General features: G+C 39.3%; 1 long non-coding RNA gene across 2 annotated transcripts; it reads left to right on the top strand.

Moving 5' to 3' along the window:
- Positions 1–36,635: 36,635 nt before the first annotated feature.
- LOC149142711 (uncharacterized) lies at positions 36,636–89,644 on the top strand. Of its 2 annotated transcripts, none has more exons than XR_016264735.1 (3): positions 36,636–37,187; positions 37,332–37,480; positions 89,559–89,644. It is a non-coding gene; the product is annotated as an uncharacterized LOC149142711 (long non-coding RNA). The 2 variants fall into 2 exon arrangements; XR_016264736.1 differs by lacking the exon at positions 89,559–89,644 and adding an exon at positions 51,299–51,463.
- Positions 89,645–103,912: the final 14,268 nt, after the last annotated feature.

The following is a 103,912-nucleotide window of genomic DNA, read 5'->3' as shown; positions in this document are numbered from 1 at the left end:
GAATCATTGTTTTCCTTTACCTGGCCCATGAGTCTTCCCGTGGCTTTGTTTGCCTGCTCGTCCGCTTCCACGTTGTTGCTTCTTAGAACGTGCTTGAAAGTCACTTTGCTGATGCCCCTGATCTGATCCACGATTCTGCCTTTGATTCTGTTTAAGGCGATTTGGTTGAAATCTTTTCCGGAGTTCATAGCTGTTATAATGATTGCTGAGTCTCCCAAAACTAAGAGATTTTGAATGCCTAGCTTCAAGGCGATGGAGGTCCCCAATAGAAGGCTGTAAGCTTCAGCCTTATTGTTCGTCATGGTACCCAAACCCCACTCATAAGTGACAATTTTTTCCCCTTGAGGATCTCTAATTATTCCCCCGGCTCCAGCTCTGCCTGGGTTGTTTTTTGAAGCCCCGTCAAAGTGAAGCGTGAACCGCTTTTGATTTTGGATCCAACTGTTGATTTCCTCCTTTGTCCCTCTGAGTTTCCAATCCTTCTGCCCTGTTCCTGTTATTGCTTTGCTTTTGGTTCTTGGTTTATAATTGAATCTTTGGACCCATTCCTTCACCCTATCATCTGTGTATTCCGGGTCAGCATGGGAGATCCCATTAGCTTCTATTGTTTCTGTAATGAGAGCAGTTGTTTTAGCCAGAATGCTGGATATACTAGGTTTCTTGTTTTTGAATATACTTTCGTTCCTGGCTAACCATAACTGCCAACAAAGGTTTGAAGGGATGCTGGTCCATATTCTCTTAGCTAGAATCATGTTCTTGCTGGCGTAAGGGAAGGTTTTCCCCCAACCTTTCTGAAGGAGGGAAGTCTGATTGGGGAGGTCTCCAATATTTAGAGGACTAGTTATAAGTTTCCAACAGGACCTTGCTACTGGACAATCAATGAATAGGTGGTTGATGTTTTCCTCCGCCTCCCTGCACATGAAACAAAGTGAGGGACCCTGAATTCCCTTTTTCCTAAGATTTTCTGCTGTTAGGATTTTGCCATGAAGCAAGGTCCAATTGAATAGTTTTATCTTCGGCAGGCTTTCAATTCTCCATGCTGCTTTGTAGAGTTGCCAATTGTTGATTGCTGCTGAGTTTTGGAGTGCCTTGTAACCTTCTTTCACTGTGTAATTGCCTCCGGTTGGATCCCAAACGTAATTATCATCTATCATTCTGCTTGTAGGGGCTGACCCTGTGAGAGAGAGCTTAAGGTCGTTCCAGAGATTCTCTAATTCTTTAGGTAGGTGCAGTGTTTTCCATCCTTTCCAGCTGTTTTGATCCCAGAGTGAGATGTCGAAAAGGGTTTTAAGATTAGCTTCTGACATCCACTGCTGCAGGGGTCTGAAATTGATGGACTTTTCCCTGGCTTCCGTGCCCATAATTCTATCCTTCCATATGCTGATATGCTTTCCATTACCTGGGACTTTAGAGATGTGAGACTTTAGGAGGGGTAGAGTTTTTTTGATCAATTTCCAAACAGGGGTACAGTGTCTGTCAGTGATTGCTTCAGAGAGGATGTTGCTATTGATCCCATTCAGATATTTCCTTTTGATGACCTCTGCCCACCAGGTCCCTTTCTCTTTTAAGATTCTCCAGGTTAACTTGAAGCCCATTGCCATATTTGCCAACCTAGGAATTCTAATTCCTAGTCCTCCATTTTCTAGAGGTAGGATGACCTTTTCCCATTTCACCAAGCTGAATTTTTTAGTGTCTTGCTTTCCCCCCTTCCATAGGAAGCTTCTTATAATCAGCTCCATATGTTTATGAATGCTTGAAGGGGCGAGGGTAATGGCAAATTGGTAGATAGGGAGGGCTGATAGAATGGCTTTGATGAGAATTGTTCTGCCCGCCAAGTTAAGCCAATACATCCCCCAGCTCTGCAGTTTCCCTCTCAGCTTCTCAATTAGCTTGACCCAAACTTCGTTTTTGATTGTCTCTTTGGCCAGAGGCAGTCCTAAGTACATGAAATGAGACCAGTTAGATTGAGCTGGGATTTCCATGATTATAGAGATTCTTTGAGTTATGTATCTTGGTACATTCCAGGTGTAAATCATGCACTTGTTGTTGTTTAATTTGCCCCCCGAGGCTTGAAGGAAGAGGTCCAGGATGATCTTGAATCTCCTGGCCATGAGGCTTGAAGCACCACCGATTAAAAGAGTATCGTCTGCAAATAAGGAGTGATTGATCCCCTTGGCTCCTCGAATGATGTCCACTCCTGTTATTTCCTTTAACTTTCGCTTGTTTTCCAGGTGCAAACTTAAAGTTTCTGCCATGATGATATAGAGGAAAGGAGAAAGAGGGCATCCTTGCCTCAAGCCTCTTGTGCTCTTGAAGGCGCTGCAGGGCCTACCATTGATTAAAGGGGCTGTCCAATTATGGGATACACATTCCATAATCCTGCTGATGAAGAGCTCTGAGACACCGAACTTCTCTAGGACAGTCCGCAGAAATGTGTGGTTTACCCTGTCAAAGGCGTTCGCCATGTCCAGCTTGATTATCATACCCTTCTCATTTCTAGCTACGCTACTGTGTATCGCCTCCTGGACCAGAATAACATTATCTGTTATATGTCTCTTGGGGAGAAATCCTCCTTGGTTATCCGAGATAAGTGAGGGAAGGATTTTTTTAAGCCTATTTGCCAGTATCTTAGTGATAATTTTGTATGAGACATTGCATAATGAAATAGGTCTGAACCTGTCAAAGGATTGGGGGTTGGGCTCTTTTGGGATTAGCGCTAAATGCGAAGATTTGATACTGCTGCCCATTTTACATTTTGAGTGGAAATTTTTCACCATTCTTATGTAATCTTTCTTGATAATATCCCAGTGGGTTTTGTAGAAGCTCACCGTGAAGCCATCAGGCCCGGGGGCTTTGTCTAGAGGCATACTATTGATTGACCATTCAATCTCCTCTATTGAGATTTCTTTGTCCAGCTCACAATTTTGTGCTTCTGAGACCTTTCTCTCAATGATGTTGGCGAATTCTGGATTTTCTTGATAGTGAGGATCAGCTGTGAGAAGAGATTGGAAGTGTTTAGAGGCAGCCTCCTTGATTTCCCCTTGGTCCGTAAGCTCTTTGCCTTCAAACGTTATCCTTTCAATGTTATTTCCAGCTCTCCTTACTTTAAGACTGTTATGGAAAAACGAGGTGTTTTTATCCCCAGAATTGAGCCAGAGACATCTTGACTTCTGTCTTAGCTCTTCCTCTTCTTTACGGTGCTGATTGTAAAGCGCTTTATACAGCTCATTTTCTTTCCTTTGGTCTTCTTCCGTTTCTTGAACGGCTTCCTTTTCCTGATTCCATTGCTCTAATTTCATTTGCAGATCATTTTTTTCCTTCCTTTCCTCGATCACGTGATTCCTCGCCCACTTCTTTATGGCAATCCGCAGCAATTTGATCTTTGTTTCCCAAACGAAGTGTGGGGAGCCTGTTATCTCCGTTGTCCAGGCTTCTTTTATCATGATTTTGAAGTCCTCGCTGGAATCCCATGCTCTGTTGTATTTGAATGGCAGCGGACCCATGTCTTCCCCTCTGTCTAAATACAGCGCCACTGGTTTGTGGTCAGAAATGAAGCCCTGTATAATTGTGCTGCGAATCCTCGGAAAGTTGGCAACTGTTCTCTCCTGTACTAAAATTCTGTCAAGTCTCTCTTTGATATTGTTCCTGCCTGTTCTTTTATTTGACCAAGTGTAGCGGCCATTTTGAGGAGGGATGTCTATGAGATTGTGTGTTTGAATGATATCTTCCAGTTTTTCTCTAGATGGGTCAATAAAAAACTTCCCTCCTAGCTTCTCCTCTGCATTCCTTATTAAGTTCAGGTCTCCTCCTAGGAAAATATTCCTCCCTTGGGCAGTCTCAAGGTCTGCAATTAGAGAATCCCAACAAGAAGCTTTGTCCCTGAAGTGTGGGGGAGCATATACGTTATAAATTGAGTATTCCTCCTTCTTGTCTGTGCTTTGCATATCTATTCTGATCCACCATCTGTTTTGCCTGTTATCTATGAGATTCCAATTACTTTTGTTCCATATTTCCCCTATACCTCCTGAGGCTCCTGTTGCACTCATGGCTATTCCTTCATACTTTCTATTTCTTATCAGGCTGTTTTGGAATTCTTGTTCACTGATTTTGGTCTCCTGGAGTAGGAGGAAGTCTGGATGTTCTGCTTTAATAAGGTCTCGGACTGCATTTGCTTTTAGGGAGGAGCCCATCCCCCTACAGTTCCAAGAGACCAAAATCATCATTTACCTGATTTGTTGTGGATCCCACTTTTCTCCTTCATCTTCTCCCCGCTTCCTTTGTTCCTGTCAAGATAGGTGTCCATTGGTTGCTGGGTCCCTGTGGCCATTTCTTTAGCCGCATTCTCATCTCTTATTTCTTTGTTTGATTTCCTTCCTACTTTTCTTGGGGGATCCGTGGCTGAGATGTTTTCCTTTGTTTTATTTCTAGTTAGAATTCTTTCCACTGTTGGAGGGGGGGAGGCCTGGAGGGGAGAAGAGGGGGAGGTTCTGGGGCCCTTGGGAGACGGAGGGGGGGATGAAGGCTCCTCTGGAGCCAGGGATTCAAAGGGATTGGAGGAGGAGGGGATGGGAGGGCCAGAACTAGATGGGTGAGTGGAGAGGATTGGGGTTTCAGAGGAGGGCTCTGTTGATTCAGGGGGAGGGTTTGTCTTTTTTTTTTTCCTGACTATTTCCCATGCTTCCTCGGGGGCTTCATTATTGCTATTATCTTCTGATCTAGATTTACTGCACCTATTAGCAAAATGTCCGTATTCATGACATACCTTACACTTGAAAGGGAGCTGCTCGTAGTCCACCTGCTGAATGTGCGTCCACTGATCTACTTTGAGTTTGATTGCCTCTGGTAAGCCTTTGCCCAAATCCACTTCTACACATATCCTTGCGCATGCATGCATATTCTCCTTTGGCTCCGATCTGTCCACGTATTTCCCTACTGCGTTCCCGATGGCACGAACAGATTCATCTCCCCAACAGTGGAGCGGTAGGTGTGGAAGGCGTACCCAGACGGGGACCGCATTGGGGACGTCCATTTCTGGATCGAAGTCAGGGGTCCAGCGATTGAGATAAAGGCCTCTGGTGTCCATGAAATAGGGTCCGTTTCTGAAAATGAGGTTACGGTCCTCCACTGTTTCAAATAGGAAGGTAAAGAACCCCCTTCCGCAAAACCTTATTGCGATTTTTCCTTGGACCATAGCATTCCAGTTTCTTTCCACCCAGCGTTGGACTGTGCGAGGGGAAGGCCATAACCCCGTGAACTGACCAACCAGGCCACGTTCAGCAAGGGCCACAGCAGCTCTCCTTGGAAGTGCTGGGGGAAGAGAGACTTCCGGGATTTCATCCAGCTTTTTGACAAACTTTGAGGCTGAAGGGCGAATCCTTTCCGTGATGTTCTCTGGAATAAGAGATGCAAAGGCTTTCTCCAGTTCTGCCTGCTCTTGAGATGGTTGATCCATTGGGCCACGCCGGGGCGCTCAGACAACTAACAAGAAGGCCAGGAGACCCGAGAGAGGAGAGGGCAGGAGGCCCTAAGAAAAGGGAAGCAGCGGGAGGCTGCAGCCAGCGGCAGAGCTACCTAGCTCGGGCGCGATCAGGAAGGGTCAGGGCAGGAGGCCCGGTTGAGGAGAGGGCAGGAGGCCCTAAGCGAAGGGGGTCAGCAGCAGGATGCTGCAGCCCAGCAGCAGAGCTGCCAGGCTCGGGCGCGCTCAGAGAGAGTCAGGGACGCGGCAGGGAGCGGGAGCTCTCCATCGTTTTTTAGTTAAAGCACCTATGTTATTGAGAGGTTATGAGTTCAATTCTCTCGACACTCTTGGGGTCGGGCTTCACGGTTGAGCCAAAAGAAAGTGATCCTTTTGGGTAGATCTACCTGGTACGAATATTTTGTGGACTTAGCAGTCATCAATCTTCGAGGAATATGAACCACATACAAAAAAATGAAAAAAAGGCATGAGTAGGTCACGTCTACTAGTTTTTACTTTGTAGTACTCTCTCTAAATCCACAACTCACCTTTTTTAGTTACTATAAAAGTTATCTCTACTATATATGTGTATACAAAATTTTACAAAATACATATTTATTAATTGAATGAATGATGATGTTACAATGAGGTTCCCCTCGTTACAAATACTAGGCAGGGTGCCTTTCATATGAAGAGTCATGTTTCTTTAATGAGACACACCTTTTCATTAATTTATTATTATTTATCATTATGTTTAACTCATTATTATTTATTATTATGTTGTCATATTTCCACCCTCTTAAAAAGAATTGATTTTTCCTCAGAGCAAGGGTAATGAGGGGTATTTTTGGCGAAAACTTTCAGTTTCCCATGATGAATCTTGTTTCAAAAGGTTTTTCCATTTGATAAGGTATTTTTTGATGGTTCTTGAATGTAAAAGCTTTTATTTGGTGGCTAGAATACTTTCTAGTTCTAGAATAATTCTTCCTTTGTTGTCATTTTTTGGAATTTTTTTCTAAACATATTGGCCTTATCCCAACATCTGCTTGAGGCATGACACATGGAAGACTTATGGATGTGACAATTGTCTGGTAATTTCAATTCATAGGCTACCTCACTAATTTTCTTATTGATTTAAAAAGGCCATAGAAATTTGGAGAAAAATTGTTTTTCCCTTGTTTTTTAAGGAAAATTGTTTATAAGGTTGGAGTCTTACAAATACCCAATCACCTTCTTCAAACTTTCTTTTTTATCTATGTTGGTTTGCTTGTTGTTCCATTTATTTTGAGTTGATGCTAAATTTTATTTTAATGCTATGATGATCTTTCACTCTTCATCAACTTGAATCTTTACTGTTTGGACTTTAATGTCAATTAGTGTAAATTCCTCCCACTTTGGTGTTTCATACCCATATAGGGCCTGGAAGGGAGTCATTTTAGCAGATATGTGGTAGGTATAATTATACCACCATTCAATTAAATGCAACCATTGGGACCACTTGCTCTACTTATTTTTCATAAAACATCGGAGGTTATTTTCCAAACACTTATTTACAACTTCTATGTGATCATTCGTCTATGGATGGTAAGTTGAACTCATATTAAGGGATATCTCAATTTGTTTGCAAAATTATTTCCAGAAGTTCCCTTTAAATTTAAGGTCCCTATCAATAACAATGACCTTTAGAAACTGATGAAATTTGTAGATGTTCTTAAAGAAGACATCGACAATTTGTTTTGTGGAGTTTGTCCTTTTCACTGTCATAAAATGCACATATTTCGCTAACCTATCAACCATGACAAAGATCTATCTTTTCCATTGGACATGGGTAGTCCTTCGATGATGTCCATTCAGATCTTTTCCCATTTTTGGTTAGGAATGTGCAAGGGGTGAAGTAGCTCCAACATTAAAATATTCTCATTTTTATTTCTTTGACATGTGTCACATTCGACAACAAACTTCTAAATATATTTACTCATCCACTTCCAATAGAATGATTGTCGTGTATTGTAATATGTTTTAAAAAATCCAATGTGTCATGTTGTTGGGGAAATATGTGATTCTCTTAATATTGTCCTTTTAGATTTTGAAAAAGGACTTAGGTAGATTCTATTTGTGTACCACAAAATGTCATTTTTCCATTCAAATTTTGGATTTTGGTCCAAATTGTTGATTATGGAATAAGATTTTGTATTCTTAGCATATTCAACTCTAATTTTATCTAACCAATCGGGAATCACCATTATTGTTGCACTTGTTGTTTCTTCATCTTTTCGTGATAATGCATCTGCAACTATATTCTCCTTCCCTTTCTTATGTAGTATTTCCATATCAAAGATGGAATTTTTTTCCATCCATTTTTGTTGTTTGGTGGACAACGTCTTTTGTTGTAATAATAATTGGAGACTATTGTGATCTATATGTATTGAGAATTTACTTCCTAAGAGATATTGTCGCCATTTAGCCAATTCATGGATAATGGCAAGCATCTCTTTATCATATGTAGACTTAAGCTTTCTCTTTTGTTGAGTTTTAGAATTTCAAAAGCTAACAGGTGGTCATTTTAAATTAATATCACACATTTTCAGACTCCTAAAGCATCACATTCTACTACAAAGGATTTTATAAAATATAGCATTGCTAACACAGGGGTAGAAGACATAACTTTCTTCAATGTCTCAAAACACTCGTTTGCTTGGCTACTCCATTGCAAGGAATTCTTCTTCAAAAAATTTGATAGCAGAGTTGTTAACTGAGCATAGTTCTTGATGAACCTTTTGTAATACCATGCTAATCCTAGGAACCCTCTTAGTTTCCATACATAATTTGGTCTCTGGCTATTCGATGATTACTTTGATTTTACTCGAATCAACCTTAAGTCCCTTAGATATGATGTGGATGAGATATTCGACTTCTTCTTTTCCAAAGGTACATTTTGATATTTTTTCTTAGAATTGATTGTCTCTTAGGAGGGAAAGTACTTGCTATAGATGCTTAACATGTTCCTTCCATGTCTTACTGTAGACAAGGATATGATCATCATAAAATACTAGGATGAACTTTCTTAAGCAGGGTTTGAAAAGTTCATTCGTAGTTTCCTGAAAGGTGGCAAGGGCATTGGTTAACTGAAATGGTATCACCTTGAATTCATAGTGGCCTTCATGAGTTCTGAAAGTAGTCTTTGGTATGTCTTCTAGTCTTACTCTTATTTAATAATATCCTAAATTGAAATCTATCTTTGAGAAATATATTTCTCCATGAAGCTCGTCCAACATTCATATATAAATGGAATAGGTAACTTGTTTTTTTATAGTTATCTTGTTCAAGCCTCGATAATCTATTCATATTTTGAAAGACCAATATTTTTTCCATACCAATACTACTGGAGCTGCATATGGGATTCTGCTTATTGTAATAACTCCACACCTTAATAAGTCTTGAATTAATCTTTCTATTTTGGTTTTGTGGTGGTGAGGATATCGATAAGTTTTGATATTTACCAATGTTGCATTTGTTTTTACTCAATTACATGTTATATCCTTCTTTCTAGAGGCAACTTCATTGGTAAGTTTTGGAATACCTTATCGTATTTGTAGACCAATACTTCAATCTTCGGGTGTTGAGAGTGCGTTGTTTTTTTTGTTATTGTCTCCATTTGGTGGCATTGAACAATGTAGAATGGTTCCCCTTCCTTAATCAATTTCATCATTTGCTCAGAGGATATAATTTGAGTTGGTGGTGGCTGGAATCCAAATAGTTTTATTTTATTCCTTTTGACTTGAACTTGATAAATTGTTTCTGGTGATTTGTAGAGTAGGTTACCAGAGCTTGTAGCCATTTGATTCCCAATATGATATCTACTCCTCCCAAAGATACAGTGTAGAATGTCGACTCTAATTCACAGTCTTGCAATTATCGCTTGACCTTGTGACATTTTTTGATTCCATCGATTTGTTTACCATCTTCTACCATCACTCTTATGTATGTAGCTATAAATATGAGTAGGTTTAATCATTTTGCGGAATTTACATCTAAAAAGTTATGGGTACTTCTTGTATCTATGAGTACATGACATTTTCCTTTTTTATGTGCTCAGACAATTTAAGTGTCTAGGGTTGCACTATTCCTATTATGGCAATAAGTGATATCGCGGGCATGTGTTCATCATCTTGTGTATTAAGAATATTATTTTCTTCCTCGTACTCTGCTTCTGAGTCACTGGTAGATATGCCAAATTCTACCTTGGCTTCAAACGTGTACAATTTTTTGTTGTTGCATATGTGCTTGGATGTCCAATTGTCTCCACAATATCTACATTTGTTGATCCTTTTCTTGTTTGAGTCCTGGTTCTCTTCTTCTCTTAAAGGAGGAGGTATGTACTTAGCAGATTTGTCTATCGAGTACTTTTTTAATTTTTCATTTGAGTATTTGTTGGATTTCTCTGGACTTGTGAAGGATGGTTTGTTGAAATTGTTTTTTTGTTCAATCAATTTATGACATGCTTGTCATCTTCAATTGTTTTAGCTTTCCATAGTTTTATTTCACAATGATATAATCCTTCAACCCACAGAGGTACATTTTTAACAATTGTTCCTCTTAAAAATGAGTCTTTAAGTATACATATAACCCATACAATTCATTTTTCCAAAACATATATAGATTCCACATCCAGATTGGCGCCTGAGCACTTAACAAAGACTCTAGGTTTCTTGATTAACCCTTGCCTTGATTCATGACTATGAGATGGATTGGAATTTTAATTGGTCATTAATGACTAAATCCCCATAATTTTTCAATGTAGATTGATTTGTAAAGTGATTAGTCTACTCATTGGTTTGTCTAAGAACATGTATCCATTAAATAGACTCAATTTTTTTTACAAGGGATTTAATTTTAGCTAGGATGGCATTGAGCCTATTATCTTTTGGAGGGTTTCTTTTGTGCATAAGCTTGTTGATTAAACTAGAGTCTCCAATAACATTTAATTTGGAGATATTGTGAATTTTTGCTAATGACAGACCTTGAAAACAAGCATAAGCCTATGTATGATTATCAATCTACCAAGCATAAGCATATCACTAATCAAGAATGTTTTGTGCATTTTAGGCATAACCAAATATCTGTTTTATGTAAGTGTTGTTGTTGTTTAGAATATAATAATTACATTCACTAAAATCAATTGCACAATAATATATTATCGAGGTGGAATGTTAAAGGTATTTACAAAGGTATGAGAAATGATGGCGTGCATATACTGATTATAGGTGTCATTGATCATCAAGTGGAATGTTGAAGGTATTTGTAAATGTGTGAGAAATGTTGGCATGAATATATTGATTATAGGGGTCGTTGATCATCAAGTTTAGGTAAATGGCGATGAAGCGTCACATAGAAGATCCAATCATTTGAATTTGACAACTTGAAGAAGGTCCAATGAATGGTGAGCAACATTTTGAAAATGGATTAATGAATGGTAAGAAAAATTCTTCAACTTAATGTAAGAAAAGGAGTTGTATGCGACACAAGTATTGTGGGAAAGCATGTATCAATAGGATCCCTTCTTGCCAAACAATGAAAATTGTGTTAAGAATCTTCTTAATCTTATTAAATTTAATGTTTGTGCATTGATGGGTAATAGTTCATTACTATTTTATTATACTTTGTAACCTCATAGATAATACTTCGAGGCATATAATATATTTTATGAAGCATAAGAATAAAGATTTTTTTAAGTTTTGTGAAATAAAGACTTCTTAGATAAGCAAAATGATGTAATATCAAAGTAATGGAGGTGAATTCAATTTAACTATTTTCTTGAATATTGAAATTCATTTAAGATTAAGATGGAGTATTGTCTGCCTTAAGCTCCTTAACCAAACATGCTTGCAAAAAGAAAAAACATGAACAATGTTGAAATTGTTAGCCTCATTTCCTTTAGGTGGAAGTGTGTAATAATATTGTTTATATCATGAAAAAGTGCTAGCATAAGTCCTTGAGGAGTGTTACACTTGAGGAGGCTTTTACTAGACTAAAACCTCTAGTTGATCACTTTAGTGTTGAGAAATATATAGGGCAATGATTATAGTGATTTCTCTTTTCTTGATAATTGCTTGTGATGTCTTTTTACTTTTTCTTACTTAGTAACTTCTTTACTTATTATTATGTTTGTATATCATCAAAGATATACCAAAAACAAGAAGAACAAAAACACAGAATATAGGCTGCAATCCAGGGCCAAAACCTCTCCACTTGAGAGGAAAACCCGCAGATCTCTTATCTTCCTTATATATTCTTCAATTGAAGAATTCCAAGACCTCTAGACCAAGACCAATACCCTCCAAGACATGGTCCAACCCTTTTGAATGATGTGTTTTCCTTGTCCAAGTCAAACCCAGTCAAATCTCTTCTAGTAGCACAACTTCGACCCCCAGCTGCAAAATTTTGGCCTTCATTGCAGACCTGAAATTTTCAGCCCTCTTGCAGTTGTTGTTGCCACATGTGTGAGATTATTTTAGCCTCCCAAGGCTTCCTTAGACCTTCGCTTGGCTTTCTCTTTCTTTTGGAGCTTGAGGATGGCTTCTTGTGACCTTCGCTTGAACTTATTTCCTTTCCTTATTTAAGATCGAACCTATAGAAGAAAACCCTAGATCGACTGTAGAAACCCTAGCCATCCTTCGCATGTGTGAGAAAGAAATAGCCCAAAGACAAGTCTCCTTTGTCCTATTCCTTCTTTGATGCCTTCTTCTTCTTCCTCCTTCACTTCAATGAGTGAGTGATGAATATGATCCAAGGAGGTCGACTTTCATCCTTTATATAGGCTTCTCAAGATGGATGTTGCTCCTCAATTTAGGCTAGCTTGCAAGTTGCCAGGCTGACTTAGTCTTGAAGGGTATTTTGACACTTTTAAGGACAAAAATAATTTTCTTTACAAGTTACAATGTTCCCAATGGGGTCTTCAACTAATGACAATGACTCTTTTGACTTCTTGACCTAGGACCAACCATAGAAGCACTCAATGGGTGCTTGACCTATACAAGAAAAGATCTTGAGCATGAAACCCATGCTCCAAAAATAATAATATTAATTTTCTTTCATTTTACAATCTAAAAGAATCAAAAGTACATTTCATATTTATGAAGACCGAACCTAGTTACACATTTTTCAACGCTTCCTCTTAAAAAGGGAGGTATTCATAAATCGTACATGGGCATTCTCAATCCGAAGAGATCTCATAAGAATAGTCGGATTGGTGACCCATCTGTTTAGCATCATATCAACCAACATTGTCATATAGCAAAGCCTTGACTAACAACTCTATCTCTCCACAAGATCAAAGCACAATGTTGGTGAGACCAATGATTTATAAACACCATCATCATTGTCTCTCAAGGTACATACCCCACCCAGGTGTTCACATAGTATGACCTTCTTTGGACTATTCTTATCTTGGATATCTAGTCCTAAAATAATTTTGCTCCACGACTACTCTTATCTTAGATTCCCTACCACATCCTCAAATAGTATCAGATGCCAGATGTTTACCCAATCCTCCATTTTGTCTTCCCAAGTGAAGACAATAATGATGCGCATATCTCTTCCTCTCAATCAAGGAGGATACATCAACTAAACCAAGCTTGTCCCTTAGATATACAAGCTTCTTACTAGGAAGAGATTTTATCAATATGTCATCTACCTGCTCATCGATAGAGATATATTGTAGCTGCAACACACCATCTTGTACTAGCTTCCGAATGTAGTGATACTTGTTGTTGATATGCTTTGTCTTTCCATGAAATACTGGGTCTTCATACAATCATATACAACTGGTGTTATCACAATGTATCACTGTAGGGTCCATTGGTCCTTCAAATAGGTCTAATAACAACTTCCTTAACCAGAAAACTTCTCTACTTACTTCACAGGTTGCAATGTACTCAACCTCAGCACTACTCAAAGAAATTGTATCTTTCTTTATGCTCATCCATGAGATCATGGAGGATCCCAAACTAAAACATCCTCTTGTAGTGCTCCTTCCATCCTCCTCACTACCTCCCCAGTTGGAATCTGTATATGCAATCAAGTGGACATCATTCCTCGCATCATGTTTTAGGAAGTAGTGGATTTTTCTTTGAAGATATCACAATATATGTTTTGCTGCTATCCAATGATCATGCTTCGGCTCCACTTGGAATTTAATGAGAATATTTATTGCAAAACATATGTCTGGTCGAGTATTCACCAAGTACATCAGTGATACAATCAATTTCCTATACCTGGAAGGATCCATAGGGCTTGATTCAGAACTCCTTAGTCTTTTCAAGTTTGTGATCATCGGGGTTGTCATTGGTTTGCAATCCATCATGTCAAACCTCTTCAACATCTTGATCACATACTTTCCTTGACCTAGATAGATCTCATCAGGTCCTTGCCAGACTTCCAGTCCCAAATAGTAGTGCATCAGCCCTAGATCCTTCATGTCAAATTTTGCTGCTAGTTGCTTCTTACATTCTTCAATTCGACCTTCCACACTTGTTAATAGAAGATCATCCATATATAGAATAATGATTACAAATTCTCCCTTCACAACCTTAATATAAAGGTTTGGATCAGTAAAACTCTTTGGGAAGCCTAATATTTGTAGGTATGCATCCATCCTAGCATACCATTCCCTTGGTGCTTGCTTGAGGTCGTATAATGCCTTCTTCAATCTGCAAACAAATGCCTTTATGTCTTTAACTTCAAATCCCAAGGGTTTCTCTATATAGACTTCCTCACCAATTGTGCCATTTAGGAATGTAGTCTTCACATCCATTTGGTGGATGTTCCATCCCATCGATGTTGCCAAAGAGACCAACAAACAAATAGTTGTATCCCTTGTTGTTGGAGAAAAAGTATCTTCATAATTGATGCCTTCTTGTTGAGAGAAGCCCCTAGCCACAAATCTTGCCTTATATTTATCAATGCTTCCATCTACTACATGTTTGATCTTATAGAGTCGCGTGGAAGTTACCACAAATTTGCCTTTAGGTCTAGGTACAATCTCCCAAACTCCATTCTTCATTATAGACTGATATTATTCATTCATGACATCCTTCCATTCTTGGTGATTGACAACTTCTTCAAAAGTGTATGGATCTGCTTCAATTATTTTTTTCATGCAGGTTGCTTACCCAGAATATCGTTTGGGCTTCTTGCTTTCCCTGAATATACCTTGAGCTACTCCATGACCTTCTGCATCTAGAAGTGTAGACTTCAACCAGTTAGGCCTTTTTCTAGTTTCGGGAATTACCATAGATTGTATTGGTTCACAAAGACCTTCATCTTCATGGTTTGATTCTTCTTCTTCCCTAGTAACTTCTTCTTCAAATACCAGAATTTCTTCATCATCAGAGTCCATAGGGAGATCCTTTGATTTCTTGAATACAATACTTTCATCAAATATCACATCTCGACTAAATTCTGTTTGGTGTCCTTCCTTTATGTAGATCCTATAGGCCTTATAAGAGTTACTGTAGCCCACAAATGTTCCCTTCATGCCAGATGGATTTAGCTTCTTTCTTTTGTCCTTAGGTATATGTATATAGGCAGAAAAACCAAAAATTTAGAGATGATCTACTTTTGGTTTCTTCCCAATGAACACCTATTCAAGAGTCTTGTTATCTAGAGACCTGAGGCGACTTTGATTTTGTATGTATACAACTGACTTTGTAGCTTCACCCCACAAAAATTTCGGTAAATATTGATCATGTAACATTGATTTTACACTTTCTTCAATGGATTTATTCTTTCATTCTACAACTCCATTTTGTTCGGGATTATATGGGACTATGAGCTCTCTTTTAATCCCAGACTCTTTACAGAAAGCTATGATTTCCTTGGATGTATATTCTCCTCCATTATCAAATCTTAATATATTGATTCTTCCTTTTGTAAGGTTCTCTACTTCAAATTTGAATTCTTGAAATTTAGTAAATACTTCATCCTTGGATTTCATTAAGTAAACCCAAGTCTTCCTTGAATGATCATCTATAAATGTGACATAATATATATTACCTCCAAGTGATTTAGGATTCATAGGACCACAGACATCGAAATGAATAAGATCCAAGATTTCTTTTAACCGTGAAGCACTACTTCCAAATGGTCTCTTGGTGTTCTTACCCAATGCACATCCCTTGCATACTCCTTCATGATCTTCTTTCAGTTCAGGGATTCCATCTACTATAGAACTTAGAGTTGGAAGAATTTTGAAATGGAGATGGCCAAATCTTCTATGCCAAAGTTCACATGGGCTTATTTCAATGTGAACCAAAGCTTGAGCAAGAGAGGATAGCAAACTGTAAAGTCTTCCTTCACGAATCCCAATTACTCTAGCATTTTCTATGCTTGAGTTTTTACCCCATACTAAAACGTTTCCATCAATGAAAGCCACTCTATAACCTTTATCTTCTAGACTTGAAATGGAGAGTAAGTTATTATACAAGCTTGGAACAAATAGGATGTTGTTGAGATGAATATTGCCTCCATTCTCAAACTCTATTGGGGTTGATCCAATTGCTTTCACAGGATATCTCTTATTATCTCCAAGCTCTATAGAGCAAAAAGACTTTTCTTTTGACAATGATGTAGTTTCTTGTGATGCCCGGTCATGTGCCTTCATGTTCCACTATCAATTACCCAAATGTTCTCATCTTGAAATGTGCCAATCAGTGCTAAGAAGAGTCCTTCGTCCTTTGTATTGGTTACTTTCTTCTTTGGAGTTAATAGGAGATTGCATGCTTCTTTGATACCCTTCTTGAGATGACTTGCTACCTTTTAACACTTCTTTAGAAACTTCTTCAATGTAGTAGAGATCTTCATAATGCCCTCTGCCAACCTTAGCTTTGATACCATGTTGAGAGATCTTCAGGGAAATCTTCAGGGAAATGATTAGAGTGATTTCTCTTTCCTTGAAAACTACTTGTGATGTATTTTTATTTTTTCTTACTTATTAGATTCTTTACTTATTATTATGTTTGTATATCATCAAACAACTATTAAAAACAAGAAGAACAAGAACACAGAATATAGGCTGCAAGCCAGGGCCAAAACCTCTCCACTTGAGTGGAAAACCCGCAAATCTCTTCTCTTCCTTATAGATTCTTCAATTGACAAATTCCAAGTCCTCTAGACCAAGACCAATACTCTCCAAGACCAAGTCCAACCCTTTCGGATGATGTGCTTTCCTTGTCCAAGTCAAACCCAGTCAAATCTCTTCAAGTAGCTTAACTTCGACCCTTGGCTGCAGAATTTTGGCCTTCACTGCAAACCTGAAATTTTTGTCCCTCTTGCAGCTGTTGCTGCCACACACATGAGCTTCTTTTAGCCTCCCAAGGATTCCTTTGACCTCCGCTTGGGTTTCTCTTCCTTCCGGATCTTAAGGATGGCTTCTTGTGACCTTCACTTGACCTTCTTTCCTTCCCTTCTTCAAAATCGAACCTGTATAAGAAAACCCTAGATCAATTGTAGAAACCCTAGCCTTCCTTCACATATGTGAGAGAGAAATAGCCCAAAGACAAGTCTCCTCCATCCTCTTCCTTCTTTTTTGCCTTCTTATTCTTCCTCCTTCACTTGAATGAGTGAGTGATGAATGTGATCCAAGGAGGTCAAGTTTCATCCTTTATATAGGCTTCTCAAGGTGGACATTGCTCCTCAAATTACGCTGACTTGCCAGCTACCAGGGCGACTAGGTATTAAAAGGTATTTTGACACTTTTAAGGACAAAATAATTTTCTTTACGGGTTATAATGTGCCCAATGGGGTCTTCAACTCATGACAAGGAATATTTTGACTTCTTGACCTAGGACCAACCCTACAAGCACTCAATGGGTGTTTGACCTATAAAAGAAAAGACCTTGAGCATGAAACCCATGCTCCAAAAATAATAATAATAATTTTCTTTCATTTTACAATCTACAAGAATCAAAAGTACATTTCATATTTATGAAGATCGAACCTGGTTACACATTTTTCAACATTTAGAGTGTTTGATTCATTCTTATATACTTGAATACCTTATAATAAAAGAGAACATCTAGAAGTTATAAGAAGAGAGGCCTATTTATTGGGTTATATGGTGATCATTCTACTATTGAACATTTGTGCCTGTAACAGCCCTAGTGAAAATTCCATATAATAAAACTTAATAAAGGAAAAATAATAACCACGGTTAATGGGACACTTATTCCAAGCGAAATGTTGGGAAAGACATCCAAGTGTGGGTGTTCAAAGGTTTATTATGGATAAGGAAATTGGAAAAGGCTTTGGAAAGCCAAAATGGCATTATTTGGCATTTATTTATGAAAATAATGGAAAATAGGAGAAAAAGAAGGTGAAAGGTCACAAATTGCATGTGAGGAGGAAAATGAAAAAAAATAATGGAAAATGAAGAAAATAAGGTCACATTGATAAAAAGGCTTTTGAGGATCAGTTGGTACCTTTTGCTAGTTCAATTTTGGAGCTCTCTCATTATTCTCTCTCTCTCTCTCTCACACACTCTTGGACACTTGAGTTTTCTTAGAGCACTTTGGCATTGGATCAAGAAAGGAAAAAAAGGCAAGAGGAAGGAAGGACCAAGCAAGGAAGAGGAGGATCAAGAAGCTACAACACGATTCTTTGCAGGTATTGATTTACATGTGTGTTTTCCTTGCTATATTTGGCATGCATGGTATTGCATGTGGTTCATTGTTGTCATGGCATGGGTTTTTCCAGGTATGACAGCGTTTTTAGCCTAGCCTTGCCATTTTCGGATAGTTGTGGTGTGATGGGGTTCTCATGTTTCGATTGAGTTGGATTGTCGGATGGATTCGAAGCTGAGTGAGGTGGATCTACGAAAGAAATAACACATGGCCTAATCCCTAAACCAGACTGTGGATTGCAATAAATCCATTGGCCTAGTGACCCCTGAACCAGATTGTGGGTTGTGGTAAAGCCACGTATTATGTGCCTTGGTGGGCCTAGGAATCCTTGATCGGTTAATGGCGGGATATATGGTAAATCCCAGAGGTGGTTTCCCTTGATTAGGTCTAGGAATCCTCGTAGGTGAATGACGGGATATACGGTAAAGCCTAAAGGGTGGAGTCTTGGTTTAGGACCTAGTGATGGTGTGGATTGCGGTAAAGCCTAAGAGACTAGGAGACAGGAAAATTCCTCACGATGTAGGTGGAGAAATCTGGTGGCATCCATGCTTGTTTTGGCCTAGTGATATGGTGGAGATCATGGTAAAGCATGTTATTACATGTTTATTGTTTTGGCCTAGTGATCCGGGGTGGATTGCAGTAAATCCTGGTTTCTATTGATGAGGGTGAGGTGGTTTATCCTCAGGATGCCTTGGTTGGTTCTTTTAGTTTGAGTCCCACATTCATGCTTGGAATATGGCATGGGGGTGATTGACTGAAGAGAGATTTGGCTCAGCCAATCTATGGTCGGGTGGAACGTGGTAGTCCCATCCCGGGTTGGATTTTGCATTCATTAATAAGAGGTTCTTTCCTTGGTATATTATGTGTAAATATACTAGTTTATATGTGGATTCTATGGATGATGTATCCTTGATATTTGTATTGTTATTATGTTGGGTATAAGCATGTATTATGATAGTGATGATGTATGACTCTCCTAATGTTTTGATTTGTAAATGAATGAACAATGTATCTTGACCTAATAGATGATAATGCAACTAATGATATAAGGGAACAATGCTTCTTAGCGATTCTTAGTTAAGCATGAGACCCCTATGCTCAGATATGTTGTTTAAACCTGTAGATTACATATTTGTGACATTTTGATGAAATGTTTGTCATGGATAGTAGGGGTCTAGTCTAGCCCTTGTTGATGTTTTTTCAAATGTATCATTGTTTCATTGTGATAATTCATTCCTGACCCTGTCATTAAGTTCTGGACAGTGACTTGGGCTCTAGGCCTGAAAAAGTGGCACAAATCCCGAAGTCACAGGCACAGGTTTGAGGAGAAAAGTCCCCAGATGCACACATGCACATGTTGTGCGTGTGTCCAGATCCTCCCAAATGCATCCTTGTTCATATCAAAGGAGCGTTTGGGGGTTTAATGGCCTAAAAACTCAGTGGGACCCAGGGGCTAGTTACCTGAGTGGTTGGGATGGCTCTTGGGAGTTTTGTTGCTAATGTGGAAGGTATGTGTGGTGTGTTTCCGTCGATTCCACTTCCTTAAAGTCACCTAGGAGGTTCAGTCCCATTATAGTGGCATCTTATCACATATTTACCCTTGTTGGCCAGTTACTTGGGTAGATGTGGGATGAGGGTGTAACAAAGTGGTATCAGAGCATGGTTCACCCCTTGGATTAGATGGGCGATGTGTATGGGTCATGCATTCATGTCGGTTGCACGTGTGTTAGTCATCCTTGTGGTCTATATATGCTTGTTGTATATGCATGGTGTTGGTCATGGTTGTAGTGTTGCCATCATTCGAAAGAGGATGTTGTTGTTGTGAAGTGTGTCTTCATGAGTGTATGATTTATTACATGTTGTTTATTCTTGTGTATTGTTAGTGTACATTGGTATGGTTGTTGTTGTCATGCATGAGGTCATGGTATGTGTAGTTGATATGGTCATGCATTGATGACTGGACTCTAGCTAGAATGATGGTTATATGCTTATATGCTTATGTATTATATGTATATATGTTGTCATGATTATGTTATACATGTACTATGTTGATTGGTTGATCTTGCAGATGAGATATCCTCCCCAAATTATGCTAAGGTACATTGGTTTATTGTGATTTGGTTTAGCTGACATAGTATGCTTTGCAAGAAAGAGATCAAAAATGACTAGCAAGATGGTAGACTACAAAGATTATCACTATGAATTAGATGAGCAACATGGTGTTGGGCACACTTCTGATTTAGCAGACACACTGAGAATCTTGAAGGAAGAAATAAGGAGTTTTAAGACAGACAATGACAAAATCATGTAGGCACAAGAGAAATAAGCAGAGGTTAATGCAATACTCCTTCAGAGTTTGTTAGAATTGCAACGACAGGGGCCACTTCGGATCAACCATGGGCAAGAGGACAAAACTAATGGGGCATATGGTAGTAGGTCTCATGGTGGTCACAGGTTGGATAGAGATGACATAGTGAGAGATGGCAAGCTATTGGATACTCCGGATAGGAGAAGTGAAGGACACATGTACTACTCTAGTTCTGGTTCTAATAGGCATTATGATCATCATTGTTATCATCCTTATAGGAGTATTGATAGGGGATACTTGCCAAATGAATTTAAGAAAGCAAACTCACCTACTTTTGATGGAGACTTGAAGAAACCAGAAGATGCATAGGCTTGGATACTTGGGATGAACAAGTTATTTGAGTTGCATGAGTACACAAAAAACATGAAGGCCATAATTGTTATCTTCAGCCTGAAGGGTAAAGTAGATATCTAGTGGGAAGATATGAAGCGGGTCAAAGAAATCAGGATAGAGGATTTGAGTTGGCATGAGTTCAACAGGCTTTTCAGGGAGAAGTACTTATCAGAAAGGTACTACGATGGTAAGGCCAAATAATTCTATGAGCTAAAGATAGGATCAATGAGAGATGAAGAGTATACAACTAAGTTCCTGGAGATATTGAGGCATGTTCTGTATCTTAAAGATAAGAAGGCTAAAGTTCAACGATTTGTCAGTGTTTTCCATTAGCATTTAGAGATTGGATTGAGTATGATGAGCCTCGTCACTTGAGGAAGTTATTGGGAAATTGAAGCATTGCTATGGACAATCAAAGCATAAGAATGAATCTCAACAAGGATGGAAAGGGAAGGATAAGGATAAAGGTAAGGGTAAATGGCGGCTGAAAAGAACAAGGACTTAAAATGCAGAAGAGAAAGAAAATGTGACACCACAAAAGAAGTTCAATGCAGCTAAATAGGGACATGGATCACAATAGCAACATAGAGGTGATGGTACTGGACGGTTGGAATGTTGGACATGCGGTAAGGAACACCTTAAGAGAGATTTTCCACATAATCAGGGTGGTAGGCCTCAAATCTATAATGCACAGGAGGCGCATACTGTTGAGGATGCTGGACATAGCATTCCTCATATTTATACAGCGTTGGACAACAGATAGGTAGACCATCAGGCATCTATCATTAAGATGGATGGAAAGTTTTGTGATAAAGTTGTTTCTATTTTGATTGACCCTAGATTTAATTATAGTTATGTTAGTCCTGACCTGGAGGATAACTATGGTTTGAATAAAGAAGTGCATGCAGAGTCTTGGTCAGTGCAGTTCGCTACAAGTACCAAGAATAGAGTTCATCACTGGGTAAGAGTTTGTGGATTTGATTTGAATGGTATGCCTACCGCAACACATTTGAATGTATTACCATTGGGATCATATAGTATGTTGTTGGGCATGGATTGGTTGTACTTTCATTGAACCAAGGTGGATTGCTAGGTCAAATCCATTGAGTGCTTGGATGAAAATGGGTAACCAAGAGCCTTACAAGGAAAGAAGAAAGCCACATCAGTTAGGATGGTGACAACTATGCAGGCAAAGCGTAGTTGCAAAAAAGGGTGTGTGTTATTTGCAATGCATATTTCTAGAGATAAAGGTAAGGAAGTTGAGGATGCAGATGTTTTGAGTAGGGACCCAATCCTACAACAGTTTCAGGATGTTTTTCCAGCAGAGATTTCAGATTTCCACCTCACAGGGAAGTAGACTTTTCTATTGAGTTGGTACCAGGGGCAGCACCAGCATCAAAAGCACCATGCAGGATGAGCACTCCAGAGTTGGTAGAGTTAAAGTTGCAGCTAAAGGAAATGCTTCACAAGGGATACATTAGACCAAGTGTATCACCTTGGGGTGCACCGGTATTGTTTGTAAAGAAGAAGGATGGTACTCTCAGATTGTGCATTGACTACAGGCAATTGAACAAAGTGACCATCAAGAACATGTATCCATTGCTGAGGATTGATGACTTGTTTGATCAACTAAAGGGAGCAACAATATTATCGAAGATTGATCTGAGATCCGGATATCATCAGGTACGCATTAAAGAATAGTATATCTACAAGACAACTTTCCATACCACGTATGGGCATTATTAGTTTGTTGTAGTTCCATTTGGTTTAACTAATTCTCCAACTAACTTTATGTGCTTGATGAATAGTGTGTTGCGTCCATATTTGGACAAGTTTGTTAATGTGTTCATTGATGATATATCGATATATTCAAAAAATGAAGAAGAGCATGTCGAAAATTTAGTATTAGTGTTGATATTGTTGAGAGAGCATCAATTGTATTCCAAGCTCAGCAAGTGCAATTTCTTTCAGATTGAGGTACACTACTTAGGACAAGTGGTTTCCAAGGATGGTATAGTAGTGGACCCAGAAAAGGTAAGAGTTATCATGGAGTGGGAAACTCCCAAGAATGTAGAAGAGGTGAGATCCTTCGTGGGATTGGTAGGTTATTACAGGGGTTTCATTAGGAACTTCTCATAGATTGCTTTTTCTCTTACATCATTGCAGAGGAAAGGTAATAAGTTTGAATGGACAGAGGAGTGTGAGGCTAGTTTTGAGCAGTTGAAGTAGTTGTTGACACATGCTCCAGTGTTAAAGATCGTAGACCCAGACAAAGAATTTGTAGTATGTACAAATTCTTGCAAGAGAAGACCTGCAGGGGTCCTTATGCAAGATGGATAGGTGGTATTTTATGAGTCACAAAAACTAAATGAGCATGAGCAGAACTATCTAATACATGATCTTGAGCTAGCAGCGATCATACATGCATTGAAGATGTGGAGGCAATATCTTCTTGGCAGGAGATTTGTATTGATGAGTGATCATAGTGGTTTGTGGTATCTATTTGACCAACCAAATATGAATGGCAGGCAGGCTCGGTGGTTGGCCATGATCAGTGAGTTCGAATTTGAGATCAAGTATATCAAAGGTAAAGAAAATAGGGTGGCAGATGCTCTTAGCAAGCGGATACAAGTGAATCATATAGCAGTTATGAGCTCCTATGGGACAGACTTGTAGGAAGGTTAGTAGGATGACAGGTATATGGAGATTGTGCACAGGTTGAAACAGAGTACAGGTACATGTACATGTAATGGTACACGTACAAGTACATGTAGTGGTACAGGTACATGTACAAATGCAGGTGTACAGGATGTGGACTATTGTCTCACGATAGATAGATTGGTTAGATTTAGGAACAAGATTTATGTGCCAGAAAACAGTGAGCTCAAGAAGGTGATCTTGATGGAGTTTCATGTGAAACCATATTCCAATCACCCAGGCTATCAGAAGACATTGACTGCAGTTAAGAAGTTTTGTTATTGGTCGAATATGAAGAAGGACGTGGTAGAGTTTGTGGCTAGATGCTTGGATTGCCAAAAGGTAAAGGCAAAATGTAAGCATCCAGGTGGAATGCTACAACGATTGGTATTCTAGAATGGAAATGGGAGGTCATTTCTGTGGACTTCATCACAGGTTTGCGGAGGACAGTGAGACAACATGATTCCAACATGGTAGTGGTGGATAGGTTGACAAAGGTAGCACACTTCATTCCAGTGAAGTCTACATTTTCAGCTAGCGATGTAGCATAAGTATTCATTAGGGATGTGGTTAGGTTGCAGGGTGTTCCGAAGAAGATTGTATCAGATAGGGATGAAAAGTTCACTTCAAGTTTTGGAAAGAGTTGTTTGCAAGATTAGGTACAAAGTTGGCCTTCAACCCAACTTATCATCTACAGACAGATGGAAAAACTGAGAGGGTAAAGAAGATCTTGGAGGACATGTTGAGGATGTAAGTGATGCATGAACAATGGATGTGGGAAGAGTACCTTCCAATTGTAGAATTCACTTACAACAATGGGTATCAGGAATCCTTGAGGTTGAGTCCATTTGAGGCATTGTATGGGTGAAGTTGCAATACTCCCATAAGTTGGAGCGATCTGGTGAAAAGGGTGTTGATTGGACCAGACATGTTAGCAGACATGGAGCAAGAAATGGAGGTAATCAAGAAGAATCTGAAAGCAACAAATGATATGCAGAAGAACTATGTAGATCAGAATAGGTTGTTCAAGGAGTTCCAAGTTGGGGAACAAGCATACTTGTGAATCAAACAGAAGAAGAGCTCCTTGTAGATTGGATCATGTGCCAAGTTGGCACCACGATTTTGTGGACTTTTCAGGATTATTAAGAGGATTGGGCCAATAGCCTATCGAATCGCACTACCTCTGACAATAAAATTATATGATGTTTTCCATGTTCATTGCTTAAGAAGTATGTTAAATATGTTGATCATGTGATTGACTAGTCTGTATTGTAGGTGGAACCATATGGAGAATTTCAGTTGGAACCTTAGTGTATATTGTAGAGAAAGGTGATCATGCTCCAGAATCGAGCAGTTTAAATTGCAGTGGAAGAAATTTGGGCCCGATGAAGCTACATGGGAGATGGCGGATCAGATGCGAGCTATGTTTCCTTCATTGTTTATCGGTTGAGGCAAAGCAGTTTTTGTACGATGTTTGGTATATGTTTTGGTGTGATGTTTAGGTATATGTACATATGTATATGGATGTAAATGCCGCCATGAGCTATGTTATAAATCTCCAATAAGCGGTATGGGTGTCATGTCATTATAATTGTCATGTTGTTATGTTGTCATGTTGGTTTGCCTCTCAGTAGGGTGATCATTGTAAATATTGCATCGAGTTTTGTTATAAAGCTTCATGGGCTGTATGTTTTCTTTTCAAAGGTTTTGCTTAGGTATAGGTGTGGTTGAACACCGAGGATGGTGTCCCCTAAGGGAGAGGGTTATGTAACAACACAAGTGAAAATTCCATGTAATAAAAGTTAATAAAGGCAAAATAATAACCACGGTTGATGGGACACTTATTCCAAGCGGAATGTTGGGAAAGACATCCTAGTGTGGGTGTTCATTGGTTTATTATGGCTAAGGAACTTGGAAAAGGCAATGGAAAAGGCTTTGGAAAGGCAAAATGACATTATTTGGTATTTATTTATGAAAATAATAAAAAATAGGAGAAAAAGAAGGTGAAAGGTCACAGGTTACATGTGAGGAAAATAAAGGTAAATAATGGAAAATGAAGAAAATAGAGGCCATATTGATAAAAATGCTTCTGAGGATCATTTGGTACCTTTTTTTAGTTCAGTTTTGGAGCTCTCTCATTATTCTCTCTCTCACTCTTGGACATTTAGAGTTTTCTTGGAGCACTTTGGCATTGGATCAAGAAAGGCAAAGAAGGGAAGAGGAAGGAAGGAGCAAGCAAGGAAAAGAAGGATCAAGCAGCTACAACAAAATTCTTTGCAGGTATTGATTTACATGTGTGTTTTCCTTGCTAGATTTGGCATGCATGGTATTGCATGTGGTTCTTTGTTGTCATGTCGTGGGTTTTTCCAGGTGTGATAGTGTTTTCAACCTAGCCTTTCCATTTTCGGATAGCCATGGTGTGATCGAGTTCTCATGTTTTGGTTGAGCTGGATTGTCAGATGGATTCGAAGCTGAGTGAGGTGTATCTCTCAAAGAAAGAACACATGTCCTAGTGATCCCTAAACCAGACAATGGATTGCGGTAAAGCCACTCGCCTAGTGACCCTTGAACCAGACTGCGAGTTGCGGTAAATCCATGTCTTGTGTGCCTCGGTGGGCTTAGGAATCCTCAACCGGTTAATGGTGGGATATACGGTAAAGACTAGAGGTGGCTTCCCTTGATTAGCCCTAGGAATCCTTGCTTTTGAATGGTTGGATATACGGTAAAGCCTAGAGGGTGAAATCTCAGTTTAGGGCCTAATGATCCGGTGTGGATTGCGATAAAGCCTAAGAAACTAGGAGACAAGAAAATTCCTCATGGTGTAGGTGGAGAAATCCGATGGCATCCATACTTGTTTTGGCCTAGTGATCTAGTGGAGATCATGGTAAATCCTATTATTACATGTTTATTGTTTTGGCCTAGTGATCCATAGTGGATTGCAGTAAAGCCTAGTTTCTATTGATGAGGGTGAGGTGGTTTAGCCTTGGGATGCCTTGATTGGCTCTTTTGGTTTGAGTCCCACATTCATGCTTGGAATATGGCATGGGGTGAGTGATTGAAGAGAGATTTCGCTTAGCCAATCTATGGTTGGGTGGAACGTGGTAGTCCCATCCCGAGTTGGCTTTTGCATTCATTAATGAGATTTTCTTTCCTTGGTATCTTATGAGTAAATATATTTGTTTATATGTGGATTCTATGGCTGATGTATCCTTGATATTTCTGTTGTTATTATGTTGGTTATAAGCATGTCTTATGATAGTGATGATGTATGAATCTCCTCATGTTTTGATTTGTAAATGAATGAACAATGCATCTATGACCTAATAGATGATAACAAAACTAACGATATAAGGGAACAATGCTTCTTAGTGATTCTCAGATAATTATGAGACCCCTATGCTTAGATATGTTGTTTAAACCTGTAAATTACATATTTGTGACATGTTTGATGAAATGCCTGTCATGGCTAGTAGGGGTCCAATCTATCCCTTGTTGATGTTTTTGTAAATGTATCATTGTTTCATTGTGATAATTCATTTATGACCCTGTCAATGAGTTTTGGGCAGTGACTTGGGCTCTAAGCCTGAAAAAGTGGCAAAAATATCAGAGTCGCAGGCATAGGTCTGAGGAGAAAAGTCCCTAGATGCACGCATGCCCATGTTTTTTGTGCGTCTGGAGCCTCCGAGACGCACCCTTGTCCATATCAAGGGAGTGTTCGGGGGTTTAATGGTCTAAAAACTCATTGGGACCCAAGCGATGGTTACCTGAGTGGTTGGGATGGCTCCTAGGAGTTATGTTGTTGATGTAGAAGGTCTGTGTGGTGTGTTTTCGTCGATTCCACTTCCTTAAGGTCACCTAGGAGGTTGAATCCCATTATAGTGGCCTCTCATCTCATATTTACCCCGGTTGGCCGGTTACTTGGGTAGATGTGGGATGAGGGTGTAACAATGCCTTATGAGAGACCTACCATAATGTGTACATATAAGTTATTGTTTTGGTTTAAATATGAAATCTAATAACTTTAGTGTAAAGTTGCAATAGATATTGATAGACACTTACAATTGTTGGAACATATAATGAAGAAGTTATGGGTAATGCCATGGAATTTAAAGGATCTGATGAGCTGAGAGGTAGTGGCCACCAAGATCATCAAAAAACAAGCGGAGAAAGACTTACACGAGTGAAAAAATTGGTTGAAGGTTCTGAGTTGAAATCTAAGGAAAAGTCAATTGCTCTAACATCTCTTAGAAGGTTTACTTGAATATATTCTCAAATAAGAGGTAAAAATGTAATTTGTTTCTCTCATGAATACCTCAATTGACTTTAAGTCTAAGATTTTTGAGGAAGCATCATGTTTTGGACTATGGGTTGAAGGCATGCATGAAGAATATGACAACAACATCAAGAATGATATATGGGATTTGGCCATGTTGCATGAGGGGATTGTTAGTAGATATTTATAGTCAAATTGAAATATAATGTTAATTGTTCCATCAGAAGGATGTTAAGGTAGGATTTATTACAAAAGATATTTAGTGAAAAACCAATTATTGACTATGATAATAATTTGCTCTAATTGTTAAATATATTACCTTTATAATATGTATTCTTTTATTGATTTCTTGTTATGATTGAAGTCTCCACCAAATGGGCACGAACTCTACCTTTTTTGTTATTTTTAGTAGGAAGAACTCTACCTACAATAATCATAAGGTTTTGTGGATAAATTCCTTCTGCAGATAGAAGCAATATCCATAGACCTAGTGGCTTAGTCTAGAAACAACCAAGACAAAACTACAATATTTTCCTTAGATAGGTTTGAAATATGGGAAGAAAACCTACTTGGAATGCAATGCAAGATTCCTCCTTCTCCTGACTTGTTAGCCCCAACTCCAACTCTAGTTTTTGTAAGTGGAACCTGTAATTCATCCAAAACAAGCAAGAGAACCAAAACATACAGATAACATATACAAACAACTCTAAACAACAAGTTAAGGATTCATATTCTACACATGCATAAATAATACATAAGTATAAGAGAAACAATGCACTTGTGTATAAAAAATGACAGGAAAGTATTACAACCCTTGTAGGCCTTGACCTTGTGAATCTTTCCCAGCTATCTTGTCCTTCTTTTGTAACAATAGTAAGCCTCCAATCGCAACTCAAGCACATGAATGGATTATGGACCTCTAGACACAAATGAGAAGCATAAGGGCATAATTTAGATTCTCCAAAAGCCAATCCAGACTCTATGGGAGGCATTGGATTTATAGGGTAAATAAGGTGGTTTTGGATTTACCATTCTAGGGCTTAGATCCACATTAGAGGGAGGTAATTTCTAGGAGATAAGAGATAAGACCTCAATAGTAGGAGTTTGAGACCCGATCCAAGAATAAATAGTTAAAACCATTCCCAAAGCTTCTAGAGAGAGAAAATTTGAAATTAATTTTTAGTTTCCTCATTTCTAGGTGTTCATCGCACTTTTTGTGAAAGCAACTTGCATTGTCCAATACAGTTTCCATGTGTGCAACCTATATCAACACAGTCTGTCTTAAAGGCAAGTGCGATGATCCACAAAATTAGGTATTTTAGCCAATGTAATCCAAGATTTTTGTAACTTCTGGAAAGTGAATGCTTTTTTCTTTGTAGGGGATGATTGCAAAGTGTCGATGATGATAGACCCGAGTTTAGGCCATTTGTTTAGATGCGACAAAATGACTTGTAACAAGGTTGCTAATAAAAAGGATCTAGTGTGCAACTTCGAAATAACCCTTTATGGTCTTAATCAATCTCCTTAATTATGGTACACTCACATTGTTAAGTGGCTCCACGAGAAACACATGAGGAAGTCCTCTAGTAATGATAATACATGTTTGGTGTGATGGAAATAACAATGTGTTTGTGTTTTATACATGAATAAACTCATTTAAATTAATAGTGATGATGACTTGATTCATTAGTTGAAGAAGTAGTTTCCTTGTGAATTTAAGATGAAGGATTTTGGCGCTCTTCATTGTTATATGTGTTTGAATGCACAATAAGATAATGATTAACTTATTTAATTCAACCCATATGTGTTATGAAAGGTTTTGTGAACAAGTTTAGAATAAAATCTTGCAAACAAATTTCTACTCCCATGAATCTCTTTGTAAAATTGTGAGTTGATGACTTAAGTAAATATGTGTATGCTACCTTATATTGACAATTGATCGATAGTCTTCTTTATTTATGTAATACTCATCCTAACTTATTATATGCAATGAATACTTTTAAGTTAATTCATGGTGAGTCTTAAGATGCACATCAATATGTTGATAAGAGAGTCCTTTGTTATTTGAGTGATATAATTTCCTATGATCTTAATTCTAGTAAGGGGAATGATGTTTGTTTGTATTGCTTTGTTGAGTTGATTGGGCAGTAGATGTAGTTCCAAAAGGTCCACTATAGGTTATTTTTTTGCATTAGGGTTTCCCAATGTAGTATCTTAGAGCATCAAACGATGAGCTTGTTTACTAAGAATTATGAAGCAAATCATTGGAGACGTTACTTCTTGAGTTGGAATTTATGGAGGTAGTACTTGTTATCACTCAGGTTGTCCCTTGGCTCCTTAAGGGATACGGCCGAGGTAATCACAAACCAATCTTTGGATTGCAGGTCCTAGCCTACCTGCAATCAGAGAGGGCTCTCTCTTTATGATTTAGCTTTGTTTTAGGGGTGATTTTAGGCTAGATGTGATGCTCTTGGGTTTTGTTTAAGTTTTGGTGGGAAGGATGATGCTTTCAAACGGAGTTGGGATGCATGGTGTGAGAAGTTCAAACCATTGGGCATGGAGTCATGGATTAGGGCTTGCTGTTGCGTTTTCTTGGTCACAAGAGGAATACAGAGCAGGATAGCTACACATGAAACAATACCAATTGCTGAAAAAGATGGAATGAAGGCCAGAGATGAAAGGCAACTAAGGATCTTTCATCAGCTAACAGAGAAGGAAGGTAAATGAATGTTTATCTAGGAGCAGTTAAGAATTCCTAGATTACATTCATATGTGATGGAATTAGTGTAAATATGAGCCAAGGGGTATTCATATTCATAGCCAATTCAGAGGAAAACATATAGAAATAACAAGAACTGAGCATAGAGTGTAGTCAAGCAAATCCTAAGCTATTCTTCTTTCTTGCTATTTGGATCATGACACATAGATGATATAGCAAACATTAAATTGAAAACAGAGGTGAGAAACACTTATTGAGCCATGTAGTAGCACAGGAATTCCACAGTCACTCTTCAGCCATATAAACACAACAGATAGTTCAACATCCAAGCATTCCAACGATCTTTGATTATAGAAGTTCACAAAAATACAGCACAAGTCTAGAATGAAGATTATCAACCAACCAACCCTTTCTACATCGCTGAGGGCGGTATATATAGAGAAAATATCTACAAACAACAGATCTGAGACAGATCTCATGAAATAATTGTCTTAACCTAATTTGTACTGAAATAAATGCAAGAAATATCTATCTAAGCTGCGCTGGAGGCAGCAACATTCAAAATGAGTAAATATGGTGTCCTTTGAGCTCTGCGCTGGCCAATTTATCATAATTGTGCCTCGGCTTTTGATCTGTTCCTTTTAGCCGGCTTCAATGTTCATCGATCCTGATTAGATTTAGCTTTTAATAGCCTTTAACTTTGTACTGATACTCTTTGACTTTGCTGGGGCTCTTTAATGTTCCTTTGATGTGGCTTTAATTCTCCACTGATCTTCTTTAACTGATACTCTTTGCCGCTACTCTGATACTCTTTAATACTGAATCGGGGCCTTTTCTCTCTACTGATACACTTTGCCGCTACAAAATCGCCCTTGCCTGCCACTTTATGGCAAGATTTGACTGCTGCTGTGCCTTCCGTGGCCTTCAAAACTGTATCGGCGCTTGGCTGATCAAAAAACTACCAAAATATAGAAATACTGCAAAAATGGCGGAGGACTTGTGCACTGACAGGTCGCTGAGGTTGTGCTCGTTGTCCGGAGCAAATTTGAGCTGGAGCGATCGAAAATGGCCGAGGAATGGCCATATTTCCTTTTTGAAAATGGAGCGCGCGCCGAACAGAAACCATGGAGAAATGCCTTTTTCTTCATATAAAGCAAAAAATCACTTTACACAGGAAAATTGATAAAAAATGGAGTGGGAGCGACACTATAGCGGAAATTAAATCCGGGCTATTGGATCGCGCGAAGGCAGATCCAATGGCTGGCGCTAAATCGGCGATCGGCGGATCGGCGGTCCCAAACTGAAATACCTCCGAAATGCGATGAAGACCGCGGACCCGAAATGCTTATAGGCTCTTTCCTTATTGAAATCAGGTCCGGCCCATCGGCGGGTTCATATCGGCAAATTTTGATAAAAATGATAAGCGGACCCGATCTCCCTTCAAAACTGCACTTTATAATATTTCGGCTCCAGCCAGTCGGAGCCATATGGGAGTGATGCGATTAAATATGGGCCGTTGATCTAAGGGCCCGAATGGGCGACTGCGATTAACTCGGCGTTTCGGCAATCGGCGGGGCAGAGGGTTTATATATATGCGATCACCAAAATGGGCGATCACCGAATTGATCAGAGCCGTTGGATGAGCGGGGGCGATGGACGGTTGCGATTAAATCGTTGTTTCACTATCGGCGGGGGCATGGGGTTCACACATATGCGATCGCCGAAATGATCTGGGCCATTGATCTGAGGGCCCAATCCAACGGCTCCTGATAAGTTGGAGCATCAGCAAAGGGTTATTGCAATCGGGGGAAGGAAATATGAGATCGGAGGGGTTTATAATGATTCAGAGAAGGGTTTTTAAGCAAAATGAGGGATTGTTGAGGCCTCGGAAGGGGTCCGATAGCCTAAAAGAGGGATTTCATGTGTTTTGAGAAGGGTTTTAAGCCTTGAAAAGGTTAAAACATGGCTAATGGAGGGTTTTATAGATCGGAGGAGGGATTTTATGCATAGGAAGGAGTCCAAATGCATTTGGAAGATGGTTAAGGAGGAAAAAGAGAGTTCTTGCCAAGTTTCGGGCAAACTTAGCAATTCCCAAGCATACTTATGGTTATTTTTCAACTAGGGGAGGGGATATGTAAATAGGGGGATTTTATACATACTTTTATAGGGGAAGGGGAAAATGAGAAGGGATTTACATATTAGAGTTAGAGGTTAATATGAATGTTTGATCAGAAAGCGCTAAGTTTAGAGATCTTAGGCTATTAAAGGGGAAAATGACTCATAGAGTGAATAAGAGTACTCCTAAGCAAAGTAGACCTTTACTTAGGCAAATAATATGAAAAATGATGAAATTAAGAGATGTCAAGCAGATCTTGACCTCTTTAGGGGAAGTTAGTGAATGATTTGGGGAAGAGGAAGAAGGGGAAGTTAGACATGCCTCGCTTGAGCTGGATCCAAAGGAAAATTGCCTCATACTTGTGATCTAAATGGATATAACACTTGAAAACATGAAATGGATCACAATTCTTCATTCTGCCACCACAAAACTACCTACCCAGCCTACTTACCTAACATTTTTTCTTCTTTTTGGTTTGGGTGCACTTGAACTAGCAAACCCAGCTTTTCAACTTTTCTTTTTTGCTGTCCTCCTATCTAAATCGATCCTTATTTCTTCTGGGGCTCAGATTAAGCTGTTGAGCGCCTAAGATTCTCTACCTATCTACAAATCTGCCAAGATTAAACAGTTTGGACATATATTTATTCTCTATATTCTAAAAGAAGAAATTTAAACCTAGGGAAGCCAAAATTAAGCTGTTTGGCCTTCCCTTAATTGTGAAACTCTTCAAAAATGGTATGATTCTTCAAAAATGGAATTTGATGGAAATATGGAACTTTGCAGCATGAAAAGATGACATATTTGGCATGTAAAACAGTCAATCATGAAATATGAACACCTATTGCAATAGGAGGCTAATAGTACTACTCTTCTTTATTGTGAAAACCAATATCGTGATAAGTTTGCAATAATCTTGTCTTTCAAAATGAATCTAAACATGTAGAGATGACATGCCATTTCCTTTAATATTTTATCAACAAGAAGAACATATACATGTGGTGTTCTTCCATTTGAGACAATATGACAAATATACTTACTAAACCCTTACCCAAAGCCAAAATTTGAAGATTGCAAGAAAATATTTGTTTCTCAATTACTTAATGCTTATTCTCAATAGATAATATTAGAATGTATGTGAATTTAGTGCTAATTTTAGTGATTCCATCCCAATATTTATTGATTGTCCAACATTAGTTCCTAGTTTGTGATAACTAGTTGTTTATGCGAGTAAACATAATCTATATATGAGTACATTTATCATATCTAAACTAGATTTATTGTCATATTAATTGTGTGATGGAGATATTTTCATAAGAAGTGGTTGTCATGAGGTAGTATTTCTATTTTTAAATAATATTTTATGTATATGCCTATTTAGCTCAACAAAGTAATCAATGATTTTTAGTGTACCACATCATGGAGTGTATGAATCTTTCATTTTTTTTTTGTTTTCTCTTTATTTATTTTATTTTATATAGTAAGATTTTGGTGAAATTTAATTTATTGGTTTTAAAAGTCAAATAAAGTTAGGAGAGGAGAACAATTGCAGAAATACGAAGCATGTTTAATTTTATGAACAATGTAAGTAACCATAACACAACCTATTAAAAAAAATCCAATACAATTTTTTTTTTCTTTTTTTTTAAGAAAAAAGAAAAGTTATCTATTATACAACTTACATTGTGTTACATTCTAATCTTGTTGCTTTACCTTCTTAAACTTTGAATTGTTTATAATATAGTCAAGGTGTGTCACATCACAATGTCAACAATGATGCATAGAGGGGTTATATGCAAAGTTGTCATTAATTGACAATATTAAAGAATCTTATTAAGGTTTACTAAAATCATTTTGGGTTGTGAGGTATGTATTAAGTCTTTTTAACGATGAAGAAAAATAAACTTTGAGAGGTTAAGCACTTTCCATCATTTACATAAGGGATCTAAATCCGTTTGGATTTGAGCTTATCCTAGTAATAAAAAACAAAACCACATTTAGGTATAAGATGAGTAGGTGAAAAACATACAAGTTTAGAGGAATTATAAACTATATCTATCCTATGCTTAAGCATAAAAGTATGTGATGGTTATATCTCAAATTATATGCCAATTAATTTCTTAATTAAATGCACCGCTATCTAATGGAAGTGAATCAAATATAATCTCAAAATGCAAATTCTTGTAAATATGATTTTTTTATGACATGTTAGAGAAAACCCCATGAAAATTAAGTGAAATCATTTTTTAAAAATCTACTCATTTTATTAACAAAATGAATATAACTTCTCAAATTTATACAATATTTTCTATAAGAGGCTTTTCATTAGTTAATTATCCATCTATGATTGAGTAGTATATTTGACCAACTATACGATGATTAAAAAAACATTTTATTCACAAGTTGAATACTTATTTATAATTTTTTAGGCTAGCACATTATTTTTTGTGATGGGTTTTTCATTAGCAATCAACCATTCATGATTAACTAGTAGATTTGACTAACCTTGTAGTGATAGAAAAAATATATAGATAATGCCTGTTTATATGAAATAGACCTCTTTCTTAATGCATCAATCATTATAGTAAAAATGAAATTATAAAAAATTTGTAATTACAATTTTATGTATGATCATTTTATACCGTTCATACATGATATTGAAGATATTTTTTGTTTTTAAAGTTCAATTTCTTTTCCAAATTGAAATAAAAGAAATTCATTTATGTATACTCCCTTGCTACAATTTTGAGAAGAATTTGTTGCGAAAATTTAATCATAATATGGTTTCATGCATCACACATTACATTTTTTTTTTGAGTAAAATTAGTATTTGAATATATTCAAATTATCAAAATTGTGATTTAAATAATAAAAAATTGCAATTTCAACCTTTTTTTTTGAGGTTTTTGAATTCTAAATATTATCTTCTTCCTAAACAAGAGGTTAAACTATTATTAGGAACAATGTTTAGCTTCATATATGAGATTATAACAAAATGTTGTTTAAAGGAATAAAATAAAAATATTGTATGAAACTAGTACCACCTGCCTATAAACCAACATTAGCAAGCACTTATGACATGGCAAGTGTGGACATGTTCTAGAGACACATGACATCAAATAATCCTTTAAGGGTCCCACTCAAGGGGGATGCCTACCACTCAAGCCTCATCCTTTTGATTTTGACCTTGTGTGACCTCTTAAGAGGAAACACATGAAGCCAATGGAGTTAGCGACAATGATGACTATAAGAGACACTAGCTTTCTTACAGACACTATATAAACTAAAACCATTATTTGGGTCTTAGAGTAAGACCTATACTATATAGGTTGAAATCATTTTTTTGGTCTCGGAGCAAGACCTACACTATATAGGTTGAAATATTTTTTTTGGTCTCAGGGTAAGACCACTATATACGTTGAAAAAGACCTCTACTATATAGGTTGAAACCATTTTTTTGATTCTAGAGTAAGACTTAGAACTACTTATCTTTGTGAACAAAAAGAAATATGTTAATGATCCAAAATTCAATAGCATTTGGAAGGGGTGGTTACTATGCCCTCACCTGGTTAAAAATTCTTCAAAAAATATTGTGTGAGTGTGTTTAAATTGTATATTTATGGAAGAAATGGATTCAACGCCCTCAACAATCTCTGGAGCATTATAACAAGAAGCTTAACAATTTCAACCTAAATTTCCAAATTTTTTTGCCGATTTTCTCAAAATCATGCCAAAATTTCTATTATTTTCACGGAAATTATAACATGTTTAAATTAAACAATAATAATTTATTTCAGATAACACTATTTTTTAATAATAATAATCCTGATATTATTTTCACATAACACTATTTTTTAAATAATAATAATCATGAACCAGCTCATATGTGTGAATGGATAAAGACCAACACTAACTACCCTCACCACCAATCCACAATTAAAATATGAAAACAAAAATCCCTCTAAAATGCCTATATGAATGCCACATCAAACACAGTCTCGTACGACGGATATAGACAAGTACAGTGTCTGGACTTCGACCTCATACAGTCTTTTTAGTATAGATTTTGGGAACCAGCCAATTAGGTATAAATCTACGACAGAGAATATGGACACATAGAACAGGATTTGCCTCTAGGGTCAATTTTGCGAAAGCAACAGCGTAATGGAATTTGGATGATGGTTGACCGGTTGATGATTCGTGATACACCAATCTTATTTTTTTTATCGCTGTAATTGCCATTCTAATTTTACGCCCAGATGCTAGAAATAAAATATGGGCATACGGGGTTTTAAGTGCCACGCTATAGTTGTATTTCTTATGCTTTCAATTTCAATTTGAGGGCGATTTACTAAAATCTGACAATGGAAAGCTGTTATTAGCGGAGTCCGCTAATTTCGAATGGAGGAGCGGGTTTGGAGATTGGGTGCTGATGAAGCTGCGGTATGTTTGAATAAATTCCAAAACTATTCATCTTTGTGGATTTCCTTGCATTGCAGGAACAGATAGAAATTGATGGATGATCTGCTACTGCTGCTGCAGTTTTAAAGTGGTAATTATTTGAATATTAAATGTTAATTTATCGATTCATTTAAATATGATTATTCACAGTTATTCCCTTTGCCCTGGATCTAAGTCAATAATTGCTGATGATGATATTTAATTAAATGTCTAGACTAATTATAATTATTTACAGAAGCCACAGGTACATATATGATAGTCCTGTCCCTTGAACTTGAAGAAGAAAATCATCGTCATGCCCAGTACCTCGTACAATTTGGACTAATGTGGCCGAGATTTGTGCTACTGAGTCACCAATAACCATTAGTAGGTGACAACAAACAGGTATGAATCCTTATAGCTGTTCATATAACTACTGTTTTTGAATAAATTATTAAACTTATGAGATGATTTTCACCTGTAACCCAGTCTAAGTAATCTTCATGGACAACTAGTAGGTTGAGAGTAGAGCTTGTCTGCTAGTTAAGAGAAAATGTTTTTTCCTCAAATCTTAAGGGAGCTATGAATTCCTCATTATCGCAGTAAACCCACTTGAACATGGGGACCGTCATTTTCGGTTAACGAACATGATCAGGTCTCTATGCCTGCTGGGATCTGAACCCAAGTCATTATCGTGCTGATGCCCTGTTTCAACCAATGTTATCAGAACCGACCCAGAACCGGTGGAACCAGCTGGTCCGGGGCCGTTTTTGGCCCAAAACTGGTCCGAACTGGAATAGACCGGTTTGGTATGGAACCAGCCGGTTTTGTAACTGAACCGGCTGGTTTAGTACTGAACCGACCTATTTCACCAAACCAGCTGGTTCGGACTGGTTACGTGTAGTTTGTATATATGCAGGCTAGGGTGAAAAAATTACCTTTTTTTTGATATTTTGATTTTTTTTCAGTTGGTTGGCCCACTTCTAATTCTCCCTTAAGCTAGTTTAATATTCAATTCTATGGCCCTCAGCCTAATAATCAAGTTTATGGCCCTAGTATTGCTATGCAATTCATGGTAATGTTAAATTCTTAAAGTAGAATGTCACTTTTACTTAAATTTTTAACATTACCATGAAATGACTCAAGATGTTTGAGAGTGGTTCCACCTCATTGGATTTCATATGAAGAAAGTAGAATTTTAGATTTCACGCAAAATCTGACCCAATAGACTTAACAGTTTTTCAGGGTTTCAGGATTGGAGAAATTGCAACATATCCATTGGATTTTGTCATGTATGAGGATGTGGAACTAGTATTTAATAAAGTGCACCAAGCCCTCTATGTACTTTGATGTTAGTGGCATTGGTTGTCAAACTCCTCTATCATGACTCTACAAAAAATGTACCCATCACTCAAACAAAATCTTGACATGACATGCTTTGTTTTTTCTATCTTATTTTAATGCCTAAATGGTTATATTGATAACAAAGGCCCCAATATAGGCAATGATTTTGATGATATGTAGGCATTTGTTGTAGCAGGATTTTTTTTGGATGCTAGAGGCCATCTAGAGCCTATTTGTTGATGTATTTTCAGTTTAGAGATGGATTGCACTCGATGTTATTTTGGTTATGTGCAGCCTTACATGCTATGCAAATGAGAACTTTTGCATATTTGTGTATAAATGTTTTGGATTCATATGGATGCACATGAATATATATGTTTTTCTTTAAAATATGAATATTTTATGTGTTTTTGGTCAATTTTTTTTTTTTTTGGTTCGGTTTTTTACCGGTTCCCGTTCCACAAGGTTTTTCGGTTCGATTATTGGTTCAGTTCTGAAAACATTGGTCTCAACCACTACCATATCGATAGACATTAAACTTGGGGAAGATTAAGGATTAAAATTTGCTCATTACATGCATTCATTCAAATCTGAAATAGAATCTTGACTATAACTCTCTTCCATGTTGTCATAACACCAACTAAGACTTTATTTTAAGCTTAAGTCCTAATTATGACCATTATATCTAACACTCTTCCATAATAAAAAATGCTTCTTCCAAAACAAAGACAAAATTGTACACAAATATGATGTTTGCAGCCCATTCCAAAATAAGGTATTCAATTAGCAATAGGAGGCACATTGTATTTGACAAGGTCGATGAAGTCATTTATCATACTTCTACCTAAGCATCATCATCAAGATGAGAGCCAACGTTTCCACTATTGACCTAGAACTTGTCTTGTTTAATGAAATCACCTCCTTATCTTGGCAGCTCAAACATATTCAAGTTTTTCTTTTGCTTCTCTAAGGAAGCACCTTCTTGTTCTATTGCTTTATATTCACCCTCCATGAAGGTCTTTCTTGTTGACTTTTATAGCTCGAATAGGTACTTCCACACAGGTCTACGTGTCAAGACATGTAGAAGTCATCCAAAGTCTTCACCTTAGTAATTCACTTTAATTAAAGGAATTATTAAAGTGAAATGCTTTTTATAAGAGTGAGTTTAATATTCTAAGGAAATGTAAAGTTTTTACATTAGTGAATTAGACAATTGAGATCATTGATTAGGACTTAATCTCAATTGTCAATCTCATTGAGAGATTAGGGTTATGGAGACTTAGTCATCAATGCCAAATGGCTAATTGATTCGGTCAATAACTCAAGATTATAAATGTAAGGCTAGGTGAAGGAGAAGGACACACAAGAACTCAGTGAGTGATTGAGGCACAAAGGACAGTGACTCAAGGTTAGAGAAGACAACTAGGGAGAAATTTACGACAAAGGATTCAACCACCTAGCAGGCCGTACATGGTGACAGAGTGCACACTGAGAGGGTAGCCATACAACATGGTTGTACAACATCGTACAACACAATTGTATGGCAATACATGGGCCACACAGGTCCATACAACAAGCCGAGGGGGTAATAGGTCCAGAGAGTTGATCATGGAAATTTTGGAGGGTTGTATAGGTCGTACAAGTGCTCATTAAATTTTGAAATGTTTGTTGTAGCTTGCATTTGTCTTTTGTTGGCCATTTTCTGAGTAAGGGAGCCCTTGTAAGTGTCAAATTTTTGGCTACCCAGAAGGTGCTATTAACCCAATTAATTATTTCCTATTACACAATAAATTAATTCTTTTGTTGGAAGTAATGAATAATAACATGAACAACACCATTCACAAAATAAAAATTATAGCGAAATATACGAGAAACCAATCACACAATTGACACAAGTATTTTTGGACAAATGTCCCTAGAAAAACCCCAATGTGGGGAAACCAGTTTTTAGATTTGAGGGTTTATATTATTATCTTGAGCAAAAACTACTATTGAGAAATTACAATTGCTTTCCTGACATGGCAAAGCTCCAGAAATATTTTATCTTCACTTCTGCTAATCAAATCAACTTGAAGAAACCCCACGACTTCCTCTTATGTAATTTACACTGCTTCCAACAACTCACACTAGTAGTTTGGCAACTTGCACTGGTCTTTCGATAATTCACACTCTCTCTTGGCAAACTCGCAAACTCAATCTGCCCTCCTGGCAATTTGCACCTCCTCTGGCAAACTTGCACTGGCCTTTGGAAGTCTCGCACCGCCTCTCGGAAATAATCTCGGCCTCTCCTCCCGTGAATTTACTGAGCAACTTGGTTCCTCTTGAAGATCATGGCCTCACTGGAAAAACTCCGTCTCCTGCAAAAAATAACTAATAACAAAAGCCTCTAGAAATTCTTCTCCCAATCATTGCTGCTGAAACCTTCTTGGTGTCTCACTAAAAATCACCCACTCGATGTGTCTCCAAATCCGCCCATCGATTCTTTATAATCTCTCATTCACAAATGAATGGCCACGACTAGAAGTTCACTTCATCCAATCGATGGCTAAGATCATCTTAGAAACTTTCCACAAGATTTTAGAAGTAAATTGATCTTATCCCAACTAATGTCAATTAATTATCCACTTTCCCTAAGTTTAGACTTCAGAAGTATTTGATGTTGATTTTTCCTTGGCACTTTAGAATCAGGGCTATGTCTAAAATACGATCACAAACACACTGAAATATCACAATTCCAAGCACTTTGCACAATAGAAATGTAACGACAGTGAACCAATAAAGTGCACAAGAATTTGCAGACCCAAAACTTGTTTATATTACAACTTTAATACAATAAACATAGCGCTCCCGTACCAGGGATCATGGCACTTACAATTAGCCATGATACTAGGAAAATTAAGGCTTGGGGTCCATTACGTTTGACTCTTAATCTGCCCAAGAACAAGAACAACCTTGACTTGCTGAAGAAGCGCTTGACCACAACCCTTTTAGTCCACTTGTCTTGAACACTGTTGATTTGGGGTAGCATCGGATGTGCTCTAGCCACAAAATTTGGTGGAGAGGTTGGGGCACATGAGATTTCCAATACCCAGAAATGGTTTGGGCAGATTCTAAACAAATTAGGAGATATTAAAATAATTAATATTTTTAATGGAGTCCCTGAGTCCCTAAGTCTAAACTTAGGGAAAATAAAATATTAATGTTCATTAATATGAATATGTATTAGAGTGGTCCAAAAGACATGGATCAAGCCAGATCTAATCTTAGCCGTTGATTAGGGACTTAATCTCGGCCGTTGAGATGTCAATAGGAAAAGTATAAGATGAGGCTTGAGGGTCACAGAATACACTAGAGTGATCAGTAATTCTATTCTCTAGAGCGAGGTTTGCTAAGAGAGATAGAATCAATGATTAGGGGAGCAACTGAGGAGCATTGAGTACAGAGAGACAGAGAGGCAGAGATAGTGTTGGGATAGCAGCAGAGCAGCCAGAGAGAGAGATGCAGGAGCAACCAGTGCTCACGCAGGGCCACGCAGAGGCAGCTAAGTGCTGCGCAGAGCACCAGAGGGGCCAGTGTAGCTGACGCAGGGCCAGTGCTGGGCTAGGAGAGGCTAATGCAGTGCAGATTGGGCAGACGCTGGGGTTTCTGGGGCAGATTGGTGCTGAGCAGCTGCCACAAGGATTATTAGGGGTTTCATCCAATAGATTTGTCAGAAACGGAGAGGTATTACTGCTAAGGAAATTCTCTGTTGGGTAGGCTAGTTTCGGCACCCAGATTGTACTCTGATATTGCTTAATAAGAAAACCCTCAAATAGCTGCACCAGTTTTCCCGCATTGGGTTTTTTCGGGGACATTAGTCCAAAAATAATGGTGTGTTTGTTAATGTTTCTTTTAGTTGCTGATCTGTAATATGTTGAGCATGCACTAGTGTTTATTTTTAGTATTTACATTGTAAATAACTTGTTAAGGAAAATAACAAGCAGGTAGGAATAAAACAGATAAAGTGCATGGAGGGTTTCTTGTTGAAATTTATAGCTCGAATAGGTACTTCCAGACAAGTCTACGTGTCAAGACATGTAGAAGTCATCCAAAGTCTTCACCTTAGTAATTCACTTTAATTAAAGGAATTATTAAAGTGAAATGCTTTTTATAAAAGTGAGTTTAATATCTAAGGAAATGTAAAGTTTTTACATTAGTGAATTAGATGATTTAGATCATTGATTGGGACTTAATCTTAATTGTCAATCTCATTGAGAGATTAGGGTTATGGAGACTTAGTCATCAATGCCGAATGGTTAATTGATTCGGTCAATAACTCAAGATTATAAATGTAAGGCTAGGTGAAGGAGAAGGACACACAAGAACTCAATGAGTGATTGAGGCACAAAGGACAATGACTCAAGGTTAGAGAAGACAACTAGGGAGAAATTTACGACAAAGGATTCAACCACCTAGCAGGCCGTACATGGTGACAGAGTGCATGCTGAGATGGTAGCCATACAACATGGTTGTACAACATCGTACAACGCAATTGTGTGGCAATACATGGGCCACACGGGTCCATACAACAAGCCGAGGGGGTAATAGGTCCAGAGAGTTGATCATGGAAATTTTGGAGGGTTGTACAGGTCGTACAAGTGCTCATTAAATTTTGAAATTTTTGTTGTAGCTTGCTTTGGTCTTTTGTTGGCCATTTTCTGAGTAAGGGAGCCCCTGTAAGTGTTAAATTTTTGGCTACCCAGAAGGTGCTATTAATCCAATTAATTATTTCCTATTACACGACAATATAATTCTTTTGTTGGAAGTAATGAATAATAACATGAACAACACCATTGACAAAATAAAAATTCTAGCGAAATATACAAGAAACCAATCACACAAATGACACAAGTATTTTTGGACAAACGTCCCTAGAAAAACCCCAATGTGGGGAAAACCAATTTTTAGATTTGAGGGTTTATATTATTATCTTTAGCAAAAACTGCTATTGAGAAATTACAATTGCTTGCCTGACACTGGCAAAGCTCCAGCAATATTTTATCTTCACTTCTGCTAATCAAATCAACTTGAAGAAACCCCATGACTTCCTCTTATATAATTCACACTGCCTCCAACAACTCACACTAGTAGTTTGGCAACTCCCACTGGTCTTTCGATAATTCACACTCTCTTGGCAAACTCGCAAACTCAGTTTGCCCTCCTGGCAATTTGCACCTCCTTTGGCAAACTTGCACTGGCCTTTGGAAGTCTTGCACCGCCTATCGGAAATAATCTTGGCCTCTCCTCCTGTGAATTTACTGAGCAACTTAGTTTCTTCTTGAAGATCATGGCCTCACTGGAAAAACTCCGTCTCTTGCAAAAAATAACTAATAACAAAAACCTCTAGAAATTCTTCTCCCAATCATCGCTGCTGAAACCTTCTTGGTGTCTCACTAAAAATCACCCACTCGATGTGTCTCCAAATTCGCCCATCGATTCTTTATAATCTCTCATTCACAAATGAATGGCCACGATTAGAAGTTCACTTGATCCAATCGATGGCTAAGATCATCTTAGAAACTTTCCACAAGCTTCTAGAGGTAAATTGATCTTATCCCAACTAATGTCAATTAATTATCCACTTTCCCTAAGTTTAGACTTTAGAAGTATTTAATGTTGATTTTTCCTTGGCACTTTAGAATTAGGGCTATGTCTAAAATATGATCACAAACACATTGAAATACCACAATTCCAAGCACTTTGGACAACAAAAATGTAACGACAGTGAACCAATAAATTGCACAAGAATTTGCAGACCCAAAACTTGTTTATATTACAACTTTAATACAATAAACATAGGGCTCTTGTACCAGGGATCATGGCACTTACAATTAGCCCTGATGCTAGGAAAATTAAGGCTTGGGGTCAGTGACGTTTGACTCCCAATCTGCCCAAGAATAAGAACAACCTTGACTTGCTGAAGAAGTGCTTGACCACAACCCTTTTAGTCCACTTGTCTTGAATACCTGGCAGGTCCTTTGCCACCTATACTCACAGAGAATACTGCTGCTCCAATACCCGTGTCTTCAACTGTTCACAAGGGTTCTGCTACTCCAAAACACTTGTACAACCAACTCAACAAGTCTGGCTTCTCACTGTGAAGTGGCCTCTTCCAAATATTGTACAATCAGCCGAATAATTTGCCTTCACATAGTGATCTTGCTGCTCCAAAAGTCATTGTATACAAGGCTTCAAATAGTTTGCCTTCTCACAGTGATTTTCCTCATCAAACTCACTGAACATAGGCCCAAACTCAACAATTCACAGTGATTTTCCCTCCCAGAAATCATTGTATGACAACTTTAATAGTCAGCTCTCTCATAGTGACTATGCTGCTCCAAAGTCACTTAACATAGGATCTGTTGTCGCACAAAGTGTCTAGGCACCGCGACAACACTCAGAGTAAGGGTTGTCACCCTAATCCTTATTCACTCCATTTAGACTCTCTCCTAGACAAGTCAAGGGGGGTAGTCCCTAGGGGTAAATGAATGAGGATAGGCTGTGGAACACAGGCTCTAGGAGACTTAAGGTTGAACAACTTGATGGATGTAGAACAAGTCCTGGTTAACTGAGATGGATAGATCAAAACAATTAATACAAATAAGACACAACCACAAGATAAAAATGATTTTAGACCAGTGCCTTATATTCAATTAACCATAGACTAAATAAAAACAAGTTACCCAAAACAATTTATAAATGTGGCGAAAGTGATGATCATGAACGATTAAATGTAAAAACCCAAGCCTTCTACGAGTTGAGGAGCTCTGCAGATGCTGAAGAAGGCATCCATGGAGGCCCTCGGGGCCAAAAAACTTGGTTTTGATGGCCATGGCTCTAATGCCTGGCTTGCTTGACCTCTACCTTCACCCCCTATCTCCCTGCGGCGTACATCCCTCTAGCTTGCGGTTACCTAGCTTATAGTGGCCTCACCGGGCGGTTTACCTGGTTTAACCTCCGTCCCGTTTACTCTCCCTGACAACTGTAGCTGCTCCAACCGTTTACTGTTGGTCCTATGGAGCTAGACGATGTTGACTATGAGGCGGACCCTCATCCCCAACAGGTTATCTGGTTGCACCATCGAGCCATGTCGGGCTCTGGCCCTTTTGCTACCACCCTGCGCCCGCTGTTAGCTGCTCTGTCCGTTCAGGCTCGTCCGGGTCCTTCTGTAAACCATCCTTCGCCCTCAGTTCATATTGACGATGCTCCTGGTTTGGACTGCCCCCCGTTATCTCTGGCTACCCTAAACCTGCTGGGAACCTGCCTACAGCCCTCGCCCACCTTTGACGCCCCCTTACCACACCTCCCCCATATCTCTGCGCCCCATTGTACACCCTCCACCTCCCGCATCCCTTCATCCGGGCCTCCTCCCCTCATTAATCCTACCCTCTCAAGTGCAACCCTAAACCCTGGAGGCTCAAACCCTAATACCCCCATTCGCTCCGGCTGCTTCAGCTCCCCGATCCCTAACCCTAAATCTACCCCGTCCACCCCCCAAACAGTTAATCAGGGCTGTCGTGGTCTTCTCAAGGATTACCCGACTGCTCGCCGCTCAGACAAACCCAAGAAAGGTAGGTGCCTTAAAACAGTGGACAAGGACATCAACCTAACTCTCGGCGAGGACATTCCGATGGGCGAAGTTGCAGAGACTGCAAAGAAGGTTCTGGTGGGTCGAGTGCGGGGCAGGAACTACTCAGTAGATCGTCTTCGACTCTGGACCTCGGAGATTTGGGGCTCCCTGCTCAAAGAATTGCCCATCATCAGGGTACTGGCTCGTGGGTGGTTTGCCTTGCGTTTCCATAGGGAAGAATACACTGACTGGATATTATCCCGATTCTAGCACATCGAGCTTGCTCCGGTACTGTTAAAAAGATGGGATCCTTTATTTGATCCAGAGAGGGAACAAATGGGTGTTGGGCTGATCTGGGTTCGTTTGCTAGGCCTTTCGATGCAGTTCTGGACCCCTGTAGTCTTCAAGCGCATTGGAGATGCTCTGGGCACCTACTTAGAACACGATCAATCGTTCGAAAAGATAGGAATCATGACAATGGTGCATATCCTGGTACATCTGGATACCAGGGAGGGGCTGGAGGAAAAGATAACCCTCCATTGGAGACATTTCTCGCATCGTCAAAATTTGGACTATGAAGGTGTGCCTTTTCGGTGCAGAAGATGCCACAAGGTCGGCCATCTATACAAGGACTGTCCGCTGCTCACTCCTACTTCACAGGCGGCCGCAAGGGGAACGAAGCACCGCCAGCCGGAAGACCCGATTGTGGATGAGCAGCCCTCAGGTCAGGATCACTCAAAGGATGCGGATGGAGTCACTGCCCAGCCAACCAGTGCTCCACTGATACCACCTATATCCCCTCCACTGACTCGATCCTGGTCTGCTGTGGAGGCTGCTCCTACAACGGGTAATGCTCCTCTTTCCTTTCCCTCTGCTCTGCTTTTTAATCAAATAAATGCATCTTTATTTCAATCTGCATCCCTCTTGTGCATGAATTCCACCATTAACTGTGAGCTCGAGCCCCCCTCCCCCATTTTCTCTACCACCCCGCCAACAATACAAGATCTGAGCCCTCTCCTTCACCCCTCCCACTCCCCCTCTGCCTCGGGCTCGCACTCCTACAATCTCCGATCCTGACAATTGATCAACCCCAACCAGCTAGGTCTCGGCATCCCCCCCTTCCCTCCGAGCTTAAACCCTCCAGAGGCAGGGCTTCAAAGATCTCCAAAGCCATCAAATCTGCGGGGGCAGATGTGGCACAGGGACGCCAGAACACCATTGAAAGGGCACTTAGAGCATCTGAAACCCTTGACACCGTTCCTTGATGATTTGGCTCTCTTTCAATTGTAGGGGCTTGGCCAGCCCCCAAAAAAAATTGGCCCTCAAGCGACTCTTGCATTGTACTCCCTGCGACATGATTCTTCTTCAGGAAACCCTTGGGCCATCTGAACAGATTATTAAGATCCTGCAAGCCATCTTACCCGGCTGGCACTTCCAAGCCCTGGATGCAGTAGGCAGATCTGGGGGTTTAGCCATTGGGATAAATCCTCAAACAATAAGGATGATATCTTCTTGGGGAGGCCAGGGCTTCCTGGGCATGGACATTTTCTTAGTTGAATTAGGCAAACAGCTTCGCATCATTAATATCTATGCCCCAAACCAAAACAGACTTGCTTTTTGGCAATCCTTTCTGGAAAATCCCTTGATCAACAATGCCACAATTCTAGGGGGAGACCTGAATTTCTCCATTGGACATGAGGAATCTTGGGGGCATCACTCGCAGCTAGACCCACTCTCTGATCAGCTGAGCTCCCTCCTGGAACAATATGGGCTCATAGATGTGCCCATGAATAAGAAGATGCCAACATGGCATAATAGACGTACTGGCGAAGCTGCCCTTGGTAGAAGGCTGGACAGATATCTCATTCAAGAAGACCTACTCCATACCCTCGCCATCTACAGGCAATGGGTTGGCTCGGGGGGTATTTCGGATCACTCTCCCATCTTCTTGGAAGTGGCTGGCTCTTCCAGAAAACCCAGGGCACCTTTCAAATTTAACTCTACTTGGTTAAAGGACCCTGATTATATTAAGCTGGTTACGGATTTCTGGCAAGCCCAGCCACCTTTCAGGGATCAGAGGAAGGCTGCAGATTTTTGTAGCAACCTGAAACAGCTCAAGAGATTAACTATTGAATGGACAAAAAGGAAAAAAGCTAGGGATGACCAATCCCTTGTGGACATCGAAGCACAGCTGGCCTCCTTAACGGATGATAGTGGGCTTGGCTACTTATCCACCGAAGCAAAGCTACATCTTGTTGATTTGGAGACTCAGAGATCCAAGATCCTCCTTAACCGGGAAGAATTGTGGAGACTCAGAAGCAGAGCAATCTGGCTCCAAGCGGGGGATGGTAACACAAAATTCTTCCATAAATTTGCCAATGGAAGAAAAGCCAGCAATACTATCTGGCAGATGCCCTCGGATTAGGACCAGATAGCCAACACTCACTCTCAGCTCGCCCTTCTTGGTATCTCTCACTTCAAGCAACTCTTCAAAGTCCCCCTTGCCACTTCTATTGCTGAAATCATTAACATTGCTGGCCATTTCCCTGGGTTTGTGGAATTGGATGGGATGGAGGATCTTATAAAACTGGTATCCATGGGGGAATTAGAAAGCACTCTCAAGTGGTTCAAGAAGGACAAAAGTCCGGGGCCGGATGGTTGGCCTGTGGAATTCTTTATTGCTTTCTTTGATATCATTGGACTAGACTTGCTTGGAGTGGTGGAAGAGAGTCGGAATCTAGGTCGCATATATGCCCCCATAAATTCCACGTTTATTGCGCTCATACCAAAGACTGACTCCCCTAGCTCCTTCAATGACTTTCACCCTATATCCCTCTGCAACTGTCTCTACAAAATTATTGCCAAGATTATAGCAAATCGCATCAAGCCGATCCTTTCTGAACACATTACTCAGGAACAATTCGCCTTTCTCCAAAATAGACATATTCATGAAGCCATAGGTTCTGCCCAAGAGGCCCTTCACTCCATAAAACTGAAAAATCTAAAAGGGGTGGTGCTCAAAATCGACCTCTCAAAGGCCTTTGACAATGTGAGCTAGTTATATCTAAGGATGATACTCATTCACCTGGGCTTCCCTTCGGAGTTCATCAGATGGATTATGGGATGTATAACATCAGTTTCTTTCGCAATTCTTATAAATGGGTCATATTCCCATTCCTTTCAAGCAGAGAGGATATCAGGCAGTGATGCCCCCTATCCCCCCTACTATTCCTTCTGGTTATGGAAGGCCTGAGCAGACTGATTGCAACTAAGAAGCGAGTTGGGAGACTCCGAGGCCTCAAGATTACTGACCAATGCCTTTTAACTCATCTACTTTTTGTTGATGATATACTCATTTTCCTTAATGGGGGTATTCAGGACATCATCACTCTCACAGAGATATTAAAACTTTTCAGTGTTGCTACAGGAATGGAAATAAATAGGGCAAAATCCACTATATCCTTCTCTGATTGTACTCAACAAGAAACTCAACTAGCCCTTCAAAATTTCCCCTACCAAATTTTGGCTCTACAGGATGGTCTGAAGTATTTGGGATTCAGGATTAAAGCAGATAGCTACAAGATAGCAGATTGGACCTGGTTGATCTCAAAGGTGGAAAAAAGATTAAATATCTGGAGTCATCGCCTACTATCCAGAGCTGGAAGACTGGTACTCATAAAAGCAGTACTAGAAGCAACCCCAGTCTTTTGGATGTCCTTGGCCTGGATCCCCTTGGGGATTCTGCATAGGATCCAACGAGTCTGCAGCCATTTCCTATGGAAGGGACAGAAAGAAGGAAAGCCTTTTGCATGGGTCAAATGGAGCTGGATTACGATCCCCAAAAAATGGGGCGGTTGGGGTCTAAAGCACCTCCCGACTTTCGCACATGCTCTGGCTGCTAAACTAGGCTGGCTCCTCCTGAAGCACAAGAGTCTTTGGTCGGAGGTGGTCATCCACAAATACATTTGGCCTAGTACTGTACTAGACTGGTTAAGGTGACCTACATGGAACAGGAAAGGTATTTCAGTTATCTAGAGGGCAGTAACCAACACCCTTCCCATCATTAAAAGGGGCCTTATCTGGAGGATTGGGAATGGGGAGTCAGTCCGAATCAGGATTGACCCCTGGATTGGTAGTGGGAATGCCTACCAACTCCCACAGGAACAAATCACACTTCTAAACCACATTGGTGTCCTGTTCATATCACATCTCGGAGACCCTCGCAATTCTACCATCTTCCAGCAAACATGGCACACAGGAGAGGCATGGAATATCCTGGATCAATGGAAAAGACAGTGGAGATTTTTTCTACAGACTTTATTAGAATCCCATGTGCGCCTAAAAGAAGAGGAGGATGAATTGATCTGGGGATATACTAAGAATGGGCACTACTCCTCCAAGCAAGGGTATGATATCATACATGCTGAGCACAAGCCGAACAGACTGATGAGCTGGTGGAGCCATCTTTGGAAGTTAAAAGCCCCTCCACGCACAAAATTACTGATGTGGAACATCATAATGGATAAAACACCTACAGGAGCAAACCTCAGAAAACGGGCTTTCCCAGGTCCGACTTGGTGTGTTTTATGCCATGCCGAGGAGGAATCAAATCATCATTTATTCCTCACTTGCCCCACCTCCCAACTACTCTGGTCTCAAGTCCTGCACACACTAAATATCAAGCATTCTTGGAGTGGGGTCGATATCCCAAATGCCTGGGATAGATGGTGGGAAGCTGCAACTGAGCCGAGATCTAGGAATCTGCCGCTTCTGGTCAATTGGCACATATGGATGTGCCGCAATAACATCATTTTTAGGGGCCGGAATATAATCTGGTCCCTGATTCCTCCAAAAATCTGTTCGAGCTATGGGGATCTCCCGGCAGAGGAACAAGTCTTTAGAACTCGGAACATCACACAGGAATAGATTGACAAAGCCCACCCCTGGGCATACTTTGATGGGGCTGCACAAGTACAGGGATGTGGAGGAGGCATTATACTTCATCTATCAGACACTCATTACTTTCACATTTGCATGGGGTTGGGAGAGGGTACAAATAATTATGCAGAGCTGATTACTCTTCGACATCTTTTACATTTTACCATCCTCAAACAGTGCAGACACATACAAATTTTTGGAGATTCCAAAATAGTCATAAACTGGTTCAACAACACAACAACTTGCCATGCATATACTCTCAGAACTATTTTGGATGATATTGTTTTACTCAAAACACATTTTGATCACATTTCATGCACTCATATTTACAGGGAGCGTAATGAAGGTGTGGACAAGCTATCGAAAGAGGCAATGCATCGTCCTCGAGGAGAATGGATGATCACAGAGTACACACCTGAGCGGACCTACCAGTTCTTCCACAGACCATATATGGATCAGGAACTTCGGAGGGCAGACAGGCCCTAATATCAACAGTCTTTATTTGTCTTTTTTCACAGTTTTTCTATTATGTAATTATCATATTTTGGCAACAGAACAACGATCACCAATGGTGAATTTTTGAATATGTAATTATTTATATATGTACAGCAAACACTAGCACACCCAACAGGGTCTTTTTTTGTAGAACTTACAGTTCATAACTTCAAACAACTGACTACGGTCACAGTATTTGCATATGCCTATGGCATTTACAACATGTAATTTTCAACAAATTAATGGAAATTACGATATTTTCTCCCCGGGAAAAAAAAATGTAAACTACCAAGACTTTAACATGCAATATATTCTAGCAATTAAATCCCATGAATAATTATGAAACTTAAGTACTAAGCAGTGATTCTAGATTCAAAATAATTTTCTTCATTAACCCCAGATCTAGAAAAAAATATCTTTCTCCTATAGTCAATGATTTAAAACATTAATCATACTTGACAATAGAGAAATCACTACCACAAAATTTAAAATTTTACATTTAACACAAATAGGACACCAAGGAACTTTAGATTTAAAATTTAATTATCCCTTAGGTAAGTTTAATGTGCTAAGCTTATGAAGCAAATTTAATGTGGCAATACCTTTTTTTTAATGTGACAAAAAATAAAAATCGAAAGTAAAATTTTTTTTTTTTAAATGCGAAAGCTTAAGTTCTGCTTTTGATTTATTTCATTAGCAATTCTAAAGTCACCAAACAATTTTTAAATTTTTTAGATTTTTAATGTTTTTTGAATGTTTAGAGCAAAATCAAAATAAAAAAATAAAAGGAAATAAAAAATCATAAGTTAAAATAAAAAATGTAAAAAAAAAAAAAAAAAATCAAATCAAAATAACAACTAAAACAAAAATTCAAACTTTAAGTGAATCTAACCAAAAAAAATGAAATCGGATTTTTTGAATCTAACCCTAATGCATACTCAAACAACAAAACAAAATTGAAAAAAAGGAAAAGTCCTCTGTTACACGGGAACCACTCCCAAGAGTTGGGAAACCAGTTCCAATGGTTCCCATGCTCTTGGGAGCTTTGGAACTGTATGGGAACGTTCCCTTTTTAGCGGGAGCTACAATGGGAGCTTGGGAAAGTTCCGGGAGCTTTGAAGATTGTTTTTTTTGGAGTTCCGGTGTTCCTTGGGGTTGGGGAATACAAAGCTTGTAGAGAAATATGCTGAACTGCCCACAAAACATGAGCCTAAGTTGAAACCTTCGCAGGAAGAAAGGCCAAAGACATCCTTAACACTGATATCCTTAATTGAGAAACTGGAGCAATCTCTTGATGGGTTAAGGAAGTGTGTGGCACCTCGATGTAAGGGCGATATCTGGGATGTCATGCTGATGAGTATTTCTTTTGTTGTTTATGTATATATATTGCAGAAGATTGTGTGTGCATATTGTATGTGGCAGTCAATGCTTAAACATTAGAGTTTCTTTACTTTTTCTCTTAAGAATAACTAGAAAAACATATGTAAAACTGTTCCTTTGTATTTTTAAGCCAGATTGTTTCAAAGACTCGTCATGTGTCATAATGAACTTGACATTTTAATATTTTATATATATAAAAGGGAGAGACACCCAAAGAATATATTTATATATAAGAAAGATTATATATTTATTGTTTATATATTTAAATTGATTTTAATATTTGAATATTTTGATTCAATATAAATTTTGATTATTATATAAATTATCTAATTAATTTTTTTTATATTTTTAATTTTTTATTATCATATAATATTACCGCTACTGATTAGTCGTTTCTTGTAAATTTTAGGGAAACCTCTAGCCGTTCTCGACACCTGTACCCAAGTTACCAACGTTCCCACGTTCCAGAAACTCATGCAACATAGGAAAAGTCAAATGTTTGATTTGTGTGTGCAGTGCAGGCTTGGACGGCGGCAGAAGGGAGCAGCTCGACGAAGGAGGCAGTGAGCAGCTCGATGGAAGTGCTGTAGGTAGGAAGACAGGACTACGAAGAGGGATGAATGGAAATGGAGTGAAATGGGAGGTCGCGGGTTAGGAAAGGAGGAACGCGTAGGGAGATGTAGGCTTTGACGTGTGAGGGAGGAAAGAGCCACGGGTAGCAGGAGGGACGCAGGGATGGCTGCGAACGAAAGCAAAGGGAATGGAATGTGGAGCAGCAAAGAAGGGGTGCGTTTGCAGGTCGAGGGAAATGCGCGGATCTGCAGGTCGCCAAGAGGATAGACCTACAATATTGAGGAGAAATGCGAGCAAAAGGATGGAGCCTTGAATTTTGCATAGGATGAAGGCAGTGAGGGTTAGAAAAGGGAAAAAAACGCAGGCAACAAAGAGGAGGGTTTTAAAAAAAATTCGAATTTTTTCGGAGAGAGAAAAAAAACTCAGCAGAAAATGGTAGCCAGAAAACCCTTTAATACATTTCTAGAAATTCTTTGATTAAAGATTGTGTATCCTTTTGCTTTAGATTTATCCCTGAAACCCTTATAAGAACTTTCAGATTTAAGAATTGTAAAACCCTTAGGCTGCAAAAATTTGAATAATATCCTTGCAAGATGATATTGAGGCCAGATCTTACGCTCCAGGGCCTAGATCTGGCTTCAAACGAGAGTTCTCCTTCAGATTTGTATCTGTAATGACAAAATGAAACACCTAGAAACAATATATACAATGATGAATTAAAAAAAAGACAAAAAAAACCAGTGAAATTACAATAATTACAAGCTGAAGGCTCTAAGTAGCCAGATCTATCATTATGTTGCATAGAAATTAAAATATTTTTTAAATTTTAAAGGAGGTGCTAACTCGAAACCCTTTGTGCATCACCAACAAAAAAAAAATCTTATGATAAGCCTGGAGCTAATTTAGCTAGGCTCTTCAGGAAACACAGATCAGGAGTTGGCTGGTCCAACTGAAAACTTCCCCTAACGCCTGAGGATCTAAAATCAAGATTTCCTTGTAAAACTCGATCCAACCATTAAAAATAGAGCGAGAAAATAATAATAAAACTTAGAAAAATAGAGATACTTGCTATTACGTTCAAAATTTAGATTATTATTCAAACCCTAGCGACTGAGCAAGATACCTGTACTCAAATCACTCTTCAGAAGCTATCATCAATGGCTTTAGAAAAAATTATGCATGAAAATAAAACATCTTACAATATTCCCATGAAGAGTAACACTAGCAGAATTTAACCCCAAAGTCTTTCTTTATTATCCAGAAAAAAGATTACACCAGAGCTTCTTGTTAAGCACACGACTCAAAGATCGGATAGATCGATTGACAAATGACTTCCTATTTAAAAATAAATCCTCCAACGGCGAGTTTGAGTGATCCTCGTCAAAGCAATCTCGACCGTTGATGAAGATTAAATTTTCTTTTAATCTCATTCATCGAAATATTTTTTTTTGAGGAAATTTGAATTTTTCATTTAAATGCATTTTAATTAACTCAAATTTTTTTTGAGTTAATTTCCCAAAAAATTTGACTTTGACTTAACCCCAGGGATCAAAGGTTTAAAGTTTATCAAAATAATTAATTTACCTTAGTCCCTGGACCTCTTTAATTTTTTAGGACCGACGAATTTTGCCTTTGGAGAATTTAAATTTACCTAGGACCTATAATTAATTAAATTTTTGGCTTAGGATTTTAATTAATTTTTGGCTAAAAAATTTATTTAGTTAACCTATGAGGGGATAAATTATTTTTCCAACCCTCAAGACACTTTACATCATGATTTTCATATTTTTACATCATCAGGGGGAAAACCCATTTGTAATAGCTCCTCACAGACTACCCACTTCTGTGACACAAATATAATCCAATAGACCAAGTAATCTGTAATAAAATAATCCAACCAAATAGTTAGGATTATTCCCAAATTACTTTTACATAGACTCGATCTAGAACACTAGGACTCGCCTAAGATCCTAGCGACAAAATCCATTCCAGCTTTGGGGTAAGATTGCAGAGAAAAACTCTGCCGACCATCTGAAAATGAATCAGTGAGACGAAAAACCTCCTAGAATGGAGATCGTCACTAGAAAGGTAGGTTTACCTAGGTCGTTACATACATGACACGGTTCTGCTGACATTATTTACATCATGTACGTGCAGAATAGGTTTCCATTATAACATGATGATCAAGCTGATGATGATAACTGGACGACACAAACACATCGATCATGCGCTATCCCTTTTGCGAAAAAAGGGGGGTACTGCTATGGGTCGTTGACATGTAGTGGTCAACATGATCAAATACCAACTCTCTCATAGTGGGTTTGCCTCAAAACAAACACTGCACAATAAGCTCCAAATCTGCCAACAACTCACAGTGCTTTAGTCCATTGAGGTGACTGCATAATAGGTTTCACAACCAGCTGTCAAACCCTTCTTGGTTGGACAAACCTCCATGCATACACCCCAACAATCATTCTACATTTATATATCAGCCTACAAGACAACGTTCAACCCTCTCTCTCCACTCAAGACACACACTGCACTTGTTCATAGTCTAAGGCAAATTTCAGCCTCCTTTAGGGCTCGAACTAGGCCCAAAATTCCAATGTACCATCATAGGGCCTGCGGCCCACCTTGGCAGCCTAGACTAAGGCTAAACAAGCCTCATTTTAGGGCTCAACTCCCTCCTTTATCCATAGAATAGATCATAACCTTAACACAGAGATTTTCAGCCTCTTTTAGCTTGGACAACCTCTTTCTAGGGCAAATTCAACACACAAGAACTCAGTCTCCCTTTCTGAGCAAGCTCGGCCTCCTTCCTAGGTAAACTTGTCCTTCTTCCCTACACAAAACAAACCATATACTTCTCTTTCCCTTGCTGCGGCTTCCCTGAGGTATTCGTCTCCTTCTAGGGTGGATATTAGCATAAGAATGAATGCTCTTGTATGTGCTTAGACCTCTCCTAGGTCACTTATATTTATAGCCTCTCTAATCATTAACTTAGGGGATCTTACTTCACATCATTAAGATATTTCCACATCAATAATTACAATAAATTATTATTTCTTTTGGGTCTTTATGCCACCAACATGTGTCCAAAACCCACCACTCGGGTACATTGCTCACGCAACATCTTTTTCGTGGGTCAACTCCAACAAACCCAGTAACCCAAGGGTTGTGGGAGTACCTCCCAAGCTACACTTCTCAACATTTAAAAAATCACTAATTGACATAATTAAGATATTTTTCCTAGGTGAAACTTAGGAAAAATTACATGGGTTTAAAGATAATTAAATCCTTTATGTTCCTAGCCTCAATGACACTTCTCAAGACTAGAACACTTGCCCGCGCTACAATATTTAACACTCCCTCTTATCGAGGAAGGTGTTCTCCACAACACCCAACTTATCCCTGAAGAAAACAAACTTTCCTTTATTCTAGGCCTTTGTCAGAATGCCTGCCCCCTGTTAATTTATAGGCACATATTGTAGTCGAATTGATCTTTCTATGCTGCCATCTGTAATGTGCTTGATCATATAGATCCAACGGGAACCAACCACTGCCCTATCCAATGGTCTAGGAATCACCTCCCAAACATCATTCAACATGATGGAGTTGTACTCCACCATTGTATCCTGCCATACCTGATGTTGTGTAACAATCACATCTTGCCATACCTGATGTTGTGTAGCCTCTTCCTAGCTGGGAGGCTCATTGTCAATAAGCTCGCTCATTAATGCCTTGTACCCGCAATATCTCTCTGGTGGTCTCCTATCCTTGATGCTCGATATAGGAGCTTCCGCAAACTCTTGTGCTTCTCTCAACATCTGAAACACCTCACCATTCCTTCTCCCACTAGTAGTGGGTGGAACTTCAAGCTCCTCATCCTACTGCTGCTCCACATGCCGTGAACTCTCCTCAACACATGTACTTCTACCTGTACTAGTCACTGTACTGGTACTTGTGCCCTGAGCCTGAGATTCCTGTTCAACCCTTGGAGGTTTTACTTGCTGACTTTGATCAAATTCTCGTAACTCGTGAGATTTCCTAAAGGCTTTCTCGTCCTGGAAATTTACATCTCGTCTCACGATGATCTTCTTCCTTGAAATATAAATCATGTATGCTTTGGATGTTTCGTTGTAACCAACAAAATACCCCTTCTTTGCAGTTGAATCTAGCTTGGTGCGCTTCTCATCTGGAATGTGACAATATGTGATACTGCCAAAAATCTTGAAATGATCGACTTTTGGCTTCTTCCCTGTAAATGCCTCCTCGGGTGTCATCTTTCCCAACACCTTATGTGGGACCCTATTCTGAATGTAAATTGTTGTGCTACATGCTTCTGCCCAAAGATATCTAGGCATGTCCTGATCATATAGCACGACTCTCACTGCTCCAACTATTGTCCCGTTCTTTCTTTCTGCAACCCCATCTTGTTGTGGGTTGTATGTACCTGTCCATTCTCTTTTGATTCCCTCCTTAGCGTAGAAATCATTGAAGGATTTCTTGATGTACTTGCACGCATTATCTGTGCGAAGAACTTTTATCTTCTTTCCTATCGAGTTTTCCACAAGAGCCTTAAACTCTTGGAAGTGACTAAAGACTTCATCCCTTGTCTTCAAAAAGTAAATCCAGGTCTTCCTGGAGAAGTCATCAATAAAGGTCACGAAGTACTCATAACCCTTGAGAGACTTAATGGACAATGGATCACAAATATTAGAATGTATCAAATCTAGTACACCCTTGGTTCTACTGTCACTCTTTGGAAATGCTTCCTTTGCGAACTTCCCAAGTACACACACGTCATCATATTTTGTACTCACTTCTGGAATACTTGTCACATTCTCTCTGAGAAACTTAAGTGCTTCATGATGGATGACCCATTCTCCTATGTCGTAGCTCTCCCATATCTCTGCTACTACTGCTGCTACCTAGTGCCTTTGGAGCGTCCAACTGCATCTTGTACAACTTGTTGCTTCTCACCCCAATCCCTTTACTGACTTCCAATCCTTGTGCTTCAAATACACCTTCTATACTCCAATGTATATGTCATACCCCTTATCCTGAAGAGCAGAAACTGAAATCAGGTTCATTTCCAAACCTGGCTCGTGCAACACATCTGTAACATGGATATTTTTGCTTGACCCCTCTGAAATGTGATTGTTCCTCTCCCAACTGGAGTACACTTGGACTTGTTTCCCATTTGAATACGGAAACCTATCTCCTTGCTTTGTAGATGGAAAAATACTCTCTAACCCCTCTCATGTGACATGACGCCCCACTGTCAGTTTACCAGACTCCCATAGTGGTTGAGCTAGATAGGCAAGCTAAAAGAGCGAACTCGTCTTCTAGTCTTGAAGACAACTCATAAATATCTATTGAAGTTGTTGTTTGCTTCTTCTTCTTCTTATCACCTTTCATTCTATTCAGATATTGACTGACATAGTGTCCCTGTTGACAGCATCCAAAACACTTGTTTTTACTCAAGTCTTTCTTTTTCTTTTCTCCCTTAGAGTTAGGTCCTTTGCTTGAGCCTTTCTTGGCTTTGCCCTTTCCTGCAAGAGCAACATTTTTGTCATCCTCATGCTTCTGGATTTTATTGCTGCTGCCACTGATAAGGCTCAACCTAAGCTCTTCCTGAGTGAAATTGCTCCATAGACATTCCAGTCAAGTAGGTCTTGTCGTCCATTAATCACTTGGACAAACACGTTCCACTGCTTTGAGAACCCATTTAGAGTAGTTCTCATGAGCTCATCATCTCTCTTTTCTTTGACAATTGATAACTCATCCTTGACTAATCTAAGCTTGGTGAGATAACTGACCACGCCTTCTCCTTTGTTCTGTCTCGTGTTTCTTAACTTTCCTCTAAGGATCAATTTCCTGTTTACAGTAGCATTCTGGAATAACTTTAGGATGGCATCCCACATCTTCTTGCATGTATCCAATTCTGCAATATTGTGAATGATGTGATCCTTAACCTTGTCTTGGATTATACGCCTAACTTTGGCATCCTCCTTGCAGTAGGTCGCTAACTGTGCTGGATCTGTCAATACGACAACAACTATCGTACATACTCCTTCAGTCCATGTTCCTCTATCAATAATAAAATTTTGGATTTCCAAATACCAAAGTTCGATGCACCATCAAGTCTGTCCTGATCCCTCAATCCAACTCAAACCATTTCTAAAACCCTCGAACAATAAACTCCTATAAATATAAAGGGATTTGTCTATTGAAATATGTAACTAGGTTCGGTCTTCATAATGACATATGTAATCGTGATTTTATGTATTTGATGTAAAAAGAAAAATAAAATTATTATTGTCATTCTTGAGGCATGGCTTTCATGCTCAAGGTTATTTGATTTATAGGTCAAGCACCCATTGAGTGCTTCTAGGGCTTGTCTTTGAGTCAACAAGTCATAAAGAGTCATTGTCATGTATGGAAGACCCTTTTGGGCATGTTACATATTGTAAAGAATTTTTATTTGAGTCAAAGACCCTCCAAGACCTTGTCATAATGCTACAACAAGTTGGCCTTCAAAGGATGACAAGTCAGCCTACTAAGTGGAACAAGTCGGTTTATTAGGGCACTCAAAGAAGCCTATAAATAGGAGCACTTGACCTTGTTCAAAAGACAATCATTCAAGCAACAAGTAGTTAGATCAAAGCAAGGAGAGGTGACCTAAAAGCCAACGAAGAAATAGAAGGCTTCAAGAAGGGAGAATCTGAATTTTGAACACTGTTTTTAGGGCTGAAATTCCTCACACGTGCGAAGAAGTTTGGGTACTATTTGTTATAGGCTACAACAGAGACCGAATTATTGCAGTCATAATAGGAGGCCGAAAACAAGTAAAAGAGGAACTATCTTGCCAACCGAATTACTGGAGAAGGAGCCATTGTCCAAGTGAAGGAGAAATGAGAAGAAAAACACCATCTTCGTCTCACACGTGCCAACTAGGGTTTTTGTAGTGACGGTCGAAGATCTTAGTCCTGAAGCAGCTTGCCGAAATGTTGAGGAAAAGCCAAAGTTTGAAGTGTTGCAACAAGTTTGACCAACGTTGACTTTGTGGAAGAAGCGCTGATCAAAGAAGGGATTTGACTTGGTCTTGGAGGGGTCCTGGTCAAGGGTCACAGGTCTTGGAATTTGTCATTTGAAGTTTTATAGAAGAGAAGAGTTCTTGTGGGTTTTTCTCTCAGGAGGAGAGGTTTTGGCCTTCGCTGATAGCCTATATAATGTGTCCTCTTGTCTCATTGTTCTTTATTGTTTGATAACTATTTGATGATAAGAACATTAATTATAATCAAGTAAAAGAAGAAGCTAATCAAGCTAAGTAAAAACACATCACAAGCAATTATCAAAGTAAGAGAAATCACCTCATCTAGCTGCCTTAGATTTCTCAACATGGTATCAATGCTAAGGTGACAAGACAAGGAAAGGCAACTTGAAGCATGGATCATCAAAAGGAGTATCAAGGAAGTCAAGACATTAAAGAGGACATCAAACCATCAAAAGGGCCAAGCAAACTAAGAATCATCTAGAAGGACCATCCATCACATCACAAGGAAAAGAGGACCTCAAGAACCTACCTCCATTCAAAGAAAGAAGGACTACACATTTGAAGCATCTTGAAGGAAGCAAGAAGAAGCGTTGCCATCATCATCAAAGACATCAAGGTGATCTCCCTCACATTGAAGCAAGGATCACATCTCTTATATATTTGAAGAAAGACATCTCTAGAAAAAGAAGTATTGTCATCTTCAAGAAAGCAAACATCATCCATCATCATCAAAATCAAGAAGGCATCAAGTTGAAGATATCACCATCAAAGGAGCATCTTCACTTGACAAGTAAGTATCCTTATATCTATGTCTGAATCTACTATCAAAATGACTTCATTTTGCAAGGAGAGCAACAAACTGGTTGGGTCATCAAATTTCCTTGCATGGAAGAAGAGGACAGATTTGATCCTCATAGAGAATGAAGTTATTGGGCATGTTAAGGGTTCAATTGCCAAACCATCATAAGAAGAAGCTCAAGCTTTATCAAAATATATGAAAGGAGAAATAAGGGCTCAAAGAATCCTTATAGAATCAATCAAGGATTCCCTCATCCCTTATGTAGCAAAGTTGGAGAATTCAAAAGAAATCTATGATAAGTTGGTAGAATTGTTCTCCGTAAGCACTGCAAGAGAAGTTATATCTTTGAGAACCAAGCTATACAAAATGAAGGTATCAAAGGAAGAAGGGATTATGAGGGTATCACAAATAAGAGACCAACTACAAGAGTTAGGGGAAATAATGCCCGACAAAGAAATGACCACTCAATGCACTACCCGATGAATGGGGCAATTTTGTATCAAGTATCTATGGAAAGAAGGAAGTCACCCCATTCAATGAACTTTGGTCATTGTGTAAGATTGAAGAAACAAGGTTGAAGGCAAAAAGTGATGTGGGATCAAATGAACAAGTTCAAACATTTGTTTCCATGGGTAGGAGAAAAGGAAAGTTTGGGAAGTTTGATCCTCAGAAAAAGAAGAAGATCGATATGTCAAAGATCCAATGCTATGAATGTCAGGAATATGGGCATTTCAAGAGAGATTTTCTTAAACTCAAGAAGGACAACAAGAAAAGCAAAGAAAGGAATGAAGCCCATGTTACCAAAGTACCTGAAGAAAATAAATCAAAGGAGGAAGTGAAAGATCTCTACTATGATTCAGATAATCTCCTTCACTTAGTTCTTTTCAGTTTTGTGAAAGATAGCTATCATGATTAGAAGCATTACAAGGACGATAGGATGCATTAGAGCTGAAATAGAGATGACATCATCACAAAAGCATGGAAGTATAGCTGGGGTAGAAAGTCTACATGGTTGTAGCAGTCATCATGATAGAAAGGAAAGTAGCTCATGGTAACTTCATTGAAAGCATGAAAAATTCAACCGAAGTAGTAGTATATATGGTTGGTAGAAAGTTCTCTAGCATGATAGAATATAGAATGGTCATCATACATCATCATTGTTTAGGAGCATTTGCAAAATGAGGATCATCGAGATCCTTCACTAGAATCTTTATAAGAAGTTTCACCTCTATTTGGAAGAAGCGTCTCGCTGATAGTCTACATTCTACCTTGTGTGGGATCCATTGTTTAAAAGGGTGATGATATGGTGACAAAGGAGTGCAACATGTCTAGATGGTTGAAGTACTTTCAAGCAAGGAAAGGAAGCTGTTGAAGGAAGTCTAGATGACCAAAAGAAGAAAAGAGGTATGTATATATTTGATAGATTAAGTCATGTCATCATATAGTTGCAGATAGCATGGGTGAATGCTCTACCTCATGAGCATGATCGAAAAAGAAGGATCTCTTCCTTTAGAAAAGATGCATGAAGGCATATACCTTGAACTAGTTCACATATTGATAAGATGAAATCAACATAATATGACCTCATATGGAATATGAGGAGGTTGACAAGATGAAGGAACTATGAAGTTCCTTCATCTTGTGAAAAAAAAAGGAAGAAGAGTTCGTGAAAGATGCAACTATAGTCACATAAGATAAGATAAGTGATCAACATCTGATGGCTAAGGGAATTGGCTATAACATCTCCATATAGAAGATATGAAGACCCTGATAAAGTCATGTCTTGGAGATGTGTTTATGAATGTGTAGGATGTTGATGTTGTAAGAAACATATGTCATGATGAAAGGCCATCATAAAAGGTAATTTTGATTTGATGTTCATTTTGGTTTTGAACAACATCTGGTTGGGTTGAAACATGGCTACCAAAAGAGAGTTGTAGTGTCACCTACAACTAGCACTCATGTGATTGGATGGAAGATCCTGAAAGAGACATGCCTCGGAAAGGGTAGCTGTATGAGGAAACGCTAGATGTGGACTAGAAGATCACTTTCCGATGAAAAGAAGGATGACATGCCTATTGATTCAACCCTATGGTTTTTCGAGAGAAAGTGATGGATGGTCGATGCCCTATGAAGAAGATCTAAAAAGATGAAGGCCCCATGATCAAGAAGTTGAAGTTCATGACATCGAAAAGAGGAGTCCTGCTAGTAGCTGATAGTACCACAATCTCCACCAAAGAGTAGATAGCTGCTAATGGAAACAAGTCCCTAGTTGAGAGGAAGCTTGGGCAAGTCCCTGGTTATGAGGGAGCTTGGGTATATTCCTTTATAGGAATGAGTATATCCTCCCTAGTTAAGAGGGAGAGATAGACACATCATTCTTGCCTTCATGCCATGAAGAAAGAATGGAGGATTGGGTAAGCATCTGAGATTGATTCCAATGCTCTTTTAGGATGTGGTAGGGCATCCAATAGGCAAGAGTTGTCGAAGAGGAAATTCCTTGAGGATGTGTTATTCCAAGATAGGAATTGTCCTAAAAGGACATACCTTGTGAACACCCAGGTGAGGTATGTGCCTTGAGAGACGATGATGGTGTCTATTAGTCATTGGTCTCACCAACATTGAGATTTGATCTTGTGGAGAGAGATAGAGTTGTGTTAGTCAAGGCCTTGCTATGTGACAATGATGGTTGGTATGATGAGATGCTTTGGTATAAGCTGATAAGATAGCTTGTGAGTTGGTTTATCAATCCGACTCTTCTTATGAGAATTCTTCAGTTTGAGAATGTCCAAGTACCATTCATGGATTATGAATACCTCCCTAGTTAAGAGGGACTATTGAAATATGTAACTAGGTTTGGTCTCATAATGACAAATGTAATCATGATTTTATGTATTTGATGTAAAGAGAAAAATAAAATTATTATTTTCATTCTTGAGGCATGGGTTTCATGCTCAAGGTTATTTGATTTATAGATCAAGCAACCATTGAGTGCTTCTAGGGCTTGTCTTTGAGTCAACATGTCATTAAGAGTCATTGCCATGTATGGAAGACCCTTTTGGGCATGTTACATATTGTAAAGAAAATTTATTTGAGTTAAAATTAGAGTCAAAGACCCTCTAATACCTTGTCATAATGCCACAACAAGTCGGCCTATTAGGGCACTCAAAGAAGCCTATAAATAGGAACACTCGACCTCATTTAAAAGACAAGCATTCAAGCAACAAGTAGTTCGATCAAAGCAAGGAGAGGTGACCTAAAAGCCAACGAAGGAAGTAAAGACTTCAAGAAGGGAGAATCCAAATTTTAAAAACTTTTTTTAGGGCTGAAATTCCTCACTTGTGCGAAGAAATTTGGGTACTATTTGTTGCAATAGGGACTAAATTATTGCAGTCACAATAGGAGGCTGAAAATAAGTAAAAGAGGAACTATCTTGCTAGCCGAATTATTGGAGAAGAAGCCGTTGTCCAAGCAAAGAGAAATGAGAAGAAAAACACCATCTTTGTCTCACACGTGCCAACTAGGGTTTCTGCAGTGAGGGCCAAAGATCTTAGTCCTGAAGCTGCTTGCCAAAATGTTGAGGAAAAGTTGAAGTTTGAAGCGTTGCAACAATTTTGACCAACGTTGACTTTGTGGAAGAAGAGATGATCAAAGAAGTGATTTGACTTGGTCTTGGAGGGCTCTTGGCAGGGTCATAGGTCTTGGAATTCATCATTTGAAGTTATACAAGAAGAGAAGAGTTCTTGTGGGTTTTCCTCTCAAGAGGAGAGGTTTTGGCCCTGGTTGATAGGCTATATCTTGTGTCCTCTTGTCTCATTGTTCTTTATTGTTTGATAGTTGTTTGATGATAAGAAAATTAATTATAATCAAGTAAAAGAAGAAGCTAATCAAGTTAAGTAAAAATACATTATAAGTAGTTATCAAAGTAAGAGAAATCACCTCACCTAGCTGCCCTAGATTTCTCAACATTGTCTGTGTGAAAACCTTTGATTTCTCATTTGAGACCCTTGCGTTTATATAACTAATAGCCTTAGCACTTTAGTGATTTGATACCATGTGAAATTCCTGGCTACCCAGAAGGTGCTATTGACCCAGTTAATTATTTCCTATTACTTGTTCACGGTAAATAAATTTTTCTCCTGGAAGCAATGAACATTGCCTCCAACAACTCACACTAGCACTTTGGCAACTTGACTCAGGTAGATTATTAGAGTAGATTGAATAAGCTCTTTTGAGCAATAGATTAGGATAGTTCTTTCATTGCATGCATCATTTGGCTCTAGTTTTTTTTAGAGTCGCTTTTGACATCTTGTATGATTATATCATATTTTGTGGTTGTATTTCATTGCTTTTGTTTTCATTTATGTGATGTATTGGTGTGAGAATCCCCCCCTGTCATGTGTATCTCATCTCCTTTCATGTTGAGTTGTATAAACTATTGTTAGAGATTCCAATGTTCTCATACACTTGTTCAGAGAGCATGTCCCCCAGTTGGAGCCAATTGTTACTCATATTGCATGAGGTCACACATATGATTTTGATCCAATTGTACAAGACAGACACTTTTAAGTTTTGATAACACTGGTTGATCATTGGGATATACAGGGGCAGCACAAAGTTATTTGTATATGCTTCAAAGCCTAGCAAGAGCACTATTGATTGAGTAGTGGTACATTACTTATAAAGCATCAGTTGTACTTTGATTTCTTCTACTGATTTGATGATGTATGTGGTATTCAACATAGGTATGGTCAAAGAGCACTTCACATGATATTTCTTTGATTGGATATGATTAGATGTGGTTGATGGTACATGTAACTTGGTTAATTGGTACTATGTCACTTCATGTTTATTCTTTATGTGGATCACGCGTTGGAATGGTTAACACATTTTTATGTTGCTCTAGTAGTGGCTATGGATGTATTTGATACATGATTGGGTTGTAACATACTTTTAGGGGAAACACAGTAACTCATGGTAGTGTGTCAATGGATTATTTCATGTTATTATGATGTATATTGTATACCATACTCCAAAAAGGGAACTACCCTTCATTTGATAAATTTTGAAGTCTAAAAATGGGCTTATTAAGGAAAATAATAAAATACTAGTTAAAATAATAAAATAATATTTATGATTTTTCAAAGAGAGAAAGAAAACCATTTTTTTAAATCAGATTTTCAACTTATCCCATTATAGGTTTACATGAAAGAAACACACTTTTTTCATGTATTTCCAATTTATCTCGCTGTGGGTCTGTCAAATGTGTGCAAAAGTGGCTACTCTATAAATGCAAAATTTAATTCCGCATCCAATTAGTGCCTACACTTATAAATTGATTAATTCTATAAGGAGATAAATTGAAAATATGATTAAAAAATAGTGTTTTTCCCTCCAAAACTATTTACCCTTGTGTTTGACATCATCATCTTGAATTGTGTTGGTTCTTTTAAAGTTGATGTTGATTGCACATCTTTTTTGTTTTGTTTCGAGGTCCATTTTTTCCTCTCAAAATTTCTCTAATGTGTGCACACATTTTCATGTTGATTTGACTATTTGTTGATGGTTTCACCCCACTTTGATTACATGGAGACTTCCTTGCTTGAGCGCTTGGGTTTATTTTGTGTATTTTCACATTTGAAATTGGTTTATTGATTTTGGAGAAGGGTATTCAAGAGGAGTGCTCACCTCCTAGACACAAATATTGAGGCATTTGCCATATGTATTGTTATTTTATTCTTGAGATGAGGACATCACCCCTATTCTTGGAGGTGGTTGAGGTTTAGTTGACCTATAACATGGGCTATAACACTATTTTATTGATGGTTGACACCTTCTCCCTTTGATCCATCTGCTAGCACAAGTTTTGATGAGGTGGTGACACATAAAAAGGGAATGCATTGTGTTTGATACTAACCATGTGACTTGGAGATTCTCTTATCACACCCTTTCCACTATTTCACTGGAATATTTCTCTTGGGAGATCACACGTGCTACTCTCTCACACACGTGGCATGATTATAGAACATTCTTTTTGGAGATTTGACTTGGTCTTGGAGGAGATTGAGGAACGATTCCCATATTCTATTATTTATTCACACGTGGAGGCTAGAAAGCTCTATACCTAATCATTTCTTATATTTTTATCATGTTTAACTAACTATCATGTGGAGCACACCGGGTAGAGGACTAATATATCATTTCTTGGGAGTGTTGAATTGGTTTTTTGCTATTCTACTGAGGTGTCCTGTTTCCTAGATCCCTCTCATGTTTGGAGATGTGCATATGGGGCCTAGCCACTAATATTTTATTAGTAGTTTGACTTGTCCATGGAGTTAGTTGACGAGATAATACTTGTTTATGTTCTCCTAGGTTAGATCTAGGGTTTTGGTATGGATAATAATATTTTATTGCAGAGGTTTGACCCTAAAAACTCTATATGAGCAAGGTTCCTCCTAGTGTAATGGTGGTTGATACTTTGGAGAAACAGTAGAGATATTTGATTGGTTATTGTTGGAGCTGTTTGGCACATGTTTTGGAACTTTATTGCTGAAGATCTGTGGCAGATTTCTTACATCAAGTTTGTTAATAAAGGGCTTGAAAAATGGGTTAATATTGTTTCTATTGAAAAAGCATAATTGTGATTGATTCTTCTGTTACCTTGTCTCATCCAAATACTAGAAATGTATCTACATGTTTAATTTCTTAAATTGGATTGGCTGTAGATGCAATTATTTTATGAAAGATGTTCCCTACATTGCTACTTCGAGAGTTTTTCTTGTTAGAAATTTGATTACAATATAGAATTTCTGATCTGGACAATTACCTGTGACTTCAATTTACGTTTATCTTAGTGTTCTCTTTCCTTAATTTGTGTCATCAAGCAATTATACACTTATTAACAAAGATTACAATGCACAAAAGACAGTAGACACCAGTAATTAGGCCAGAGGCCAGGGCAAAATCCCCAAGGGGAAAACCCAACAAACCTTTTCTTATATAATCCAATCAACAGGAAATCTCCAACCCAAGACAGCCTCCACAAGTGCTAAGTCTTTTCTTCAAGCTCCTCAATGCTTTGTCCAACAAGATCAACAAGAGAATAGGCCTCTTACTATACTTCTGAAAACAATACTACCCTTTGTCTTCAACCACTGATCTCTAGACACATGACCTTGAAGCAGCTTGTATACTATCCAACTTCCACTAGGACTCATCCTAGTCCTTCAATCAAGTAACCAAACTTTAAGATTTTGGCCCCCCTGTATTGGAACACATTTCTCCTTTTTTGGACACCTACAATACTTCAGATCCCTGCAATAAGACAGACTCCTATTCTTCGGACCTCTGTAATAGAACAGACAGATTTCAGATCATTGCAATTGGTAACTTGAATAGGTACAGACAAGCTTCAGATCTCCTTCAACAGATTTCGAAGCAGTTCAAGAGAGAAAGGAATTAGATAGCATTCAACAGAGATAAGATTGTTGGAGCATACTTTGATCTTCTCACAAAAGTGTCTTCCTTAAGTTCGGCGTACCACTTTTAATTAGAGCAAGGTAGTACAGATGTGTAGAGGCTTCAGTACTTTGTTTTCCACAGAGAATTGTGAACTGTAATGTTGCAGATCAAATTTTTCCTTCAAGGGGAATGGAAAAATCTTTATATATAGTCTTTTTCAAAGTCTGAATGGGTTCTGTTATCGCTCAAGCTAGCAGGGGTCCTAAAAGGGGATCCTTGAAGGGCTACCACTAGGTCAAGGGAAACAATGGAGCAATAGCCCACTGTCACCTCGGTTAAGGCTCCCTACTCTTTACGGCCTTTCACCGATGGGAGGAGACCCGTTATAATAAGGATCATGAAATTGAATGGATCAATGATAGGATGAGAGGTGATCCTAAAAGCCTATTCACAAGAGAGGCTCAAATATATGGCTTGCTTGCCTTGAAAGCAAGATGAAAGGCTCTCTAGGAAGGGCTTAGGGGAATTCTAAGAGCTAGGGTTTGAGTATATGACTTGTCAAGAAGATTCTTAGCTCCTAAAATCCTTGTGGAAACTTGGCTTCCAAGTGGTCTTTGTGAAATTGGCTTCAATAAGTTGTGGGACCACACGGGACCAAGTGGACCCGGTTAGGTCAAGGGGGTAGGGTTTAGCAACCAATGATATACTTGACCTAATCAGGGGGGAGAAGGGGATCAAGGAAGGAATTTTCAATGAAAGATAATGCAATGATCCCAGTGAGGTTTCTAGCCTAAGGAAACCAGGGGCAAGAATCGTTCTTCAAGCTAGGGCTTGTGATATCTCAAGATCCCACCATCGGAATCTCATGAAATTTGGAGGGCTTCTTGAGGACACACCAACACAGTTGTGGACCAAAAATCGAAGTGTTTGGATGGTTATATTGTGAGATAATTGATGCCCTAGGTGGCCTATGTAGGCTAGGCCTAGAAAAGAGGGGAAGGTGAAAGAAATAAGCGTTGAGGTGATCAAATATGGGTGGGTCAGTGCCTAATCCTTTGGGGAGATTGGAGTTAGGTAGAATTATGACTATGGACTTTTAGATTTTCTAGGTCAAGGAGGCCTCAATGACAACTGCGCTTAGCATTAGGGCAGCAACAAAAGCAACTTCAAAGACTTTATACTTCATTTTGCAAGGTAGATGGCTTGTCAAGTGGGCCAGTGCCTAATCCTTTGGGGAGATTGGAGTTAGGTAGAATTATGACTATGGACTTTTAGATTTTCTAGGTCAAGGAGGCCTCAAAGACAACTTCGCTTAGCATTAGGGCAGCAACAAAAGCAACTTCAAAGACTTTATACTTCGTTTTGCAAGGTAGATGGCTTATCAAGATGAATTTCAGTAATGAAACATCCCTAGGAACATTCATTCATTATACATGGCCCATACATGAAGCATTCACTATCTAGAAACAAAATTTCCACAACTTCGCATAAATAGATGCAACAAATAAGCCCTAGTATAGCGAAATCCCAACAACAATGTATGTGACAAAAATAGAAAGAAAGAATAGCATTAAATTGTACTTACATGTATAAGAATATATCCAACCATCCAAAATTTGCCATTCAAGAAGCTCCAAGACATGAGAAAATAATCCAAACATCAAAATTCATTCCATGCTCCTCCAATAAGGATAACAAAGTTCTCTAAAGAGATACAAGTCCAATCCAAGTGACGGTGCTAAAATGAATTCACATAACTTGTATTTATACACTTCTAATGAGTTCGATTTAGCTAATTAGGCCTACATTAACCCCTAGAATAAAATAATGTGCAAAATAACTAACTTTTGGTGACAAGCCCACCAAACTAGCTCATAAACAAAAGAATAAGCCTCTCAAGAGGTCGAATGATCAATAATATATGTCGTTCGTTGGGCCTTCTAAGAAGCTTGATGAAGTCCATAAGTGCCAAATGATGAATAAGATTCCCAAGAGTAGTGGACAAGGGGTTGGCAACTTGGCTCCTTGTTCTCCAAATAATAAAACTGTGGTGCTCCCAATGGGTGTGGGGGCACACAAGTAACCTCATGGGTCTCCAAATAGATCGAAGATGCCTGTAGACCATCTGCAAGGGCTCAGATGATGGCGTAAATGATTCCACATCAACATACAGGTCCTGGGTCATTTGCCAAGTGCATGGTACAACCATAGTTTTTAAAACCGGAACCGGTGACCGGACCGGTCCACTTAATGAACTGGTTTACCGACTGGAACCGGTCTAACAGGGACTGGTTTGGTCTAAACGAACCGGTTTAAAAAAATACATTAAATAATTAATTTTTAATGAAACAAAGTTATTTTTAAGATGTAAAACCATGATTCCAAGCCAATAGAGACAAAATATGCAAATTTTGCTCATTTATATACCATGTAAAGGTGAATATATCAAAATGGCACTGAGTGCAATACATATCATCGACAAAATAGCAAAATACATAAGAAATGAGGCTCTAAATGGCCTATAAAGTCCAAAAACAATGCTGCAAGCTATGAGGCCATTGGCCTACTACAAGTCTACAGTGTACACATGATCAATCATCAAGTTCATCACCACTACTAGACACAGGATCATCATCAGGAGCTACATAGACATCATCTGGTTCAAAGTCTGAGGATGCCTTAGCTTGATCTGCAACCTCAGTATCAATGCCACCAATGACAATAGAAGTGGACCTAATGGAAGCACGAGTTTGTCGACCTGCATGACTAGTGCCTTCCATTGGTTCTTTGCCTTTCCTTGATGCCGCTACTGATCCTAGTTCTGATGCCACCACATAATCTGCGTCATCCCCCGCTAAAGCCATGTCGATATCAAAATCAGCCTCAAACACAGGTTCTTCAGTCTCCTCCACCAATTCTGCTGTTGGATCAATATCATCCAACACAATGGGATCTAGATCAGGAGTTTTGCTCATCATTTGGAGCTCCGATTGCATTTATTGTTTACCCCCAAATCATGAAATCTTGAAAACCATTAAGTCTGCTGAATTTTGAGTGAAATCTAAAATTCTAGTTTCTCCATATGAAATCCAATGAGGTCAAAACCACTCTCAAACATCCTGAGTCATTTCATGGTAATGTTAAAAATTTAAATAAAAGGATGAAAATGAAGAAAATGAAAATTAAAGGAAATGTCACTTTTACTTTAAGAATTTAACATTACCATTAATTGCCAACATTGTTAGGGTTGAAACACCCTTAGTTTCCCCCCAAAACCCCTAAAACACATTGAAAAATATGCTTTTTTAACTGTACGGTGGGCATGCCTAAAACCGGCCGGTTTGATATAAACCGGCCGGTTTTGTCCTATACCGGCCGGTTTTGTCCTATACTGGCTGGTTTTCACCGGTTAGGGCAAAAAAATGGAGAAATGGGCATTCAAACCGGGTTTTTTGGCCGGTTTAGACCGGTGGGCTTGCTAACCGGCCGGTTAGACCCGTAACCGGTTTTTAAAAACGGTTTTTAAAACTATGGGTACAACTATGGGGCCGACTGGGCATGGTGAACCAGGTGCACCTTGTCCAATAGGTGAATCTCAAGAAATCTCTGAACACCTCTAGGGATTCATGGAATGCTGTCTACTGCTGTGGAGGCCCATGGCTCTCTACACACACCCTACATGTGCCAATGTAGCCCTCTGGAGAGTTGGGATCCCGTATAGGGAGAACAAACCCAAAATGGAGACCATCTGTAATCTTGCATAAGATCCAATGCGTCCCCTAGCCTTCCAGTACAACCAGTTATTTAAAGGAATCGAGTTAAAGAGCTTACAAACCATGGACAACAGGTGGGCACTTCATAATGGCATGCCCTTCCATAGTGGGCTTTGGCATGTGCTAATGTCTCCAAGCTCCAAAGGGGGTTAACCAAGTATCTTATTAGGTGGTTTCTACCTTTAGAGGGGATAGTATGTCCAAGGTACATCCTTCAAATGGTGGTGGCATGTGATAAAGAGATGAATGGAATAGGGAATGAAAGGGGCAATCCTGGGCCACATGTCAGGGTACAAGGGTAGCTAATAAAGGGAAGCCCACACTTGGGTATATAATGTATAGGAGGGAGCAATCGTGGTGCACGAGATACCCTGACCTTGATTTTTCCACCCTTCTTTATATGCCTTTTGCCTTTTATGATTTTTCTTTGATTAACTGCTCGGGGCTCAAAGGATAAGAGCATGATGTGTAAGGTATAGCAGTGGATACCCCTTTTAAGGTAGGGCGGTTCATTGCCCACTAGGGGTTGGGACAATCATGGGTTCCAGAATGATAAAGGAGGCTCATCTAGGGCCTATAGGAACCAGGGTGATGGCCATGGGTATGGGGTAGAGCTCATGCATTTGGCTTTTGCCCACGTGCTAAATGTGTTTGTCCCGACCATCTTTTGCATTTTGTGGTACATTTTCCTATTGAATGTGGCCAATTATGCTTTTACTTTCTTTTTAGCTGCATCAAACTTCGGGGCATCGTTTCAAGCCTGACCCAAGGTGTGGGCAAGGGGGAAGGGGAGGCCAACCCTATGTGGACCCAGTGGGGAAATGTGGACCCAGGTGGGAAGAATAATGAATGGAAGGGGAGTAATGTATGTGGATGAGGGAGTGGGACCACACAACCAAAATCGGGGTTTCCCATGTAGTACCTGTTACTGCTCAAACTAGCAGGGGACCTAAGGGGGATCCCTAAAGGGCAAATGCTAGGCCAAGGGCAACAAATGGAGACTTAGCCCACTGTCACCTCAACTAAGGCTCCCTTCTATATACGGACTTTCACCGATGGAAGGAGACCCGATATGTATGGAGTCACTAATGAATGATAAGTCAGTGGATATGAGTGAACCACACCCTTTCCGAGAAGGTTTGAAGGATGAAGTTTGCTTTCTTTCTAAGCAAGGTACTATGTATTTCTAGGGAAAGGAAGAGGATTTTGAGGGTTAGGTTTATAGGAATCGACTTGTAAAGGAGTTCCCCAATCCCTAAAATCCTTGTTAGAATTGGTATCCCGGATGGTTTTTGAAGAATGGTCTTTTGAAGGAAGGGGACCACACGGGGCCAAGTGGACCTGGTCTAGGATATGAAGAAGGTATGAAGCAACCAATGATATTCTTACCCTAGATAAGGTGAGCGAAAGGATCAAGAAAATAATTTCATTTGAAGATGTTGTCTTGACCTTATGAGGTACTGGCCTTGGGAATGGCAAGGCAAGTTTTGATACCGAAGCTAGGGCTTGACTTTTCTTCCAACTCCACTATCGGAATGGCTTCAAAATTGGAAGAGGGCTAGAGGAAAGGCCAACACAAAATATCTTAGGAGATTGATTTTTTTTGATAGCTAGCTTGTCGGGAAATTGATGCCCTAGTCACCCCAATGTGGTTAGTCCTCGAAGGATGTGAGAAAATGTGGATTTTGTTAAATTTGGAAACTAGGGCCAAACTTCACCTTGGATAACTCATATGGGGTAGCTGATATTTTTATTGGATTCCTCTCTCCGAGAGGTGTAGGATTGATCTAAAGATCATCCCATTCTGACATGTACAAATGGAATTATGAATTTACTTTGATTATGGACAAATTGTCAAGGTCAGCTAGCCATCAAAATTGCACCTCAATGTTGCATATAAATACAAGGGGCCTCCTCATTTTGGCATCTCACTCACACTCATTCTTCTCTCTCCTTCGTTGATTGGGTACGAATTTTAGAGGTAGCTCTCCACACGTGCGAAGAAGAGAAGGGTTTTCTGTCCCTACATTGACCAACGTTGACCGAAGTTGCAGGAGGGCTGTTTTGACTTGCGTTGACCTCAATGTTGCACGAAGTGGGGACGAAACGGGGACCTTTTTTGGAAGCGGGGACGTGGAAGCGTCATTTTCCAAAAATCTAGGAAGCGAAGTGTCTGCTATATATATATATATTTATATTTTTTTGCATTTATACTCAAAACAAACATCCCAAATACCAAATTAGTTGTAGAAGACATGAAAACATGCATATTTTTGCATAAATCAAGATAGATATAGCATCCATTGTACATTAATGATTAATTATTCGAGCATCAACCATTTAGATGCATCAACCATCTAGAATCTAGATTCTTCTCCTCTTGTCTAGCCTTTGCCTCTACTTTGATTGTTTAGGGATATTAGTCAATATTGCCCAATTTTGATCAAACTACCTAATTCAAGACTTAAAATATGGTAGAAAAAGCTTAACATGCTTGATTGATGACTTTGACTTGATTGAAAGGTAATTTTTTGCTAAGGGCGTGACAAAGGAGTTCAACAATTAACACCACCAACACTAGGGTACATATAGGGCTTGGTGCTCTTGATTAAATGCTAATCACATACCTTCATACTTGATATAATCTAATGAAATGCCACAATCCCATTGATCCTAAATTCCTGAAAACCGTTAAGTCTGCTGAATTTTGAATAGGATATGAAATTCTATTTTCTCCATATGAAGTCCAATGAGGCTGGAACCACTCTCAAACATCCTCAGTCATTTAAGAATTTAACATTACCATGAGGGAGCATCTGCTATATTTATATTTTTTTTTATATTTTTTTTGCCTTCATTCCTCACCCTAACCCAAGGTGGACCCATCCCAAACAAGCAAACTCACCAAAAAATAAAAATAAAAAATCAATTTTTTTTGGCCGTGCAACGCTTTTTCCGGAAGCGTGTACGGAACTGTACGATTCGCCCTCCGAAGCGTGCTTCGGAGATTCGGAAGCGCGCTTCAGAGGGATGCTACCGGAATTTCCAGGGAGCGTCCAAAACAGGCGGAACCGCGTTTTTGAATTTTGGAGTCGCACTTCCCGGGACGCTTCTTGTACGAATCCGTACGGGACGCGCTTCGGGCCTTTGATTTGGGGGGAGGGGAAGTTTCCTGCAACATTGGTTGACCTGTTTTGACTGCGGTTTTGTGTGGGGGATCTCTGTTTGGGTAGGCCGCATTTCTAGGCACAAAAATCGAGGCTGTTTAATCACTATTTGACCAACGTTGACTGCAGAAGGGTTCGCTGCAACGTTGACTTTCGTTGACCAGATTTGACTAGACTTTTTTGCACTGTTTTTGGGTTGATTTGACTAGTTGTTGGAGGTTGAGTTGACCAAGTTTGACCGAGCTGTTTTGGAGGTCAAAATCTGCCTTGTTGACCAACGTTGACTTTCTGTTACTGCTGTTTGACTGTTGGGTCCCTATAATACTAGTGATTACCCCATTACTATTGTAGTTATACCCTTTATTTATATTGTTGTGACCCTATTACCCCCATATTGTTATTTCTGTGCCCCATAGGATCCCTCTATTGTTATTTTTGTGGCTTTATATTATTATTGTTAGGTCGGCTGGATTATATTGTGACTCCTTAGACTCCTATATATAGAAAGGAAGTTTTGTCATTTGTATCATCCAAGAATTGTTCATTTATGTAATGTAAAGGAGGTTGCCCCCTCGAAGAGGCTGAATTCTAAGGCGTTGATCTTTCTTTTCTATCTTTTCTTGAGCTGGTTTCATAACATTTGGTATCAGAGCTTTGGATTCTAGGGTTTCGCTGCTCCAAACAGGTCATCGTGGCATTTTCGCTATAACTTTTCTTCTGTGACGTTTCAGAAGTCGCAAAAAAAACCCATTTGAGAAGAAATCGCGCTGAACCTTGGGTCCGAATTTCAGATCTTTTCGCGCGATATTTGCGGAGATATGCTCTGAGGAAGTTGGTCTTTTTGCAGACTCCTGAATTACATTCAAAACAGGTGACCTAGGGAAAATCGTCATAACTTTCTCTCTGAGGATCGGATTGAAATTTCGTAAGAAGGTACAGAAAGAGGACGGACTGTAGTTTCTTGTATATCTTTTTCAAAACCAAAGGTCGAAAATTGTACACGTGGCACTTCATACAAGTTCACTCTTCTGGAAAGGTCTATAATCAGGTCATCTTGGGAGATTGTGCATAACTCTTTCTTGGAGAATCCAATTTGGATCAGACTGGTGGCATTGGAAAGAGGACACAGAGAGCTACTACAGGTCACAATTTCAGAACTAGATGATTGGAAAGTACAGAGATACATCAGAGGCAATATCAAGCTCCTACAAGTGAAAAAAGGTGTGTAGATTTTTTTAAATTTTTGCTTAAGCTTGGTTTGAAAATTTATTTTGAAGGAATTCAAAGGGCATAGTAGAGCATTATTATCGGTAACTGATGCCCCGAGGAAAGAAAATGCAAACACCTAGTAAGGAACCTGAAAGCTCTAGCATGACTCATGAAGAAGAGGAAGACATGCAACATGATATATCAAAATTACAAGACCAAGTGCAACAACTGTCCCTTGCACAAAAAGGAACAGAATCTAAGATAGATGGTTTAAAAAAAGATGTAGAAGTTAAGATGGATGGTTTAAAGAAAGGTGTAGAAGCTAAGATGGACTGTTTAAAGAAAGACGTAGAAGCTAAGATGGATGGCATGGAAGCTAAGGTGAATGGCATGGACGCTAAAATTGATGGCATGGATGATAAGATGGAAGAATTGAAGGTAAATATGAATAAGTTGCTACAAGAAATGGTCACTAAGGGTGAAAGAGTACTAAAGGAAACTCATGATGAGAACAAAAGAAATGTTAATCATGATTCCATAGACTCTAATGTTGGATCAAAGACTCACCATGTTCCAAAAATCGATATGAGGAAGTTTGATGGCAAGGATCCCGCCACATGGATATTACAGATGGAGCAATTCTTTGATCTCAATAATGTGCAAAACACACAAAAGGTACGTATGGCAACTTTATATTTGGAACCAAATCAGTTTGTATGGTATCAATGGCTTTGTTCTCGTAAACAATTTATCACTTGGGCAATTTTTACGGAAGAATTGATAGCACATTATGAGGATACAAAAAGCAACACTTTTTTTAGCCAATTGATAAGTCTCAAACAAAAGAGTTCAATAATGGAGCACATTGAGGAGTTCCAAAAATTGAACATAAGGGTAAAAAATATTCCAGAGGAGCATAGGATTGATGTGTTCATAGGGTCTTTAAAGGATAATATCCAACATGATGTGCGCCTTTGGGAACCTGATTCATTAGAGAAGTCAGGTTAGCAAGAAAAATGGAAAGCAAAATTATGGCAACTAGGAAGCATACCATTCACAACTATAAAGACGGAAGTGTTGTTGTCTTCCACAACCTACAAGGTTGACACCACAACAATTGGAAGAAAAAAGAGCAAAAGGGCTTTGTTACAATTGTGATAGCAAATACACAAAAGGTCATAAGTGTGCTGAGAAGAAATTATTCTACATAGATTGTGAAGAGGAAGAAGAAAAGGAGCAAGAAAGGTCAAAAGAAGAGGATATATTCCAGGAACAAAGCCTAGATGAAGAACAAATAAATCCGACCATATCTTGTAATGCATTGGCGGGAATTACCACTCCTCAAACCATCAAGATAGAAGGACAAATCAAGAAGAAAAAGGTAATAGTGTTGATTGATTCAGGAAGCACCCACAATTTTATTCATTGTAGGGTAGCAAAAGAATTGAATTGCTTCCTATATCCAGCACCAGAGTGTCAAGTGATGATTGCAAATGGAGGAACAATAAATTGTTCTGGAAAGTGCCATAATATCAAGCTATCCATGGGAGAATATGTATTGACTAGCCCAATGCTTTCCATTCCAATGGGAGGTGCTGATGTTGTACTAGGAGTCTAATGGCTACAATCCTTGGGTACAATAGCTTTTAATTTTCAAGAACTTTTCATGAAATTTTCTGTGGAAGGAAAGGAAGTTGAATTAAGGGGTATTGTAGGGAAACCAGGAAAGATAATCAGCTCTAATGGCATGACAAAGCTTCTAAAAAAGGAGCAAAGAGGTGTAATTGCACAATTATGTTCGCTAGATGTTTCCACATTGGAATCATCTATTTCTCCAGATCTCCAAAAAGTCCTGGACAATCATTCCAAGGTATTTGAGACTCCCAAAGGTCTCCCACCTATGCGTGATCATGATCATGCTATTCATCTGATTCCAAGAAGTGTTCCTCCAAACATCAGGCCGTACAGATATCCATATGTCCAAAAAAGTGAAATTGAACGTATGGTTGCAGAAATGCTAGAGGCTGGTATAATTCAACCGAGTCAAAGTTCTTTCTCAGCTCCAGTAGTATTGGTGCATAAGAAGGATGGATCATGGCGCATGTGTCCAGATTATAGGGAGCTCAACAAGCTCACTATTAAAGATAAGTTCCCCATTCCTGTCATTGATGAATTACTGGATGAATTGCATGGATCAATTTACTTCACCAAGTTGGATCTTCGTTCGGGATATCATCAAATCAGAATGAAGATTGAAGACATTCCGAAAACGGCATTTAGAACTCATGAGGGTCATTATGAATTTTTGGTCATGCCTTTTGGCCTTACCAATGCACCTTCAACATTTCAAGGTTTGATGAATTCAATTTTCAAACCATTCCTTAGAAAATTTGTGTTGGTATTTCTTGATGATATACTAATCTACAACAAGTCTTGGAAGGATCATGTTGAACATGTTGACAAGGTGCTACAACTATTGGAGGAGAAACAATTATATGCAAAAAGATCCAAATGTTTCTTTGGAGTCCAGGAGGTGGAATATTTGGGTCATATTGTATCTCATGAAGGAGTTAAGGTAGACCCTAGCAAAATTAAAGCCACTAAGGAATGGAAAATCCCCACATCCATAAAGCATCTGCGAGGATTTCTTGGGTTGACAAGGTATTATCGCAAGTTCGTTAAGAATTATGGGAGAATAGCAGCACCTCTAACAACATTATTGAAGAAAGATTCATTTTCATGGACTCCGGAAGCAACAAAGGCCTTTAAACATCTTAAAGAGGCAATGTGCCAAGCACCGGTCTTAGCTACACCGGACTTCACAAAAACCTTTATTGTGGAATGTGATGCTTCAGGAAATGGAATTGGTGCTGTTCTAATGCAAGATGAAAGACCCATTGCTTTTGAAAGTCGTCCAATCAAGGGAAAGTTTTTAAGCAAAGCTATTTATGAGAAGGAAATGTTGGCAATACTCCATGCACTTAAGAAATGGCGACCCTACCTAATGGGAAGACACTTCAAGGTAAAAACGGATCATGATAGCCTTAAATACTTTTTAGAACAAAGATTATCCTCTGAAGAGCAACAAAAGTGGGTCACAAAGATGTTGGGTTATGACTTTGAAATCATCTACAGAAAAGGGAAGCAAAATGTGGTGGCAGATGCACTCTCAAGAAAGGATGAGGATATGGAAGCATTGTTGTGTGCCATTTCTATTATCCAACCAGATTGGATAAACGAAGCAAAGGAGGAATGGAAGAATGACGAAGAAGTGTGGGCACTTATTCGAAAGCTACAACAAGATTCCAGTACTTCTGATACATTTAGCTGGCAAAATGATTCGTTATGGTACAAAGATCGCTTATACCTTTGTAAGAATTCCCAGCTAAAACAAAAGATTCTTATGGAATTGCACACTTCTCCCTTAGGAGGGCACTCAGGATTTTTAAAAACTTACCACAGGGTTAAGAAGGAATTTTTTTGGGATGGCCTTAAATCAGATATTCAAAAGTTTGTGGCGGAATGTTTGGTTTGCCAACAAAATAAAGTTGAAATAATTAAGACATCGGGTCTATTACAACCTTTATCCATTCCAAGCCAACGTTGGGAGGAGGTTCAATGGATTTTATCACAGGTTTACCCAAGTCTGAGGGAAAGAGTGTCATCATAGTGGTAGTTGACAGACTTACCAAGTATGCACACTTTTGTGCATTATCACATCCATTTAAAGCCAATACAGTTTCTACTGCATTTATGGAAACAGTTCAAAAGCTACATGGAAATCCAAAGATTATTGTAAGTGACAGAGATCCCATTTTCACTGGAAATTTTTGGATAGAATTATTTTCTTGTCTTGGTACTCAGTTAGCTCATAGCTCATCTTATCATCCTCAATCTGATGGGCAAACTGAGATAATAAACAAATGTTTGGAAGGATATCTTCGTTGCTTTGTATCTGATAAACAGACACAATGGGTCAAATGGTTGCCTCTCGCTGAATGGTGGTATAACACTTCCTTCCATACAGCAACAAAAATGACCCCATTTATGGCACTTTATGGGTACCAACCACCATCAATCACATCATATTTAAGAGAAAATTCTAAGGTTCAGGCAGTGGAACATCACATCGAACATCAACAACAAGTCCTCCAACTCTTAAAGGATAACCTCGTGTTGGCACAAAATAGAATGAAACAACAGGCAGATCAACATCGCAGTGAAAGAAGTTTTGATGTAGGTGATTGGGTATTCCTACGGCTACAACCATATAAGCAAATGTCCCTAAAGCAAGCTAAGAAGGATAATAAATTATCACCAAAGTATTATGGTTCGTACAAGGTGTTGGAAAAGATTGGTACTATGGCATACAAATTGGAGCTTCCTGCAGCTTCTCGATTGCACCCAGTTTTCCATGTTTCATGTTTAAAGAAGGTTATAGGCGACAAGCTCCCAGTTCAAACAATATTGCCAGAACTTGACGAGGAAGGAAAAATTATATTGGAACCGGAAGCAGTCACAGAAACAAGAACTCGACAGCTACGAAATCGATCAATTTCAGAGTATCTTATCAAGTGGAAGAACTTATCCGCTGAAGATTCCACATGGGAGGATGAGAATTTTATGCAGAAGTATCCAGAACTGCTCAAGCGTTGAGGACAACACTTTTTTGAAGGAGAGGGGCATGTTGGGTCCCTATAATACTAGTGATTACCCCATTACTATTGTAGTTATACCCCTTATTTATATTGTTGTGCCCCTATTACCCCCATATTGTTATTTCTGTGCCCCATAGAATCCCTTTATTGTTATTTTTGTGGCTTTATATTATTATTGTTAGGTCGGCTGGATTATATTGTGACTCCTTAGACTCCTATATATAGAAAGGAGGTTTTGTCATTTGTATCATCCAAGAATTGTTCATTTATGTAATGTAAAGGAGGTTGCCCCCTCGAAGAGGCTGAATTCTAAGGCGTTGATCTTTCTTTTCTATCTTTTCTTGAGCTGGTTTCATAACATTGACTGGTCAGATTTCACTTTGATTGGGCAAGTGAATATTGTATATTGTACTCTCTCTCTGTGTTGAACTTTTGAAGAATTATAAGAAGAATTGATCAAGGGTTTCCCCACATTTGGGTTTGTCCCTGGCTGGTGCCATATCTTGTGTCCTCTTGTCTTGGCTTGTCTTCTACTATTATTGTTTATGTTCTATCTGCATTTTACTATCATGTTGATGTGATTGCTAAACTGGATATTGATATTGGGCTAATAAGAAAATTGAAGTGAAATTGCTCTTAAGCATAAAACATACCATTGTTATCTAAAATTAACATAGTGACCACCCTTGGTAGAACAGTGCCTTAATCTTTGGGAGAATGGAGTCTATGTTGAGTAAGAGTAGGATTTCTTGGTTTCCAGTCAAGGAGGCCTTAAGATCACTTCGTTTCCCTTCTAGGTCAAGGAGAAGCAACCTTGTGGCTTTTAAACTTCGATGTGCAAGAGAAATGGCTTGTCAAGGTCAAATTTTACCCCTGGGAGATTTCACTCCTGTTACATGGCCCATACATTGAAGGAAATGCTATAATAGAGACAAATTCTACAATATTAAGCAGTAAATGCATGCAACAATTATGCCCTAGAATAGCGAAAATCCTAGTCCAACATATATGACAAAAGTAAACAAGAATAACATCAAAAGCACGTACTTACATGTAATAGAGTATATCCAGCCATTCACAATTGACAATAAAGAAGCTCCAAGAGAAGATAGACCAATATCCATACATCAAAACTCATCCATAAATCTCCAATTCATCCTTAGAAAAAGTGTGAAAATCTCAAGAGAGAGATAAGAGATCCAAAACCAAAGTGATGATGAGAAATGAACTCATCTCACTCCTATTTATACACAACTTAGGAGTTCGAATTAGCCTCCTTGGCCTACATAAGCCCCAAAAATAAAATAATGTGCTAATAATACAATTTTTGGTGACAAGCCCACCAAACTAGCTCATAAATGAAAAAGTAAGCCTCTCAAGAGGTCAAATAATAATCTATGCATGTCGTAGGGCCCTCTAAGAGGCCTAATGAGGTCCATGGGTGCCACAATGAAGAATATGACCCTCAAAAGCAGTGGACAAGGGGTTGGCCCCTTGTAATAACTTGTGGTGCCCCAAATGACATGTGGGGGCACACAGGTGTCTTCATGGGTCTCCAAACAAATAGAAGATGCTGTAGATTGTTTGCAAGGCTAGGATGGTGGTGTAGGTGATGCCACACCATCGTGCAAGTCTTGGATCATCTGCCAAGTGTATGGTGTAGATCTGGGGTCAGCTGGGCATGATGGATCAGGTGCATCCTCTTCGTCCAATAAGTGAACCACGAGCAATCTCTGAATGGCTTTGGGGATCCATGGAGTGTAATCTGCTATTGTGGAAGGCCCATGACTCTCAATGCTCACCCTACACAAGCCAATGTAGCCCTCTGGAGGATTAGGACCCTGTATAGGGAGACCAAACCCAATTGAAAACCATCTACAATCTTGCATAAGATCCAATGCCTTCCCTAGCCTTCCAATACAACAAGTCATTAGAGAAATCGAGTAAATGAGCTTGCCTAATCATGGACCACAGGTGGGGACTTCATAATGGCATGCCCTTCCATAATGGGTGATGTGCCAGTGTCTCCTAAACTCCAAATGGGGTTAATCAAGTGCCCTCTTAGGTGGTTTCTACTTCTAAAGGGGATAATATAGTCAAGTTACATCCTTCAATGGTGGTGGCATGTGGTAGATAGGTGAATGAAGTAGGGAATGAGAAGGGGCAACCTTGGGTCACATGCTGGGGTACAAGGGTAGATGATAAGAGGGAAGCCCACACTTGGGTTTATAATGTATAGGATGGAGCAATCATGGTACATGATGTGCCCTGACCTTGATTTTTCCACCCTTCTTTCATACCTTTTGCCTTTTTTATGAGTTTGTTTGATTGACTGCTCGGGGCTCAAGGGGTTAGAGCATGATGTGTAAGATATAGTAGTGGAATCCCCCTTTCTAAGGTGGGGCGGTTCATCGCCCACCAGGGGTTGGGACAACCATGGGCTCCTAGAACTTGTAGGAACCAGGGGGATGGTCATGATGATGGGGTAGAGCTCATGTACTGGCTTTTGCCCACGTGCTAAATGTTTTTGTCCTGACCATCTTTTGCATTTTGTGGTACTTTTCTTGTTAAATGTGGCCATACATGCTTTTAATTTTCTTTTCAGTTGCATCAACCTCTGGGCTTCATTCTAGGCCATGACCCAAGGTGTGGGCAAAGGGAAGGAGCAAGCTAACCCTATGTGGACCCAATGGAGGGATGTGGACACAAGTGGGAAATATGATGAATGGGGCAGTAATGGATGGAAAGAGGGTAATATAAGCGGATAAGGGAGCGGACCATGCAACCAAAATCAAGGTTTTCTGTGAAATACCATCCCTAGAATTAAATGGTCAATAAAAGAGATCCCATGGGACTAGAATCCAAGGTTAATTCCTAAAAGGGGTCTAGGGGAGAGAAGCATAGACCTAGTCCATTCTTTCCTTCGAATCCCCCCATTAATCCATGCCCAAAAGTGTCCATGATAAGCAAACTACAATATTCAATTTCAAAATGACAAGGCATACCTTTAGATTCAGGAGGCCCACCTTCAAACGTACAATTAGGGCAGATGGGCGAGGGACCACATGGCTGACTTAGGTGGCAGAGAAAAGGCACAATGAGCTAGCTGATGGCTGTAAGGGGCTGCTGGCTAAGGACCGTCTTGGAGAGAATTTTTCTCCTAGGGGAATATTACCCACAAAATGGTGGGCAATAGTACCACCCCAAAACCCAAAGGTTAGTAAACGAGATCCCACAGGACTAAGATCCAAGGGTAACATCCAAAAGAGGTCTAGGGGACAGAAGCACAAACCTAGCCCACTCTTTTCGTCAAATCCCCCCATTAATCCATGCCCAAAAGTGTCCATGATAAGCAAACTACAATACTCAATTACCAAATGACAAGGCATACCTTTAGGTTTGGGAGGCCCACCTTCAAACATACGATCATGACAGATGGGTGAGGGACCACATGGCTGGCTTAGGTGGCGGAGAAATGGCACAACGAGCTAGTTGGTGGCTGCAAGGGGCTGTCGGCTGAGGACCATCTTGGATAAAATTTTCTCCTAGGGATATCACCCACAAAATGGTGGGTAATAGGTGCCATATGTGGGCAAGCCGATTTGATCAAATATGAGGCCGACTAGCACTTGTGGAGGCTTCTTATAAGTACATAACAAATGATGCATTTTGATGTTTGGATTTCACTATTCTTGTCTTGGAACTTCTTTACTACAATTGTGATGGATGGATACACTCGCATTCTTTTGTAAGTGCAATTTTGATGCTATTTCATTGGTGCTGCATGTCTAATGTATGGAATACATTGTGATAATCTTATTATTGTGCCCTAATGTGATGCGGAATTCTTAAAAGAACTGGATTATTGTATTAGTGCATGCATTATTCATTTGAGAATGCAAATGAATGTTCCTAAGGGTTGGTTTTAATTGTGCAACCATGAAACTCCATCATCTTTGCTAGAAGAAGTATAAATTCTTGTGTTGCTGGGTAGCTGCTTCATTAGGGCTTGCGAAAAGCTGCATAGGACTCCTTGAAAGAGCAAAGTTCCTTCATCAAGGTTATTCTTGACTCCATTTCTCCCAATTGGCTAGGCACTAATCCTCATCCTAGTTGAGCATACCCGACTTCTTCATTTCTCTCTCTTCTTCGTTTTTCTGCCCTAACTTGGAAGGACTCCTACAACCTATTGCGAAATGGATTAGGGTGGTCCATTTGTAAAGCACTTTGGTTAGCGACTACCTTGGGTTTTTCTCTAGGTGCCCTTAAATTCTGAAGCTCATCCTGTGGCTAGATTTGGAGAAACCTCAAGCCCTAGCTCCAACATCATTTCTCCTCCTAGGCCTCTTAGTTAGCGCCTATCCTAGGGTCATTTACTCTTGAAAACTTGTTGGAAGTTCACCTCTCTTTAACCCTTTCTTCTCATCCTTGCTTGATTTGGTCATATTGTTGATGATTATACCAAACCCTAGGCTTGGCTTGGATCCCCTAGGTCTCTCTCGTGGTCCCAAATCTTGCATGATCTCTACCTCACAAAAACCCTAAGAGGAATCCTTCACATCTTTAGGAAGCTTTGATCTAGGTACACCTTTTGTTTTGAATATCCCTTCATCCTAGGTTTAGGCATCCCTATAAGCCTTTCTTGGAGAGCCCTTACATTGCTTTTGAAGCGAGCAAGTCATTATGTGAGCCTCTCCTTTGAATGGGCTTTGGAAATCACTTTGTACCTTGTCAATGATCCCACGAGCCTTGTGATTTCCTTCATACCGGGACTGCTCCCATCGATGAAAGTCCGTAAAGAGTAGGGGACATCGACTAAGGTGACAGTGGGTCCTTGTCCCGTTGTTGCCATTTGGTCTAGTAGTTGTCCTTTAGGTACCCCTTCTAGGACCTCTTCTAGATTGTGTCGTAACAAGATCTTTGCCACCTTATACAAAATCTACTTCTGTAGTGTTGGCCATCTGTATAGTGAATTGAAAAGGCATCCACATTCTAAATGATTTCAGAGAGGAGCCTGTGAAAAGAAATCATAGGTATGCACTACTGGGCTACCTTTTCATCCATAATACTATGTGGGGTTTCAATAATATCTCTTTGGTGGCATCAACAGTTAATTCCTTTCCTTCTGTACAGTTAAACTTACACATTATTGATTTATTTCCCTGTAATTCAAAATGGCCCTTTTTCCTTTTGTGGGATAATACTTACAAGTTTCCTTACCTATAATACATCCAACTGGTCTGTCATGAGGCTGATTCAATAGTTCAATTGCTGTTCTGTATCATAGGTCACAGGCAAACTATCCCTTGAACCTGGTATCTTCTGTGCATTAAACTGGCAGCTGTATTACCAAGTTGATTGGGCATATTATGATTGACCTAGACTCATCTAGGATTTTTTGGCAAGGAAGGAATGTGCTCTGCACACAGAAATGAGAAATAAAAGTATGCTTGCTGTACACTATGGGCCAATACTTGGCTTTGTGAACTATAATCCTTGTGTTGCATAACCGCTTCATAAGATTACCCCTATCCAATGGTGGCTGCAGAGGAACCTTTTCCAGACATCTCATAACAGGCTATTTTAGTAGCATGTACAAGTGGACCCCTCCAGGATCAGCTATGGGTGTAATAGTCCACCACTGCCATTTCTTTGTCTATGCTATCATTTACTACTGCTGTGTAAAATGTGCTAGGTGTGACTCATCCCACATCTGTAGCTCTATTTTCAACTGAGATACAGATCTTATCCACAACCAAATCTCTCCCCTGTGAATTAGATACCAACCCAATGGCCAGAGTGTTAAGGAGATTGACCCAAGCTATCTTTACACAGCTAGCAGATTCTTATGTGGGTTATCGGGAGTGATAACTTGTAAATGATCTATCTTTTCATTTAGGAGAATCCATATGAATGTAATGTGAATGGTCAATGAAGAAATCTGTTTTATAAACCCGAAAAATATGAAATCTCTGTATTTCAAACTGTAGAACAGGTCTTAGCTCAGAGCCCCCTCAATTATCAGAATGGCACATTGGAGAACATATAAATAATAGTTACTCCTCCCTACCAACAGAAGACATGCCAAACAAACTTATTAATGTAAATGTTGGTCCTAACAGAATTGGAAAATATAAGTCGGCTCCAAAATATTTGACAAATCAAGTCGTCTCACCATTCATTATAATTGTTCTTCTTACAGGCTGGCGAATATTTCTTGAGAATATGTAGAGCTGCTATTTTTCTTGTACTTGTTGCATTGATCCATGTGAATAATGTGTATGATGTTCCCTGTACCTGCGCCCTGTTTTATATTACTGTTACATGGCTCAAATGAGCTATATGTCATTTCTCAGCTGTGTAATCCTCTCCTTCACTTACAATAATTATTTTGACAAATAAAATCACAATGAATGAGGTCCATTTATGGACCTCTTAGCTCAATCATTTTTGAAAAAACACAAAATTTGCTTTCTTTGTTTCACTTTTTGAATGAAAACATTAACAAAATATGCTTTGCACATCTCCTCATTGAATTTGAAAAATCTCACCTTTCTCTAGACTCTTGAAGACATTTAGTAAAAGCTTCCACTCTCTCATTAAAACAATTTGATCCCTTTTCCATGTGATTAAATAATTAAATGAAAATGTGATAATCTAATCATTTCACAACTTATGTCTTTGAAGTCATAATCTTTGAAAACTTACTCGGAGATATGATTTAGATCCATGCCAAGCGTCGGCTTAAGACAAAAACCAGTAACAATGATGCTATTCAACTCCTCACTTTTCCATGCAAAGGAAGCTCAGACCACCCCTCAGTTGCTAGTTAGGCACCATGCCCAACACCTACACCTACCAAATGTATAAACCTACTATTTAAATTCGTGTATAAAAAGACAGTCTTCCCAAAAAAACAGAAAAGCACAAAAGTACAACTTTGGGCCAAACAACATACTGGGGCCATAATTACAAAAAAGCACAAAAGCAGAGGAAAAAGTCCCAACCTGGATCTGAGTGAAAACAGTCCCATTGGACTCACCTTTTCACCAAGATCAAGAGGAAGTAGTAAAATCTGATGTGTAGGTCCCTGATGGTTCGAATATCGGAAAATTCAGGACGGCCCAAAATAGCAGTTTCGGGGAAACTGATGAAGCTGAATATAAAAGGTCCCCTGATGGATGGTTATGCCATGAAGTGTCCAGAAATAGACCAGTGTGACTGAGTTTCAGTGTACCTTAACCCTTCAGTAGCAAGAAGTGCTACTGGGGTTAACAGACACAAAAGTACATCAAGTGACAATGTATGTCTGGGAGTGCCGAAGGCATCTCCTGCGAAGGAAAAAGAGAAAAATAACAAAACAAAAGGGTCGATCCAAATAGGTAAACCCTAGACATGAAGTATAGAACAATCCAGTTTAGAATGACTGTAAGAACAAGCACTCCTGTTGCAGAGAGGGTTGGGTGGGCCACAAGAACTGGCCAAGAAAGAAATTAGATTCTAATCTCCATCAGCATCAGATGAGGAGCCTATAGCCCTGTTAAACACCACGGAAGCACCAATGCTGAGCTTGATGATATCTTATGTACAGTGGGATTGACAAAATCGCACGAAGTGACAAATTTAAGATGAGGGGGAAAATGAAGAGGGAAACCAAAAAATCAGAAAAGAAAATTTCTATACAAGGTTATTTTGTCATTTTTATTTGGTATTTTCTTATCAGTCTGATTCATCCTTTTTTAGGTCATTTGTTTTGTTTCTGTTCTGAACTTAGCTACTTTTGATCTTCTCAGTGACACCTAGTTTAACTTTATGGAAACTGCAAAAGAATTGTGAGGTTAAGTTCTTTTCTATTCTACTCCCAGATTCTATTTAAGAAGTAAAAAAAGAAAATGAGTACTGTTTTGCATCTGGTTTCATTTATCTTGTTTGGTATAGATTACCTGTAAATAATCCATGAATTGGCTTGATTGTTTTTACTATTTATTAATGGTTGGAAAGATGATTGATTTTCCAGGTTTTTAAGTTGGGTGATACTATTATACTAAAAATACTGTTACATATTTTAAAATGCTAAGGGTCAAAGGGGGCTTCCATATATTCGACATCTAGGCATTGGTATTGCGGGAGAAACTCCAAACTCTACAGAAATTCTTACAGAATCTCTTAATGTTCAGAAGACTGATTTCGAAAGGATGGAAATACTATCTGGCCTAGGGGATGAGCAATGGTCGAATAGAATAATTTCTGAACTGCAAAACCTGGCTGATAAATTGAGAGAAGAATTTGCAAATGAACTTGAGGAAAGAGACAGTCATTCTTCTTTACAAGAATCTCTAGAGGGAATCTGAGGCAGCATTGGCTTCCATGAAGTGTGAAATGAAGCACATTAAAGCAGAGCTTGAAGCATTGAAGCAAAGACAGTTCGACAAAGGTAGCTTGCAATAATTTGAGGTTTGATTATATAAAGCTGAATATTGTTTTAGTAATTGTCTTTACAAAAAAGTTTTCTCCCTTCTGCACTTAGCAATGCATAAACATGTCATTTGTCACTAGATAAGGTGAGTATTAAAGGCTTTCTTATGAATTTTTTTATAATTTCTGTCATGATTATTTTCACATATCCTTGATAAGGTGAGAAGCAAAGGATTTTTGCTGTAATTTTTTTCCATTTTATTCTGTTGATATTGTATTTTGAATTTCTTTCCTTATTGGTCCCTGCCTGTTAAAGAAATGCACCTAGAGATCTGGTCAATATCAGCTTTGTAATCTTCTTTCCTTTCTATCGTTGCATCAGAAAAGTTTTGTGATTAATATTTTATTAATGGTTTCTTATGATTTATCCTATTTGTAATGGTTGAACAGATGCGCATGATTCAAGTGTTGGAGGATGTGAGACATCTGAGCACAGGGGCACAGTAAACTGTTCTCTGGAGTTAAGTTCGAGTCCAAAAAATAATATGGACCAGACTGCCATACGAATTTCACATGGGAAAGAGGCCAAGGGTCCTGACACAAGGCCAAACTTGAATTCTTTAATGAATGTTACACCTCAACCACATGCTAAAGAAACCTTTTTGAAACGGTCTGCTATTTTGTTTTCTCGGGATATAAGTCTTAGAGAAGGTGACACTCTTGATAATTGGAACAGAACAAACTGCAAAAATACCCTTGACAGTATTATGAATCTAAAAGAAGATATGATGGATGAGAGTGCAATGCTATCATCTCAGGGAAGGAATTCTGAGGAGCTTGATTCAAAGACAAACTTGAATTCTCCAGTTAATGTTGCACCTCGAGTACCGGCTAAAGGAACAGTTTTGGAAATGGCAGCTATTTTGTTTTCTCGAAACAAAAGTCTTGGAGAAGGTGAAACTTCTGAAAATAGGGGCAATAAAAATTCTCTGGAGTTTAATTTGAATCCAAAAGAAAATATAAAGGATAAGGTTGCAATGCTGTTATCCTTGGGAAAAGATTACAAGGACCTTGATACAAAGACAAACTCTAATCCTTTAGTGAGTGTTATACCTGAAGCACACGCTAAAGGAACTTTTTGGGGACAGGAAGCTACTGTTTCTCAGGATGAAAGTCTTGTAGATCTTGTAGATGGTGATATTTCTGAGAATTGGGGCAGAGAAAACTGTAAAACTTCTTTGGAGATTAACTTGAACCCAAAACAAAATATTGTGGGGGAGGGTTATATGCCGCTACCTCAGGGTAAAGGTCACAATGACCTTCATACAAAGACAAACTTGAGTTCCCCAATGAATATTACACCTCAAACACATGCTGAAGGAAGCTTTTTGGAAAGGGCAGCTATTTTGTTTTCTCGGGATATAAGTCCCAGAGAAGGTGAAACTTCTGCGAATAAAGGTGGAGCAAACTGTAAAAATCCTCAGGGGGTTAATCTTAATCCTCTGGAAGAGACTCAGGATATCTCAAAATCTACCTGTGATACTGAAGAATTTTCCAGTTCGTGTTTAAGACCAAAAACTCCTAGTGCATTTTGCATGGAGCAGTTTCTAGACCTGCTTTCTGGATCAGACAGTTCCTCTGAAGAGGATGAATTAATCGGAACTCTGGGTTCAAACGGTCAATTAAAGTCATCCAGTTCAGTGCTGAGTGATGATTTAATCCGTAGCCAATCACAGTGCTTTTATCGTGGAGTCCAGCTAGGAGAGCCAAAGTTTGACATTGATTTGACAAAGTTAATTGATGCTTCTACATCTGAAAATACAATGGATAAGGATTCAATGCAGTTGTCTCTGGGAAAAGATCATGAGAACCTTGATACAAAGGAAAACTTGAATTCTTCTGTGAGTGTTACACCTGAACCACATGTTAAAGAAACCTTTTGGGAACAGGAAGCTACAGTTTCTCAGGATAAAAGTCTTGTAGATGCTGAAATTTATGAGAATTGGGGCAGAGCAAACTGTAAAACTTCTTTGGAGATTAACTTGAATTCAAAAGAAAATATCATGGGAGATGGAATGATGCTGCTATCTCAGGGGAACAACTACAAGGACCTCGATAAAATGACAAACCTGAGTTCTCATAGGAGTGTTGCACCTCAAGCAAATGTTGGAGGAACCTTTTTGGAAAGGGCAGTTACTTTGTTTTTACGGGATAGTAGTATTGGAGAATGTATGACTTCTGAATATAGAGGCAAGGGAAACTGTAAAGATCCTCAGGGGGTTAAGTTGACTCCAAAAGAAAATATGGCCGATGACGGTGCAATGCTACTTTCTCAGGAAAAAGATCACGATGGCGTTTATAAAAAAGCAAACTTGAATTCTGCAGTGAATGTTACACCTCAAGCACATCCTAGAGAAACCTTTTTGGAACGGGCAGCTATTCTGTTTTCACGGTATGAGAATCTTGGAGAAGGTGAAATTTCTGGGAGTTGGGGGAGAGAAAACTGCGAAACTTCTTTGGAGAATAACCTGAACCCAAAACAAAATATCATGGGAGAGGGAGCGATGCTACTATCTCAGGGAAAGGATCGCATGGATTTTGATCAGAAAACAAACTTGAGTTCCCCAGTGAATGTTACACCTCAAACACATTCTGAAGGACCCGTTTTGGAAAGGGCAGCTATTTTATTCTCTCGGAATAGGAGTCTTGGAGAAGGTGAAACTGCTGAGAATAAGGGCGGAGCAAACTGTAAAATTCCTCCGGGTGTTAATTTGAATCCTCTGGAAGAGAATCGGGATATCATAGAATCTGCTTATGATACTGAAGAATTTTCCAATTTATATTTAAGACCGAAAACTCCTAGCGCATTTCGCATGGAGCAGTTTCTAGACCTTCCTGAAACAGACTATTCCTCTGAAAAATATGAATTAATCGAAACTTTGGGTTTGAAGGGCCAATTAGAGTCATCCAGTTCAATGCTGAGGGATGACTTAGTCTGCAGCCAATCACAGTGCTTTTATGACGGAGTCCAGCTAGAAGAGTCAAATATTGACAGTGATTTGACAAAGCGAATTGATGCCTCTACTTCTGAAACTCCTGGTAAAAAAAGAAAATATGACAATGTTATTATCATGGAGGAGTCACGCCAAATCTTGCTTGCCAATTCTTCGACCATCAAGAAGCTAGACCCAGAAGGTGGCAATGTTGTCATTAGGATAAATAGCGAAAGCTGCCATGATCCTCCCGAATGTGGTGCAGATGTCGAATATCTTAATGAGAAGGACATTGGTTTCATTACACATTGCCAACATGACTCTGATTGCATCATTGTTGCCACTGAAGGGGAAATTTCAAGCGCAAAATCCGATTCTAGCTGGGAACATCTAGAAGTTGAAGAAAACATCTCACTGCTATGAACGCTTTACTTTCTTGGTGCAGGTACCTGTAGCATCCAGCGAACCTGGACAGCCAAGTCAAACATATACAAAGGTTTTGTGATTAAGAGAAAAACAAACGTCCACGCAACTGTGACTGAAATGGAAGAACATGTGGTGCATTGCTCTCAAAATTGATCTCTTTTTAGTTTTCTTTTCTATTCCCAAGGATTACAAGGTTGATAAGTTTGAATTCTTTGGAGAAGTTTTGTATATGAAAATTAGACAATTATTATTTGCTTATCAATTTCTTGTTTTGTATTCTCATCCAGTGACGACCTAATGGTTTCCGTTTTATTTGATTCCTTTTTCAACGTAGAAAGAACAACATTCTTATTGGAGCTAGTCTGTTTATTATGGTGTTTGTTACGTTCTGTTGTTTATTATGGTGTTTGTTACGTTCTATTTTTCTTTCTTGTGTTCATTTATTTCTAGTTTGTCGATTTACCAGTCATCTACCATTGCCAATAAAAAACTATTTATGAAAATGCTTTTCCTTTTTTTAATGAATGTAGTGGAGAAAAAACATCATATTCTGTAGATGAAGAGCAAATGCATGTGCATTCCTCATTAAGCAGGTTCAATATCTGTGTCTTTCTTAAATTTATGGTGTTTGCGATGTTCTGTTTTTTCTTTCTTGTGTTCATTTATTTCTAGTTTGTGGATTTACCAGTGATCTACCCTTGCCAAAAAAACTTATTTCTGGAAACGCTTTTCCTTTTATTTAATGGATGCATCTCATATTTTATGAATGTAGTGCAGAAAAGACATCATATTTTTACATTTCTAGATGAAGAGCAAATGCTTGTGCATTCCTCATTAAGAAGGTTCAACATCTTTGTTTTTTCTTGAAATGTTTTTTTCGGGATGTGACTTATATTTGATGAATGTAGTGGAGGGTCCCTAGGAATTGGGATGTAGATCAGTGGGTGATAAATTGTACTGTTAAGGTATTTTTTGCAACTTTGTTAATCCAAACCAAAAAATATTTAATATTTCAGGAAGGCTTTGTCCTGAAGATGAACTACACTGGTTGGTTCGAAAAGCGTCCACCAAATATTTTCAATGTTATTTTTTCTGAAAATCTTCATATATCAACAAGTTATGGATCACAGAAGCTTGAATTCGAACAAGGAAAAAATAGTTTGCCATATATTATTATTGTTGAAACTTAATTCACATTGAAGCAAAAAATTAAATATGGATTAGTTATTTATTTTCAAAATTGCATAATTTTTAGTTGAATTTTACTTGCATTTTCATTCATATTCAGAGTGAGATTATAATCAAGTTGAATTGCTAAGGTTTGTTTTTTGTTTTTGTGTTTTTTTGGTAAAAGAACCAATGTTTTAAAAATCCGACTCTGACTCCGACTCCGACTCCGACTCCGACTCGGTCGAGGGTTGACTCCGACTCCGACTCCGACTCGGTATCGACTCGGCCGGCTCGATTTCAATGACTCGGTCCTTGTAAAAAATACATTAAATATTTATTTTTTATAAAAACACATAATTTTAAAGATTTTCATTCATGTTTCCAAACACACAACATTAGAATATAGATAGAAGACAACATATGATCAAAGTAGGCTCATGAATATATCCATTATATCAAAATGGCACCCAGTACATTGTCCAATACATACACGATGATGATATAGAGATCAAAACAAAAACACATAACCAAGGAGGCTATAAATGGCCTCTACAACAAAACTCTGTGACCAGTACTACTGGCTACTGCTAGAGTTGCCAACATCATCTGGCTCAGTGTTACTTGGGAGCAGGAGCGAAAGTGGGGAGCGAGAGCGAAAACGGGAGCGGGAGCGACATTTTGAGAAGCTCTTGGTTTGGGAGCGAATCCCAGAGGAGTTCGACAACCAATGTCACTAACATCAAGGTACATAGAGGGATTGGTGCTCTTGATTAAATACGAGTTCCAGAATCCATACCCTAATACATGACAAAATTGAAAATTCAATGGAAACATTGCAATCCTCCAATCCTGAAACTCTGAAAAACTGATAAGTCTGCTGGATTTTGAATGAAATCTAAAATTCTACTTTTTCCATATGAAATCTAATGAGGCCGAAACCACTCTCAAACATCCTGAGTCATTTCATGGTAATGTTAAAAATTTAAGTAAAAGGATGAAAATGAAGATTAAGGAGAATGTCACTTTTACTTTAAGAATTTAACATTACCATGAAAATTTATAACTGCTTGGAGTCCAAACCAACCAAAAAACAATTTAAAAATCCATTAAAATTTATTAAATCGCATTTGACATGATGCTGGGCGTTTTTTTGTGACTCGGCCGAGTCATAACGGAAACGGCCGAGTTGCTGACTCGGCCAGTCGAACCGTTCCAAAGGCCGGTCATAGAAAAAGGTATTGGCTCGGATCAACTCGACCGTTTCGGTTTCGAAACGGCCGTTTCTTAAAACAATGAAAAGAACATTTTAGTATAGGCAAAAGAAAATATATATTGTGTTCTGCCAATAGGGAAACTAGACCCATAGCAAAACCAGAGCTTTTTGAATATCCAAAAAATCTGTTTCTGAAAATAAAAAATATTAGAGAGAATTCATCAGGCTTGGGGCCAACCAAGATTAGCATATCCAAATAACTTGAAAAACTAACATAAAAGTAATTGGTGATGGAGTAGACTGTAGACAGAATTCATCAACCCGTTGTAGGTGACTCCGATTCTTTGGCAGCAACAGGCTCTTTGCTGCTCCATGGTGAGTAGCCTAGATCCGGGGTGAGCATGGAGTAGCCTAGATCCGGGGTGAGGTCTAGGTGGTCTTCAATCTTTGGAAGATGCTGATCCAAACTTTGGCCCTGCAGCCCATCTAGCATCATCAAGATTTCTAGAAAGCTTCATTTCTATTGGGAAAAACTCTAACAACATTTTTATGTGCCAGTAGTTGTTTTTTTTTTTTTTTACAAGAACGGTTATGGGATTTCATTAATTGATTGGCTAACAGCCTCAAATTCGGTTACAGGAGAAGGAGCAGAATTCTGCATGGCTTTCCAACAAGAGGAATAAAGCTCCTACTCTTTTCAGCTTCCTTTTTTTACATTTGGTATAGTGAGCTTTTGCTGCTAATTTCCCGAGCTGAAAGATACAAACAAACTGCTGTAAAATAAAGCAATAAAACATGACTCTTTAAGGGATTGGTTCCCAAAGGGTTTCCTTGTCTCTGAGAATAGTGCCGGCATCTAAGTGAACTGCCTTGTTTGCCTCGATGTCAGCTTCTTTGTTATTGTTTCTTAAAACATGAAAATAATTCAGATTTAGGGACTTTGTCATGCCTTTGATCCTTGTAATTATCCTTGCTAGTTGCAGATCCGCTGGGTTGGAATTGTTCACCACTGCATTTATGATAACCTGGGAGTCTCCAAAGACATTTGCCTCCTCAAATCCCAGCTCTTTGAGGAGTTTGATACCTTGGAAGAGGGCCATCGCCTCAGCTTGTATGCTTGAGGAATGGCCTAAACCCCAAGCAAATCTGTGTGAAGAAGAACCATCTGGATTAATGATAAGCCCTCCCGCGCCAGCAATTCCTGGATTCCCTTTTGCTGCCCCATCAAAGAAGAGAGAAGGAAGTGGTTGATTAGACAACCAGTACTAAAAGTCTTCTTCGTTTTTCCTAATTTTCCATTCTTTGAGGGATGGAGGGGAGCTGCTCGATTTTTGAAATTTGAAATTGAGAACAGATCCCAAATCTCTGTCTTGCTGACTTAGATTTAAATCATCTCCTTTGTCTTCCAGCCACTCGACTAGCTGACTTTTCACTGAGTTGGCAACTATTCTGTAGTCCTGTTCCTTGCTCCGGAATATCCTTCTGTTTCTTTCCAACTAGACTTGCCAACTGATAAACTTAGGCAGAGCACTCCACGTTGATCTGATTGTTATATTTTTTGGAAGTGGGCCTGGATATCTGATCATCCAGCCTGTGAACAGTTCCGAAATTGAGGTGGGGAAAGTGAACTTGTATTTCCAGGACACTAGAAGCTCCTGCCAAATAGAGACTGCGAACTTGCACTCGATCATGAGATGAAAGGCGATTTCTGAGTTTTCTTTGCACAACATGCAGCGAGAGGGCCCATAGATGCCCCTTTTCTGGAGCCTGTCTTCTGTGAGAATTTTTTGATGGCAGAGAAGCCAACAGAAGTGGTCTATTTTTGGGATTGAAGGGATTTTCCATATGCCAACCCAGGGGGCAGGATTGGGGGGCACATGGGGACGCTCAAGACTCTTAGCGTATCCCTGAGCTACCGTGTAGCTTGCCCGAGTTGAGCCCCAACCTCTCATGTCCTGCCTGCGCGCATGAGTGGGAGCCAGCCCGTGTAAATTCGTGTAGAGCGTAGCCAGCTCTGAGTGCAGTGTGGGAGGAACAAGGAGCTGCTTCCAACCCGCCCAGGCATCCTCCTTCCAAGTCGATACGTCCCACAGAGTATTGATGTTCACCTCAGACGTCCAACGCTTCAACTCTGCCGTGCCTCTCAGCTCAGCCAACGGAGGTCTACCCAGGATACTATCATTCCACAAATGAATTCGTTTACCATTCCCTGGGATCCAGAAAGCGTAATTGCTTATCAGCGAGCCGATTCTGTTGATGAACATACTGAGAGGAGTTCTGAGTTGATTTTTGGGCTGTTCCAGGCATCTGAGTCTAGTTCCTCTGAAGTATTTCCTCCACAGTGCAACCTGTACCCAACCTGGATTAGGCGCTATGATTTTCTAAATCAATTTGGCTCCCATGGCTAGATTTTGAACTCTGAGATCTTTGAAGTTCAATCCTCCCCCGTAAATTGGCTTGGTGACTATTTCCCAGTTGACTAGGGAAATTCTCTTCTCATTTTGTTTGCCTCCTTTCCAAAAGAACTGTCTGATTAGCTCCTCCATCTTTTTGATGATTCCAACAAGTGCCAAAAGGACTGAGAATTTGAATAACGGAAGACTGCTGAGCACTGCTTAATGAGCACTGATTTTTCGGCGATATTGAGCCAAGAAGCTCCCCAGGCTTGCATTTTGGTTTTGAATTTGTCTAGCTGCGGGTACCAGTCTTTGCTCAAGGCCCTCCTATGGAAAATTAGTAGCCCAAGATATTTAAATGAGGACCAGGTAACAGAGGCAGCGAATCCTAGGCATCTGGCTATTGAGTTTGCAGTTGAAACAGGGATATTCCAACAGTATATGTTGCATTTGTCCTTGTTTAATATGCTGCCTGAAACCTTACTGTAGACGTCCAAAACTTCTTTGAATTTAATAGCTGAGTGAAGAGAAGCAGCCCCCAGCAGTAATGTATCATCCGCAAAAAGGGCATGGTTGATCTTTTTTACCCCTCTTGCAATGCACAGGCCCGCGATTTCATGATCTTGTTGCTTTTTATCTAGGTAGAAGCTGAGGACAGAGGCCTGAAGGACGAAGACACCCCTGCCTCAGCCCTCTTGAGGCTTTGAAAAAATCAGCCGCCCTACCATTCACCAGTGGGGCAATCCAAGGTTCTGAAATACATGCTCTGATCCACTTGATGAAGTTTTGACCGAACCCTAGTTTGTGTAACACATCAAACAAAAACTTATGTCTAACACGATCAAATGCATTTGCTAGATCTAATTTAATAGCCATACCTTTTTCTTTTCGATGAAGGCTGGAGTGGATCGCCTCTTGAACCAGCACGAAATTGTCAACCAGCTGTCTGCCCTGAATAAATCCACCTTGGTTATCTGGGATGATTTTGGGGAGAATTCTTTTCAACCTGTTTGCTATCACTTTGGTTATAACTTTGTACCCAATATTGCATAAAGAAATTGGGCGAAATCTGCTGAAAGAATTTGCTCCTTTCTCTTTGGGAATGAGGGCGAGAAAGGCTGAATTTGTGCAGCCTCCAATCTTCTGGTAGTCTTGGGACTTCTGAATCATTTTGAGGAACTCCTTCTCAATGATCTGCCAACAGGTTTGGAGAAATCTAGGTGTGAAACCATCCGGTCCCGGAGCTTTGTCGGGATCCATTGCGAAAAGGGCCTCCTTGACTTCCTTGTGCGTGATTTTGCTTTCAAGTGCCTGGTTCATCTTGGAGGTGATAAGGCTAGGGACAATGTCCAACAGGCTGTCGTTATGATCAACTAATAGATCCTCCCTGTACAGCTTCCCAAAGTGTTCTGAGGCTGCCTTTTTTATGCATGTAAAGTCCTTCAAGACGTTGTTTTCTTCTTTTATTTCCATGATGGAATTACGCCCTTTCCTGGCTTGGGCTTGTTTATGAAAAAAGGAGGAGTTTCTATCGCCAGATTTAAGCCAAAGACTTCTGGACTTGAGCCTCCAATATTCCTCTTCTGCCAGGCAGGCCTTATGGAAACTTTGCTGGAGCCTGGCCTCCTTTTCCAACTCTTCTTTAGTAATTTCGGCTGCTTCAAGATGAAGTTGCTGACTTTCTAGCTCGGTTTGGTTTTTTTCCTTTGCACAACAGGGTTGGGCAGGGTCTTAGCCCAATTTTTAACATGGCTTTAATTTTTTTGAGTTTTTCCTCCCAAACAAGGAAGGTGGATCCCTTGACAGGGTCCTTCCAGCAGTCTCTGACCTTTTCCATGAAGTCTGCCTCTTTGATCCAGAGAGAGCTGAATCTGAAAGGGATAGGCCCCAGGTCCTTGGGGTCAGCAACTCTAGGCTAATGGGCTTGTGATCTGATACGCTGCTATGGAGAATGCGCGTTCTAGCTTCTAGTCCAAAAGCAGGAAGGAGCTTTGCACCAAAAATTTGTCAAGTCTTGCTGCTATGTGACCCGGGCCAACTCTCTTGTTTGACCACGTGAACTTACCAATAGTCGGTTTAATGTCAATCAGATCCAAATCTTGCATGATATCTTCCACTAATTCTCTTGTCGGATCCCTAACTATACTGCCTCCTCTTTTTTCTGATGAGAGGAGGGTGAGGTTGAGATCTCCGGCTATGATTATATTCTCTAAATTTTCTAGATCTGCCAAGTCTTTGTTGGTGTCCCAGCATGATTTCCCCCCCCTGCATTGTTAGGAGCATATACATTGACCAAACAAATAATTTCCTTAGATTCTAAGTGCTGCAATTTTAACAAAATCCAATGTGTGTTTAGGGACTCAGAGATTAAAGAGAACTTTTTTGGATTCCAGAGCGACCCAAGTCCTCCCAATGCTCCATGGGCAGAGGTTGCTTGCACTCCGTCTTTTTGTCAAATTTTTTTGCTTACCTGGAGGAAGGTTGAATCCTCCAATTTAGTCTCCTAGATGAGAAGAATATCTGGGCTTCCAGTCTTATTAAGCTCCATAGTTTCTTCCCTTGGCTTTGGTGCCCATTCCCCTACAATTCCAGGAGACTATCTTCATCATTTACTTTTGTTGTGATGAGCTCCTTTAGAGCTCTGGTTTGGATCCTCTTCATCTTCGGGGTTTTGCTAGAAGTTTCTCTAGCGTTGGCTGCTGCCCTGAAGCTTGTCTTTGTATGTTTCTTGATCTCTTTTTTCCTTTGTTGACATTCGCCCTCTTGTGGATCTTCTAGGGGTAGACTGTGATTCCCCTATTTCCCCCTTCTTCCTCCGAATCCTCGGACTCTTGGTTTTCTCTTCTTCTTCTGACATCTTCCCTTTGGATCTCTCCGTACACTTGTGGATTTAGGAGGAGAGGTCTCCTTCGGAATTTCTGGCTCCTGCGTATTCATGATTTCAGATCCCAGGATCTCAAATTTGTTCCCTTGGCTGGACACTGAGCAGGTCCCACTTGTGGAGCTCTAGCATTTGAATTTGCGTTTTTCCGAGTGAAGTTTTCGGTCGCTTTGCCTGATTCCAACCTTCTTCCTTCCCTTTTTCTTCTACCCCTTTGTACGGGCAGTCTCTGGCGAAATGTCCGTATACGTGGCACTTCCGGCATTTGAACGGCAGCTGTTCATAGTCCAATTTCTGCATGTGTCCATGGACCTACCCTTATTTTGATGGCTTTTGGTAGTCCGACCTCTAGATCTATCTCCACACAAATTCTGGCGCAGTCGTACTGATCTTTGCTATTAGCTTTGTCTATGAATTTCCCAAGAGTGTTTCCTATATGTTTCAAAGAGTCCTAATTCTAGCAGTGAACAGGGAGATGGGGAGCCTTACCCACACTGGGACAGCTGAAGGCACATCCATCGCCGGATCGAAGTCTGGTGTCCATTTATTTAGATACAACCCTTGAGGGCCCATGAAGTAGGGGCCATTCCTGAAAATGAGATCCTTGTCCTCTTTTTTCTGAGAATTCAAATAAGAAGTATCCTCTTCCGAGGAAGTAAGAGGTTACCTTGTTCTTTATCAGCGGAGCCGAGTTCCTAGCAACCCAATTCTCTATTGATTTCGGGGAAGGCCAGAGACCTGTAAACTGACCGACCAGAGCACGATCCGCCAGAGATAATGCTACCTGAATCGAACCTTCAGGAGGAAGGGCGATCTCGAGGATATCTTCTAGCTTTTTCACGAACTGGCAGCTTCCACAGATTTCTTCTTGGGCAGAGAGGCCAACAAGGATCTGAAGGCCTCAGCTGCGAAAGGCGGAGCAGGGGAGGAAGACCCCTGGGGGGGGAGTCGGCTCCTCCATGGAGGGCCAGCAGATCAAACCCTGGTCGACCGCAGCTAGAACCGAAAGCCCTTGACGGACCGGCCCGCAGGGATCGGTATTCGTAGGTAGCAGGTGCGCGCGCAGTCTGTAGATCCCGTGGAGTGCAGATCTCACAGGATGCAGAGCCGATTAGACTAATTCTTCCAATATATGTGTTTGATTTGTTGAAACAAGGAACTGTGCCAGTAGTTGTTAATAGTGTGCACATATTGATTAATTTTCGCCTGGTGTGCCCAATGTCTGGTTTCAACTTGGCAAAGTCATCTACAATCTCAATATGTGATAGACATTCCCTCTCCATAGTTATGTCACACTCTGCCTCAACTATCTCTTTCTGAATTTAAGGTGGGGTCTATCTTCATGCCGAGGCCTCTGCTCTCTGTTGAGCACGAGAATTCATTTCCTTATAGTAGGTAGCATCCCTATGTGATCTGGTTCTTTGTCTAGGCATGCTTGGCTCCCTTGGAATGCCAGGATCTAATTTTAGTCTCAGAGGGGTGATTTCAGAATGAAAACGATAGGCTTGAGACCCTAGAGGAGAGCTAGAGGGTGAAAAATAATCCCCAAAGCGCAGAGGAGAGAGGCACAGTGAAAATAGAGGGCATATGGGCAATAAGGGAGTAGAAACAGGGAGTGTATTTCCAAAAGACCACCGCCTTATCAATTCCACGTGCATGGAAAAACTTGGTGGCAAGGAGTGAGGGGGAAAGTGGGCATGCAGGGGAGTGATTCTAGACTATGAGAGATAAGCCAACGTCGTAGAATAGTGAGATCCCTAGAGAGAGTTGAGCATGAGTGCTTAATGGGGGAGACTGAATTATCAACGAGAAAGTTGGGATGGAGCCATGATCCGAATAGAAACAACTAAGAGACAAAGAGAAGCTGCAATGGCCTACAAATTTATAGCTATAATTGGAGCTTCTTTGCAACAAAAAATCCAAACTAAAACCCTACAACCCTAACCATATGTAATGGGGTGTCATAATAGAGAACAACTCAGGAATTCAAACTTGAATGTGCCAAATATGATTGGCGTCCTAGTTGCAGGCACTCCACCTCCTGAAATGACAAATTGGCATGGTGCACCAGCAACAAATGCACAGGTCTTGTCTTGGGTCCTCCCCCTTTACCTCCACACGTTAGTGTGAATGCCATAGTCTTGTAGACTGAACAATCGATGCTACACTATCCTGGATGGCACACCCATTGGCATTCTCCGACTCCTTCCACATTTGTGTTTACGTTAAAGACCGTTGAGGAGGGTTGGCCATGTCCTCTGCATTTATTCCCAGTGGGACAGTGGCCATGCCTAGCCCCACGTGTCCCTTCCTTGCACCCGACATAGGTATGCCAAGGTTAATGATTATCTAATTGGAAGTGCATATTAAATAAAAAATAGGAATTAAATAAAATGTATTATATAATTTATAAAATTAGTTATAATATTTTTTAGATTTAAATAACTTAGGAGTATGATGGAATTTATGTGGATTCAAGTTTGGTGATTAAAGTCTAAATAACTTTAACATTGTATCCCATGCCACCCCCATGCCATGAAATTAGAGCTCGCTTCCAAGGCATACTCTAGTTTCAGCCCGTTGAAGGTCATCTTCCTAACTTTGTAGAGATCTTGCTACACTGAATTACAAATTCGATCTTTTTAGAAACAATTTCAAAATTCCTGCTCTAATGTGAATCTTACTCTGATACCATGTAGAAATTATGGTGTAGATTTGCAACTGCTCATGAGGTTTTAATCAAAATCACAAGCACAAACCTACTTAACTACATTGTGGAATTCAATTCACAATTTAGAAAAAAATCTTAGACATGCAATAAGAAATAACACACATGCACACTATATATTTCTTGGGAAAGCAATCTGCTAAAAACCC

The sequence above is a fragment of the Pinus tabuliformis genome, chromosome X, assembly GCF_031772625.1.
Source record: "Pinus tabuliformis cultivar Carrire ecotype Pingquan chromosome X, CPIR1, whole genome shotgun sequence".
NCBI classification, from domain to species: domain Eukaryota; kingdom Viridiplantae; phylum Streptophyta; class Pinopsida; order Pinales; family Pinaceae; genus Pinus; species Pinus tabuliformis.
This window is presented reverse-complemented; position numbering and strand designations above follow the sequence as displayed.